Source organism: Anarhichas minor, unplaced genomic scaffold, assembly GCF_050575085.1.
Source record: "Anarhichas minor isolate MPS153535 unplaced genomic scaffold, ASM5057508v1 ptg000017l, whole genome shotgun sequence".
NCBI lineage: Eukaryota > Metazoa > Chordata > Actinopteri > Perciformes > Anarhichadidae > Anarhichas > Anarhichas minor.
The window spans coordinates 11,198,888-11,339,690 of record NW_027466463.1 but is presented as its reverse complement, the minus strand read 5'-3'; the positions used below and the strand labels follow the sequence as shown (position 1 = coordinate 11,339,690).

The 140,803-nt window shown below is 43.5% G+C and overlaps 9 protein-coding genes and 2 long non-coding RNA genes across 17 annotated transcripts in view; 7 read left to right on the top strand and 4 right to left on the bottom strand.

Annotated features, from left to right (window-relative positions):
* Positions 1 to 41,279, top strand: part of ntn2 (netrin 2) — a 41,448-nt gene extending 169 nt beyond the window's left edge. The window contains exons 1-7 of one of the 2 annotated variants that reach the window (XM_076093592.1): positions 1 to 20; positions 12,378 to 13,689; positions 24,668 to 24,856; positions 30,466 to 30,615; positions 32,851 to 32,904; positions 37,051 to 37,125; positions 37,218 to 41,279. The exon at positions 1 to 20 is cut by the window's left edge and continues 169 nt beyond it. In XM_076093592.1, the coding sequence (XP_075949707.1) occupies positions 12,639 to 13,689; positions 24,668 to 24,856; positions 30,466 to 30,615; positions 32,851 to 32,904; positions 37,051 to 37,125; positions 37,218 to 37,603 (1,905 nt within the window). In that variant the 5' untranslated portion in view covers positions 1 to 20; positions 12,378 to 12,638 and the 3' untranslated portion in view covers positions 37,604 to 41,279. Of the gene's footprint in view, positions 21 to 12,377; positions 13,690 to 24,667; positions 24,857 to 30,465; positions 30,616 to 32,850; positions 32,905 to 37,047; positions 37,126 to 37,217 lie in introns of both variants that reach the window. The other variant, XM_076093591.1, reaches the window with a different exon arrangement.
* Positions 41,280 to 64,344: 23,065 nt separating this feature from the next.
* LOC142951347 (alpha-1,6-mannosylglycoprotein 6-beta-N-acetylglucosaminyltransferase B-like) lies at positions 64,345 to 82,891 on the bottom strand. Of its 2 annotated transcripts, XM_076092845.1 has the most exons (18): positions 82,840 to 82,891; positions 81,647 to 81,762; positions 78,776 to 78,908; positions 78,542 to 78,684; positions 76,876 to 76,940; positions 76,441 to 76,614; positions 76,126 to 76,293; positions 75,715 to 75,884; positions 75,401 to 75,532; positions 74,936 to 75,069; positions 73,625 to 73,767; positions 73,291 to 73,446; positions 72,956 to 73,102; positions 72,750 to 72,866; positions 72,581 to 72,655; positions 72,192 to 72,352; positions 71,796 to 72,031; positions 64,345 to 64,428 (listed from the first exon to the last, which is right to left on the bottom strand). In XM_076092845.1, exons 1-17 carry the CDS (start codon positions 82,863 to 82,865, stop codon positions 71,833 to 71,835), a joined length of 2,259 nt encoding a protein of 752 aa, XP_075948960.1. In that variant the 5' UTR covers positions 82,866 to 82,891; the 3' UTR covers positions 64,345 to 64,428; positions 71,796 to 71,832. The 2 variants fall into 2 exon arrangements, with proteins under 2 accessions (XP_075948960.1, XP_075948959.1); XM_076092844.1 differs by lacking the exon at positions 64,345 to 64,428 and having other exon boundaries at positions 69,968 to 72,031.
* Positions 82,892 to 83,110: 219 nt separating this feature from the next.
* On the bottom strand, positions 83,111 to 97,719 carry LOC142951787 (uncharacterized). Its single transcript, XR_012954606.1, has 4 exons — positions 97,528 to 97,719; positions 96,737 to 96,882; positions 83,804 to 83,850; positions 83,111 to 83,218 (listed from the first exon to the last, which is right to left on the bottom strand). It is a non-coding gene; the product is annotated as an uncharacterized LOC142951787 (long non-coding RNA).
* tbc1d24 (TBC1 domain family, member 24) lies at positions 86,534 to 92,572 on the top strand. 2 transcript variants are annotated; one of them, XM_076093587.1, is made up of 7 exons: positions 86,534 to 86,664; positions 87,955 to 89,057; positions 89,478 to 89,636; positions 89,817 to 89,880; positions 90,196 to 90,291; positions 90,876 to 91,116; positions 91,390 to 92,572. In XM_076093587.1, exons 2-7 carry the CDS (start codon positions 88,072 to 88,074, stop codon positions 91,542 to 91,544), a joined length of 1,701 nt encoding a protein of 566 aa, XP_075949702.1. In that variant the 5' UTR covers positions 86,534 to 86,664; positions 87,955 to 88,071; the 3' UTR covers positions 91,545 to 92,572. The 2 variants fall into 2 exon arrangements, with proteins under 2 accessions (XP_075949702.1, XP_075949703.1); XM_076093588.1 differs by having other exon boundaries at positions 86,653 to 86,792.
* On the top strand, positions 97,106 to 103,010 carry atp6v0cb (ATPase H+ transporting V0 subunit cb). Its single transcript, XM_076093589.1, has 3 exons — positions 97,106 to 97,378; positions 102,305 to 102,488; positions 102,801 to 103,010. Exons 1-3 carry the CDS (start codon positions 97,306 to 97,308, stop codon positions 103,003 to 103,005), a joined length of 462 nt encoding a protein of 153 aa, XP_075949704.1. The 5' UTR covers positions 97,106 to 97,305; the 3' UTR covers positions 103,006 to 103,010.
* Positions 103,011 to 104,515: 1,505 nt separating this feature from the next.
* On the bottom strand, positions 104,516 to 107,085 carry nubp2 (nucleotide binding protein 2 (MinD homolog, E. coli)). Of its 2 annotated transcripts, none has more exons than XM_076093584.1 (7): positions 106,998 to 107,085; positions 106,367 to 106,485; positions 106,005 to 106,203; positions 105,689 to 105,843; positions 105,443 to 105,553; positions 105,239 to 105,308; positions 104,516 to 104,820 (listed from the first exon to the last, which is right to left on the bottom strand). In XM_076093584.1, the coding sequence occupies exons 1-7, from the start codon at positions 107,029 to 107,031 to the stop codon at positions 104,681 to 104,683; spliced, it is 828 nt and encodes a 275-aa protein (XP_075949699.1). In that variant the 5' UTR covers positions 107,032 to 107,085; the 3' UTR covers positions 104,516 to 104,680. The 2 variants fall into 2 exon arrangements, with proteins under 2 accessions (XP_075949699.1, XP_075949701.1); XM_076093586.1 differs by having other exon boundaries at positions 106,367 to 106,482; positions 106,998 to 107,028.
* A 610-nt stretch (positions 107,086 to 107,695) lies between these two features.
* Positions 107,696 to 112,853, top strand: spsb3b (splA/ryanodine receptor domain and SOCS box containing 3b). Of its 2 annotated transcripts, XM_076093583.1 has the most exons (8): positions 107,758 to 107,842; positions 109,239 to 109,373; positions 109,544 to 109,679; positions 110,359 to 110,539; positions 110,746 to 110,933; positions 111,072 to 111,174; positions 111,594 to 111,719; positions 111,802 to 112,853. In XM_076093583.1, exons 3-8 carry the CDS (start codon positions 109,551 to 109,553, stop codon positions 112,332 to 112,334), a joined length of 1,260 nt encoding a protein of 419 aa, XP_075949698.1. In that variant the 5' UTR covers positions 107,758 to 107,842; positions 109,239 to 109,373; positions 109,544 to 109,550; the 3' UTR covers positions 112,335 to 112,853. The 2 variants fall into 2 exon arrangements, with proteins under 2 accessions (XP_075949697.1, XP_075949698.1); XM_076093582.1 differs by lacking the exon at positions 109,239 to 109,373 and having other exon boundaries at positions 107,696 to 107,842.
* eme2 (essential meiotic structure-specific endonuclease subunit 2) lies at positions 112,527 to 115,919 on the bottom strand. The gene is made up of 8 exons (XM_076093581.1): positions 115,401 to 115,919; positions 114,809 to 114,930; positions 114,558 to 114,644; positions 114,342 to 114,466; positions 114,134 to 114,212; positions 113,830 to 113,945; positions 113,540 to 113,729; positions 112,527 to 113,350 (listed from the first exon to the last, which is right to left on the bottom strand). Exons 1-8 carry the CDS (start codon positions 115,852 to 115,854, stop codon positions 113,195 to 113,197), a joined length of 1,329 nt encoding a protein of 442 aa, XP_075949696.1. The 5' UTR covers positions 115,855 to 115,919; the 3' UTR covers positions 112,527 to 113,194.
* On the top strand, positions 113,682 to 115,295 carry LOC142951784 (uncharacterized). Of its 2 annotated transcripts, none has more exons than XR_012954604.1 (3): positions 113,682 to 113,777; positions 114,569 to 114,693; positions 114,831 to 115,295. It is a non-coding gene; the product is annotated as an uncharacterized LOC142951784 (long non-coding RNA). The 2 variants fall into 2 exon arrangements; XR_012954605.1 differs by lacking the exon at positions 113,682 to 113,777 and adding an exon at positions 113,794 to 114,218.
* An 865-nt stretch (positions 115,920 to 116,784) lies between the features above and the next one.
* mfsd1l (major facilitator superfamily domain containing 1-like) lies at positions 116,785 to 121,206 on the top strand. The gene is made up of 13 exons (XM_076093579.1): positions 116,785 to 116,946; positions 117,635 to 117,735; positions 117,909 to 118,018; positions 118,115 to 118,170; positions 118,259 to 118,402; positions 118,488 to 118,646; positions 118,749 to 118,864; positions 119,020 to 119,120; positions 119,334 to 119,445; positions 119,534 to 119,671; positions 119,845 to 119,984; positions 120,091 to 120,202; positions 120,315 to 121,206. Exons 1-13 carry the CDS (start codon positions 116,925 to 116,927, stop codon positions 120,459 to 120,461), a joined length of 1,458 nt encoding a protein of 485 aa, XP_075949694.1. The 5' UTR covers positions 116,785 to 116,924; the 3' UTR covers positions 120,462 to 121,206.
* Positions 121,207 to 123,932: 2,726 nt separating this feature from the next.
* On the top strand, positions 123,933 to 138,449 carry LOC142951371 (actin-binding LIM protein 1-like). The gene is made up of 21 exons (XM_076092874.1): positions 123,933 to 123,945; positions 127,726 to 127,869; positions 129,539 to 129,722; positions 129,840 to 129,949; positions 130,482 to 130,608; positions 130,752 to 130,845; positions 131,435 to 131,522; positions 131,650 to 131,708; positions 131,907 to 131,963; positions 132,652 to 132,729; positions 133,499 to 133,669; positions 134,373 to 134,402; positions 134,557 to 134,686; positions 134,836 to 134,925; positions 136,175 to 136,222; positions 136,585 to 136,649; positions 136,878 to 136,923; positions 137,032 to 137,039; positions 137,357 to 137,431; positions 137,851 to 137,931; positions 138,336 to 138,449. Exons 1-21 carry the CDS (start codon positions 123,933 to 123,935, stop codon positions 138,447 to 138,449), a joined length of 1,812 nt encoding a protein of 603 aa, XP_075948989.1.
* Positions 138,450 to 140,803: the final 2,354 nt, after the last annotated feature.

Below are 140,803 nucleotides of genomic sequence, written 5' to 3'. Positions count from 1 at the left end.
TGAATCCCTTCTGACAGCAAGTGAGTGTGTTGCCTGTTGTTAGTCTTGTTTTCTTTCATTATGTCTTTAATGCAGTCTAATCTCCCCCAGTTGTAATTGGAGAGATAATCTAACTAGATTAGTGCTTGGCTGGCGGGGTTCCTTTATTTCACCGAAATGCGTCAAACTTGGCCCTGTATGGGAAATTCTCGTGGACATAGACTATTCTGCCACTGCGTATAGTCTGTGATGGAAACAGATGAGATGAGAGGAGCTGACAGCAGAAGGTTTCATTTTGTTGTTTTGTTCCTGAACTAAAAATGTGCAGTATTTTGTTCAATTCCAAGAAACTCTGTTGGCCCAAATTATTGAAAGCCTGCCGTGATTGTTCCAATTCTTCTCTTTACTGGTTACTCCCTCTTGTCTCAGTTTAAACTCAAGCCTTTTAATTGAAAACATATAAAGCAAATGATAACAGTGTGTTTGTTGCACCACGCTATGAGAGATTTCAGGAAGTGCACAGTGTGGGGAATAAAAATAAACACCGTGGGAACACTGGGGGGGAAATGCAAATAGAAGAGAATAATGAAGATTCATTATAAAACTTATTTAGACTCCAGTGAAGCCCAAAATAATATTTTAGTCTGATTCACCTGAGAAAATTGTCAAGAAGGAGATGCGAATTTCAAATGAAGAATTGGGTTCAGACAAATGTGAGAATAAAAAGGGCGAATGATAATAATGCTTTATTTGAATGACACCTTTCATACAAGAAGTGCAGCATATAAGGGAACATAGACTGGACATAAAACTGGGGGGAAATTTAATTAGATCAAATTGAACAGAATGTCAGAAGAGCAAAAGGAGTCATTAAAACAAGTCTGATTGCAGATTAATGTACAGATATGTGTGACGTTTTCACCTTCAGAATATTGCTGTCATTCTTTACATTAACTGATGTGCTCGCTCATGTGTCATTTATTTTAGCTCGAGTTTGATTAAATTTAATTAATTTTAGCCTACTTTTGATATAAACTGGCACCACATTCCCCTTTGTGTTTAAACCCATTAATCGGCAGTGTCTTTTTCATTTGATTTCTGCCCCATTGCGTCACTGACACCGTTAATTAGTATTGGCTGCAGGTGTGTGTTCTAATGTCGGCACCACACACACGTACACACAAATAGGATTGAGGTTAATGCGTATTATCTTAAATTAAACCGCGGGTTTGCATACACATTTAAACGGTCTTTGTTTTGAGATGAATTAAAGGCACCAAAGCGCAGCTCGGGGCCGAGCCGGGCCGGGCCGGGCCGGGCTGTTAACCCCAGAGGATGGTACAGCAAATACATGAGGAATGTTGATCAGCTTACAGCGGAGCCGGGAGGTGCTCGGGATTTGATCGGCCGTGATGCTGGAATACTGAGCCGTCGGTAGAAAGGCTGCACCTGCAATAACATGGAGAGCAACACGCCTTCTGTCGCGTAGCCTATACATGAACAGAATTCATTAAGCGGATTGTGGACGTGCTTGCGCCTACTGGACTGGTTTTACAACATGTTATTCTACAGAGTCTAACAATAAATTATAAGAAATGTCACCACGTAAACCAGTGACCTTTCCAGCGTGCTTTTACGCACACTCTCCTCTGATAGGCTACATCAAATTGCAAACACTCATCATGACAAACCAGATTTAGCTGTTGCTCTTTAACCTACACACTGAGAGAGGGGTATATAGCCATATGAATGCAGTTAATGAGGTAATGTGCTGCTGTAGCCGAGGGCGCAGGGGCCACATTTTCTGTGCCAAAACGAACCCCTCTCCCTATACGCGTGCGCACGCACACGCACACACACAGCAGACCTGAGGATGGTCTGATGCAACCACAAGCCAATACAATAATATATTTATATTGATGCTCCACTTATATTATTACACATTAATAAAACCATTACAACGTTAAAAAAAAAGTGCTGCTTTGACGCACAAGCGATAATAAATCCAACATGTGTTGGACTATTTTTAAGATTAATAAATTATAGCATTCTGCATCTGCCTCTTGTTTCTGTGGGCCCCGGAGCCCTGCTAGGGCTACTCATTTTCAACAGGTTCAACGTTGTGTTCTCATTACGACCTCCATATGGCTGCCTGCGAAGCAAAGCGAGCCATGGGGCATTTAGAGCAGGCATCGCAGAGAGAATCAGTCCGTAAAGCGGCGGAGGTATTTGTTGTAAAAGTGAGAGCAGTTGAGTTGTTTGAGAAAGAAAAAAAAAAAGAGAAAAATCTTGAAGCAAGCGGTCGTTTGGTCAAGTGTTTATGTGCGTTTGCGCGTTATTTTGGCTACAAGAGTAAATTACACGCATCACCAAGTTACAGGTAAAATGAAACGTAAGTTAACCCAGAACACCGTGGAATATTTAGACGCCTCTCTTTCCCTCTCTCTCTCTCTCACTCACTCCCACCCTCTCTCTCTCTCTCTCTGTCTCCCTCTCCCTTCGCCTCTCTCACTCTCTCTCTCGCGCGCGCATACATAGTTGGGAAAATCTGGGTTTGATTTTCACGGGGAGTAGCCTACCTCGGGCTCGCTTTACAACCTATGGATGTATTGGACGGCTTTCAGTTGGTTTGAGCTTCGGGCGCGGATGCAGTTGGTCCCCCTTCTCTCGGCTGACGCGTTTCTCTTTAATATCTTAACAACGCAAGTGTGATAAACGCGAGACACTTCATCGTTTGGAGAGGACAATTTCCGACGCAGGACAACCTTTAGGCTAATTGGTGTGGATCTCAGGGGGACGTCCTTTTTAAATTCAAAGGCAGCGACATTCACGACTTGACACTGGGGTAAGTCTATAATTTACGGTTCGTTGTGTCGGTCTATTTTAGGCTACATCCAGCGTGTTTTCGGGAGCAGATTTCAATTTTACGCACCACTTATTCTGTTAGAAAATAAGCGAGTGACACATAGCGCTTGCTGTGACGGGTTGTCCATTAGGCTACCTGTCATTTGTTTTAGATAAAGGCAATGACTGTCATTACTTTATTATAGGCTGAGGTCGTGTGACCGTAAGTAGGGGTTTGGGTCGCTGAATCAGCGGGTCGCGTTGGATCGCAGCGGCGGACGCCACAGACAGGTGTCAGCCTCCTCAGTTTACAACTATAGCCCCTGGGTCGCAAGCAAAAAAACAAAAACGCAAGAAAAACAGCCCGCGCCGAGGATTTAATACGAGGTACAAGAGGTGGACTATACAGAGCCAATGAGCTTTAATAGCGACTTGGAATCAGAGCCAAGTGCGGATGCCAAAGCAAGCAGCGCGCTTCTCGTTCCCGTCTTCCTCGACACTACCCTGGCCAAGTCTCCAAAAATGCGTTTGTCGCTTCTAATATTTTCCCTTTTCGCTTTAACGCCACCACCTGCATATTGAAAAACATTTGTGTGAGAAAAAACATGATTTTTAGTACTGAAGATTGATATTGTAGATCAACTTTTAAAGAGAAAAAGTAGAAGTCTACTTCTCTGTGGTTTAAAGTGATGATGAGCTTGATTTGACAGTGTGGTCAAGGTGTGACAGGTAACATCACAGTAAGGATGCACTCTCTTATCTACTCTCCACTCACAAGCAGCAACAAGCCTGGAAGTGAAAGCGAGAGTCCCGTGCAGATTGCTTATCTTAACTGCTTCAATAGACTTAAAGTATTCCCCCTATGGCACACCGAAACAGTGTCAGCCACTTGACCTACTTCTCACCACAAATGACTGGAATCAGTCCACGAAGAAGGCCTCTGAATCCTCACGGCTCACTGAGGTCAGAGAGAATGTGAACCGCCAAACCGGGCGACATGTTTGAGTCAAATGCGTGTGGGGAAAGCGAGGTGCTGTTAATCTGGCAATCGCTCCCCTATTTTTGCAAATCAATCATCATTGTTTAATTGCATCATTCCCTGCTTGTATCAATAACACAGCGAGGGAGGTAGAGCCAGGAGCAGCTGAGGGCACATGATGTGGAAGCTAATCCAAGGCAACATAGTGCAGATTTTATTCACTCCTGGCTCTGTGTGTGTGTGTGCGTGTGTGTGTGTGTGTGTGTGTGTGTGCACTTGTGTCATGGTATTTATGAACCCCAGAGAAAAGCGGATGGATTGAGATGGAGAAAGCTGCAGTAACATAAGCAGGTCGTTCTCTTCTGCTTGGAAAAGCAGGATTCCTCAGAACCTCTTGGCTCCGTCCACCTGAGCGAGTAAAGTCAACACATCCAACGTATTTTTTCTCCTATGGCTTCAACAGTTTGACGGGGCAAAGTAATCTCTCTTTCTGCCAGTCCTTCCCGTTCTGTTTTCGCTGGGTTTCCATCCCTTCTTTTAGTCAATCGTTTGTCATTTTGAACAAATCAGCTCGAGCCAATTTTTAAAGAAGTTGCTCTGTTCATGACCCTGCTGGTGAATCAATGAGATCAGAATGATCACCTTTCATAATACAGATGTTTCTCTGGAGCAACATCCAGCTCTGGCACCTGATTCCACAGCAAATATAACACTCTTTTTCTTGAATTGCAGTGATGTTCTTTCCCTCCTGGGTGATTTCCAGCCCCTATATGATTTTATGTTTAGACCTGGATAAGGAGGTGGTGATAAAGTACCCACAGACACTCGGTCACAAACTCACACATTAATTGTCTCCACTAAAGAGGTGAGAATGCGGCCTTACCGACTTAAGTGGCCAGGTGTTTTCTCTTCAAGTGACAAATTGGGTGTGTGTGCACTTATGTTTCCTGTTAAAATACCTGTCATTCGTCAGCATGACACCCAAGATGTCTCACACTGTGTGAAGAGGATCCAGGGGCAACGATTCACATGCTTCCTCCTGCCACTCCCTGCACCCTGCTAGGCCTGAATGTGTCAGCCACACATTTCATCCAGATGCAGAGTGATGTGTGTGTGTGTGTGTGAGGTGTGTGTTTTCTGACTTGGACACACACAGTAGATGTCTTCTGTATTGATTGCAAACTCTGAGTTCTCAGACATAATGAGCAGACAGTTCATTTCTCCTTTCTGTCTGATCTGTTGTTAACGGATTGACAATTTACTGGATTCGTGTTTGACTCTCCCTGTACTATGTATGCTAGCTGCTAGCTTAGATCTGCTCATCTCGTTGACAGTTAGTCAGAGGGCAAAGCAACACGTTGTATTGTATACCTGGAAAAAGTCAAAAAATGTCATATCAGAATAAAGTTAAAATAGCAGGCTGCAGCCATAAAGTTTGACCAACTCCTTGCTAGCATGTTAACTTGTTAGCACAGAGTATCCTACCAAGTAGAATGACCGCATCAGTCGTTTCAGCATGTGTCGCAAAATGGCAAATCACAATAGAGACCAAGATCTTTAGCAGCTGGTGTGGGGTTTGTGTGTGCACCGATTGTTCCGAAGGATCGAGGTGGGAAACCGCAAATTCCCACCGTGACCCCTTGGGGGCTCTGTATATTTGTGCCTTAACCGAAGCGTTATCACATCATGAAACGGATTCATTTCTCAACAGTGATTTGTAATGGTTTTGGAAGTCTCAGACAAATGATGTCGGGACAAATGAATAGGTACTTTACCCCTTTTCGCTGACCTTTGACCTTTTAGGTAAAGGTCCCCCCGGTCTGTGTTAACGTTATACCATTGAGGTAGAGGAATGAGTGGAGGTGGAGAGGAGCAGGGGGAGAGGAGAAAGGGAGTTTTCTGATGAGCCCTAAGCTTTGGCATCCTTCACAATGCGTCTCGCTGTGTGAGTGAGGACACACACTTAAAAACTAGTGGAGAGCATGTGTTTGTCCGTCAACAACGTGTGTGTTTAAGTGTAATGTACGCAACCGTGCGAGTATTCTAAGCACTTAATAAAATGATTTGTGGTTTTTTATTTTCCCCCTGTGAGTTCAAAGCGGGTCCTTGCTTTCGGCTGTGGGATAGAGGTTGCTCTTGTGCAATGGAAAAAAAAAAAAAAAGAGACTGTTTTCCTGTCAGGGGGGCTTTTTGGGGAAAACCGCGTCTCTGCCTACCGCAGCCAGCCTTCAAAGGGCTTTGAAGGAGTGCTCACCTCTCCTCTCCTTAAGTCCTTCCATCCATCTAAACGAGCTACTTCCTCTCATATCCACCTCACCTGCCTCTCCCTGTCCAACCACACTGCTGCAAAGCTGCGGTCAGGGTTATGCTCGGGTCCATGGGAAATGTTCAATCAAGGAGCCCTCAGTCCACCCACACGCTCTCAAAACAGCACACTTGAACCTCTCAGCATTTTTTTTCTTTACATGTCTTTATCATCTCTGTAGCTGCTGCATGGCCTTCATCCAGTGACCAACACTGAGAATGAATCTGTGTCTCTGCCCACCGTCTCAGGGCGTGTGTGTGTCATCACTTCCTCTGCGCATCTTGACGGCACATGTAGAGGAAATATTTCTTGTATTTGAAAGCGGATCACAGTTTGACATAGGAGGCTGTAAATCTTTGAACTCTTGTCCCTTCACTCCCAATTCCCTCACCCTGTCAGTTAAAAATCAGAGTACAACTTTTTCCTCCTTCACGCTCAAGTTCACAGCTATATTCTTCCATTTACTTTATTCGGAACTGAAGTTTTGTTGGACGTCCTAAGTAGTTTTAATAGTAGTTTTAATTTACTTTAGCGGAAATCTGGCACATACTCGGCATCACATTTGTGCTTTGTCTCCATTTTCTTCTTCATTTTTTCTTGCTGAAAACAAACACTCTAAACTGCAACACGGTCTGTTTTCGCTGCAGAAACCACAACGATGTTTGGATGTGTTGGGACATAAAATCAGTGTGAAATTGAAACACAGAGCCCTTCTTAGCCTACATATCTGTCTTTTCTTGTTTCTCACTAATTAACCCTGCTTAACCCAGAATCTGAGTCACTGTTGCGCAGAACATTCGGCCTGCTCATGTCTTTCCCCCTCCCTACGCTTCCTTTTTCTCACCAAAAACACTGACCTCACACAACACTTCATTAACAGAAAAATACACAACTTGTCCTATCAGCATTTTTCTCCTGCTTTCGGACTAAAGTGTATATGCACATGAATAAAGACAGCGGTAGCTTTGTACAACTTCCTGTCTTTGAATCTGTGACAATGATCCCGACCTCATATCCCACCTTGCACTGTCTGTGTTCTCTCCTCCTGTTCGGTTCTGGATCAGGTTCTGTTGATTTAAAGAGCCGCTGTTGGACTCGGGGCCAGCCGTGTGGGCTTGGCCACAGAAGCTGCTGCATTCCTCTGCTGGGCGTTCTGCTTTTCTCCCTACAGTGTCTCTTTCTGCCAGAGGCAGAGATGGAAAGGCAGAGATTATTTCATATTATATGTTTTGTGATGTTTTTTGGATCCTCCTGCTTTGTGATTAGAAGTCACAAGCACTTGAGAACCTGAGATGTATTATTGGATTATTATCCTGCTGACGGATAGCAAATAGTTCTGGTGTGGGCAGAACTATTTCGGCAGCATTTTGAAGTGATTGTGAACAGTTTTGAAGGTTGGAATAAGAGTAAAGCAAAAAAAACAATGGACATTTATCAGATTTAAACCTTCCAGACACACTCACACAGAGACTCTGAGAAGAAATAAGCAGACTTTAAAAATTTGTCAGTGATCCCCCGGCTAATGACGCTCTCAGCTGTGAGAGTTGACCCCCTCCTGCCCTCGGCCCTCCCTGCTCCTCCTCCCCTTTTCCCCAATCCCTAATGAATGCCAGCGAGGAACTCACAGCACCCTAAACCCACACACACACACACACACACACACACACACACACACACACACACACTCATGCAGGTTTACACAAACAGCAGGATCGTCGTCACCGCTGTGGAGACGGCCATCATCAAGTGGAATTCAGGCCACTAATTTCTGACCCCTGTTACCTGAGGCCTGTCAGTCATGTTGATTCATCTGGACAGGTTCATTTTGTGTGTGTGTGTGTGTGTGTGTGTGTGTGTGTGTGTGTGTGTGTGTGTGTGTGTGTGTGTGTGTGTGTGTACAGATGGTAATGATGTGATTGGTGCTGAAAGAATTATTTAATTAATCAATAAGTCAATTGACAGAAAATCAATCCCTTAAACTTTTGATAATCGAATCGTCATTTCTTCAAGGAAAAATGGCAAATAATTGACATTGTCTTGGGTAAAATATATATATTTTAAATCTCTGAATTAGACCCTGGGATGTTATTCAGGTGAATAGTGCCAACAGCAACCTCCTCCTCAGTGTGTGTACTTTGTTGCTGCTCTCACTGTTCCTTTTATATTTATACAATACATCTTTCTATAACGATAATGAGAATGGAGGTGGTCCTGTTGTTAGCCTATTAAAAAGTCCTCCATGCTTGTGGGCAGCCACTAATAACCCCACCAGGGATTACTGTACAGCAGGCTGGAGGGACGGCAGGGAACCAGTTTGGGCCTCAGCTTGCTGTCATCCAAGAGAGGCAACCTAGTAGACCTCCATTCACTCCCAGTCTTAGTGGGGCCACCACGCCAACTCTCTAGAGCAGCGTGAAAAGCTCCCACTTGGGATATACTAAGTGGCTCAGCTGTCCCTCGCCTATCCTCACCTCCCATGGCGCCCCCTCCTCTACACCCAAGCCAAATAAAGCCTCTCAGCGACTTCTGTTTTCCTAATCTGTGAACTCTGACAGAGGCGCCCACGCTTGAAAGAGAGACAACTCAACATGAGATGATCTCCCGGTGACAGGGAGAAGCTGAAAAAACGTTGCTGAAACCACCAGACCACCCTGTCATCTTCCTGTTCCTGTCTTTCTCTCTCTGTCTTTCTGCCTCTCTCTGTGACTCCCTCTACTCCTAACCCGCCTTTAATAAAATAAGGGGAATTTAATATAATTTCCCTTCCTTTTACCCCCCCATCATCTACCTTCTCTAATTGGCCGTCACTGAGTGATTAAGACCGTTGACTACGTGCCAATAGCCAAATGGCCTGAGTGGTCTTTGTGGTGAGGCGCAACTTTTTATGCAGGGATCTTCCACTCTAAAAGCCCCATATATTCACACACTGTGCCCGTATTACTAATGGGGAAATGATTTAACACTGCAGTAGCTGAGCTGCTGAGGATTGTAGCACGTCGGCACAAGTACATTTTCCTCGCCATTAATCCACAGAGGAATGTTGCCGTGATGAATTGGCTATGCTGTTTGTATTTGTCACACACACTCCCCAGCAGCCATTCACTTGGAAATGGCTTAGCTGCTACATGAACAGTTTGTCTTTTAACATACCATACGGTGGCAGGGTTGTGTGCTACTTTAAAGGCACATTGTGTGATCTAAATGTGGACACAAGAGTATAGCCAATATGGAAATGAAAACATTTGGGAAATGCATTAATTTGCTTTCGTGCTGAGAGTTTCACGCAAAGATCAGAACCACTTTAATCTTTGTACGTTATACATGAAGCCGGCAGCACTTCTGTGTGTTATTCATTGTCTTCTTCGGAAAGACGGACACATGAGCCTGCAGCTGTTGCTACTTCAATCACATTTAACGAAAGACAATGTCTGCCCCCACTGAGGTGAAACTGTGGCGTGTTAAAACACACTGTCAATGCTGAAAGCAAAGGATTTTCTTGCTGTAACAGATTCTTAGTATTTCAAAGGTCAGCCAGCTACACCACTGTGCTGACATCCTGGCAAAAGCTTACGGATCCAGGAACGATTTTGTTGAGCTGGCTCACATTTCGCAGTGTTAATAGCTGTGTAGAGTACGTTTTTTAATAAAGACCTGCACCTTGCCAGAGCACAGTGTCGCTGGACTGTCTCAGACGAGCGTTAACACTTGCTGCGAGGCGAGCATCTATTTCAGAGGGCTTAAAGAGTGGAATTAAACAGCCTTGTCCGTGTTCTCTCTCTGTTTAACCTACATGCTCATCTGCCAGACGCGCCTGACGGCACCAGAGCCTGGAAGAATCTCCCAGCAGGCCCGGCAGCACACGGGCCGCACCATATTTAGTCATCCAAAGTCCAGACACAGACCAACGCAGTCCTCCACCTTAATCTGTCTCCTCTCTCCCCTCTCCCCCTCTCCCCCTCTCATATTTTACTTCCCTCCCTCGATCTCTGTCACTTTCCCTCTCTCTACTGCTTCCATTCATATCTGTCCTCGCTCGCCCTCCCTCGAGTCATTTTTGCTTTATCACTGTCGTGCCCCTCGCTGTATCTCTCCCCCTCGCATGTCCCTCTTTTCCTTCCTATTTACTGTAACTCTTCTTTCCTTGTGCCTGTTTATCCTCTTTTTCAGTCTCTTAACTCTGTCAAGTAGTTTCCTGCCTTTTTTTTTTTTACTTTTCTGACTTCCTCTTACTCCCTCAACAACATGCCCATCAAACACTAAGTCTGAATAATTCCCTCTCTCCCTCTTTTTTCTTTTTCCGCTCACCTGTCATAATTTCCTACCACCCCCCCCCCCCCCCCCCCCCCCCCACCCCCCCACCCCCCTTCCGTCTCAGAGCCTCCCTACTGTCTCTTTTCTTGGATGAACATGCTGCTGATGGAAGCTGGGCCTGGATGCTAATGAGTTGCTAATTCTATCAGCCCTCTCTCCATGCCCTCCCCAGTGGGTGTCGGGGCCGCCAGCTTTACCACGGCCAGCCTTTTGATGGAGTGCCTCGGCTGATGAACTCCCTCCTGCGTGCCCACTTTAACCTCCACGTCCTCAGACACATGTCATTGATCAATGTCCTTATCCGTCCTGGCAAGGCCCACTCTTACTCCAATCATGTATGAGCTGGCCCATTCCCTGCAATCCATTTTTCATATGTTAAATATTGTAATAGCAGGGGATATTTTTTATTATAATGTTTTCATGTTCAGGTCTTCAAATGTCTCCAAGTGGCTCCTTCAGAGCTTGACGTGACGGGAAATATACACTTATCTCTTTATCCCAAGTATAGTTCAAATCGAACCAGTCTGAAAAGACATTTTAAATTGTGTGTAATTATCTTACGTTTTCTAGGATTGACATAAGAAGCAGTTATTCTTCCACTTTGGGACATTTCCTTCCTCACTGTCTATTCTGCGCTGTATAATTCCCTCACACTATTTTCCTTTAACACCCAATCTGGCCTTGAGAAGAGGCCAAATGGCTGGGTTTAAGCACTTGAGCACAGAAGAGTGGTCCTATTTACCAGGCCTCTGGGCCCTTTTCTGAGGGTTGCTAGCTCAGGACCCCTCACATAAGAAAAGAACGAAACTTTTGTTTTTCCGACTCCTCTTAAATCCGTCTGTCTGCCTTCCCCGCTTGACTGAAGTGGATACAGAGGCGGCCTTTTGTTCTACCAAGATGAAGAGGGATGCTGTAGTATAAGAGGGAGAGTGAGGGTAAGAGGAGGTGGGTGGGATTCATTGTAATTTAATAAATACCTCGCAAAGAGGGTTGGGGTGCCTTCTCAACCCCTCAGCTGTCTGTTTTAAAATGGGGCTCTTCTGGATTTGACACCCAGGGAAGTAAAAAGGGGATTAAGGAAGGAAAAGCCTCAGGCTATAAACATCTCTTTCTCTGTCTTATTCTTCGCCCCAAGGCCCCCCCCCCACCCCCGCCTCAATCCTCTCTCTTTGGGACCGAGAGGCCCCTCGCCTAGCTGTGAGCGTATGAATGATGTCATCCAGGTACCTATCTTGACCCAGAGATTTAGAAAGGCTTGAATGGAGTCTCATAGCCTCGGTTCTTCTAATGCAGAGAATAATCCTCAGTTTTTGGGGCATTTTCTGGTTCACTGAATGAACATAATGCTGCCTTCTCCAAGGTCAGCACTGCGTAACAATACTGTTGCTATGGTTGATTTCCTGTCAGATTCCCGCAAAAATCAGTAAGAGCTTAAAAGTAGAGCCATGTCTTCATATAAAGAAATGGCTCCCTTTTTCCTGGACTCTCTCTTAAAGCAGAGGTTGGACTGGGGGTCACACACGGTCCACTGCTTTGCAGCATGACCACGGATTATAGGGTGACTTCTGCCATGCTGCTCAAGCATGACCAGAAGGCTTGGCCAGTTTTGACCTGAATGGAAGTACTGAATGAGAGGCCGGCATTAAAATTCAGGATGCAGTCACTTGCAGTCACTAATGTCTCTCTTTAAATGGTCACATCCTTTCTCTAGGGGCCCCTGTCTTGACTGTCTTATCCTTTGACAGGCTTTTAGTCGATGAAAACATTCACTTGCAATTGTACAGTACAAAAGATACAATGACATTTACTTTCTAAGGGCAAAAATAATTAGATTTTAAAGATGCACACTTGTTTTTATACAGTAGAATTAGAATCAGCATCACTTTCTATTTCATACCCTATTATGGTAAAAGTATGTCTATGACATTGACCTTTTATGTTTGTTTCTCTCTCTTCCAGGAAGGACTCTGGTCAGCCTGAAGTGAAGGGTCACTGAGCTCAGACACTCTCCTTCCATTGACTCACAATTATACACACATAGGGGAAAGTCACACAGACGGACACATCTGAACGACGACACGTACAACTTCACGTTTACACACACAGACTCTTGGGTACACACACACACACACACACACACACACACACAAAGACCCATCCGTGCACAAACGCAGACACACACACACACACACACACACACACACAGGGCCTCTGAGCAGGATGAGGGAACCCTGGAGGTGCCTGCTGGGCCTGTGCCTCCTGGCATGCTCGGCTTCCACCCGCAGTGCCGCCAATCCCTTCGCAGGGCAGCAGACCCCGCCAGACCCTTGCTATGATGACACAGGCGCAGCCCGTCGTTGTATCCCCGAGTTTATTAATGCTGCCTTCGGCAAGGATGTGATGGTGTCCAGCGTCTGTGGCCGGCCTGCGTCCCGCTCCTGCAGTGTGGTGGAGCGGAGCGACGATCGGCCCTCTGTGCGCACGTGCCAAATCTGCGACGCGGCTGACCCTCGCCGTGCCCACCCTGCCTCCTACCTCACTGACCTAAACTCGGCGCACAACCTCACCTGCTGGCAGTCAGAGAATCTGAACACCTCGCCGCACAACGTGACCCTCACCCTTTCGCTCAGTAAAAAGTTTGAGATCACCTATGTCAGCCTGCAGTTCTGTTCCCCACGACCCGAGTCCCTGGCCATATACAAGAGCATGGACTACGGCAAGACCTGGGTGCCCTACCAGTTCTACTCCTCACAGTGCCGGCGCATGTACAATCGGCCCAACAAAGCATCTATTACCAAGCAGAACGAACAGGAGGCTCTCTGCACAGATGGCCACACTGACCTCTACCCGCTGTCTGGAGGACTCATTGCTTTCAGCACTCTGGATGGACGGCCCTCGGGCAAAGACTTTGACAACAGCCCCGTCCTTCAGGACTGGGTGACTGTCACTGACATCCGCGTGGTCTTCAGCCGGCCCCAGCTACCCCGGGAGCTGGGACTGGGGGCTGGAAGCAACAGCGGAGGGAGGGACGACGACCCCATGGCGGTGACAACAACGCTGCCTACTTATTTCTATGCAGTGGGAGACTTCCAGGTGGGCGGGAGGTGTAAATGCAACGGACACGGCTCACGCTGTCTGAAAGACAAGGAAGGCAAACTGGTGTGTGACTGCAAGCACAACACAGAGGGACCTGAATGTGACCGCTGCAAGCCCTTTCACTATGACCGACCGTGGCAGAGGGCCAATGCCCGCGAGGCCAATGAGTGTCTGCGTAAGTCTTTACCTCGATCTGTCATTCTTTATGTGCTTTTAACATTCAGTTAGTGTAATGTGGAACATACGATAGATTTCTCTTTACCTGCAAACAATACAGACAAATATAGCACAACAGATTTTCTGAGAGGACACACAATGGCTCTATAACTTTATGTGTTGCATTCGTGATTAACAAAACAAAATCATAGAAGTGACGAGATGAATTTATCGTTGTAGATCAAAACCCAGTCATTAGCGAAATATCCTTTGGCTGTTTTGACAACAGTTCAGTGACCACTATAAACAGAGCATGCAAATGTGATGGGAAACCCGCTCCTTCTTCAGCTGCACAATTCTTAGCTCAGTGAGTGCATGGAAATAAGAAATTATTTGACAATACAAGTTGTTTATTTTCTTTGTTGGATCGTGCCCGCTCTCAGGATTTGGACATCGATGTAAAACAAATAAAATGTATACACATCCACAGAGGGAAAGAGAAGGAGTCGGAAGAGAAGAGATTTAACTGTGGTGACCTGTGTTTGACTGTCAGGGGTAATTAAGAGTCTTGCCAGAACACACCGGAGAGGTTTGTGTTTGTACAAGTGAGGAGTTCTGGTAGCAAATAGTGGTTGAGCTTGCAACTTTTAGCAACGTTTCTTAAAACCATGAGGCCCATCCTTTTCCTTGCATTTCCCATCAGCCCCTTCTGTTTACCGTTGCTCTACAGAGAAACAGCCCGATTCCTAACAAAATCATGATTTCTGGACTTGACTATGAAAAAAAACAAAAAAACTCTTTTTCACAAGCAAGTCTAAACAGTGGGTGACAACAGCTCGAGTCGTTGGCACACCGCTACAGCTAAGCCATCCAAGAATGTTTTTTGGCAGTGTTTGCCTTCACCTCGAGACATGCTCTGTAAAAGTCATCCAGACATACTCTGACAGCTTGCCAAGTAAAATTACAGCAATTTCTCTGGCAATTTTTGTTAATGTAAATGGATTACATTTGTACTGCTTTAGGCTTTAATGTGATATTTGGTCCGTATATTCATTTCATGGATGTACAAAGGTTTTAGACGCATGCCATGTTAGCCGTGTTTTTAGCAGGAATACGTTCTCTAATATGTGGATGTTTCTTTGGTGGTCATTTTCACAGCATTTCTATGTTCGTATAAATAGACATAGGTGGAACTTAATTCAGGTCAATTTTGCTTGTCATAAAAATTTGTTAGCGTAGGGAAATAAAACCATTTTAGAAACCACTGTCCCCATTTCAACCTTTCGCCGTAATGAAATAAAATTACAGCCGGAGAGAAAAAAAAACAGGAGCGGAACATTGAAAAACAGTTTGTATTTTTCTAACATGTTATAATTGCCCTGTGAGCTGGCATGAGATCATATTTAGCATTGAACAGTGCCAGATCTGTTTAAAAGCGACAGAGAGTGACAGAGCCAGAGGAGCAAAGCCAGTTTAGCCTTAAACCGGCCGATGAAGCCAACATTCCCTCTCTCTGTCCTCTGAAACCTCTCAGGCCAACACTACCGAACTTTGACTTCCCTGTCCTTGACACCCTCACTTACTCAGCCCTCAGATACAAGCACACACTCACACACATACCATAGCTCCTTCTACAACAATATCCTGTAAATCCCTCAGTGTTTTCTTGCCCATACTTTTTGCACACGCCCTCTTTCAAATGTCCCGTAGCTGTTTCCGAAATGTTACACCCGCTTCCCGTAGAGCGCTTCTCGGCGGGATTGATATGTCACTTCCATCCAGAATTCCTGGACTAAACAGCCCGGCTGCACTGGCCAACTCTGATGACCTAATCCCAGTGTTGATTCGGGGCAGTGAAAGCTTATTGCAAGTTGCACGCTATACCTGATCACACATCCGGACAAGCCAAAAAGTCAGTCCCAGATGTCCCCAATTTTATGTTCCGAAAGCCTCTTTACAGCTTATTCCGGTAGAACTGGATTCCAACATATCCTCAAAGTAGCAGGAGAGCCTTTAAATAAGTCTCCCCAGTGTATATTAAAGCCCATTCTTAAAATGCATCCGTCCCTTGTTGATTTCTCCGCCTGCTTTTCTTTCTGATGCGGCGCAAAAAAAAGGCGGCGGGCTGCCGTGGGAGCCACTGTGGTAGCGAAGTAGAAGTATTTAGCCTTGGCAAGTGCGTGAGAGTGGCAAGTTACAGATTCAAGGAGTCCCTTAGGTGTCACCAGAGCTTTCATGAGGCCCTGTGGGTGTTTGGGTTAGAGGTAGGGTCGGAGGGGGCCGGGCTGAGCTCATGATCCTTTGTGGGGTGGTGATGGGGTTAAGCTGACGGGGAGATGGTTTGTGGGTAATGAGGAATTCAGAGTGGGCAGATGTAGAGCTAAATCAATAGCTGTTTCACGGTCTAGCTCAGAGTCTGTCAGTCCTTGAGAAAGCATGTGCCTGGAAGCCGACTTCACCACTTATTCACACATTACTGTTAAGATGGTTTTAAGTTTTTGCTCCCACTCTGAGCAGTCTTGACTTTAATCTTTACCCTGCACTGCAAGAACATTGTTTCTAACAGGCTGGTTTGATTGTTTGCTGGTGTTACTAAATGTTTGACATGCACCGCACCAAGATTACTGTCTGCGCTCTTGGCAAGCTAGTGTACTGTCTCCAGACACAAGCCATGCACACACACGCCCCATCTGCCGCCTCCCTCGCTATGAATCCTGCCTCAAGACATCGGTTTACAAATCCCCGCTCTCGTCGTCGGAGAGAGCAGCCTCGTAAAGGAGCGTGTCTGTTTGTATTGAGGGAGACATGATGGAAAAAGCTGTGATTTATCTGCCCGGAGTTTGAGCCACGGGACAGAATGAGGAAACGGATGGATAAGAGCTATTTGGTTACTGGTTGTGATGGAGTATTGGCTTTTCTGCTGGCGTGGGTCGATGCTGAAATGTAAATACTTTGTTGACTTAAAAATGCGAGACAGTGTGTCACGCTATAATAGAGTCTGCCGAAGTCACTGCATAAGATGAAGTGGCCTCTTGTGGAGGCAACAACAATGTGACATCCTGAGTAGTTGATAATTGATGGCGGTGTAGGAGCTCTCTACTCTTGGCCGTGTCTGCAGTCACCATGGCCCTGTTGGGCTGAGGCACCAAGCTGTTCTATTCTTTATCCCTTCCTCTGCCTCGTTTGGACTCGGCCTGCAGAAAGTCCAGAGTGCAGCTCTGGAACGCTATACGAGCCCAGGGCCAGACACCATCCATCCCTAATGGACCAGTCAGGCCAGGTCTGCTCCCAGTGTTGCTCCAGGCACACTGGTATGCATTCATAGCATTAAACACAGAGGTCATACGAAGGCTGTTTGAATTGCCATTTGGGCTGATTTGCCAGAAATGCAGGTGAGCGGTTAGTCGCGGAGCTGGGTGTTCCTGCTCTGCTGCAACGACTGGGTGTGGTGTTGAATATTTTTAATAGTAGGTTTTGACATATTGAGTCCAATGGGGAATGAGTGATACGGTATTCTGTTTTTGCACAAGAAGAGGAGTTTCCTTTCAAATTAAATCAATCAACCAAATGAGTATTCACTGTAGAACCTCATTTTACAACAGTCCATGTCATCACCTGAAGGAAATTCCCACAAATTAGGTTTTATGTCTAAAAAGTTATTGCCTGTTACATCATAGATGGTATTAGATCGTGTCTTCCACACTAATGAATGAGAAGCAGAACAGACAGCTTTTGAAGTCGAAAAGCCACGTCACAGCCCTCTCAAACCTTTGGTGGGGGCTCGTGGTCTTTGGTGGGCTCAGTCTCTGTTTTTTGGAAACTATTAGCTGGAATTAGGGGGAATTTGACAGATGGGTTTCTTAGGGAGCGCAGTGCGGATCCAACAGAGGTGTGTGTGTGTGTGTGAATGTGTGTGTTCGAGGAAGAGGCCAGCCAGGAACACATGCTCAGGAACAGGACTCAGAATAAGCCCTCAGATCTGTACAGAGCTGTGGAAACTCCGAACACCACAGAAGCACAAACTCTCTCTCTTTTTTGTTTTTCTCTCTCGTCATTTCCCTCACCGACGAGGGGCAGATGTTTTTTTTTTTTAATGCTGATTAGAATTTCAAAATAGGCCTAGATCCTTTCACACTATTTTCCTCCCTCTACATCTCCTAGCTATGGCAAGCAGAGGTCAGGCCCGTGTTCCAGTCGTAGAACAGATTTGTCAAGACACTTTTTCGACCCAGTGATCGAGAAATGACCTCATTCTCAAACTAACCACACCTGAAACCATGGCACAGTTTGTGAGTCTGCATGCTTCAATCGTGGCATGAAGAGGAGCAGGATTTGTGTCCTTTTGTTCCTGCGGTTGTTGGGTCTCGGTTAGATCAAAGTTAACCTCACTGGATTGCTTCGAATTTCCACGTTGAACCCTTAAAATCCAGCACACAGCAGCCCGAAGTTTTCCTCCAAGGCCAGCTGAAATGTAGCTGTCTATCTCTAGAGGGCAACGCGATATGAAGCTCAGTGAAATGCCGAATATAGACGGGTAAGGATGAAAAAAGCCAAAGCTGCCTTGATATTACATGTATGTGCCTTGTTCCTAATTTCGCTAATTGACTTAAAGACCCTCCCACCTCTGTCGCCTGTCGCTGGAGGCTAACAAGGAACCGACACTTCAATTACCTACAGTGGGACACACAAATGAGAGGGGGGGGGGGGCGCGAAAGAAAGTGATTTTTTAAAAAGGAAACCTGTGCTTTTAAATAATTACACAGCCGAGGAATGTTGTTCTAAAATCAACAGCCCTATGAAATGATGCCTCTGGGGTGGTTAGCGTGAGACGCAGGGGCTGCTACAGAACAGCGAGGCCAACAAACATGAGATGTGTGTGTGCGTGTGTGTGTGTGCGTGCGTGTGCGTGTGTATGTTTGAAACAAGAGTAACCTCCCTTATCTGGCTTAGCCAACAGGGTTTGGTCCCTTTGATTGGTCTGTACTGTAGCTTTGCTCGTTGCTTTTATTCCGTCTGTCAGTATTGCAACTTTGGTCGTCGGCCAATCCACAAGAGATTGATGCTTTTCTCGTTCCATGAAGCCACCCGTAAAGGCCCTCTGGCAAGCAGGGAACACGGTGAAACAAATGTTAAGGACAGCACAGTGTCAAATAACAACGTAAATGTCAGCCGGGTTAAAGCGCTGGATCCCTCGGAAATGCTCTGCGGCTGCCTTGAGGCCGTGTGTGTGTGTGTGTGTGTGTGTGTGTGTGTGCGCGCGCATGGGCATCTCCTTGTGCATTAGCGAGAGACGCATGTAACCTAGTAGTGCGATGTGGCGTTTCATCCCTGTGCCAAAGCAAACTGGTGGAGCTGCAGCGTGCCCACCCTGCTCTCCCTGCAGGCCCCCATCGACTCTCCCCCACAGATGGTAGCAATCACCTCCTGAGGTGCCCGTCACCGCCGGCACTCTCTTCCCCTCTATCCTTGTGTAACTGACTCTTGTCAAAGACGAAACCCTCTGCCTGGACTAACCTTTCTGCTACCTCTTCTTTTATTTCATATATATTTCTCTTTTTGCTGAAATCAGCCTTTTTTTCTTCTCTCGTCGAATTCTCTGTGTTTTTGGTAACAGTTTGCTTCTTTTTTTTATGCTGTCGCAGGCCTCTGTGCTCTATTGCCTGAGAAAACATGTGGTTTTTGGCTGCCAGCCGGCGTTGCTGGTGGCAGCACGATTCAGAGGCTGTTAGGAGAAAATATATCTGCTTTTTATTTTTTGAGTGTGTGATAATCGCTTGGCTCCCTTCTTTAACTGTGGTTTGTCCGACTGTGGCTGACACGGTCGCGGCCATTGTATTTTAAATCATATGTATGAGTCTCAGCACACATTCATGTATTTGAAATGTTACTCAGTTTTCGGGGGCAGTATGAGTCAAAGTAGAATGAATAACGGCTAAATGAATCCCTGACAAAGTAAATGTGCACTCCTTCGGTTTTCACAGATAAAGATTAGTTTACTTGTAAAAACAGAGAGTACTGCTCAGCCAATATTTTGCGCTCTGTGGCTCTGAGAAAAAGACCCTTATGATGTCATCAGGGTAATCTCAAATTGGGCTCATTTCAAATAAAAAAATGACATGGTGTTCGTTACTGTAGAGCCCAGCTTCTTATCTTAATATTTTCCTCCTCATCATTTGACCTTCCATGTTACTGCTCTGGGTTGCCCGTCGTCAGCCCAGGACTCTTCTGCTTTCTGTGCATTCACATACAAGCTTACGTCACAAGCTGAACAGAGGCAAACATTATAGGTTTTCCCTCAACAATTCTACTTTCATCTCTGGCCGCAGAGGTACATTTACACAGTAGGTTCCATCTGTCACTTCTATTTCTAAACCAGCCCAGGCATTGCATGCATCGCCCAGACTGGACCTCATGGTTGTGTATGCCAAGAGTCATGGCAAAAGTGCACCTGTTTTACCTCGGTTTTCACTGATTCACCGTGATAATTTGATTCCACAACAGTCGTCTACTTCTGCCCCTTTTGCTCAGGACTGCAGGAAAAAGAGCAACCGAGGCAGACAGAGAGGGAAGGCAAAGAAGGGAGACGGATAACACTGTTTAGATGTGGGGAAGTAAAGTGGACCAGAGAGAGGGAACAGAGCTATAAACTCAACTCACCACTGACACCAGGCCCCCCCCCCAACATGGCAACCCTCCAGGCTAATCTCGTTAAAATCTTTCTTTGCCTGATGCCATCCAGAGAGAGAAACGGGAGATGTAGAAAAGGATGGACAAGAGAAAGGGTTGGGGAAGGAAATGAGCAAAAGGAGGGAGAGGCAACCAGTGAGAGTATTCAAGATGGGGTCTCATGAAAGTAAGAGGAGAGAGGGGGGGGGGGGGGGAGGGAGGCTTAGGGAAGGGGTGGGAGAGGAATTAAGGGGACTCTTAGTTCAAAAGGGCTCCCAAGTGCCGGCTCTTAAGCCCACGGCGTGATGCTAACCGCAGAAACCAGTGGAGGGCGGGGAGGGTCGAGCCGCGGTGTCAAAGCTAGAAGTAAAAGATGTCTGTGAGGAAGAGAACCAAAGAGCAACTGGTTCTGAAGGGGCTTTGTTCCAAAGAGGTAGGAGCTCCTGCGTGCCCACGTAATGCACACAGCAGGACTAGTTGTAGTTTCCTGTTAGTCTTCAGCTCGGAGTTCTTAAATCTTTGTCTGAGCTTGTTGTCCACAGCTCATTAGAGCCAGCGGTGTCTCACTTTTGTTTGACTTTTTTTTTTTGCATCTTTGTTATTTGATCCATGTCATTTTGTGAGCAGTTACTAGAAGAAGTGTGTGTGTGTGTGTGTGTGTGTGTGTGTGTGTGGTTCTGTGTTTTTGTGTTTTTGTGTGTGTGTGTCCACACTGTACACTGCCTTGGCTCTAATGAGGAGCTAATTAACCGGGTGTTCCCCCCCCCCCCGGTGCCCTGAGCAGGTGGCTGGAGCAGCCAGGCGGAACTCAGCCCAAACACACAGACTCAGAGTGAACACACACACACACACACACACACACATGATGGAAGGAGCCCGTATAGCAGAGCCTGTTTGGCCAGGCGGAGAGGGCACCCAAGGGGGGCTGCAGCAGGTCTGGACAGCAGCCTGGGCCAAGAGGGGAGAGGTGGTGGTGGGCGAGCGGCCCCTTCGATTTTCAAGAACCAATTTTAGCCATGGGATCTGGGTTTTGCACAGGCATCCAAAATCAATTGGCTGTGCATACTGCCTTGGCTTTGGAGCTGAAGGAAAAATGAGGTTAGATTTATCCCTGACATATGGAGGAGAGCCGAGAGGTGGTGCACTCCACAAACACACTTGCATTTTATTTGTTGAGTGCAGTCTTTACGGGCCAATTTGTCATAGCCGACATGACAGACCAGTCCGTGAGCTTGTTAAGAGCACGTTTACTTGTTAAGGAACCTGTTCTGCAAGCTGAGATAGAACAGTGGTGTGTTCTTCTGTCCGTCTACCTTACCTGTAATATTCCCTAATTTTACCTGTACTTAAAGAAGTAAGCAGAAGTAAGATCACAAACTGAGATGTGTGCAAACTGTGTAAAGGAAGACATCGGATAAAAACAAGACATTTACTCCAGCAGTTATTCCTCCAACGTTTGCATTTGCCGCTGTTCATTTTGATGACAAAGTGGTGCAACTGTTCTCTACTCTAATATTTTCCGAGGGGTTTCTTGCCATCCCCTCATTTATTTTTGCTGCAGCATCCGTCTGTTTGCCAAGCCCGTTGCTTGTGTTTTTGTTTGATTTCCACGACAACGCGACGATCCAGATTCACGCATCCTCAAATTGGACACTGACCCACAAAGGAGCCGCACTTACTGGACGACTCTCCACCACCCACAGAACACTGAAGTGTCAGATTTTTTTTTCTCTCCAACAGATAAGAATTAGTGAGTTTTTTTTTTTCTTTCTTGCAGCGCACTAGTGAGGCTTTGATGCGTTAATGAATTGAAAAATGGCCTTCAACAGTGTTTAGTTATCCCTGCTGAGCCTAATTTGGGTGAGGGGGGGTGCTGCGGTGGTGGGGGTATCATATTGGGGGGGGGGGTGTCGGCGTGTGTGTGTGTTCACAAGCACTTCAAAACAAACCCATAAACATTCCAGGATCCTTGGGCAGCTGCAGCTCCGAGCTGAAGTTAACTGCACACAGTATGTACAACATAGAAAACACACACGGAACCTACTCGAGTGCTTTTTGCTTATTTATTTTTCTCAGTCAACCTTCGATCACATTTTCATTCATGTTTTTTTTCTGTTTTTTTTCCTTGTCAAAGAAATACCAAACTACTACTTCTGTCACTAATTCTTCCTGTCTGTCACAGAAAGTCTGGCTGTTGTTAAAGCCATCACTGCTACACATGTTAAATGATTTAAAGCTTTGATTCTGGAGCTTTCTTTACATTCTCCACACTTGAACATATCCTCCCTGCTTCAGACTTTGTTGGCCGATCTTGTTGCAAAGCGGCGAATCGAAAAGATGCCATAAGAGGTACCGTCGGTACTTCAGCCGGGGGGAAAATGTGATCCATCGCTTTCATGTTCTGCTGCGAGGTGTTAATGGACCCAAGTGCTCACAGCTGTGTGTGTGTTTGAGACGCTTGATCATAATCACAGTTCCCCCACCTTGTTCTTGCCCCGGCCGCTCACCGGAGCTGGTGTGTTCTTTGTCACATTCCCTTCAGAAGAAGTCGGGCAGGCTCTTAAGTTGTTCACATGCTAACACACTAGATATACAACACACAACACACACACACATGCACATAGATTCTCATCAGTTTGATGTGTTTTTTTTTTAGTTAACACTTTACTTAAGATAAGAAGCTTTGTGAAATATGTAAGCATCCTTCGGTATCCTACACATCTATAGTTTTCTCCAGGGTCAAAGGTCAATCCTCCTCTTGAGTTTACCAGTTCACGAGAGCACACCAAAACATCCAGCGGTGTCTTCACACAAACGGCGCAGCCTCGATATAGATCCATACATGAAACGGTGTTTCATTAACTGCAGAATTCCATACAAATTGGGCCGAGTAATAACCAGATGGAATTGGGAAACGGTCTGGGAATGTGCTCCCCCCCTTTTTTTTTTTTTTTTTCCAGGGTCTGAAACCAGGGAAAACTGGACCTCTCCCAACCTGGTGCCCCTTCAGTGTGGATGGAGGTTACATAGCGTTCACTGCTCGCATATTACTTGACATATAAGCCATTCTCCTCCTGCGAGAGAGCCACGAGTCATTAACAGTCATTTTCAATCAACTGCAAGGAGCTCATCTAACGTTCTACAGATCATTGAGCTCAGTGTAACTGCAGAACTGACCTTGACTGCAGCAGGATGTGTCGGCTAGTAACGACGAGGAAAGAGAATTATTTTTGCTGCCTTTTCTCATGAAAGATCTTATATTTCTCTAACGGCCGCAGTATTGTACACAAAGTCAACTTGCATAAAAGCCTCCCAGTCTGTCTTTACTTATTCCCCATTATTGTGTCTTATTCTCTTCTAAACATCCATTGTTGTAGCATTTTTCTCAATAACACTCCCACCAGAATAATTAATATCACCTTCTGTTGTGAAGCCCTAATAATCCTTTTTTTTTTGCCATTCTTTGAAAAGCAGCTTTGCTGTTGTTTACCCCTTCCTAATTTATCTGTGGATAACTTTAAGATCTGCAGCAGGCGTCTTTGAAGCCACGGCCAAGACTTCAGGTCCCAGGTCTGACTCTGATTTAACCAGCAGAGGGTCTGGATCAAACTTTGTTACACAAACAAGAAGGGCAGCTTTCTCATTAGGCCTCTCAAATGCAAACCCAGAATCTAGAGAGTGAACAGAGTTCATGAATAATGTCAGAGCTGGTGAATGTGGTCTAATGGGGAGGAATCAATGGAAAAACTTGTGAGGCGAAAGAGACATAAAGAAACCGGCTGGATTTCAAGTGGAACTGGGAGGGACTGCGAAGAGATATAACCTCACTTCCCATGTCCCATATATTGCGGCTCGCCTCATTTAGAAGACAGCCAGCTCGAGTCCATTCCTCTTCTGAATCGCTCTCGCTTTTAATAGATCCTATAGGAGTCTTTGCTCATCAGTGATTCATGGAATTAATGTCTCTCGATCCAGTGATTAATAACTAACGGGCTGAGAGAAGCAGAATTCATTAATTATGAAATGGAGAAAATGAGCTCTGCAAATATCACTTTTGATTGATGAGTTCTGGAATAGCAGCCAAGCACAGAGCCGCAGTGTAGGTTATACACCACTCTCTACGATACTGCCTCACTGGAAAATCTCTGCCAGCTCTCTTGTGATATACTGTATAGTAAGCATACGTTTTACTGCAGTGCACACTTTCATGTGAACGTTTCATCTACGCTGACTCACATTTAGACTCTATAAACATGAATACTGTGAAGATACTTTTACATTTACTCACCTTCGATTCCCACCACTTGACAACTTTCCTCTTCCCTCTGCAGCGTGCAACTGCAACCTCCACGCCCGTCGCTGTCGATTCAACATGGAGTTGTATAAGCTGTCGGGGAGGAAGAGCGGAGGGGTCTGCATGAACTGCCGCCACAACACCGCAGGCCGCCACTGCCACTATTGCAAGGAGGGCTTTTACAGAGACCTGGCCAGACCCATCACCCACCGACGAGCCTGCAAAGGTAAAAGTCCATTAGTTAATGCAATGAGTTCATTTTTTATTACTTTGATTAATTGTTATTTTCCAAGGTGGTAATCATGATATTTTCTATGGTGCTATTTGCTGTACTGTTTTTAAAATCATACGTACACGGTGGTGATCACTGCTCATGCAGCACTAAATACCCAGTTCTTCTTCTGCTGTCAGAATTAAAAAAAAACGTATGTATTTTAGCTGGGAATGAATTACCAACCACTCTAACTAATGGAAACATTTTTTGTGAACAAGGATCACTTTTTTTGTCGCATCAATCAGTAAGAGATTAGCAAAAATGTATATTTATTCATATGGAAATGTCACGGGTTATTACTTTAAGCTCCGTTTGACTTTTCATTTGGCAATGTGCTGCGCTAAATGTTTACAAAATGTTCAAACAAAAGCTGATTGAGACATTCTAACCCTGCTTGTACTCGTGTAAATATGTCTGAAAAAACTTTAAAAAGTTATGATTGGAAACATACAGGGTCATGGTAAATTTTAATAGAAAAATATCAGCATGTCTAACTTGCCATACCATAGCAGAGAGAAATGAATTGATACTGTGCCCGAAGCTTTTCTGGCTGTCGCACCGAATGTTTCCCTGTACCACACACCATGTAATATTATCTCTTGACCAAGGCATTTCTCCTGGAAAAAATGTTTTTACCCGTTCATTAATTCCCATTTTGCAGAGAATATCTTTCAGCCTAATAATATGCTGGAAGCATTTCTCTCCTCCCACTGGACCCATTGCAAAAATAGCACCAGTTTCCACTACTTGTTGCTCAGGAAAGTATTCAAATCAATAGCAGAGAGAAAGTGTTTTTTTTATCCTGTTGATCCTGATGAAGGTAAAGAATTACTTCCAGAAAATCAGAAACAGCATTAGCGAGAGCAGCCAACGCTCATAGATCTTTCGGTTGAAAGTCTCCCACTGGCTTCCGCTCAGTTTTCCTTCTGTAGTCGACCCAAGCTGCTGCAACCGAAAACCACGAGGTTAGAAATGGCACGATATCAGGCCGCACTTGCCCGTGTTAGTTGCGCTGAGATGTCGTGCCATTCGTCATGTAATGGCAAAAACTCCACAGTTACTTAAATCGCATGCCTTAAAGCTGAAGTCATTTGACCTGTCGCTGCACCAAAGCACTGCCAGAAATGCCTCAATCCTGACAGGAGATCAGCCCTGAGATATGCGCCCCCCCCCCCCCTGTGCTAATTGTTCCCTGTTCCTTCATTTCCTGCAATACCTGGGAGTGTGACGCTCTCACAAGTCCCCCCTGACACTGCAATTTGTCCTTATCAAAGCCTTATGATCGGGTGGTAAACAGTTTATCTCCCCTGCCCCCCACGAAAAAAGGCCCCAGATGTGACGGAAATGAAAGTTAACGTCTGAAAAGCCTCTGCTGAGCGTCTGGCTCCATGATTGATCAGAGCAATTCCGCAGCCTTCTAGGAGCTGTCATTTCCCTCTAGCTCGGCCCCTTGTTCTGTTCTTTCATAGCCCATGATTGTGTATAACCATCATCTCCTCTTCCTCTCCAACTTCTGATTTCTTTCACCATGACTCACTACAAGCCTGTAAAACCATTGATTTTTCAGCTCAGATTTGTTTGCTCTCCCTCATGTTTTATTCCCATGTGTCAGGGTCAGAGTTGCGGTATGGCTGAAGGGGGTCACGTCTGAAATGGATTTACAACAATAAAACACAGGTGTTTTCTAAAGTCGAGACGGGAGTTGGGAGGGCTCTGAGAGGACACACAGGCCGTGTCTGTTTCTAATGATACCTGCTTTGTAGATGAGTGTCCATACACAATGTGCGGAGAATACGAGGTTGGGGTAACCACCCCTCTCCTGCCTTCATCACCACCACTTCTTACCTCCCACGCACACAAAACTGTAGGACTCCTGCTCTCTATAGTCCAAATGCCCAGGGACCAGCCTCTCCACGAGCCCTTTACTGTGTCACAAGCATTACAACAGCCAGCACAGTGAAAGAAACATGGCAATCACCCCATGGCCTGGCTGCAGTATATGAGCTCTTCACAAGGTTTTTATGTGAATCCAAGCCATGCAGCTGGTATCCGTTGACCACAAGGAACATTGATAAAAGGCATTAAAACTGAGGCCTCGTGAAGAAACGCCGGCCAACATAAACCACATTGACCGTACGTCTCAAATATCTTTCTGAAGCAGGGCATGAGGATCTGTGGACAGGAAATGTGTTATGCAACCTAAGTCTAAGGGTAATGTTAGGTTAGTAATGTATAGGACCTGGCTGAATAACACCAATTCTCTAAGATTAGTATCGAGGTTAGCCAGTACATGTGACCACAAGATCTTAATCTCAGGTGTCACTGAGAGGGAGGAGCTGTTCAGATCTTCTGTTTATCAATCCTTCAACATAGCGTTATTATTTCAAAACGCTATCTATTCACGATTTATTTGTGCCTTTAGAATTACTTAATTCAATCTCTTGATTTAATGCTACGTGAACTCATGGGATGGTTTATAAATAGCACGCCACTTTTAAGGACATTTCATCATGTCATGTCAAACATTTTAAGCTTTTCAGGTGTCACTTAACAGACTGTTTTCATTCCCAACTTGACGCACGGTTGCAGTTTCAAACACATTGTTAAAATTCTGAATCCAAACAAAACTGCTTGGTTAGGTTGAGGAAAAGATCGTGATGGGGTTGAAATAAGGATGTTTGTTACGTAAATTTAGTACAATGTAAATAAATCAACGGTGGCGGTGTCCTGGGTGAAAGTCCTGTGTTTGTTTCATCCAACCTCCTCCCTACCCGGACTTTCGATTGACGCGGCATGAACTGACACCCAAAAATCAAAAAATGAAAAGCAATAACACACTTAATGACTTAAGAAAGTGGCATGTTATCAAGTTGTCATTTTGTGAGACCAGGCTTTTTAATAACTAAGAAATGCACATATTTTAATAAGACCTTTATTTTCACAATGTCAACGACTGCAGACAAAAAGCAGGCCTCACAAGTACTTCAGCCCATATGCATGCACACGTGCACTGAGCAACACGAATCCGTTAAACTGAGCCTGTCAAGGGACTACAAATCCCAACGCAGTGCCTGTCACGTCTGCAGTCGCAAAGGCTTGAAAAGTCATCAACCTCTGAGGACGTTTTTACTGCTTCTTAACTGGCCCGAGCCCCTGCACATAAAACTTCAGAAAAGCAGTTCAAGGAGGAGAGCTGGGGGTGGAGATTGACACCACCACCCCCATACCCAGCCCGTTCAGATCTGGCAGTTGCTGTTTTTTTGTTTTTTTTTACCGAACAATGTGGACTCTGACAGTAAAGTCAAATGTCTTAACAGCCTATGATTGTTTATAAGGGAAGTGAGAATGTTACTCACATCTTGTTCATACTGACGGGATTGAGTCGGTATAGCTCGTGCTGTTCAGTGATCAGCCGGGAAACAATGGCCACATGTCTCTGCAGGCATGACAGACCAACTCCAGACTTGTATCAGACAGATCAAATAACGTGGGGGTTTATCCCACATGTGCTTTGGACAAATCATTTCACAGGAACAAAAGGGGGGGGCACAAACTCCAGGAATGACAAGAGTTTCTCAAATAATCCTATAGTACCTGGTAACAGTGGCAGGAGTGCTGACTGATGAGGCTGGGTATGGGGGGTGAGGATTTAGGTTACGTGGTTGGCACAGAGCATCAGACACGCAGTGGGGAGACCCTTGTTGACTTGACCTCTGACATCCTGCCATATGCAGATGTGTATTCCCTTTAGGTCAGTCAGGAACACTTGCCAACTGTCATCAAAGCTTGAGTTTCCATGTTGGGCCTACGTGTCTCAAACGGTGGGGATTTTGCACGGACACCGGAGCATCAGATTTACGTCTCTGTGCACAGCTTCAAACGGAGCGCAGCCACTTTGACACCTGTGGACCGGTTGGCCTTTGCCGGGGAAAAAAAGGCAAACGTGTTTCTGAAGATCTGAGCTGCAGTTAATCCCTCTCCGCCCCGCAGCCAGACACAGATGATCACTCTTGGGTCAGTTTCCGCCTTTCAAACCCTCCCTTTGCCCAGTCAACAGGTGGTAGGGTCCTCAGGCTCTTGTAGCAGCTAAAATATGGCCGGCGCAAATAAACACATTCACAGTTCCGTCAAGTGGTGGGAAGAAACCGTGGCATGTTAGCAGCTGCCTTCTCTGGCAAACCCTGTAAAACACTGTTGGGTTACCGGGTTTTTCCCCAAAGTGTAATTCTTGTCTTTTCTTGATAAGCCTGGACAATTACAGCTATCTTGTTACAGTCGAGTCACTCTATTTGCTTAAGTCATTTTGCACTAGTCTGCGCCTGTTTTTCAAAGAAGTGCATAGAAAATAAGGAAAAGGAGCAGAACGTTCACCTCGCAGTTTCATGGTTTGTGGTATTTTTGGCAGCATGTCAGTAGATGAGACAGGAAATTAAACTTTTTCTGCACTCTGAATTGTTTTGTTCTGGACAGAGAATGTCCAATTTGACGCGAAACCAATCATTCACAACCCGGAGGACTGCTCAAGAAGATGTAAAAGTCTTACATTTGTTTTGATATGTCACTGATGTGTTTGTCTGGCTGGATTGCTGTGAAATGTTAAGTATGTGTTTATTACTCAAAGAACAAATGTGTGTTTATTTAGTGGAGTCGGAGTAGCCACAGTTTGGTTAGATTCACTGTTGTTTATGCTGTTAAGCCGGAGGCTGTGTTTGGACTACACTGACGCACTGTGCCTCTCACTCACTACCCGTTTCCCTCAAATCCTCCACTTCACTTCTCACTCTCTGATATCTTGCCCTCTCCCTGTCATCCTCTTTAACGTCTTGTAAAGCTCTCTCAGAAGGCTTTGGACCGACACGCCAGCTCTTGTATTAAACAGCTCTTTAAACCAAAAAGAAAAAAAAGAAAAAAGCCTCACGTTGTTTAAGGGGGCTTGAATAAATTGCCTAGAACCAGCAAAAGTCGTAAAGCCTTGCCAAAGCGAGGTGACCGGAGCATTGCTTATTGCTGTTGGCATTTGTTGCTGGGCATCAACTGAACTTTTGGGAAGTGATGATGAAACAGCAGAGCGTGTGTCACCAGGCAGGCACCGAGCAGAGCCGAGAGAGAAGGACACAGTGTGCCTTTCTGGGTCTCCCGACAGTCTTGCACTAAATGCATTACCCCATCCCCTACTTGTCACCTGGCGCCTTCACGTTATTTCTCTCATTCACACAAGTTATTTCTCTCGTTCACACAAACATACAGTGTTTCTCCTTGCGGTGTTACGGGGAATCCAAAGCACAGAAGCCGAACAGGAAAGGGCCACCTCACACCCCCGAAGTCTTTAGCCAGACATTCAGAATGTTGTCCGCTGGCAAACAGAATATTACAAGATTTAATCCAGTACCCTGCGGAGACTCATTATATCCGAGGAATCAGCCAGTGTCTTATATGTGTGTGTGTGTGTCATTTTGGCAAACATGTTAAATGAATCAACATTTAATAAACTTTCTCCCTCCCTTCTTTCTGATATCACAACCCTCCCTGCACCCCCCTTCACACCTGTCCCCCACCCCCAGCCTGTGACTGCCACCCTGTGGGCGCAGCAGGCAAGACGTGCAACCAGACCACAGGCCAGTGCCCCTGCAAGGACGGCGTCACCGGCATCACCTGCAACCGCTGCGCCAAGGGCTACCAGCAGAGCCGCTCGCCCGTGGCCCCCTGCATCAGTGAGTGACTCAACTGCACACACGTCTAGCAGTCACTGCATGACACTGTCTTCAGCTTGGTAATTTAATCATCTTGGCAATGAGTCACTGCACAAAACTGTTAAACAATGACAAGGCTTAATACATACAATAAAGAAGTGAACTACACTAAAAGCAGCACATACTCAAACCAGTGAGATTACAGAGTATAATTGAAAGCACACTTCCCTATAGCCTAAAGTCATTCTGGCCCTCTGACAGGCACACCCAACCCAGACTCTGCACTGCATATATACAGGACATGTGTTCTCTGGGTTTGCATTGCCACCGAAAATGCAATGATCATTTTTTAATAGAGAACAGCCCAAAACATGTGTGCAAACAAGTGCCCAGATGTAAAGTCGGGCAAAACTCAAACGTGATCTTTTTACGAGAGCTGGTGTGAGAACTCAAGACTTGGTTTCTGTTGTTCCACTTGCTGTCAATGATGTATAGTGTGTGTGTGTGTGTGTGTGTGTACTCTAGTTGCAGTAGTTTGCATGTCGACTACATCAGGTTTTTAATTTCCTGTGACAAACGTGTGCGTGTGGGTTATGAAATTTGCCAGCGGTCCCGGTACATGCAGGCGTGCGTAATAGAGGGCAACCTTCCACCGCACTGTGTGCCAAGGCGGTACGATCGCACATTGCACACACTCACGAGACAACCTCCACCAAAGCAGACCGTGCCGCCCAGTGCCGTACCCGAGCCCCGCCACACTGTGCCACATGGTGCCGTGTTGTTTTCCCTCACATGCAGCTCCAGTAGCAGATGGCGGATGGGCGAGGAGGAGAAAACAACTGTGGTCATGGATGGCAGACCCCATTTATTTGAGTGCCACTGAACCATCCCAGTGAGAACGAGAAGAATTGCGTATGTGCGTTTAAGTACATGCGCTCATTTGGATCCCATTACGAATAGCATTAATGACAACTGTGTGTGTCAATATGGCCTCATGGTGGGCATCGTACCTCCTATTGAGGCTCCTGGATCCCGAGACAGAACTAAGCCCATTAAGCAGCCAATTAGTATGATGGCAGCAACCCTCATCTGAATGATCCTTTCATCATCTGTCTGTCTTCACAAGATGTGGCCATGAGGGCACACAGGCTCAAAGTGGCTTCTAGCAGCTGCGCCTGCCTCCGCAAAGCCCAGTGCCCTTGTTTGTTTTTGTTGGCGGGGTGTCCATAATTTCAGAGACAACTGCAGCCTCCTCCCCTCCCCCGTTCCCCGCCGCCAACACACTCCCACTCGCTTGGTTCAAACCCTGAACCTCCAAATCCAATCAAAAGCAGATCCTCCGGGTGGATTCTAAGCCTGCGTCCCAGTAACTCTGTCTACGGTAAAAGCAGAGGGCCCGTTGTTAGCATTAGCATTTGTATTGGAAAGTTGAATACGGTTAGAAGAGAAGTCCTGGAGGAATTCCACGAGGCACTTTTTAGAGTAGCCAGCGGGCACAGCGAGGGTGGGCTGCATCTGTCTCAAGAGGATCCAACCAAGATTGCCCCCTTGCCATCTGTCCATCTGTCTGTACATGCTTGCATGGGGATTACACAGCAGCGTTAACCCAGCATCTGTTATGGGAGGACGAGGACTAATCTAGTGCAGCCACCTTTCCATTTTAATCAGTGTGCCTCAGATGTATCAAGTGTGCCGACTTTGAATGCAGTGACTTCTCCAAACTGGATTACTGGGTGCAGTTGTGGTGCGTCTGCTGAGTTTGGCTCAGACTTGGTCCTCTGACCTCCATTTTTTTTTCATACACTTATACCGTCTCAGGATCTTTCAATGCATTCCTTAAACATGACAGTGAAACCACCACATTAGTCCGTGGACTGCACGGTTTGTTTGAGCCCGTCTTCCCTCTAACCACCAATAAGTTACAAGTATCTCTGTCAGTGTTCATCTAGCATGTCTGTCTGCAATGTCTTGTGTGTTTTTCATGTGTGTACTTGACAAATGTCACAAGCCTGCAGTAAGACAAACCTTGTTCTACTTCTCAATACTAAGCTTACCCTCTTCATTTTGTTGTGGGTTTATCTATTTATTCACAAAACCTCCCATACCAACCCTTTTACGAATGAATTCAGACATACTTTGTTTCTTTGACCACACATGCACTCTCAGCGGGCATACGGCCAAATCACTTAGACCGTAACTAATATATGGATTTACATTTAACCAGCAAAATAAGTTTGTATTTCTTGTGCGTTTCAGAAATCCCAGTGGTCAACCCCACAGCTGCGGTGAGCAGCACAGAGGAACCAGCAGGTTAGTATTCGCCCTCGCCCTTAAGCACCACTGCTTTATGAGAGGAACAAAAACATGTTTTTTAATATTCCTGGACTTGAGTTTTAACGTGTGGAATAAATATTAATGAAGGGTGGGTCCGCTCTTTTGAAGTTCGGCAAATAAAACGAGTGCACTGGGACCTGCAGAATTTTTCCATTGTCTTAAAAAAAACCTGTGTCCTTGGCACGGTTTCCCCCCCAACCGCTAACCTCAAGTTAGTGGAGCCTCACTGTGCTCAAAGTATAGCTGCAGCTGAGAGCCAAGGCCAGCAGATAGGCAGCAGAAGTGATTAGTTCAAGTTTTAGCCGGGAGATTTAGTGGAAGGGAGAGTTTTGAGGCGTGAAAAGAGTTGTTGGCAAGTGGCTGGGGGGAAATTTGTTCAGTCTCTCCCTCCAACTGTCCAATTTACGCTCCGGTCAATTACCCTCCCTTTATTTTTCATTCTGCGGCTGTTTGATTTGAATGGTGGTGTTGATTTGGAAACGTTGATTCATTGGTGGGTTTATAACGTATATCATCACTCAGGCGGCAGATCACGCCCCCCACGTTGCCACAGATACTTTACTGAGCTAGTCAAAGCATATCGTTGTATTGTTCAAAAGCAGTTTGAGGGCTAATGATGTCTTTAATGGCTGATGCTGACTTCATTTCACAGGAAAATATTAAAGCTGAAGGCAGTCAATGAACATTGCATGCAGTTACTATACCTATTAAATCAAATGTTATAGAATAAATGGTTTTTATTAAAGGAAAGGTTTGACTTTTGGGAATTAACTTATTTGCTTTCTTGCCAAAAGTTAAATGAGAAGGTCTACACCACTCATGTTTATGCGGAGGATGTTGTAAATTAGGTTAGTTAAGCACAAAGACTGGAAGCAGATATAATCCAAAAGATTGTTTGTACAAATTACTGTTAGTCAGATATTTTTCTTTTATTTAGTTTTAGTCCTCGTCAAATGTCCTTTTCAGTTTTTATCATATTTAATCAACCAATTTTAGTTGACGAAAAGTCTGGGCATTTAAGCTTTAATTTAGTCAATGAAAACTGTTTACATTTGAGTCTTTTTTTAATTATCGGATTATATTGAACATTTCAGTCAATCTATTCTCGCCAAAATATCACCTTGTCTCTTTCTCCCAAGCCCCGTTGTTGTCGTTGATAACGTTAAGTGAGCAAGCCAGTTACTCTGAGTCCTCCTGAACATGCTCAGTGTGCTCTGCCACTGTAGTCCTCATATGGCTCACAAAGAACAGGAAACAGAACTGTAACTATAGTTTTCGTTAACAAAATGAACACGTATTAAACAAAGGAGAGACAACAGATTGGTACCTTTGGACAAAGCCAGGTGAGCTGCTAAGCCAGCTGGGCCCGCTGGCTCCAGCTGCATGTTTAACGCACATGAAAGCAATTCTGATCCTCTCCTCAGACTCTCAAGGAATATGTCTAAATATTTCCTTAAAGGTGAATATAAATCAATAATCATAATTTCCTCACATTTGCAGCTTCTTTTCTCATTTGCGACTCGTATTACTTGGGCCTTTGAGCCTTTTTGAAAAACAAAACAATGCACAGTCCAGCTCTTTCTTGTGTTTACTTTCTTGTGTCTACTTCCCTGGGAAAATGTTTCGGGATCTCAGAACAAAAGAGTTGTTGATCGGCAATTCACCTCAGGCTCTCTATACCAAGCACACCAGAGCATCCCCCCCCCCCCCCCCCCCCCCCCCCCCGCCATCTTTCTCCTTCCTAAACTACCATAGAACGAGCTTCAACATCAGAAACCCAAGGCCCCAGAAAGTTTTTGTGTAAGGGGCGGTGGGTGCAATTTGTCCTTGTCATGGCACAGTGAGCGGGGCTCAAAGGAACGAGGGCATCGAGAGCCCCGGAGCCAATTGTGAGTATTTTCAGTGGGCCGGTCTTCTGGGTCAGTGGCCGGTTCACCGAGAGCTTTTCCAGGTGAACAGCCAGCAGTGAGTGACTCTTCATGGGAAAACACACACTGTCTCCCAGCCAGCGTTTTACCACCGATACCTTTAGGCCAGCCACTGTATACCACACACACACACACACACACACACACACACACACACACACACGCGCACAATGGCAGTGATCTAATGAAATCCATGCACAGCTCATACGAAAGCTTGCCTGTCACAGTTGCATGCACACTTACATGATAATGATCTGCACATGAAACCAGACGCTCGCATATAATGAAAAAGACCTTAAGCAAGCTATGATATTCATCATCATTTATTTAAAGTATGTGAGAAATGTACAATCCACATATATACACACACACGCACGCACACAAAAACACACGAATCCATCCACACGTACACCTCTGCACCCGTCCACATCTACACCTTCACTCATCGTTTTTTTAAAGTCACCCTGTCTGGAGGTTATTGGAAGCTGCCATCTGCTCCCTCTTTCTCCCTTTCCTTCCTTGTTTCTCCTCTTTCTGGCTAATAAAATCTCCAGCGCTCTGATATACAGCCAAGCCTCCTGGACATTTTTATGGGCTTCTTGGTTCCCCCGTTTCTTTCTCCTCCTTCCATTGCTCCATCCGTCCTTCCTTAAAAAACGAACGACGCAACACCCCTTCTCTCATGCAACCCCAGAAAGCGTAATTTCTCTCCCTCGCGACCGTTTTCTTTAATTGCCGCATTTTACGTCCGGCAATTTTATTTGGTTTGCTTTGGGAAGCAACACGACTGAATGGTTTTCCTGTTGAAGGCAATGAGAAGCCCGACCGCGGATACCAGTCCAGTCACCAGCATGTGGTTTTTCAGTTTCATTGAAACAAGTGAGCGGCATGGTCAGCTGTTCGTGTCCCCTCACTAAAACTGACCGGAACTATGTTGAGATATGACCCTTCTGGCATTCTCCACATTTTCAGTCCATCATTTTCATTTTTTCTTTTAACTTTGTGACCTTCTCATAGTTTCGTAATTGAAATAAGTGGATTCAAAATCCGACGGTTCATTAAATCCAGTGGCATCCAGTCAAGTACAGCAGAGCCTTGCTAATGATCAACAGTGTCTCTTTCTTTCTTGTGACCGCTCCAGTAGCAGTAGTTACCATGAGAACAATTTAAAAACGCAACACAGAGCTATACATTGTATCGAGGATACTTCTTATTGATTGCTAAAATGAGCACTTTTGAAAGTTAATTTAGTTCAGCCTGTCTTTGTTCTCCATTCCCCTCTGCTCTCGGCTCATGGAAAACGCATTTCGTGATCACAGAGAAGCAAAGCTTTTAACGTCGAGATGACAAAATATATATTTCAGGATCGCAAAAGAAACAAACTAGGAGAAATAATAACATGCATGTGTTCTATCTGATTATCTCCAACTCTCTCGGGGCATAGACGGTGTTGTACAGAGTCATTTTTCAACATCAATTTATAAATAAATTGAAAAATGATTGTCATTTGTTATTCACGTTGAAGGTAAAGTTTGTGCGATAGAGTGTAGAGATGTGAGGCTGCAGCCAGAGACAATGTTGCTTCAAGTCCCATACTGAGATAGGTCACTGAGGTCCATTTTAACTGTCACAATCTTAATTATAACACCTCATCCCTGGTGCTATGAATGGTCAATGGAGGTCATCTGTCCAATGTGTGGTCTCAGTCGTCACACTGGCAGCCAAGGTCTATTCACATCCATCCAACCATGACCTGCTTCCACCTCGCTCTGTCTTTACTCAAGACCCCCGAAAACATGTCAAACTAAACACTTTTACTACTCTGGTATGTTTCAACCGGCTGTTGCAGCGGTTTGATGTGGGATTTGTCAGAAGTAGTATTTTAGCACACAAAAACCAAACCAAGCCCAATGTTATCCAACCTGCTCCAGTCTCTCCGTCCAGTCGGTGAATGTAGGTACAAATATGATCTAAAAAACGTAGACGTGCATGTGCAGAATCGAGCACAGAGGGGTTTATTTTGATGCTTTTCAGTGTGCGTATTGGTGGTTTCACAGCACATTACAGTTTAGGGGGTTTTGTCACACTAACTTTGCATTGCAGATGTGGTGGTGTAATACCAGTGTCAGTAAGTGTTGTGAAGTTGCAGCCTGCGTTAAAGGAGTGAGTGACAGTTGCCCATGTCTTTTAGCAGATTGTGAGTCCTATTGTAAACCAGTGAAGGGCAACCTGAAGATCAACATGAAAAAATACTGCAAAAAGGATTATGGTAAGAGAGGAGGATTAAATATCAACCATAATTAATAAATGTGCTGTGTTTGGAGTGTTGGCCTGACTGTGTTTTCATGAATGTGTCCTCAGCGGTGCAAGTGAACGTGCTGGACATGGAGACTGTTGGGGACTGGGCGAAGTTCTCGGTTAATTTGGTGTCTGTGTACAAGAGCCGCGGCGAGCCCTTGAAGCGAGGCGACAACATCCTGTGGGTGCACATGAAGGACCTGGCCTGCAAATGTCCCAAGATCCAGATGAGCAAGCGATTCTTGGTGATGGGCGGCAGCGACGGCGGAACGGGCACAGGGACGGGTCCGGGGGTTGGTCCTGGCGGTGGAGCCACCAGTCCAGGGGCGGAGCACGTGGGCCTAATGGCTGATAAGAACAGCCTGGTGATCCAGTGGAGGGACGTTTGGACGAGACGCCTGAGGAAGTTCCAGCGCAAAGAGAAGAAGGGGAAGTGCAGCAAAGCGTGATTGGAAAGCGGCGTTCCTCCCTCCCTTCATGAACCCTTTACCCCACCATCTCCCTCTCCTCCCCCTGTCGTCCCCCATCACGGGAACACTGCACATTAGAAAGACTGCATGTACCCTACCTGTTTTAAGGACCACGTTTTGTGTATATTGTATAATTATTTTCCTTTTTTTTATTTTTCAAGGTGTGTCTTTGTTATGTCAGTTGTCTTTTTTTTGTCCAATTGGTTTGCCTTAAAAAGGGACCATTAAAAAGGGTATGAAGTGTAGACAAAAGCAGACGCCATTCCCTCCCTCGACGACGACGGCAGAAATGTCCACTCGTCCCCTGACTACGACCCCCTGACCCTCGGCCTCCTCTTACCGTCAACACTGACTGTCTCCTGCCACTTTGTTTGACATTTACCACACTTCACACACTTCTCTGAGGATTTTATTCAACAGTGTTTGTCACTGACGGATTTCAGTAACAAGACAAGCTGCACATCCTCAGCTTGTCCTCCTCACGTTTCATTGTTGAAACGACTTGGATCAGCAATTCAATCAACTTTTGCTGTTAAAATGTTCCTAAAAAAATGGGGCCTACTTGCTTTAGGTCTCAGCAGTAACTTCTACGGACTGCACCTATGAAACTCTTGTCCCGTGAGGAACCAAGGGCTCCCTTTGCCGGGACATTTTCCACAGCAAACCTCAGTCTCAACACCACTGCTGTTGCCATCAGACAGCCCTCACAGAACAAACTGCTGGTGTAAGCTCTTATATCTGCAAGTGTTTGATGCCACTGCTCATAGTAGAGTTTATATTCTTTGTGTGGCTACTTTTATCTCATCCATCCATATCCCAGCCCTGTCCTTATTTGAGATATGTCTTTTTGTTTCATTTTAGGCAGAACAAACCCTGTTAGCATGTGTGAGTCACATTCCAGGCCCCCGGGACTGTGCCTCTTCACCACTAGTCCCTCTCATGAGTGATTCATAAAGTCATGCATCACCATCATGACTCATTGCTTGTCACTTTTTCTGGAAGAAAGATTAAATGGTGTGGACAAATGGCTGGAATTTCAGAACAATACCAATATTTCCAAGGAGACCTTTTTGCTTTATGGATAATGTCTTCCCCGAGGCGATGTCCTTCCAGATGTTGCTGTGTGGCCAGTCTCATTTGTTTGTATTTAAATGTCTGAACACTTTTCGGATGCGTCCAGTGACCGGCAGACTTTTGTTTGTCGAAATAAGAGATTGAAACAAGAGTTCCTTTTCATGCAGTAAAAAGAAAACAAAGTGGGATAAACAACATAATCGTGTTTTTCTCTAGTGTATTTTGACAAAATGAATGAGCCTGGAACGTTTTTAGTGCTCACTGATTGTATTATGACATGAGAGGATCATATTTCATTCCTCATGTGCTTTGTTATGTTTGTGGTTTTTGCTGGTCCATCAAAAACCTTACAGTGAGCAGTGAAGAACTAAACTAAAGTGAACATTGAGATCCAAAGGAAAACTTCCCAAGTTATCTGCCCCCACTTGCCTACCCTGACACAGTCCCTGTCATCCTTTGCCAAATAAGCATAGTCCGTTTTTAAATTCAATTAAGAGACTATGGAAGTGAGGACCAACAAAAACCACAGAGAGAGCCGTCTGGTTGCTCTCAAGCTTTTTATCTGCCTCTTGCTGTTATTTCATTTTGTAAAGCACATTACAATTTATTTAAATAGAGTACAAGATAAACACACAGATTCAAGGGGCACGTCAAGCTAGCGCAGCAGTGAGTGTGCGGACAGGCATGTCATGCTAGCGAGTGGTTACGCTCCTCTGGCTGCGGCGGTATGTTTGGTTTGTCATCCTTCCAAAAGTGTCTCTCCTCTGCTCTCTTCTCTGTGTCAGCCACCACCCTCCCCAAACTCCCTTTTTAACCCATTTTGCATGTTGTGTATTCGGTGTCTTAGATAAGTGACGGCACAGAACGAGGCTGCCAAAGCTCCTCAGTGGTGTACTGTACTGCGCTGTAGCTCTTGTTTTCACGTCTTCCGGGAATGTACGTCAAACTGTGAAGAACAACACTCGCACAGGTGTATGGTCTGATTGTAAGTGTTTATGAAATAATGTCACCAAGCTTAAGAATGTGGACACCATGACAGTTGATGCCATTATAAACTCTGAAGGATGTTGTGGATATTCATGCTTATCTGTCTGTCTCATTGTGATATTTTGATTTTCTAATCCGAAAAAGAGAAAAAAAACGTAACCAAAGTGAGATATCATCGTGTTTTCTGGTGTGAGACAAAAGAGCAAAGGTGGTCAAAAAGAGGACGGCGCCATGCCCAGGACCCAATTCCCACCGTTGGAATTTAGCAAAAATGCAGAACCAAACAGTCAATTATTTGTGTGTTGGCTGTCCGCAGCGGCCCGTCAGACAGGTGGTGTTACAGTAGCACCAGTCTCCTCGTCGCGGTATGCGAGTACGGCGTGACACTTTATGATTGATGGTCAACGTACGTGCCAGTGAGGCCTCTTTGGTGCTCAACCCCTTAAGCGACCAACACGCATTCGGAGGAATTGTGGTGTCCTTAAATCTGGACTTTCTCCCGCGTAGAATCGCACAAAAAAAAGAAATCCTCCTTTCCATGGCTCTCCTTTTCTCAAGTGCCCACCCTGATTGTTGGGATAAAGATGAGAGGTAAGAGTGGCCAGATGTTGTTTGGGGGGTGGAAGCATAGTCTTGTGAAAGCTATTTAGTGAGCCTCATAGGGAGAGCCGTCCTGTTGTTTTACGTTAACAAGCCCAGCAGATTGGCAGTGGAACTGAGGCCATAACTGCTTTGCTTTGTTCCCCCCCCTTCACAGCATTTATAGCATTCACAGGTGTGTGTGTATATGTGAGTGTGTGTGTGTGTGTGTCTAATTAACCTTACCCATGTAAACAAGTGACGCGCACATGAAACGAAGGTGCAGAGCGGTGAGAGAGCTCTCATTTGAAGTCGAACCTTTTTGGGGGCACACAGCTTCTCAGTTTTGCCACTTTTTAATGTTTGCATTGACGAGTGTGAACAGCCTATGATGAAGAGGTTTCACCTACTTTTCCCCATTTCTTCCCTGGTTCACTTCCATCTTGTTCAATAAGTCTTGACACATTTTTTTGATGTTGTAAATATGTACTGAACGGCCTCTGCCGATCATGTTGTCTTTTGTGAAGCGTCACTTGGCCTTGGATGACTCACGTGTATGGATGTACAAACCAGATGATGTTATATGGATGTGGAAACCAGAAACATATGCTTTTGTGATCACGGCCAGAAGATGTGGTTCAGATATTACACAGAATGTATTCCTTTTTTTTTTCGGTTTTATGTTGTTTCCAGACAACCGCCCAATTGTAAATGACTTTGAGGTGAATGGAGTGCAAATGTGACGCGGGCTGATCGGACGCTCTCCGTTTCCCATGAGAGGCACAGACACAACAACCCACCACTCTCGGTCACATTCATTTCCTGGGAATAATGGTTCACTCACGCAGAAATTGTCAACCTACCTTTTCTTGGTGAACTGGTGATTCTTCCCTCAGTTCAGTCCTGCTCTTCACTTCTGTTTTTATCAAAGTCTTCCTTGTACATTTTTCCTCTGAGGCAATGAACCACTGACTTTTTAATCTAAATGATAAAAAAATAAATTATTAGTTAATGAGCTGTGTGTTGTGCTGATCATCTGTCTCTTTAATTACAGTCATTAGCCTGAGCTGCGGAAATGATGTCAAATTGATATGCGTGTGTGTGTGTGTGTGTTTCCCACTGGAAAGTATGCTCGCATACAGTGGGCACTGCACTGGTGTGTTTCCACTCACACCGGGGTCTGAAGGGGGAGACGACTGGGGAGAGCGGCTCCCCTCCTCTACGAACATAGCAAGAGCTAAAGCTCTGTAAATAAACAAACAGGCAGGCACACACACACACACACACACTTGAATGTGTACCTCACCTCTGAGTAAACCCAACTCCAGAGTCAGATCCAAAGCAGGAAACTCCTTACTCTCTTTCTCTCCCCCACTCTCTCACCTACAGTCTCCTCTCTCCTGGTCTCCCCGCCCTCTAACCAAACAGGCCAGCTCCATCCATCCTCCTGAAGGTAAATTACAGGAAAGCGACCATTTATCATCACTCTCCCCAGGCGTGGCCATTGAGGCTTTGAGAATAGCGGTAGCTGAGATGGTCTGGACACACACACACACACCAAAACCATGACACATGTCTCTGCATCAAGCACATCCATCCAGGACATCCTGGCCTGCGGTCAGCTTGCTTGCCTTTCTATCTTCCTTTGTCTCCGTCATTCACTCAGTGTGTGTTAGAACTGCATCTTTTTGCTTATTTTGCCACAAACTGAACTTTTGAACTGGTCTTTCCATCCCCAAAGTCTCTCAAGCCAGTAGGCCACCTTCCTATCCCTTAAATGTATAAAAAAGGATGTGTAAGACAGCGTACTGTTTCGGTTGTGAGTATGCCTCTGCACTAGTATATCAAAATCAACAACCAGATTTTAAACCAAGTTTAAAAATAATAATTGAACGGTATCCCTTCCAATGTTATGCCCTGCACCAAGTTTGTTATTCATTGTTCTGCTTGTGTTTCCTGAAGTTGCAATGCAGTTGAGGGACTTTCTCAGTTATAGCTATAATGAAATGGATAAAGACAGGGTCATAGTGATTATTGTCACTTACCTACACTGTGTAGAATGACAACTCAGTGATGAGATCTTCAAGTGTGTTTGGGGAAACCACTTGCGGAGCAAACTGGAGCTCTAGAGAGTGACTGGTCTGAGAGAGAGAGAGAGAGAGGGAGAGAGAGAGAGAGGGAGAGAGAGAGAGAGAGCTGCTGCTTAGAGCGCTGGAAAAGAGCAGAGTGGATCCGGCCAAATACTGTCCGTTCTTCCCCCTCCCTATCCTAATACACACTTGCACACACATCCATCCCCACAAACACACACCACCCAGCGGTAGACGAGGGGGGCTTACCAATTGTGCTTTCATAAGCTGCCAAAGCGGCTTCATTGGCTTTAAATGGAGCCTCATTACCACTGTGCTTCAAAGCTCAACAACGGCATTTTCCAGCATGGGGTCTGTTTCCTAAATCTCCCTAATGCTTTACTTTTTGCCACATTCACGACTTTCCATTCTAATGATCTCTATGACTTATTTCCCCCCTTTTTTTTTATTCCCCCCCCCCAATCTCGGTGCCCTTGGAGACAGCGAAAGCATGTGTGAATATCTGAATGTATCTGTGAACACTCATATAGGCTTGTCTGGGAGTGTGTGTGTGTGGGGGTCACCAAGCACTAACCCCCACTGAAAACCGCAAAAGAAATGTGGCGAGAAATCTGTGTGGACCAAGATCATAAATATTCAGTGGTGAAGGTCCGATCTCTTTCTCTCGCTCTCTGCTGCATGTCTTTTCTCTGAGTGAAACCAGCTGTCGACTGAAGAGACACCACTCCCTCTGGATCTGACAACATGCGTGACAATGACCACACCGCCACTCGCACATCTGTCACCCTTCAATCTCTCCATCTTTCCATTTAAATTCAAAAAGAGCACATTTCATATGCCTCCAAAAGGGAAATGTCTTCTTCTCGCTTAACTCTTAAATGGGCCAATCGCATCCATGATACTCGTGGACAGTTTTCCACACACAGAAGCACAGTGTCGAGGATTGTTAGGGACTGCTGTCGCACAAAACTGGGATTCAGGGTTCCTTTGTTGGCCTTTTTTATTGGAGAAACAAACTTTATTGGGCCAGTGAGTGATTGAAAATGAGTGAGGAATAGGGGGTAATTTAAAACCAGTGTGGTCCCTGATAGGAGCATTGTGCAGCACAAGCCTGCTCCTAATCCGCCCCTCAGCTTTGTGTTTGATTGGGTACTGTTGAAAATGGGGATGAGTCTGCCTCTTCAAAGCTTGTAACATAAGAGGAATGTGTGTGTATGTGTGTGTGTGTGTGTGTGTGTGTGCTGCCCATGTATTAAGGTGATCACAAAAAGCGGATTGTGTGCAGATGGACAAATAGAAATTACACTGGTACATTTTGTGTAAGCTCTTTGTGAGTCGCCTCACTTATTACGGCACATTTTAATAGCTTTGCTTCAAGAATTACAATCCATGGCTTTAGGGCTGAGTAATTATCAAGCTTTTTACTTCAATGTGAGCACGAACACTTTTAATGATGTATAATAAAACACTTTCAATATGCTGCAGTGTTGTGTTTGGCCCGAGAACGCTCTATCGCTTCGCGGTGGGCTACTTCGGGATCAAGGCTGGCTCAGGCATTTGGCTTTGGGATGAAAGTTGGATACAAAAATCAGAGAGCATCGTGGCTTTGATTTTGCCATGGTTTTATGAGAGGGGAATGTCAAAAAGATAATTCTCATCGTCGCACTCTTTAAAAGTTGGACTGCGTGACAGATGGAGAGGACTTTGCGCCCACTGGGTTAGATCCATTGTAAAGGGTCAATTAATCATCTTTACAGGACGTACGCTCCATCAAACCAGATTAACTCAAATATAAAAATGAGAAAAATACTCGCAGAGCAGCGCATGTGATGAGTCCCACATTCTGTCGGAGAAATGTATTCTGAATTAATAGATTTCAGAGAGCGTTATTCATTCATATATTACAAGTGATGACAGACTGATCGGTAGAAATGTGGCATTCGAGGAGTATCCGTGCTGAATTGGCTTTGAGTCCCATCGGCCATCTCAGCCAAACACTTGATTAAATAGGCATAACTCAGTGGTGAACTAGGGGGCAAGCTGTGTTTGAAATAAATCTGACTCATTTTTTGGAATGCATATACACGGTTTCTTTATAAATGGACAGAGAGTAACACGTTTTGTTACAGAGACTATAGAGCAAGGGAGGAATGTCTTAAAGCGTTTTCCAAAAGACTCTGGTTCTCGGACCTCATTTCAATTCAGATAAGACCCGGGTTCACTTTTCCAATAAAATCATAGTCCTTTTTAGACTGAAATTAGCTTTAAATTAGTCGTCTTCTCTCTCTCTCCATCTTTCAATGCTCTAATAAAAAACTAGATTTAGTACGAATGCTCCTCTTTCCTCTAGGCTCAGCCCCTCTCAGCTCTACACCCGAGGCTATACTGTACCCTACTGCATTAGGCCCATCCACTTCAGGCCCCATCTGTTGGCATTTAGCACCAGCTTCCCCGCCTCTGCACTGATCTCCGGTCTACATTAACTGCCCTAATTTGTCTGCCAAAGCCCACTCTGATTGCTACCATGTGATGTTATGTGAAAGGTGAGGGATGCCTACTTATCTGTGAAGACGGACAGAGAGTAAGAGAAAAGGGGGAGGGTTCAAAACAAGAGAGGGCAAGCCGGGTCAGGAGGAAAAAAAGGTTGAGAGAGGAAAGGAAAGTGATTAGAGAATGACATGGACAATAGAGACCGCATGACAGGATGGGAAGAATGGACAGCGTGAATGTGTAGAAAGTGATCCATGTGGTTTTGATGGTTTTGTGAAGACAGGGGCCTTTCCCTCGAGAGAAAACAAAGACAGTGATGAGTCCAGACTGAGATATCATCAGGCTCCACAGTCCACCAGGACTTTTTTCAGTCACGCTTCGATGTCTGCAGGCTAACACAACCCCCCCAGTGAAAAGCACGTCTCCCTTTTCCCCCTCAGAAGTTTGTATTCTAAGACATTTTTCTCTTCCTCTGTGTCCACTTCTTACGAAAAAGACCTGGAAGCTTTTTCCAGCGGGAATTGGGGTCTTTAAGTTTGTGACAATCAGACAAGTGGAGAACTGGCGCAAAGAAGAGCCTCAGCTCATGCTGTCCTCCATCACATCTACTTCATTTGATAATGAAACTCCCGTTACTGTAACTGTAAGTGGGTTTTTTGTGTGTGTATGGGCTACTGTTCATCAAGTACTATTGGCTACTTTGCTACATTTCTTTTGTATAATTATTTTTATTTAATTTCATGCTTTTCTGCCCAATCATTTTTGCTCACAATCTAATTCCAACAAAAATATATAATACCTTCACAAGGATGTGTCATTAAAACATTAATACATTAATATACACAAGACACAAGTACACTTCGCTACATTTTAATCCGTTATAGTTAAACGCTCTTCAAAGATCCAACAAGTTCTTCATTTGACTTTACTTCTTTAACTCTTACCAGAGTTAAATTAAGCTATGGCTAGTCAACGTCTTCTCCCCATGTCACATAGCCAACAGAACATCTACATCTGACCCCAGATCGACATCAGCAGGCGTGTGACGGACCTCCCCCTACTATCACAGCCTCAGCCCAGCTGTGGCGTGACTTGACAGCAGGACGTGGTTCTGCCAGGCGGACTCCAGCCAGAGACTCATCACACAGCCAATGACAGCTCCCGGACCATTATTATTCCACCATGTCCGCCATGGATATTTGCACTTAAATATGTTGATGTAGTGTTCAAAAAGAATCAGAGGGCAGAGGACTTGATCCATGGTGCTCTTTCTGTTGCTTTTTGAAAGTCTTCACATTCAATCACTCACTGGCCCGGTAAAGTCTTGTCATTTACAGACTTGGTAACTTTTAAAAAACAGTGTCAAACTGTGCAGCTGTATCTTACAAAATGAGTGCACCGTGACTCTCCAGAGCAGCATCGCAGAAGTGGTATCAATCCGACCCAAATACTTCCTCTCATTAACACAAATCATGTTCACTTACAAACACATTAATTCAAGCTCCAAATGATCGATTAAGGGAGAGAGGGTGGTGGGATTTTGAGGGAGGACCATTTTCAAGGGGAATGCTTCCTAAGGGAGCAGAGGGGCACACCCGCCCCCCCTCCTCCACCTCCACCAGAGGAAGTTCTGGACAACCAGGGCCTTGTGTCTGCCAGGGAAAGCAGGAATCAGGCTCTTGGTTCAACAACACAGGCACCTGTGAAAATATGGGCAGCACACCACGTATCAAACCAAATAAACTCACCTTGGCGTGGAGCGAGGGCACGCTCTGATGACAGATGCCACTCGGCAGCCACGCCCGCAGGCCAATAAAACACCTCGCTAGGGGGATGGGAGAGCTAAGGACCAGATCTGGTTTTCGTGGCATAGAGGCTTCATTTGTGTAATAGTGTCTGTATTCAGATTCTGATAGAAGCACAAATGGACGGCAAAAAACTTTTGAACTGTATGGAGGGTTCTGGACTGTAAAAATAAAAACTGACTGCCGGCTATGACATGGTTGTAGAAATAACAACCAAAGCAGTTGAGAAACACCAAAATACACATAAACGGAGTGATTGAGGCTGCAATCAGTCATTTTTTAATAAAGGCAAATTCCTATGAGTGTGTGTCACAGTTCAGTGGCTTGCTGGGCTGTTGCAGGACCCAATGCTTGACATGGTGCTGTAAAACCAGAGGAAACCACACTTCCTGTCCTCTACTCCTGTTTCTCGAGCGGTAATGGCTGAAGCCAAGCTACGGCCACAGCAACACAAGCAGCGGCTGCGTGTAGTCGAACCAGGCCACAAAATAAGAAAGCCGTCACAGTTTACTTTGGCACCCTAACCTCAGGCCAGTGGTACCAGCACCGACTGAGACCGCCAGGTGCTCAAAAACACACAGGACATGCTATATACGGGTATCCAGACACAGGCGAGAACCGTCCTGGCATCTTCCGTTCCTGTTTCCTTTTCCTCCAGACGGGCCTACGAAAGACTCATGCTTGGCAGGATGTTGACGAGCTTTGGAGTGGTGCGGCGTGTTGGTAAATCGTTACTTTTTCGTGGTCTCGGGGAAGAAAAGGTACATCATTGTGCAAACAGTGACTGGAAAAAGCATCCATACCAGCGCCATAGGCCAGAAACTCATAACCACTGGCTGCATAACCAGACTTTTTAAAAATACGGCAGACTTCAGCCTTGCATCCACACAAATTATTTCCATCATGATGTTCAGTGAACCTGTTCAAATCACTTGTTACACTGAATATGGTTCGTGGTTATGTTTACCTCATGGTTTCCACTGTGTAAGGAATGTCATATGTGGATCATTTTACCATGTGGCGCTGCTAATGAATTTGTCTTGATGAAGGTTCAGCTTGGAATGTGAAACCTGCAGAATTCAGCCTCACTAAAGCAATTCATAAGGGACGTGAAGATGGGATGACAATGGTTGCTTTGAAGTTATCTTCCAAAGCAAAAAAAAAAAAACCATGCAGGTGTACAAACCTTACCTCACAATACAAGAGCAATGATATTCTGAGATATGGGACTGTCAGTAAGGAGCAATAGAGAGGATCTGTAATGCTCCACCTGAATGTGCACCTGTCCTAGCATTCCCAGAAACCCGAGATAGGAATGGGGGCAGGGAAAATCCCATCCAAGCGATTTAAGAATTTCAGCAGACGTTAGTGTGGTTTGTGTCTGCTAAAGGAGACCATCTTATAAGCAACAGGACATCGGTATTCTACATGAAATCTACGTAAAATAAAGACACTTCTTTTAATGCTTTACAATCCTCCTCTCTCCTTGAACCAGCATGCCCTCTCATGTGACCTCTAGGTTCTCTATATATTTTTCTCTGGTGCTTTGAAAAGTCAACACTGATGTTCATATATGAAGGCTCTGTGTTTACATAGCCCACTGACACAAGCGGGCCCATTTCGCAGAGAGATGAGGCAGCTTTGCGCATAATCCAAAACCCAGCAGCCCTGAATGCAGCATCATGAAGAAGCACTTAACTCCTGAATCCAGTTAAATCCCCTCTGCTGCAGCGCAAGAAACCTACAAATGACCGTTATCTTTGGGGTCCAACTTCAGAGGCAGTGGGCTATGTGCGTCAGGGTGCCATGATGACAAAGTTATGATTATTATTTCAAGGCAGAGGTTAGGAGAGGGTTATTGGGGGGGGAGGCGGCTGTACCACACAAAAAACATGCATAATAACAACCAGGTGAGAGGGCTTCATAAGCTCACTGGAATGCAACAGTCTCCTGAAGCTCTGTCTAATTTGCAAAAATAAAAACTATAAAAAAAAACGAGTCAGAATCGAAATGAAGAAAACACAAACGAGCAAAAGAGCAATTTTGTTTGTCTTCCTTGTCAAAAACACCATACTTGACCTTCACAAATTGGCAAGCTTGTGATCACAATCCTAATAGAGTTAAGTGCAGACGGCACAAGCCAAACTTGCTTTTATGGTACAAAATGTGTTTATTTTGTGGCAGAAAACAAAAGTGTCTGGCAGCTCTCGTCCGTTTTATTCTCCAACCAGCACTCCTCTTCATTGGTTATTTATCTTTCAACAAATCTAACTACTCAGTCAGTCAGTTAAGGGGCGGCTTTCAGTGGGAGTCAATTACAAGACACCTTTTGAGAAGTCCCCGAAGACCTGTTGGTTTGTGGTGTGAACAGCGGTATCAGATTACACATCTAAAGTGAGCCGCAATAGGCTGACGGTCATTAGAAGGTGTTGAGCTACAATATGGCTAACACCAGCCCTACAATAACCGCTGTGGTTATGACTTTTCAGCGGCGGTTAGCGCGGCCTACTGTGGAGTTTGATCGACTCAAGCGCTTCGGAGAGAATTAATGTTGACTTGCAGCCATTAGCGTTTTACCTCAGAAATACATGGACCCGTGTAGTTATTTGTGGGTAGATAATTTGAAGCATATTCGTGACATGTGTTATCTGAAAAGTTCTCTTTCGACGGGCAGGTTTGTTTTGCTGGGAGGTTCAGACAAAACAAGAGTTTAGAGAAGGGGACATTTTTACTTTCATTACAGTTTCAAGGCAAACAATATTTCATGGTGTAAAATAGTGAAATACTGAGAAGACATGACTAAACTTCTACTAGCATAATCAATGAGGACCCTAGAAGAATAGAGTGCTGAAGTACTCCCTGCTTTCATATGTTAAACATTGTCATTACATCTTTCTGTCTTTTATTGTTACCCACTTGTGATTTCCCACAAACAAAAGATGAGCTGTATCATCACATGCCATTATCCAGGTGATATATTTCTCAGTGTAATACATGAATCCTTTCATTTGTCCCATTCATTTTTTTCCCCCTGCCCCCATCTGGTTTTAATTAAGGGGCCATCTGGACACCCCCACCACATACGCCCCACCCTCCCCCCAGCCCCAAAAGATGGAAAGTTACATGCAGCGCTCACTTTTATACCTGAGAGCTGAGCTCTTTCCAAGAAGGCCGGTGGCTTGACAGTGAAGAATTTGGCAAAATGAATAAGGATTTTAAGAACGTGATATGCAGGCTACTGTTGTTAAAGTCAGAGTCAAGCTTTTATCCTTCACAGATGCATGTGACCTCAGCAAACCAGCAAAATAGTGAAAAAGCTCCAACAGTCCACTGCACACTATACCTGCTTGGCACCAAACGGCAGAGAGATAAAGTTAGCGACGAGCTGGTGAACATTGTGGGGCATTTAGCAGCTAAAGAGGCAGATATTTCCCTCAGGAGTTGGTAGAGACCAAAAACAGAGCTTAAAAACTAGTGAATATTGGACTTGCATTCATCAAGTGGCCAGAAACACAACTCCAATTGATTGTAATGTTGCTCTGTAACTGTAAATAATAACTGTTTACAAGGAAGTTCACGCTAACTTATAATCCAGCGAATGTCACCTCCTGCATATCACAATAGACTATCTTCTCAAATTTGGTGTGTCTTTAACACGTTTTTTTGTCAAACATGTACAGAGTTTTGTTTTTTCATTCATTATGTAATTACCAACAAGTTTACCATATCAATTTAGAGGGTGATGCTATGTTAATATTGTGTTCACAACTTGCTTCTGCTGCCCCCTAGTGGCCAAACTAATCTGTTAAGTAAGTTTAACCAACTTCTTCACCTCTCAATTAGATTGTACATTTCTGAATTAGTCTCTGTCAGCAATTGTGCAGATGACAGTTTTAGTGTTACTGTCAACACCGAAAGTCAGTCCTTCATGTTGTCTGCCAACCCCTAAAGCTAGCTTACATGCCTAACAGCTGCCTCCATCCACTCAGCCTTGGTGCAGCACAAGGATTCCCCTCACTCTCTCCCTCTGTCTATTTGTCTTGACATCTTTTACCACCGTGCTAGCTGCTTCGTCTGTCCTTCAGCTTTTCTCCCACGGTACGGCGTGCAGATGGCATGGACCTCCGCCCACTCGGAGTATTCCACCTCACAGCCTCATACATACCTGTGGCCAAGCCCAGCTGCAGCAGCACAAACATACAGAAAGCCTGCATTCCTGTACACCCGGGGTCTGCCAGTCTGCTTACCATCAGCCTCTGACTGCTACAATGTTGTGGCAATGTTAGCATAATGTTGGATGACGTTGAAAGTGAAGAGAGCTCAGCTGCTGCAGCCCAAGCAGCATGCAGAGAGCATAGAGTGTAAGAAGACGTAGTCACCCTGACGTCACCCGTTGGTTTGTGGACTGCAGTTTTGAAGCCTCAAGTTTGACATTTTTGCTGTCGCCATCTTGGTTTTTGGAACCAGAAGTGACATGAGAGGGTGGAGCTAAGTACAACCGGACGCTGAATAAGCCATTTTTAGGCAACCAAAATGTTACAATTAGCTTTCATGAACTGAAAAAACACGGTGAAAGGGTTAAAGCTGAAAGACTAAACACCGACAACTTCCAGACAGGACAATGCTGTTGTAGCGACCCTTCAATCACATGATAGTCACACCTTAAAGCATACCCTGCTTTATCGTCTGTTATACTCCAAATAGGATCCCAATTTACTGAATGAACATCATGCTGTATTGAAGAAGACTAGTGCTTGAGACCATTAAGTCATGTTTACAATGTTTACTGAGGTGATAAAACAAGTCAGAAGAATCTCATAGACTTCTATCTGACTTCTGTTTGGGACCAGAGTCGCCCCCTACTGGCCATTAGAAAGAATGCAAGTTGAAGGCATCACTTTTCAGAAGCAGAGGTTGCTGCCTGGCTGCCTGGATGCAGTGAATCCTGATGCATTGGGCTGACTACAGTCTAGAAAGGGTACATCACGTCAACCTCCTACATATCAGTATGAGCCTATTTCTAAGCATACCTAAACTTTTCATATCATAAATTGTATTTTTACACAGATATTTTTGTACGTACTGCACAAAAGTGCTGGAGTATATTTTGAGTTTAAGAAACTACACAACTATTCTTCCCGAAGTAAAAACATTTCTTGGAGCTTTTCTATCAGACCCTTTCTGACTCAACCTGTAAACCAAAGTTAATTCAATTAAGCAGTGAGTGAATGTTGGATCCATCTAACAAACAAAGCTCTACACGGGATTCATCATTTGCCTAAACAGAAAGCATCAGGGGTGGATCTCATCCGGGCAAAATAGAGGAGACTTATTGTGGAAACACTGCTCATGTTAAAAAGTAATCTCTGTGATTTCATTTTGTTATTATAGGGACTTGAGACCCTTTTAACATTTTTTTTTAAATCCTAATGTTGATGAATCTGTCTGAAACATAACTAACTATAGATTTAGCCCTGAGTATTAGGAGTGTCAGATTCAGACGCCTACGATAACAGTAGATTTAGTGCCATATTTTCTTTTAGTTAAAATAGTTTATAGTGAAATGTTTTTTCATGCTTTTGGAAATAAACATCCTGAACCAGGTTGTAAAGTTATCTTGCATAGTTTCTGTGTTTTGCAGTAGCTTAATCAGATTGACAGCAGGTTTCCTGCCACAACAACACTGGCATGTTTTCTATAGCTGAAGCTCTTTTTAGTGAGCACCATTATGTGCTTAAAGTCAAGTATTTCAGCTTTAGCAGGTTAATGCATGTTGTTAAAGGCATCAATCATGCTCAGTTATGTTATCCAGCTCAACCTGTAACCCTATTGGGGCTCTATATACTCTACAAATTAAATAGTAGTAGTAGAAATACGCTTGCTTTCTTGGCGAGAGTTAGATTAGAAGATCAATATCACTCTCATGCCTGTATGCTAAATATATATTACAGCCAAAAGCTGGTTAAGTTAGCTCAGCATAAAGCTTAGCTTAGCATGTATGGCTGTGATTACTTTGGTTAATCGCTGAATCTTGTGATTGGTTGATTGATTGTCTCTATTAAAACAAAAATGATTGTTTCATACGTCTGTGTGAATATGCGTAAGTGTGCATGAGCATATGTCAGACCCAGCCAGTCTCATTAAATGCATCCTCAGGCTTGTAAAGGCCCTTTCTGAGACGCACACCTGAGTCGACTCGTAAAGCTTCCGGCCACAGAGACCTACCTCATCACCTGGTCATGTATACGCAACTTATTGCCTTATTTTTTTTTGCTTTTTATGTGCGAGGGACATGATGACTCCTTTTCTGGTGTGCATTTATTTCAGAAGTTCTTATCTGTGATTCCGCCCCGACACCTCTCACCACCAAACACACCTGCACTGTCACTTAAATACCTGTTGTGGTTCCAAACCCCTCATTCACTTTCCCTCCGTAGCTTTTCCTTCCACCGACAAGTGAATAAGTGCATGTTTGTGTGCAGCTTAACTTTCCGAATAACCTAATGCTCACATCAACGTGCCTGCAAACACACAATTTGCACACATAGAGACACACACTTCTCTCCTGTAGGTATGCATTCATTTGAGTATCTAGCTTATGGCCAGCAGGGTGGAAGGTGAGCTTTTCCCATTGGGAGCTCTGCCAGTTTTCTTTTCATTACTCTAGCTGGGGGCCGAACCCCCACTATCACAATAAGCTTTATTTTTATCGACATGACCAGACGGAAGCGGCATTCCAGGGAATTAGGCTCAATTTCACTTGGCCTCCAGTGTTTTTAGGGAATACCTTGCTCCCACAACTGCCCCCCTCTTTCCCCCTTTTTTGTTTTGCATAAGGAACCTGCTGCTCAATGAATATCATATCACCACTATTATTGTTTATTGTTATGCCAAAAGTGCATGGATTAATTCCAGTTTTTTAAAGGTTTTCATTGCTGCAGTTATTGTGTAGTCAATTGAACACTGTGTTTACACTCACCGTCCATCATTTCCATCTGAACTTGCCAAATAGCACGCGTAAAAAAAAAGACTTCTTTATCAGGTTATAAGCAAAACCTTCTTGAAAATATGTATCATGTGTTGTATGATGACACAGTAAGACATCCCACCTGGCAGCAAGTACAGCAACTGTTATGTGAAATGTAGTATCTACTAGTTTGTATACTTAGGGGAGCAGTAAAGCCACAGATTTGTATTATTCTGTTAGTGTACATTAGAGCAGTGTTATTTTTGAGCAATGGTCACAGTTGTTGTCGAAGACCTATACGCCCACACCGCTGTCGTCTGTAAATCAACTCAGAGATGGAGAGAAGCCAAGACGACAAGAGTTAACTGCAATGTCTTTAAATGGCCTTTAAATAATAATATACAAAACTGAACTAACACTATTATATTTGACATAACTGTAGCACAACTGTGGGACAGGGTGTAATGAAAACTCCAATATTTATTTTGTTAAAACAACCAATGCAGGGCAGGTCTTTCCCAGGGGAACTCCTCTGCCAGGATGTGATGTCTTCTACATATTTGCAACAGAGCTTTTATTTGAGCAAACAGAAGAAGAACTCGGTAAGCAGTTTGTCCGCAGCAGCAACCCACATAGAAAAGAGTGAGCTGATGAAAGTTAAATGACCTCAGCAGAAATGTCAAGGAAGAAAACATTGAAGTGCAGTAGTGGCCATATTATTTCAAAAACAAGTGATCTCTGGGAACGATTTTGAAATCATATCCCCTGCTTGTCATGTAAATGTTGTTGTGCACGGTAATGCATCGTAATTATGTTACGTTATTTAACAAAAAAGAAAAAATTTTGAGATGACTCTGAAATAGCGGTACAGAGGATGCAGTGCAATCTTTGATAGAAAGCTTTTATTTGTTATTTGTCCCCGTTTTTCATAATGTTTTGTTCTGTCTCAAATCTTTAATGCAGCTATAGTGCTGGGGGCACACTTGGGGGCACACACACACGCACACACACACACACACACAAACGTGCAGGAGAGCCTGTTTTTCATCCCTCTCTTTCACTCTTGTTATTTATTCTTTTCTGTCCTGATCAGCTCAAGAAACTCAAGACAATAATTCAACTGGCCCTTTTTCTCGTTTTGATCAACTCAAAATAAACCACATTCTGTATTCATATATTAAAGTACCGGAACGTTTTTTCCTTTAATTATCGGCCGACTGTGTTGTTTTATGCAGGATGGTTTGTAACTCTAGCCGTGACCATGTCAGCATGTCTGGTGTGAGAGGATGCAGGAGAAAAGCTACCACTCGTGGAAGAGGTTGAACCACTTGCTGTGGAAACTGTATCTGCAGCCTCTGGGTCAAACCACAAGCTCGAGTGGATGTCCAATACACTGAAGCCGTTTCATAACCCCAAAGTAACCCTGTAATATAAATAGATAAAGTGGAGCTTTCCCCAATCTACGCCGCCTGTGCTGATGCTAGTGCTTTACCTGCACTTTGTCGGTGTCTAATCAGAAACAGTTGGTGAAAACACTTTAAATTCAACTGTTAAACTGTTGGCAACAGCGTGTGTTAGCCTCAGCCTATTAGTGTTTTATCATCCATGGTTTGAAGTGGGGGAGTTTGGTTGGTGGGGGGGGTTGACCTTGGGTAGTGGTGCCTCCCCCTCAGTCTGAGTCTGTACATGGTGCACCCCACCTGTAATTATTTGGGGATTACCTCTTTATATGAGTAAGCTTTGTAGCGTCCGAAGGGACTTCCTGCCCGCCCCCCTTAGAAAAAAAGACCTCCATTAAAAATCCACCTCTGTAGCATCTCAGCAGGGCACCAGCCAATCAATGTCTTTCCCCAGAACCCTGTGTTCATCAAATGGATGTTTTTAGGGACATTCATGTCATATGGACTCATTTATATGTGAAAAAAAGAGGAGAGAGTCATAGTGCCTGTCATATAACTCGCAGCAGTATTTAAAGACGGTTGTTCAGTAAGTGTAAAAGTTGGCGTATTTCAACCACCTGCTCTCACGATATGGATATTTTCACGAGCAGCGTGCCCACAGCTGGAATACGTCTTCTCTTTTTTTGGACTGTGTAGCTCACTTGCCAGCTGTATTGAACAGGTTGCTGGAACAATTTCTCAGTAGACTATAGTCTCTAACAGTGGAACTGATCGAATCACTAGATGTCTCGTGGATGTTGCCTATAAAGGCACGACGACTCCTAATCCACATTTTGTTGCAAGGGAAAAAAGGAAAAGGAAAGAACTGTAAAATCAAGCAGGAATTCTGTTTATGGGGCGCCAGGACACAGCTGCCTGTTGGAGCTGCCGATGGAAGTCCGCGTCTCGGGGCGAAGCTGCGAGCTGGTTAATCTGTAGTGGCGTTTGCCAGATGGTTAAGTCTTTTAAGCACACACATGTATGTAGACTGATTTATTTGAAAACACTCCTAGCTTACTACAGGTGCATCCACTGTCTTAGTAACATACACACACAGATACACACCTCTACATTGCACCAGCTATGTTATTGCTCCTGGACTGTGCCTTTCCAGCTTGTAGCACCACTGTTGCACGCAATGTGCCGACTGAAAGCTCCCCAAGTCACAGAGGGAGAGGGGAAGCCAAAGTGGGATGGAGCGACAGAGGGAGCATGCAAAGGATTTAGACATATTTAGACATGGAGTGTGAGAGTATGAGAAAAGGCTATTAAGTGAGTTGTCTAGGTTTGCCAGACACAGTCACACCCAACTCAAAGGATCAACTATGTTCCACCACTAGTCCAGATTAAATCTCTTCAAACTCTTTCTGTTTTGGTCAGAATGTACAGGTTACATTTCAGAAACTGAAAGATAAAAGCAAAGCCAGTGTGCACAGGTGGCTTAGAGAGAGAAAAAGCAATGAACACCCTTTTTTACAAGCCTCAAAACCCCCAAGGTGTCTGTGTCCCTCAATCTGGGTTATATTTGGACGGTTTTCCTGGCCCGTAAAAACAAGCATATTTCAAAGGAAGTATGTGAAGGGCAGAGATTTGAAAGGCACTGCAGCACTTTTATAAACAAAAGCCCATTCAATGTGACAGTTTCCTCCATTCCAAGTGAGAACTTCTTTGGTCATCTTCATTACGATGATCCCTGTTGACCTTTAGAGGACTGAACAATAACGGGGGTGTAGGCTCACTGAGTTGGCCTTCCTTCCTCTAAGGAAAAGGATGAAGCTTAAACCTGCTTTTTTTTTTTTTTTTTTTTGAGAGAGAAGAGATGCAAACACAGACATGTTTCTTCATGGAAGTAGCATACAGTGGATTTTTCTTTTTTGCTTTTACCAGCTGACTGCTGCAGCTCCACCACACTAATGAGAGTGCCAAGAGTGAACCAACCAAATTCTTGGCCCGCAAATCAAAACAATGAGCTGAAAGAGGCTAAAAAAAGCAGGTTCTGCCACAGTTACAAGTTTTTGTCTTTAAACACTATATTTGACTCAAAATCAATGCTTTTTCATGCTACAGGAGACATGTTTACCTTCACAGGTCTCTGGACTTGGCAAGGCACTTCCCCCAACGAGGGTCAAGAGGGGTCATTCTCTTTTATTAAAGGGTTTATTGAAAATCATACGGGTGGAGGGGTAGAATCATACTTCATCATTCTTTTTTTCCTTGGCAGTGCATGCAGCCATAGCAGGTGCTGACATTCCTTCTCCCCTTCTTCCCTCTATTCCAACCCTCTTTAACTCTCTCCTCAGTCTAACCTCGCACTCTCTCTCTCTCTCTCTCTCTCTCTCTCTCTCCTCCCTCTTATTGTTCCCTTTTTAATTGCAGATATAAAAATGGCCAAATGATGCCCTTTGATGGGGAGGGACATTCCTGGCATCTCTCAGATGTCTGTGCTCCTTTGCTGTAACCCAACTCTGGTTGAAAGCATTTTCCTGGGAAAAAACAGGCGGCCCACAATCGACGGGGCACAGGGACACCTGCAGCTCTGGAGCAGCGGTGACTACAGATCAGACCTGGACGTGACTCAACGCCGAACGCACAAACGCACACACACACACACACACACACACACACACACACACACACCCTAACACTTGCATTCACACAGAAAAAGAACCCGAGCGCTCGTCTACGCTTCCACACGTACGGTACATTCCGCTGTGCAACCTCCCCCACCTTTTCTGCTGCCTCTCCGGCTCATTCAGTGATGTCCAGGCTGATGAGAGTAATATGGTGAAAATGAGGACAGCTGCTCCCATAAACCCTGTCATCAATTTGTCCCAGTCATTAAAATTGGCTGTAATTGGCCTAATTGTGGTCAATCATGCTTGCCAATGGTGCAGAAAAGTGTAGGGTATCTTTTTACAAGACGAGTGGATGATGAAGTGGGAGCGGGCCGCTCTGCTTCAGAACAATGATTGCTCAGTATAATCTTCGTCTAATCCTCACCACAAATGGCCTATTTGATCAAAAGGAGAGCAAATGATGCCCTAATGGCAGACAGGTTGAAACAGTATGAGGCCGTCATTCTGAACGTCAACTACAACTTATTTTCTTCTTACTCTTACAATCCAACTCTGCAACGCTCTGCTTAAAGTCAATATATCATCCGATCAGTCACAGCGGCTCATGACAGGAGCTGAGCCGCCGCAGGATTACATTTTTAGACCTACACGGCGAGGTCTGCTGAGACAAAACACTTTCAGGTACTGTGAAACGAAATCCGACTGTCACTCTCGGCCGTGAGATGATTGACTCGCGGAATGCCTCTCTCCTCGAACGCCGCATTTCTTATGCACACAAACACGGACACTTCAGGCGTGAGGAGAATGTGACAGGCGGCTGTGAGTGACAGCCGAGCATATGCTGGAGAGCTTGGAGGTGGGCGAGGAGGGAGGCGGGCAGAGGGTGTGAGTTTCTAGGGAGGTGTGCTGGGGCAGCTCAGGTCGACCGGGACACATGGCTGCGCTGAGAGGAATTTGTATTAAATTTATCCCCCCCCCCTCTCAAATTGTTTCCAGCCTGTGCCCATCAAAACGCTGTCAGATCAGCAGCTCGCTCTCAGTGTCTTCTCTCCCTCTTATTCCCCCCCACCCCTCTCCACTTTGAGTCTTCGCTTACACAAACAGTCAGAGAAAGAAAGTGTGTGTGTGTGTGTGGGGGGGGGGGGGGGTATGGGCAGTCTGGATGTCTGACCTGTGGTGTGTGTGTGTGTGTGTGTTCAAGCATGTGCGCCGCTGCCTGTATTGTTGTGTGTGCATGTGCAGCCTTGTTCTGGGGCCATCAGGAAAAGGTCTAACCTCTAAAATGCGGCGCTTGGTATAATTTAGGCGCAACTGAAAATATGTCTCGTGATTTCATGCATGCTCGGCAGCAGTAATCAATCTCTTTGAAGTGGTGGCCTGTCTCATTTGGAAACCAAATAAATGGCCAATTCCACTGAGTTGTTTGACATCAGGTTAACTGATTGAGGAAAATAGAACCATGATTTTAACTTTTTCATGTCATGTCATATCATATCAAGTGCCTCTCTTTGTTTCCCTGCTTCGTCGTCTTTGCCGGTAAGACCGCACCCAAAGCTTCGAAATTATTATGAAAAAGGAAACCTTTCAGCACGTTTTAGTAACCTATACATCACATTCATCGCCACCACCGCTGATATATCTGACGTCGCTCTGGAGAAAGCCAGTTTTCCACTGAGTCCTGGTCCCAGGTCATGGTTCTGGGTCCCAGCTGTGAGCGGTTTGATGGTTGGTTGAGTTCAGACAGCAAAAACAACCTCTCCCCTGCTTCTCAGGCCAAAGGTACAAGGCTGCGTGTGTCAATGGAAGGAGGGAGAGCGCTCCTATTCTCCTCTCTGGGACGTGGAGATGCTGCGTGGGGTTACTCGGGGCGACGAGCCACGCCTGACTGGGGGGCCCAGTCGAGAGGGTGGAGGTCAATTAGAAGCAAATGTCCTCCATCATCATCGTTCCATTGTAGTACGCCTCTCTCATGTTTTGTTGCTCGCAGGAGGACTTGATCTGACCCTGGCCGTATCACTCTCACTCCATATCACTCTCAATAACCATCATCCATCTGAGAAAGGCCTTAAAGTAGGGTAAACCATTTTTTATCAGCATCTTATGTCTCAATGCTTTCACAGAGTTCCTCAAGTCTCAGTAACGCAATCCCATTGTTGATTCTGCGATAGAGGGAGACTCCAAATCAACCCACGCCCCCCCCTCCACCCTTTAAAGAAGTTGCAGACAGTTTGCATTGGCCGTCTTCTGGCTGTCAAAATTGAAACAACTTTCAAGAAAAGACAATCCATAAAATGTGATTTTTTTTTCCCCTGTTTTCCTTCAGAGCTGTGGAAACATCCTGCATTACTGTAAACAGCAGTTCAAAACTCCAGTGGGGATGAAATAAGTTCCGTGAGGTGGACGAGTCGATACAGACATCTCCTTTTCAACCGTCTCCTTTTATCATGCTGAAGCTCTCAGCACCAAGAGACCACATCTCTTTCTTGGACACAATTATGCGTATAAAACAGCCTCTTGGAGAGGAAGTTACTTACGCCCACTCACAAACACACGCCTCAAAGCGAAGATTATCCACCACAGGTTTGTACTTTGTAAGCCCCTGGACAGTTGTGAAAACATACAGTATGTTTCTCTGATCCCTCGTGGTTTAGGACACAACTAGAACCGCTGATGAAACGCACACGATCACACATCTCTGGAGGAGAGAGATGTTTTTGGCTTGCCTCTCTCAAAGCGGTGGGATGTGAAAGGTAATACAGAGGAGAAGTAATAGATCCTGCAGTGAGACAGTTGCGACGCTCCTGCAGGAAAATATTTCAAAGATTTCAGGATGGAGTGAATGACGGGTACACGGATAGCTGATGTGTTCAGGAGAGACGAAGAGAGGGGGGGGGGGGGAGGAGGAAGAAAGGGCTTCAGCAAAAAGGTGAAACAATGTAGAAAATATCTTGGCAAGGGATATGAAAGGGAAATATATATTGTGAAAGAAAGGAAAGACTGCTGTCAAAGAGGCAGGAATGGGAGCAAAGGCAGGACTGATGGGATAGATGAAGAGACACAGGAGAGGTTTGTGGGGGGAGAAAGAGATGCAGATAAAGTGAAGGAGTCTGTCCGTGTACACTGGATTAAAACCACATGTGTCTGCCTGAGGTGAGGACACCGCAGCGCTGCGCACGCATGCAAGGACGAATGCCGTCACTTGCACCGACCGAGGGGCACCGCACGCTTGTTTCCAGAATGTATTTCTCCTGCCAACTCTCTGCCGCTCGCCTTTTTTTTTTTAAACGCGTCATCTCCACCGCGTCTTTCATCTCACTCGTCTCGCAAAGCAAATAAATAAATATGCCCGCTTTTGTTCCAAGGTCGTCTTCCCTCTTACTCGGCCTGCAAACAGAAGAATACTTTTGGTAAGCGTTGCCATGACAAGAAGGTCCCTGAAGAAACCTATGCAGTCAGAGAAATCATGGGAAGAGGGCAGCGGTGAAACCGGATGCCCGGGACGCACTGGAGGGCCTGGTACCGCGGCGTATATCTACCATGCTGCCGAATTTTCTTGGTCTCGATTTCTTTGTATCACTGTGATCATTATGTTCTTCATCGTTCTTCATCTCCCTATACTCTTGTGAAAATACATTTTCAATAGGTATTTTGAAGAATCTTTTTTTACATTTGGCATAATTTATATTCTGATCACCTTAACATATGTTGACATGCATGTTCATGAATTAAGATTACAGAAAAGTCTGAGATACCCCGACTTCATGCATATCATCTTCAGCAAAACGTATTTGGGACAGTTGCAAGAGTGAGAGGGAGGGAGAGATGAGAGGAGAGGGGTAGCTGGGAGAAAAGGGGGCGAGACGGCCATGCTATGGGAAAGTGTTTTGGGGAAACCAAATTAAGGGGAAGAAAGGCCGGACACAAAGGCCTTTGAAAGCGGCAGACAGTTCCCTTGACATGTGCCTTAAAAGAGATGCTGCCGCCGATGCCAAGAAGGGGGGAAAGGACAGAGGAGAGAGAGAAAGAGAGAGAGACTGAGGGAGGAAAGGAAGGAGAGATCAAGGGAAAAATGGTCTAGAAGTAAGAGGGCGACTGAAAGTGAGGGCAAGGACGACACAACTTCAAGAAGGAAGGGAAGAGCGTAAGAAAGCGGTTGAGTTCATGAGAGGTGTAATGAGTACAAATAAAGGCATCGGTGCGGGTTTGTGGTCTGTGGAGCAGACCAATTCAAAACACTCTTCAAAGGTATGCACTCTCAGAGCGTGTCTGTGTACATGTACTTATGCCTGTGTGAGAATACTTAAAAGAGATGGATTCCAAGTGTGCAATTGTGCACATGAACGTGTGTGTGTGTGTGTGTGTGTGGGAGAGACATTCGAGGAGGAAACAGTCTGAATTTTAAATGACGCGTACCCCAACGTTCTAATCCATTCCTCAAGGTCTCACTACTTTGCATTGTGTGGAGATCACTGCTGGTCTGCTGCATGAGATTTTTCTTGCATGCTTGCGTTTAATGTTGCTGCTGCCTTTTCAGTCCCTGTCTGGTTTTATCAGCTGGTGGTACATGTTGAATGTGACCAAATATATCGATTTTTTCGGGGGTTGAAATGATGATTAAATGTAATTTAAGGGACAACGTTTCTTATTCAGTTCAATTTTTTGCCAGACTTTTGCCAGTGCTCATGGAAATCCTTTCTTAGTCCTGTTTGCTGCTATGGTGAGTGAAAATAGTGCTCGTAATGTCATTGAAAATGACGTGTAGTTTAGGAATCTGTGGAACAGATAATCTGCAAACAACAAACACCCACTTTTTGTGGTGCGGCCTGCTGCCGATGTCAACAGCAAAATAGCAACATGCTTTTTCTCATGCAGATCCAGTCTCTTTGATGCAGGTCGGCCCCTCTCTTTTCCTGTCTCTCCCTCTCTCCCTCTGCCATTGTGTGCCCCTCAGAATTCACACTGGACTCTCTTGCTCTTCTACACACACACACACACACACACACACACACACACACACACACACACACACACACACACACACACACACACACACACACACACACACACACACACACACACACACACACACACACACACACACACACACACACACACACACACACACACACACACACACACACACACACACACACACACACACACGTATTATTCCTTCCTTGTGTCTGACTCCGGCATGAAATCAATTTCGGAGCCTGCAACCTCCCACCACCCTTGTTCAGCGTCCATTTTCTCTCACCATGAAGCGAGACCGTTGCTGTGCCAGCCTGAGAATACTCCCTCCTCTCAACTTAATGCCCCCATCCCCGTCCCAGAATCCTTCAGTGCTGTGCCCTCGTGGGGCTCGCCGTCACCATCCTGTCTCGCTTCCTTCTTCGCCATCACGCACTGTTCAAAATGTCTCTAGAGCCCCCATCTTTCTGCAATATATCCCAAACGTTGGTCTGTACATGTATTATATATTTTAAACATGAAAGGTAGATAGTTGAGACCACACACTGTGAATCAGTAAAAAACTATGTTTCATTGTCACCCTGAGCATGCTGTTTTACTACCACCTGTACATGTGGAGCACCTGTATAATCTAAAGACTTACTTATTTAAAAGAAAATCCCAAAATTGGTATAAAGTGACAAATAGTGAGCAAGTTGAAAGAGGGATGGACGTACAGAGGTGCGGCGGCACGGCTTTTATCACAGTTATCCCCTCCGCCGACGCACACCGCTCCTTCCTAATCCGCACTGACAGAGTTTTCATCATCTGAGGAGGTGGGGGACGATGGAGGCCTGCAGGGAATCGGCAAAGGTGGGGGACTTTCCTCCACTCTCTCCCCAGTGGCGGTGCACCCTGAGCGGCCGCAGCCAGGGGGCCACCAAGGCCCCCTTTGTGCCAGTTATCACCAAGTGGTGAGTGATGGCACCGCGGCCTCCCGCTCTCAGGAGAGGGAACGGGGTTGGGAGGGGAGGAGAGGGGGAGGAGGAGAAGAGGAGAAGGTGCACGAGAGGAGCAGATTGGAATGTTCCCAGAAGAGACAGAAAAAGAAAGAAAGGAAGGAAAAAGAAACGGGCTGTTTGAAGGGATGGCACTTGTATCATCTGTGCGTGCCTCACAGGTGCACCGCAGGAGGAATGTGCTTCGCTGTGATGACTCAATAGCGCTTGAACCATCAATGAAATGGCAAAGGAAAAAAACCTTCCAAACGCTGTTTGAATGGTCTGAATTTCACTCATTATCTTTCCAGTTCATCTCATAACCTTGTTTTATTTGACAGGCTCCAATTTAACAAGCGGATGTCATCCGAGCGCTAACTAGGCATGTCGCGTGTTTCCTGCTATGATTTCATGTCTTGACTCAATTACACACGCTGAGACACTGACGGACAAACGTCTAGACAATGAGCAGACATTGAGACACATCCGAGTCTCCGCACATGGATCTTGGGAACTGCCCAGACGATGAAAAGAGTCAAAGGTCAGTTTATCCCCCAACCACTACTCCTCTCTGTCCTCTCCTCTCCCAGCCTTCTCCCACGCTCCCACCATCACTAACACACCTGTGTCCTCACTAGCCCCCACGCACCTCCCCCCCCCAATCTCTGTCACACATACAGAAGCATGCATACACACAGATACCAGTGTCACAGACATTTCCCTCTCTCTTTCCCTCTCACATACACATTCCTAGCCTTCCCCACCTGCCTGTGCACCTGGGCTGGCAGCTGTCATCACTGTGGTAACTGGCATACAGCTGGCTGTCACTATCACCTGGCTCATCTGCCTCTGAGAGAGAGAGAGAGAGAGAGAGAGAGAGAGAGAGAGAGAGAGAGAGAGAGAGAGAGAGAGAGAGAGAGAGAGAGAGAGAGAGAGAGAGAGAGAGAGAGAGAAGTGGGCAGAAAAGTTTAGGAAGATTCAAAAGGCAGAGTGAAAAGAGAGCGAAGGTGTTTGCGGGTGAGATAAAGGAGGGGAAAAAGAAAGGACGAGAGACATGAAGAGAGAACACTGAGAGACAAAATGTCAACAGAGTGATGATTATCTCATAAATAAAAATAAAACCTGGATAGATAACAAGGATACATTGTTGCCAACATATTGTCTCGCTGTCTACAACAACTTTTCTGTCATCCTCTCTTCTCACTTCTGTCTCTGGTTCGTCTCACTAACTTCTGCCATTCTCAATCCGCCCACTAGTGGTCACTATTGAGACCTCAGCTCATGTGCATTCAAAAAGGTATCTAGACGCAACCGTTTGCTAAAATGGGGATTTCAGAAAAATGAAATATCACATTGACAACTATGCAGACCCTTTGCTATGACACTTTTGCTAAGGTGCCTCCCACTTCTCTTGATCATCTTTGAGACGTTTCTACACCTTGATTGGAGTCCACCTGTTGTAAATTCAATTGATTGGACGTGATTTGGAAAGGCACACGCCTGTCTATATAATGTCTCACAGCTGACAATGTATAGCAGAGGAAAAAAAGCCAAGCCATGAGGTTGAAAGAAGTGCCTGCAGAGCTCAGAGACAGGATTGTGGCGAGGCACGGATGGAGGAAGAGGAAGGCTACAAAACATTCTGCTACATTGAAGGTTTCCCGAGAGCATAGTGGCCTCCATAATTCTTAAACGGAAGAAGTTTGTAACAACCAGGAGTCTTCTTAGAGCAGGCCGCCTGGACAGACTGAGCCTTTGTCAGACAGGTGACCAGGAAACCCGATGGTCACTGTGGCTGAGATCCTGTGTGGAGACAGGAGAAACTGCAGAGACAAAATGGCAGAAAATCCCCTAATCCATGTGTGGACTTATATTATATACCCAAAAAGACTCCGGGCTGTAATTACTGCCAAAGTTGAGTTAAGGGTCTAAATACTTGTTTCAATGTGATATTACTGTTTTTACTTTTGAATAAATTTGCTAACAAAATCTAAAATCCCGTTTTCACTTTGTCATTGTGGGTTATTGAGGGAAGATTGAGGGGGGAAATATAATTCAAATGGTTTTAGTTTCAGTTACAACATAACAAAATGTGAAAAGTGAAGGGGTCTGAATAGTTTCTGAATGCACACTCTAAAGGACACGTATCAATCACCTTCTGCCAGGTTATGTTGCCGTGTCTGTTGGCTTAACTGTGGTCCAGTTCTGACTGCCTTCTCACTCCAGCTGTCTGCTTTTAGACCTACAGTATATGCTGGTGGAAAAAACATTTATAACAAAGTTCAACAGCTAAGCTAGCTAGCTGACACTGTGGTAATAAATGAGTTTGTTCTTTACTTTACAAACATAGCTTGAAGCATAGTGGACCTGAAGTTTGGCATCTTATCTTACACCACGCCAACAGCACGTGCTCATCACATTAATAGTGAGGGATTCCACCATTACCATGTTTGTTCCCGCAAACTGGCCAGCAATTAATTAAGACACCCATATTTGCTTATGTAGGTTTCACCTTTTAATGTGTCACCCTTCTGTAGAGTGTTTTGATGACGCAGTGTGCTTTTATATACCACATCTGTGATCTGTGTAAACTGTGGTGCCAAAGTGAGAGTAGACTTTTCTATTTGTGACATCAGAACTGAAATATTTTGGTTGATTTTTAACAAGTTGAAAGACGTATATTATTAAAACTACATGGAAAAACACATCGTCACCCAGAAATAACCTCCAGACTATATTATTTCAAGCTATTCTTCAGTGTTAGAAAAAAAAAAAAAGCTTCACCGTCTCCTTTTAAAAAGGTCAGGATCAGGGGTGTAGCAAAACAAGACTGTTAGAGACCCCCTGCATGGGCGGCTTTAATTACAGCTGAGGAAGTGGCACAGCTTAACGCGAACCACCCTGCTTGGCTGTTACATCCCATGACTCTGAATGAAAGCAGAAAAGCAGTTTAATATCTTTTAATGTGCATGTGCGTGTGAGAGAGTTGCACGCCAGCAGTGTGTGGCAAAGGCACCATGCAGCATATGGGCAGGCACGTCTGCACTGCCTGTTAAGCAGAGGGAACATCAAAAGGTGGGTTTTGAACTCCCCCCTGTGCACCCCATTGCCACCCCTCACTATAAATCCCACCCGAAAAGGAGCCATTTATGGGACAATAAGAGCCAATTTATGGGCCCCCAGAAAATGAAGGTAATTCGGAGGTGTGGGATGAAAGATGACGAGGGCTCTCTTAGCTCTGTGTTTCTTCACAACTTTGTCCTCCGTTGCCTAAGAAGAAGGGACGGATCAGTTCTGCTCAAAACGAGACAAGATTTCACTTCCTCTCCCACGCTTTCTTTGCAAAATCGGTTAGCTAAAGAGAAATGGAACCTGCTACATTTTTTTCGAGCGCTTTCTGCTGTAATTTTGCAGCACATTCATAAATTACTTCAGATATGTTTTCTCTTGCGGCTGCTGTTTCTAAGAACTCACTCTGCGCCGGTGACCTCTCCTGTCCCCTCGAGGTCATAAAATTCTTTCAGTTGAATACATACATAAAGACAATGGGATTAGCAGCTATGTGGACATACACACACACACACACACACACACACACACAGATACACTTAGAGGCAACCGAGAAGTGGACCGGATCACGTCTGCCGCAGAGTTACTCAGGTGTGGTGAGATTGCTGGAATACTGACACGAGACGTTTGGGGGGAATCACGGAAAGGCCCATGCCCGGTCCTAACCACTCAAGCATACACAACAGCTCCCTGGCCTGTGTTGTGTGTTGCTGATGGATGTAACAGCAGATCAGGCAGAGAACTATTTCATCTGTCTCTAGGCAGACACAGAAACACACTTTTTCATTCAACAATCAAACTACCGTCCACACAGTCTGTACACATGCACACCAGAGTAGAGCATCGCTGTAAGGTTGCCCAACAATGAGTCAATGAGTATCGAATCCCTGTTGCTCCTCTCCCTTTTCTCTCGCTCTCTCTCCCCCGTTCTTTTCCTCTTTTATTCTTTCAGTTTAATAGTCTGTAATAGTTACCAAGTATCATTAAGGCCAACCTCTGTGGCTTCTAACAGCGCTGTATGCAAGCCAAGTGTTTGTTGCCGGCATTTTATTGGCTTCCCAGAAGAAGGGTTGTTGTTGTTCAGTGTAATCTTAGCACGCCAATAACGGGTTTCAATAAAAGCAGCTGCTTTCTTATGGTAGTTGAGCTGCTCTCTCTCTCTCTCTCTCCCCCAACATGCGCAAGTGTGGTGGTTGGACTAACTGAGAGCTACCTGTAGAGAAGACTGAAAGTGTCTCCATTTGTTCTCACACATGTACTGCCTGACAAGCAAAAATCACTTTTTCCTTGGATGTTTATTTTTTTTTTTTAAATCTTTCTCTTTTCTCATCTCTGTCAAGTTAAACATGTTGCTGAGGTTTGGCTCATGCTGTGACTTAGTCCAATGCCAGCTGGTTTAGCTTGACCACACTGCCCCCTTTAGGGAACAACCTGCTGTTGCAAATCAACAAAGCTGGAGAGGCAAAGAGGTTCCTAGACATATGGACTATAAAAATAATGTATTAAAAAACATTTGGCCCTTTTCAGTTACATTTGCCATTTTATCCAACGATATGCAGAGAACTAAACTAATATGTCCCTTATATTTTAAGACAATTTGTCACTGTTCCTATCCATCTGTACTTGCAGATGCATCACATCAGACATTGGCGAAAGGAATTGTTAATACCAGATTATCCCTTTTTCTTGTCTCCAATATTTTACAACATACTTTTTGCTATGAACTCATCATAGCATGGATAAAGATGCAGGAAGAGAGGGGAGACATGAGTAATAGTAAAAGGCATGTGAAGAAAAGCGTCTCGGAATGAAAAAAAGCCGGCAGGAGACCAAATAAAATGAGAAAAGGGGGGATTCACTCGATCTGACGTAAATTGGGAAAAACTTGAAGATCCAGTATAACAGTGTGATTGATAGTAAACAGTTGTGAAAATAAAATACAGCAATAACTACGAATGTTGGTGGTTACTTAATTTTCCAGTATCCCTCATGAGAAGCAGACACAGATGAGTTATGTCTATAATATTCCTCTACTATGTAACTTGAAGTTGAACCTGACAAAGGGCAATCATTTGGACTAAATGTGAACGATTTTTGTGCTTTTTTAAAAACTACACATGTGAAATAGCAATAAAGTCTGAAAAGACATGTAAACGGCTATCTCCTTTCTCTATAGCATGATTTTTCTCTGAATAAATCTTTATCTTTCATATAAAACGACAGACATGACACAGGTTGAAAGTTTGATTTTAAGTGAAACTCTCGTGTATTGCTTTCTTCTATAAGATCTCTCATTTTTCTTGGCAGTGAAATTTGGTTTGCCACCACATTGCACAGTTAAAAGGTATAGGAGAAAGAGTCACTATGTGGCCAAAGGAGTTCCTGTCTCTCATGTCATTTTAAAAAGCACTCAGACAAACATTATTGAACCTCTGCTGGAGCTTGAACGCTCCACGATGTCTGGCTGACCCTGACACAGGTTCATGTTTCCTCTCTTGGTCTCTCAAGGGTTTCGATTGTTTTTCTCCTCCATCAATCATCCCTTATTTTCTAACCATCTAATCGTTATTTCAACGTGGTGAGGTGGCATGCAGCAGGCACATGCAAGTACAGTACAGTATGTTTAACCCTGCCAGTGGCATTGCTCCATGGATGGCAATGTCCATCTGTCACTTGGTCCATCACTTTGGTCCAGACTGAAATAACTGAGCAACTGTTGGAGGGATTAAGGTGAACGTTTGTGTAGACATTCATGTCCCCCTTGGGATGAACCGAAATCCCAGGTCAACATACTCGTCTAATTCTCATCAACTTCAGCTGCACTTTGTGCTTCTAAATGTTAGCATGCTAACATGCTAAATTAAGACGGTGAACACTGTGAACAATATGCCTGCTAATTGTCAGTATATTAGCATTGTGGTTGTGAGCATGTGTCCATGCTAGAGTTAACGTTTAGCTCAAAGCACTACTGTGACTAAGTGAGCCAAGTGGCTGTGAATTCTTTCATTTAAATGAAATTACAATATGTTAAGAACTATTTCTATCAATCTATCTGTCAAATGGCGTTCTGACAAGTCTCATTCAATATGATGTCAGTAGCAGCTGTGTGGAACAATGCAACCTTAGTCTGTCCGCATCGACGCGTTTGCTCCATATCTCCTTGGTGCTGTTTTTAAACCCTTAGTTTGAACCCTCTGCTATCAGCCCCCGGGGAGGTGAGAGACAGCTTTTATATGCCATAACACATGTAACTGATATTTAACATGACTCATCCAGAAATTACACATCACTTTCCAAAAATTAGCTTCAGAGACTTCCCTCTGAGTCAAAAGCAACTTTTATTTTCCTTTAATCCAAACAACGTTTTGACATGAACACAAGTTAATTTCCGTCATCTTTGGACCGCTCAGCTAATTAAACAAAAGTCACATTTGACAGGTCCAAATTAATTCACTGGAGTCCACCACAGTCATCACAAATGTTGTTTTCGTGGACCGTTTCACATGCATTTACCGGTCAATCAGTCCTGTTGTCGCAGCCCTGAGCAGTCTAATCCCTGAGTCACAATATGTTCTGGTCACATGAAGTGTATCGGGGCGGAAAAGGTCTCTTGCTCTGCCAATTAACATTCACGAGTGCGTCCTTTCCAAGAAAAACCTCACATTGACCCGGTTCAATATAGCAACGTGTTGCCATTGTTGGATCCATCTTTGCAAACAGCTGCGCCGTGTAAATCCAGCACCCCATCACTTACAACACTGACAGTAGGCTGTAGTTTAGCCTTTACTTATTATCATTTGTTTCTTTCACAAGCTGTTTTGCAGGAAGGGATGATGGGAGAAGTCTGTGTGAATATTTGAGGTTTCTAAAATGGAAACTTTAAAGCTTAAAACCTCCCTTTGCATGTGTCATGCAGCCAAATCACTCTGTGTACTGTATGTTAAGTTTCCAGTTTTGTTCTTGGGGGAGGCTTTAAATATATGTAGGTTATGAGGCAGTCTAGGAATAATACTGGCGCAAAAGCAAGAACTGAGTCATCTGTTATGATCAAAATCATCATTTCTAGTGAAATAACTAGAGAAAACATATTTAATCCTGCCTTCAGTGACTTTTTCCCTGGTCCTAATGACGCAGAATATGTGTTTGAAAGACAAACAATCAGGTTCTGCCTTTGCTGGTGGGGGGGCATGGATTTAAACAGAGCTGAGGGGGGTTTCCTAAGTCAAAGATGGTTGGGAACCAATGGTTTATATGTCAGTATAATCATGGTGATATGGCTGTGACCTCCCAAAGGCATCCAGAGGTTATCCATGATTCACTCGGATAATGAGCCTCATCACTTAGGCTGTCACCCGCTCTCCTCCGAGGCCCAGGCTAATATTTGCAGCCAGCAAAGCATTGCGGGGTTACATGAGTGGTAATCCCATGCAACGCTGACCAGCGTGATACATTACTGTAAGCAAATTAATGATTAGACACTTATTCAGCATAACATCAAAGTACACTGAACTGTGTTTAATCTGGAGCAGGAGAAGAGAATTACATGGCTTTAGATTCATAAGTGCCACTTCACATTTATATACATTTAAATACACCTAAACACATCCCCTAAAGTGTGTCTTGCCTTCATACGTCAAGACTGTTTGCTTAAGGGATCATGGGAAAGCTACAAAAACAAGAAGGGTTTTATTGTGCACCACGAGCCACCAGGCCTTGAATTAATCATCAACACTTATGAAATGACAATCATTCTTTTTTTTTGTTCCTGAGTAATGACTGTCGTAAACAAAATTCTTGTCCATAACAATGAGGATGGACAAATCTAGAAAGCGGGCGCACCCTGCCATATTTGAATTTTCACATACAGTAAGTCAACTTTACCCACTTGACACCACATAATGAATGCCAGTGACGCTAATCTGAGATGATTCAGATTACTGGGACACTGAAAATGGTTGATTTTCAACTCTAAAAATAAAATCCAGATCTATCAACTATCTTTCAACCTCGGCTTGAGATCCACAAACAAGACCACAAAGCTTTCAGTAGCATTGGCGGGATAGCTGGCTCTCTTTGGTCAAGAACTATTCTTCACCTGTACAGTTTGTATTGCAAATGGCTCTTTGGTGCTGTCTTTATCATATTACCTTTTTCCTCTTCCCCTCCCGCTATTTCCTGAGTAGTTTAGAGGCAGTCGGGGCACAGCGCCACTTGTCCAGGTAGGTGAGCTCTGCAGGGACACAGTCTGCGGTGAGAGGGGTCGGAGCCGGCGCAACTGAACAGCAGAGGCTCCTGTTGAAGGCCACACAGTCGGCCCCAAGGGCTGTAGGAAGGAAACAGGTGGTTGACTTCCTTCCCCATGCTGGAGCAGCCGATACTGAGTCTACAAAATGGGAAATGAAAGTGCAAAAACGGCATGTATTATACAGTAAGTTCACAGACAATATAAAGGCCCTTTCATTGGTAATTTCACAACTCCGAACTTGTAAAACTGCCTTTCACCCCCCCAATAACTGTACAGTGTGTAGCTGCTGATTTCTCACCTGGCGAACGCAGCAGGACTGTTTAGGTGGTGAAACAGAGCTGGCTCACACACGAGGGAGGACCGTCGACACACACTTACGCATGACTGACCCAGGGGACCCAGGTGCACCCTTAAAGCACTTTCTGGTGGCCAAGTAGGGACAGATGTGCTACAAAATTTCTGGAGGGATTTAAGAGAAAGAAAGTTGACAATAGGGAGAGTTTGAACCAAAAAAACAACTGAATGGTTTCTCTAAAGAACGGGTGGAAAAGCCTGTAAATAAATCACAAAAAAATGTCTCTTGAAATTCATCCATTTTAGAGATTAAGATCGTGTTACATCAGGAGTCTAATTGGGTAGAGGGAGAACCAAAAATACTGCAACAGGTCTATGGCTACGTCTCTGTACCTGGTGAGCGATATAGCCACGAACCCTCTCCAGCATCCCCTCACAAGTGAACTCTCGGGGAGTGAAAGGCTTCACCTGCCAAAAACATATACGCATGCATTTATTCAGCAGTACTGAAACAGAAATTGACAGGATTATAACGTGTGTCTATATATACACACATATATACCTCTGTGCGTAGAATAGCTCTGGCTGCCTCCCGTACATCAGTCTTGTTGGTCACGTCTACGGTCCACACGTGAGGTTTTCCGATGAATTCCTCAGCATAAGGGTGCTGGGAGGAGATCTGTCATCCAAAGTTATTTACTGTCTTTAGATCTAAGAATTGATTCAATTCAAACTGTCATTATTATTTAAGTTTGCAGTGTTATCGACCTGTCTTGTGGTGGGCTTCCCTTTGTAGAAATCATTGTTGTCTGATGAGTGTGGTGGGTGAAATCGTGGCTGCAGGAAGACACAGCCCAGGGCTATTGCCTCAATGGGTGCTGGTCCCTCATAGGGGAACCCAAGACCTACAAACACCTGAAAGGGAAGACGTGTCATTTTGCATCTTAATGAGGATCTGTCAAAGAATATAAACAAGGCAGGCAGGATAAACGAGTAAGGGCAGTGACCCATATGGGGCCACAATTCAGTCCAATATGATTGTGTCACAAATCGACTTAAGAAACATTAGATGCACTTAAAAGATTCTCTGGCTCTTATCTGACCTTGGCTTTGCGTAGAAGTCGTAGGAATTGTTCCTGAGTCAGCAGGCCGTGGTTTCTGATGAAGCCGGGCAGATTAGAGGCGAGTCCTGGAGGCTGGTAGACTGTAGCGTGGGTCTCCATCTCTTCACTGATCACCTCCACATACTCAGATTTACCCTGGCATATAAACACACACATACAGAAACACACAGGACACAGAGTATCTTAAGACCAGGGTGAACAAAAGCACTAAGCTGTCTTTTATGAAATCTTCCCTATCATGTAAAACGGGCTTCTTGACATGTTTCTTGCAGCCTTTCGACATACATATACTTGTCTCTCTTGGTCATTTTACCTGCCACATATAGTCTTGTTTGCCGTAAACGACTGCTATCCTGTCTTTCCTGTAGCGGTCCGGCTCCAGCTCTTCCTCCCTCACCTCCTCCCTCGCTGCCTCCTCACTCACAAAGCCCAGGAAGGAGTTATCAGGAGTATGAGCTAGAGGGCAGATCACAGAGCACCTCAAATCAAATGTTACTCTTGGACAAGAGTTACTGACAACACAGTCCAGAAATATTACAGGTAACGGTTGATGTTAAAATTGTGTGCGACAGGAAAAACATGCTGAGCGGTATAAATCAGCTGTTAAAGAAAATGAGAGGTTAACCTCTGGTTGTTTAGATAGGCAGATGCCACCCGGCCCGGCCTCCGACACACTAAAGAAGGTGTGAAAGATGAGTATTTACTTTAATAGGAATGTGCTGCCTGCAAAGGTGTGTGTGTGTGTGTGTGTGTGTGTGTGTGTGTATGTGTGTGTGTGTGTGTGTGATTCTCTCCTGTCTCAAGGTATACTTGTTTAAAAGACTTTTGCCAAATCTTCTCTCATTCACAGCAGCACATCAATTTTCCTCCTGGCTCATTTTCATCCATTTTTTTCCCCACTTGTCTATAACACCTGTCTAGGATCACCTATCAGATTAGCAAAGACATTCAACAGCACACTGATATGATCAAGGTCATGCAACATGTGGAGGTTTGACGGGAAGCTGTGAAGGAATGAATCGTTTCTTGGTTTCAGAGCTCTTGCTGCCTGTTTACAGTTGCGCTTCGTCTGCTTGTCTGTTTAGTATCCTTCAATCGTCTGTCCTCCTCTTCCCCTTTTCAAAACAGAAGCATAAACACCCGCCCGCTCTTTTCTCAAGCTTCTTCTTTTTCTCCCCACTTCCTGTGACTTTGTTTCTCTCTTTCTGCCGCTTTCCCAACCATCAGCTTACATCCATCCCTGTCTCCCCTTCAGCAGGACAAATAAACAGGGTTTCAGGCTGAGCCATGGAGAGTGGCTCTCGGCCCAGTGCGGCCAGCTTGTCTCCATCTCCCAGCAGGGTGGGAAAGATGACATAGAGAGGTGTTGGAATGAAAGCTCTGTCTGGGCACCAAGTTTATTTAACCTTAGCTATTAATCCTCTCCCTGGGAAGACAATTAGAGATGTGCATGTGAAGGATCAGTGCTGTGGCAGCAAGTAATAAATATGTCTGGAGATGTGAGTTGAGTAGTAGGTAGTGCAGATCTGAATCAATGTACTGTGCTGAGCTGCCATCATACCGTGTTTGCATGATTACAGACGTGCACACACACACACACACAAATACATACACACAGACTTACGGAACATGGTCATGTACTGCAGAGGCTGCAGTCCCCAGCTTCCCCACAGTGTTTTATATCCATGACTACGCGCATAGCTCCCCAAGTTAAAGGCTGGTTCAGTGCCAAAAGAGTCCAGGATTCTGAAGCGACACCTACAAAAAAAAAGGTTAATCACAAAGTGTTTCTTATATTTATACACATGGTTTGTCTGCTAATGTAACACTTTAATGTGTAACTTTTGGTCACATTTGTCTTTTATTTGAAGGCGTACGATGTGGCTATTTAATTTATAATAACCATTAGGTAAATGTCAGGGTTTTTTAATCTTTATCCCAAAGACCATGAAACACACTTGTGGCTCATTGCAAAAACTCTAAAACTGTGTAAATGTAAAATAAAGATGCAATATTATTTAGAGAATATGGAACCGATTTATCGATATACTAGAGACATAATTATGTATTTAGAAAATTGTGGTTGTACTGGTAATGCAGGAAAGCCAGGCCCATGGCGCCATGAAGGTGAGCAAGGCCGTGGTAGTCCGTGTAGATGAGGTCAAAGGTCAGGGGCCTCTGGATTGGACAACTGCCTCGGCCTGGCGCAGCACCTATCAGGCTGGACCAGTCACAATAAACACACGTCACACTACTAATTCTTCAGCATTGATCTTTTGACTCTCTACAAATCAATTAACTATTAAAATCCTTTTTTCTTTTTTCATATATGTAGTCAGTACTTTCAAAGTATACATAATATTTTGTGTCAGGTGAAAGTAACTAGTGGACAGTGGAGCTAACCTGTGGAGCAGTTGCTGTGAGGTGCTGAAGGTTAAGTTGTGGCCCAGGATTGTCAGACAGGCGCTGAGGTCGGCCCACTGGACCAGCTCCCCTAGAGGACCCCCTCTATCCACCAGGGCCTCAAAACGCTGGCCAACACTGCCAGCCAGGGCCCCAGGATAAAGCAGCACCTGGAGGATGGGAGGTTATGAAGTCCTGAATCCATCTTTAATGGATGCCAACATGGCAGTTTAGTAGAGACAACAGTTCATAATACATTCATAATGGAAGTGAGTTTAGAATAAGTGTAAGTTGAAAACTAGATTTTTGGTAATATTAAAAATCGGTACACTAAAAACCCTTTACATAAACATTATGGTCACGCGGGCATGTTTTTGAAAACCTCTAAATGTAAAGTCTTGGTGTTTATACCCTCATCTGGGCCGAGACTGTCTTGTTGCTGCTTTGCCTCATCCTCAGAGCAGCCTGTATCCACCGCTCGGACATCCTTTCCACTCTGGACCGGATGAAGTTCACGGCAGGACCGCTGCTGTTGCTGATGACCTCATACAGTGGGCTCAGAGTTGTACGTATCTCAGCCTGTGTAAAATCACAGTGTTAAACAAGGAGGCAGTGCGACGTGTACGTCAGATAGAAATGATAGTAGAGTCGTGTTTTAGTAGAGTAGATCATGAGCTGAATAGTTCTACAGTGACACTCAATGGCATTAGCCTGTTGTGTTCGTACCTTCTCTGTGTAAGAGTGAGCTTTCTGGTGCCATGGCAGTGCAGAGTGGTTTCTTCCAAGACGAAAGGGACAAAAGTCCTCTATTTGGCTAAGGTATGTCAATATGGAGCAGGTGGTACCATCCACCCCATAAAAGGCATAACAGGGGTCTGACTGCCAACGAGCCCGCAGGAACTGCCAGAGAGACAGATGTTAAATCAGACAAAATAACGAGCCACATTTCTGGTGATGTACAGTATAAATAACATACATTATATACATGCTATATCCTAACGCCCATTATTTTAAAATGGTATTTCTATAATCAGCTCATATACCGTGAACTAAATACGAAACATAAAACTTTAAGTCGAGGTAAGCACTTCAATGCAACCATAACGTTGCGCACACAGTGTCATTAGGTTCATGCTACCACATATATTTCCACTTTCTCACCTCCACTTTCTCCGCACATACCGGATACGCACGATCCATTGGCACCTCACACTTCTCGTTGGGTCCTGTGGGTGAGATATTAGCCGTCACACAGTTTCTCTTTATGTGGTCATTTTGAATGCATCATTATACCACAATCCTTGCTTTAGTAACAAAAAGCACATTGTGGAGTTAATGAAGAACAGTGGACAATAACTCTGATATACAACCTCTCAACTGAAATGTTCACAATGAATGGCAGCCATCAGCACGATGTATAGTGCTGCCATGCGTGTAAGAGGCATTAGAGTAGAGGCAGTGTGTTCTCAGAGGCCCTTTCCAGTAAGCCCCCCCCCCCCCACCATCTCTAGCCAATGTCAATCATCTGGAATGAACACACACACACACACACACACACACACTGACACACACCTGACCCACCTGCCTCCAACCAAACATATCCTTTTACAATGCAAATTCCTGCCAAAATACGCAGTCCTTAGCTATGTAAAACAACATAATAAAACAGAAAAGAGAGAAAAAAAGATAAGAAAACCCGAAGTGAAGGTGTGAAAGCCTAAAAACAGTGATATGCTGTAGGAGCACAGCAAAAAGAGGAAAAAAAGTGCCCCTTCTGCAAAAACAAGAATATGAGTAGACAAGTTGGTGAAAGGACTCCTGGGTAATTCAGTCGTATTTTATGGGTGTGAGGTAATGTGAGATGGAGGAGGGTAAGGGGCGAACAGGCTGGTGATTGGGAAGTGTGTTGTTTGTGTGTTTGCGGGTGGTATGTGTGCACATACTGCATGTGTGGACCCTCGCATATAGACAGTGTGGTGTGTGTGTGGCCCAAGTTTTATGAATTCCCTTTTTCAGGAAGGGAGGAGAGCGTGTAGCCACTCATACCCACACAGACACACACACACACACACACACACACACACACACACACACACGAACCCTCGCGTGCCAACTCGGGTGCATAACCCGACTCTCACCTGACACCTCTCATGAGGGTCGTAGTGTAAATGTAAACTTTTTTTCCTCCCCACGGCCAGTTGATCGGCACTGGCTCTGAGGGACTTGTTAAACTTCTATTCAAGGACTTCATTCCCCATAACCACCTGCACCAACTGCCCTTTAACCCCCCTATTCACACCCTCCATTATCACAGCTTGTTAATTTCACTGTGTGGTTAACCTCCATTGAGGCTATGAACCATGCATTTGGCTCAGAGTATCACACTACCACTGCAGCAAACCACAGAGCAGTTATTGAGGCTGGCAACATGTTGGGAGGGGAGAGTGTATTTATTTGGTGTAGCGAGAATGTTAAAGCATATTATAACTGGAACAAACCCTAAAATCTCTGTTTTGTCTTTGGACAATGAACTGCTTCTAGTATTGTAAAATCAAAGCTAAACTAGGAAAGGTTTGTATGTCATAGCCTAATACACGTCTTTTCGGTCTAAATCTCACTTTGGGGCCCCAGTAAGTCTGATCTAAACCCCACAGATCCTCCATATCTGCTAAAATCAAATTCTGTTTTTGGGCATGACATGACAAATCCACACCATAAGAGTAACATAGAAAACTCCTAAATCCCCCCCCCCCCCAAAAAAACCCAGAGAATATAATAACATACATGATTTAAGAGAGATTAAATGTGATGAAGGTCTGGGCTTTACCTGCGTGTGGTCTGAGGTCATGTGTCGGAGTGTGAGACTGATGGCGAGGGTGTGGATGACGGCTGAGCTGGTCAAGCCTCTGAGACACTCTCTTCAGCTCCCTCTCCACCAGGCGGGCTAAGCCTTGCTGATCCTGTCTAAAGCTGGAAAATAAACCCACGTGTAACCACACTGCCTGAACAAATACAATAAGTTATATTCTGTTGTTTCTACATGTTCAAACTATACAGATACCTTTGCAGCAACAGACTGAGATCATCTTTGGTCAGCTGGGTGACCCGACCGCTCTCTCTGCTCAGCCTCTGCACCTGAGTACTCAAAGCCTCCAAGCGAAGCGCCAGCCTACGAAAGCCAAGACCACGCTGACCTGTGACATAAAGAACATACAACATGGTATGTCATCTACGTACACGGTATCATATTCTACCCCCGACCATGACGTTTAAGTAGTAATACTTTGTATGATGTCATGGCAAATCTTGTTCTGTGTCTCATGAAACAGCAGGGTTATGTAATTCTATTTTCTTAACCTGATCTGCTGCAAACGAAGCAGAACATTATGGCTATGTGTATTTTCTGTGTTGCATGTGGGGGGGTAATGGCATGTAGTCATATTTATAGAGGTGCCGTTTCCTGAGGGACTATTTATATGGCGGATAAAGATGTCATAATTTCTGACAACAAAATGTTTCTGAGGGTTGCTGGAGCTTTGTGGTCATCTCACATTGCTTTGTGGTTTCAGAGCCAGCCCAAACACACACACACACACACACACACACACGCACACACACACACACACACACACACACACACACACATACTGTATGTTTTTTGTGAAGGTTTTCACTGACGCCTCCATGGTTGGAGGTTAAACTAAAATTGCTGACCTCAAGCTATTTACAAACAGCACATTTACATTGATTTCCATCAGATGTTGTGCATTCATTAACCCGGCGGTTTCCAACCTTTTTGGCTTGTGACCCCTTAAACCTATGCAACATCTCTCTAACAGGAATGACCTTGATGCAGAAATGAGTTGTAAGCATGTTCAGTTTTTCTTAGCTTTCAGAGGCCTGAAGAGGTGAAAAAAACGAAAATTGAATATATGAATATAATTTGTAATATGTATTTTTCATTCATATTTCTTTGATCACATTTTCACCTGTAAGATTTATCTTTCCCCAGGTCTGTAACCAGCCTTAACCAATAATAAAGTGTATTTAAAGAAAAAGATGTTTTGCTATAAAGCCTTATAATGTTGGTTACAGTGTCTACTACAGTATATATTATAACAGTTGGGTTTTTTTACATACAAAGTTAAATGAAAACTATCCAGTACCTCTTGTGTTGTGTTGGCTAACCTGAAGTAGTGGTGTTCACAGTAACACAGCTAGTTACCAGACATACCATAACTGTATGGACCATAACCTGCTGGAGGGGCTTAGAATGAGCTATTTGAGATGGCATATCAAGGATGTCTCGACTGGAATCATCTGTATGAGGCAGGGAGGACTGTTGAAAGAGTTATGCTGCCTGTGAATGAGGAATATTGAGTGTTTTATTGGAGGGGTTGCTGGTAGTGTTAGGGTTGCTTTGAGGTCAGAGTAAGGATCTCCTTGGGGATAGAGCTATAACCTGCGGTACACAGTAAAAATCCACCAGACTGGTGATGTCACTTCATCACTGTTTGCTCAGCTGACGGTCAGCATATCACTATGCACATGCCCAGGGGCCCTTTGGGCACAGACGCAGTGAAAGATGAATGGGAGGGACGAGGTGGGATCCTGTAACAACTTAATGCCAGTTGTGTGAGATAACTATATGACCAAGTCATTTAAAAACTCGTAAATGTACAGCTAACATAATTATGTATGAATGGGTATGTGTGTGCAAGCCTTACTTACTTGTCATATCCATATTAGAAAATATGTTTCTAATATTATTATTATATTAATAAGTTGTTTCTGCACATTGTAAGATCTCATGGAGACAGAAATGTATGCAGCACAAAGGCCCTTATGTGTTTTCAAAACACAATAATATGTTTTAATGAAATGATAATAATCTATAAACTTCCTTTATATCAGAGCCAACATATTTAGTTTTCATAGAAGAAATCTGCCATTTTAATGAAACAATTCAGTTGTATGTCATTAATATCATCCTATTGAAGCCTTTTCCTAAAATAATTAGTACTATAGTATAGTATATCTTATATATTTTTATATTATTTGATGTGTTATGTTTTATCCATGTATTTTGACATATATATTAAACATTATATGAGTATATATATATATATTAATGTTTTATAATGATGTCTGTGTAATGGTTTGATGGTTGCTGGAGGGTGACATGGCAGATTTTCTGCGTTGTTTTTATGTTATTCCGTTAATTGTTTGAAGCATGCGATGCTGTGTGAATGGACAATAAAGTTTGACCTTATTTTATCTTGTGATGTTTCACAGAGACTGGTTGAAACTGAGTATTCGGTCAATTGTAGCTGGATTAACGGCGTGTGCTGACCAACAGCTTCCCCCGTGTGGTACATTTTCCAACACAATAATTAATAGAGTTTCCTGTCAAAAGAGTGGAGCTCGCTGAATCTAGTACCATGCTCCTGATGATGTTTAAGAAGACTTCTGGGAGAGGCACAGTGCCAGAATATGCTAATTTATTCCTTGGGTGCAAAAGAAAGAATGCTGATTTTAGGGAAAAACATACTCTGCAGGAGATTGTTAACGTTGCCACGTCTTTGTAAACCAGCAACAAAGCTGTTGCCCAAACAACCCTGTCTCCTGCCCCCTCAAATACTCTCCTTTAGGGAAACAGTTTAACCAGACAATTGAGTTTAACAGGGGTATCTGTCAGCCACATGGGAGGACCCACCGTGAATTGTGTACAAAGCTTCATCTAACATTGGAAACACAGTCAGATGAGGTCTTATCAACCAGAGATACAGTTATTCTCTCCAAAATAAAGAATACTGCTGCCCCTATTTCCCCCAATCAATGCTTACTGTGAAGACACCACTTCTGGCTGAGATTATGTGTTCATGTATGTTGTTTATTCATGCCGTGTGGCACAAACACCATTGAGGCTTACCTTGTTCCTCAGGTGACCTCCCAGCAGGTTCATCCCTGGTCATCTCAAGGGGCACCCAGAGGCTTTGTAGCAGCAGGGTGAACACAGACAGGCACAGGCAGAGCACCAGGCAACCACTAGAGGGCACAATACACAGAGGAAGCTCTTGAAATGCTGCAGCAAACAGCACACAATGCATCAGTGGTTCCTATGCAGTGGTACCCCATGAATCAAGGTAACACAATTTAGACACAAGTTGTATTTTGTTACAATATTTTTAATTAAACTGTCAATATTTAAGTTGGTTTGGTCAAGTTTGCATTCGTACATATACCTTGTCGTGGCAGAAGCTTAAAGTTGCAAGCATTTATCCATATCTTTAAGCTAACGATATATGAAATGTATTCATTACTTTTAACTCACATGTTTGATTTTAAGAGCGGATCTCATGCAATGAAAAAAACGTACAGCCTGACTTTGCCTTTCGCCAAATGCCTTGAGAATGTGGCGAGCTAAATTGTTCCATGACTTCACGTGAGGACCCTGGTGTGTCAAAACAAATATCTGAAGCGTGACGTGCCATCATGGCGCGTATCTGCCCGCTGCTCACGTGGGCTCCCGGCGTCGGTTTAACTGGGGCAGAGAGAGCAGCCACTGAGCTCTCGCTTTCACCGGGCCACTAAACCCACCAGCCCGTACCCAAATGAACACGGCGTAGCCAAGCTTTAGTACATGTGCAATCCTATAGTGCCTATAAAGCTCCAGATTCAGATCCAAACTAATTATTTCCATTTCATTCTTTCATACTGCATTTCATCAAAGCTGTCAGGGCACTCATCACTTTGCTTGAGGGCATTTACAGAATGGAAAAGGATCAGAGCTGAGATCATGAAAAAAGCAGAATACTTTGTGATAGTTGGATATCTACTGCAAGTGATGTAAAAGGGAAGATTACAACTATAATCAATTACTCATTGGGCTGGGCTTAGTCAACGAGCTTAATGTTCACTGTGAGGTGCCACTCAGACCAATCAGCTGTTGACCTTTGCATTTGTTTTTTTGCTTTTAGCCAGCTAAAATAAGTAAAGCTAAATCTCAGTGCACACTGCAGGGGCATGCAGAGGCAGGCGTGGATGAGGCGCGGTGCATCGCTTTCCCTCTACTGCACATTTGAACCACATCCTGGCCTCTGATCTCACGCCGCTGAGCCTTACCTGCGTGGCCGCAGCGCAACGTGCATGGCCCTCTGTTGACAGGATACTGGACCTCACTGTCAAAACAAGGACATTGCAAATCCCAGTAAGTTCAACATGCTTCAACAGCTCAGCTTACAAGACAAACCAGCACATGGACAACCACACACACAGAAACACACATCCTCACCTCCTTGGGTCTCCGTCCCAACCCACTGGAGACCATCAGGCCTATTTTCAAAACACACAAGCTAAATATAGCTAATATAGTTGGGGCTGGAAAGTATCTTGCCTCCTTTTTTGTCTCTTCGCTTTCTTTCCCTCCTTCTCTGGCCGTGCCTTTTCTCTGGCTCAGGGGCTATGGGTAGGCATCCTGCAGTTGTCAAGGTAACCTGACTCCCTTTTAAAGAAAAGAATAGCCAGAGTGCTGCTTAGGCCTTTCACGGATACAATGGAGCCCACGCTATTGGGTGACACAGTTTCTTTCAGTCGCGCTGGCTAGACTTAAGCCTTGCTTGTGAATTGATACTCGAGCAGGGAGCTCATTTAAATAGCTCAAATGGTGCAAACCTCTGGCCCTAAATGACACAATACAGACAAAAGACAGTACAAATTTAATGGCAGTAACAATAGTCAGCATAATAATAGACCCAAGAAAATACCCACTGGACACTTTATAGATAACAATTAAAGTTAAGTTAAGATGTAAGTCGGACTTACTGTGTTGCAAGACAGTTGTCAGATAATTCAATCAGACAGCGAGTTATTTCTTTGGAGGTTTAAAAGTGATTGTCAGTGCTCGAATGACAAAGTGTGAAAGAGAAACCGTAAGTTATCAAAGGGTCTCACAAGTGTGTTTTCCTGAGACTCAACTGCTTTTGTTTTAAGTCTCAATGCTGGTTTATTAAATCACGCACAACTTGCCCTTTTGATGACAAGTGGAAACGCCCCACAGATTGACCACCGAGCAGAGTCCCCCAGGTACCTGAGGAGGGCGCCATAATGCCAAGGTGGTCTTGCTGAGAACCTGTACTGGAAGGTAAATAAGAAAAGGAAATACAGCTTAACCAAAAATGTTTTCCACTGAATAAAGATCCAACTGGGAACTCAAATCAAAGCAAATAAATTCTACAAAAACTAAAATGCAAATACGAAAAAATGACAGAAACAAAAATGTAATTGTGATCTATTTAAATTTGACTTCCGAAAAGGGTGATCATGAGAATGAACATGCAACAGTAATTAGGAGGACTGCAGATCACAGTGCCGTACAGCATGCCAAAAGTGTCCACACTACTTAACTAATTAACGACATCCCATTTGGATAAAGAAAGATTGGGCACTGTGTCACTGAATCAGCTGACATACAGCGACGATACAGACGGGGAGTGCACCAATTTATAGGCCATGAACACACTTAGCAGTAGAGACTTAAGGGCCCAGATGCCACACCCACCTCGCCTCACTGCGTCAGCAGCCACACCTTTGAACCTTGATTGGCTGACAGCACCAATGTCAGTTCAGGTTAAACCTGCTGAGGACAGGAAGTCTACCGGCTAAAATTGGACTCTACAGCTCATACTGGGATCTATGACTTCAAGAGCTATACAATTTTAAGATTATAATAATTATTGATTATCTCTTGATTATGTTTTCTAAATAAACTAATCAATTACTCTGACAAATGCCACTCCCATCAAATCTTTGCTTATTTCTCTGACAAACTGTAAAAGTAAAGAAAAGTAAGCAAGTCCTCACATTTGAAAATATTTTACTGTAAATAATTTTGTTTTTACTAATTTACATGAATTATGGATTAGCAAAATTAGTATCCATCCAGTTGTTTGTGGATAAACCTTTATTTGTACTTTATAGCTGCAAAAAACAAGGACAATTGCTGGGAGACGGTAGAATTGAACACTCGCTTTGCCTGCATACATTACACTTTCTGTGTGAGGACGATTCAATTATCCAACGTCATTGTATGTTTACCATCTTAATTAAGTAGTTTGGAGTAAAAGCCTGTTCTTATAGTGTGTGTTTACAGGATACCACTGGAGTATCTGGTCTAATTCTTAATCTAATCTAACAGGATTTGTCAGATCTGCAGGCTAGTTCTGATATGAAAGTAGTGTTTCAGATCCTTGTGTTGTCTTATGTGTTATACATAGAATATGTATGTAGAGAGTGGGTATAAAGAACTCTGTGCATATCTATGCCACTGTGCATGTGCGCACTAGCATGTCCATGAGAGATAGTAGGACGGGGAGGGGTTACTGGAGTGATGTCACGCAGGAAGCGGGAGGATTTGATGAGCATAAACCTCCATAAGCTCTTATCTCTTTACCTCCATAAGCTCTCGCTCCCGCTCTCTTTCTCTCTTTCACTCTCACACACTCGCGGACAATCCCTCACACTCACTCGTATTTTTTCCTGATTCCATGATTTTTTACTCAATTTCCCTCATACTCACTCACAAATACACCAACAAGTGCATGCACACACCAATTTCATATAAAACACATGCATTTTGTGTTCCTGTACATGATTTCTCTTTTGAACTGTGGAGACAAATGAAATGTGAATGTTATGGTGTTCCTGCAGATTATCCTGATCATGTGACATGGTTGCAGCTCTCGTCTTTCTAGCCCACTTCGGTGCCAAATTGATTAACACAGGCTGTTTAAAGTAGTCTGAGATATGATGAACTTGTGCATCTTCAAGACAATAGCATGAAGAAGTCTATACTTTTGTGTAATGGATGCTGAGATGTGGATGGATTTCTCTTGTATTATTTTGGGTGGGAAAGTAACTCCAGCTTCCAGCCAAATGCTGCTAAATCTTTTGCTAAAACTGAAAGTTGACTTACTCTCTATCACACATCAGCATATAAGGCACATTCTTACTTTTCTATTACGCAGTACTAAGAAGGTCACAGTAAATGAGGACATTAAAAACATCAGCTGTGCTTGAGAGGGACAAGGCAGGGCCGAACAACATTTTACCCTAAGTTGTTCTGGAAGGCAATGATGGTTCCACAATTTAATTATCGGTAATAACTGTCATGTGTTGGGCGGTTGTGTTTTGACGGTTGCTTTGAGTACAAAGGCAGGGTTTGTTGCCCTTGCTAGGGTACTTCCTGTCCTGTCTCCTGCCATCACTTATTTGACAGAGCACGTCTGCAAGTAAACAAGAAAAATCACATACTGGGATTTTTTTTATGCCATGCAGATAAAATAGAATATGCCTTTTCAGTCATATTGTATACTAGATTTTATATAGGCTTTATTTATTGTATTGTGTGTGATGGCTTAATAATACACTACTGCTACTACTACAACCTCTTCATGGTCACCGCAGTGTAAATTGGCCTCTAGAAGTAAAGATGAGGCCTTTGGTGCACACAATAGGACATTATCATACTATTGGTGGTTTGTGGTATTCATATAACACTCCGGTATATGGAAGTGTGTGGAAACGTGTGTGCAATATGAGTTGTGTATAAGTAGGCCTAGTTGATATATATATAGAGCACATAAGGACTACATTGTGCGTATTTGTTGTTGTGGTTGTTTTTTATTCACAAGAGAAGTTCTTGTGAATTAACCAGTGTACATAGAAGTGGCAGTAAACAGTATATTTAACCAGCCCACCTGAAGCCCTCGCTGCAGCTGCACGCTCACAGACGCAGAAAGAGGTTGAAGGCACTGCGCATGCTCGAGGCAACTTCATATGACTAGTGCTTCACGTCTCAAGACATCTCACATCCAGATAAGGATAACGTCAGTTGACATGTTGTCAGTCGTTTATCGTTTGCTTGCCAGTCTTCGGTCGTGTGCGGTTGCGGTAAGTCTTGTTCCTATCGCCGGGCTTTGAGTTTTAAATGCATCGCTTTCACACAAATCCAAGCTGAAATCTCCCCACATCAACAAACTCCAAGACAGAAGACAGCCTGCGGACCACATTAACCAGTGGTTGGTGCCATTCATGCTAGTTAACGTTAGCTAACATATTTTTGTGTGGTAGTTCTGGGAGATGTTGCATGGCTTCGTGTCTGTCCTGCGTGTAGTGTTGTCTTACTGCTAGCCTTTTGTGTCTGTTTAAGGTTTCGTTAGCTCCTTGCATGCACTGGCAGGAGCAGCTTGCGGCTAGCTAACGCTAGGAATGCTAACTTGGCAAGTTTGAATGGAAAAGGGTGTATCGGATTTACTCGGGCGGTAATATTAAATACCCTGTGACTCGTGTGCACAGGCTACTATCACCTCTGCTGGCTAGCTAACGTAAATAAATACAAATACAGCAGCTTTGCGTGCACTTGCAGCTGTCATTCCACCGTGTGATGACACAGCTGTACCCGCAGCTACTGTAATATAAGGTGGCACAGACACTGTAACGTTACCCACTGATGTCTTTGTATCTGCAATTGCTTTGCCTCCGAGATAAAAACAATTCGTGATTCGCCCACAGCAACGTTACTCAGAGGTGCAGTTGAATGTGCACGCTCCAGCTTCCTTCTCCATTCAGTGACATCACATTAAGTATTTAGCTAAATTTGATAATCGATACGTCATCTTTGGATAGGTAACTTATAGCATCAGACGTATGAAAACTGATTTTGTAAACATTGAGGTTAACATGCCCTCAGGGTAGGAGCGTTAATCTCTACAGAGTCACCATAGATGCTTCCAGTTTTGCATTCAGTATTGTGTCGGTATGCACCTCCATGTGACTTGTTGGAAGGTAACGTGAAATGATCTGATGATTTTATGACATTTTTAGTATATTGCAAGTGATCTTTGGACATGCGTCTCCATGTGACTTGTTGAAAAACAAGTGTGACATGATTTGATGAGGTACAACAGTATCTTGTGGGTAAGCGGAAATTATCTTATTGTGTGACTGTCGATTTCTAAATATATTGCCAGTCAACTTTTACAGCATACACACAGTTTTTATTTCTCTCACCACCAGAGATCCCAGTTTTAATATTATTTAGAACATGTATATAGAACATGTATATATTTCTTAATTTGATACTGCTTAGGTTTTTTTCTATTCTCCGGTGCTGCTGAAAGTGACTGATTTTGACATATTTTTTGTTTTTTAATCTCTTATTTTCTCACTTGTGTCTTCCAGTAACCATCATGGACAGTTAAGAAACATAGGCTGCTGCGTGGAGGACAGAAGGTTAGCAACACCCCGGAGCGTCCCTCCTCTCTTCCCACTGAGGCAGACCAGCAAGCTTCCATCACCATGGCCGAAGAAGACTATGGTAGCTTTGTGGACTGGAACCAGATGGGGGATCTGGCCAAGAGCAGCGGGCCCACCAAGGTAGACTGTCAGGACCTGAAAGAGTTCAAACAGATGGCTCGGCAGGGTTACTGGGCCAAAAACCACAAACTACGAGCACAAGTCTACCAGCAGCTCATCAAAGCCATTCCCTGTCGCACGGTTACCCCAGACGCAGAAGTATATCGTGACATTATGGGAAATGCAGCCACTAAGAAGCCCTCCTCCCACATCCCACTTCCAGAGTTCGTGGATGAAAGTCCTCTGCCGCGGTACTGCCTGAAGGCAGAGGCAGTAGCCTCGGCCCATCAGATCATCAACTGCGTGGCTGGACAGTTTCCAGATATCTCCCACTGCCCGTCACTACCGGCGGTTACTTCACTGCTCCTGCACTTCAGCGTCGACGAGGCTCAGTGTTTTGAGCTTGTCAGCCGCATGCTGGCCTGCAACGAGCCAGGCAAGCGACTGGTGGACCAGACTTTCCTGGCCTATGAGTCTAGCTGCATGACTTTTGGTGACCTGGCCAACAAGTACTGCACAGCCGCCCACAAAATGATCGTGGCCACAGCCCAGGACGTGCTGGAAGTCTACTCCGACTGGCAGCGCTGGGTGTTGGGCGACCTACCTTTCAGCCACATGGTCAGGGTCCTGGACATCTACCTAGTGGAGGGCTACAAAGTTCTCTTCCGTGTGGCTATAGCCTTGCTCAAGTTCTATCGCAAGCATAAAGCAGAGGCCCAGGGAGGCCCGGGCAACCAGCAGCAGGATTCAAGCAAGGTTAAGGAGGACATTCAAGCTTTCGTCAAGGGCATCGCCTCCACCGTCACACCGGAGAAGCTGCTGGAGAAGGCCTTCTCCATCCGCATGTTTAGCCGTAAGGAGATCACGCTGCTGCAGCTCACAAATGAAAAGTCCCTGCAGCAGAAAGGCATCACTGTCAAACAGAAGCGGTATAGTCAATAATCCCATTTTTACGTGGTGAATTGTGAGCATTCTGCTAGTTTTATATCATTTTAAACTGACATTGACAAAAATGTCTATTCTCTAGCATGCTCTGGGGAATGCTTCAAGTTGCTCTTGCATCCTTGCCTCACATTGTGTTCTTGTTTCCTCTTCGTTTGCTTTCTGCCATGTCTTTCCATCCACCATCTTCTGTCTCATCCGCACTTCACTCCTGTGTTTACTGCCTTGGTTATTTCACAGTCCTCCTAGGTGGGTTTTCTTCTCGATGCTATTCTCCAGATCCATCTATATTTCTTTCGAATAACGCTCATTTGCTTTCAGGTTTATGCATCGCCATCTGTGCGATCTGCCTCACATTCTGTGCCTCTCCATCTCTTCCCGTGTCTTGTGTTTGTGGGCGTCTCCAGGCGGAACGTGCAGCTGGCACTTAACCCCGACACCTTCTCCTCAGAGATCGTCAGTGCCAAGGAGATGCGGGACATCTGGTCGTGGATCCCTGAGCGCTTCGCCCTGTGTCAACCACAGCTCCTCTTCACCACCTCCACCCATGGTTGCAGCCTGACCAGGTACATTGTCCAGTGCTCACCTCAATATATTAATCCTGAGTCTTTGAATTTGATTTATGGCCAAAATTGCTGGAAAGTGTGCCTTTGTTTATCTACCAACCGATAGTTTAATCCATAGACTCGGTATAAGGTGCTTATGAAGTTAGTTGCAGTGAATTCAACTATTCCATTTTCCACCAGATTCTACTCTCATTGTGAAGGCTACGAACCCACTCTGCTCCTCATCCGGACCACAGATGGCGATGTAAGCAACACTCATGATTCCCACCATGTTGGAGGGAATTAAGGATGCATCCTGAAATAATGCAATCAAATATATAGACTCAGGTTTTATTCTTGACCTAAACTCTGAATAGATGTCAGAGGTCATGATCAAAAGGTGTCATATGATTGGATTATGGTGCTCCAAACAGATCTCCCCACGAACATTGGCAGCTTGCAGAAAGCAATCTTCCACTCGTGTGAACTACTATTTTAGAGCATGATGCAGATGAGCAAAGAGGTAAACACACTGATGCATATTGTGTGTTGTTGTTTTTTTGTTTTTTTTACCTTTTAGGTATGTGGAGCCTTCCTGTCCACAGATTGGGAGGAGCGGAAAAGAGGAGGCAACAAATTGAGCTTCTTTGGCACAGGGGAGTGCTTTGTCTTCAGGGTGAGTACATTGAAGGGAGAATGATTTCATTTTGAGCATACAGCCACCAGAGGGCACCATCCACGCTGTTTTCACAGATTTCAGTGTCACTGGCCCCACTTGGCATGACAGGCTCCCATTTGGGAAAGCCGGCCTAGTAGGTCACAACTCACCATACTGGCTTTGCCATGTCCGCAAAAACAAGCGCACATCATGCTCTTGAAGCTTTTCTGCTTTGAGCTTCGGGTTCTAACACCTGGGCTGGAAATAGCAGAACAGACTGGCTCTCCAATGCCTTCTGTATGAATTATTTACTGGGTATATCTGTGTTGACGCACAGCCGTGGGCCGTCTGAGCCAAAGAAACACCGTCATCTCACACACTAATACTTAAGCACACACAGATCGGAAACTCCTGTAACCTGATCCAGTAGTATCTGATCTGGCCGTCACCTGACACCAGGTGAAAATGGAGATTGTCAGCAAGGACTGATGCCTGTCAGATGTGGTCTCATTGAGATCATGATCTCTTTTCTATTAATACATGTGCAGCACGACTTTATTAAATGCGTGTATTTGGTGATGAATGGCTGTTTCCCTTGTTAGCTGAAGCCAGAGATGGAGCGTTTTGAGTGGGTGGTGATCCGCCACCCTGAGTTAGCCTCCTCCAACAAGACTCAGGAAGACACAGCCTCTCCTGAGGAGCAGAACTCGGACAACAATGGCTTACAGCAGCCAGAGAAGCCTGCTGGAGGCCTATCGCCCTTCCTCTCCGCCCGCCACTTCAACCTGAACTCCAAGAATACTTCCATGTTCATGGCTGGTAACTTTGACTCCATCATAGTGGGTGAGTGCATTGTTTTATTCTGTTACTGTTGTGTATTTGGCATTTCTGGTCACTTTTTTTAACGTGGTATTTTAGTTTTTCTAAACACATGGGATCACATTTCACATGGGATTTCATTGTTAACCTTTCATCCCATTTAGAACTATGATTTGATTTTACACGGTACTGTAAAAGTAGGAGAATCTCAGGGTGGAATTTTGAAAACCATTTGCAGAAATACAGACTTTAGTATCTCGTCACTTCTACAAACTGTCTGCTCTTGTGTCTGCTCAGGAGGAGGCGACGGCAACGCTCTCTACATCGACTCTGAGCTCAACCACGGGCGCGCTGGCCGGTGCGCCACCTTTGACAACCCGCCTTTGTGTGCTGAGAGCTTCCAGGTTGCACTGCTAGAAGTGTGGGGCTTCCAGGACGCCATGGCCTCCTAATACTGTACACATAAACACACAGTACCCATGTAGATCCATACTCGTCTGCACATATTCATGCAGACAAACTTATATTAACACAGAAAATCTTGACATAAAATGTCCTGCAAACTGTTAGAGGTGGAAAACAGAACAATGTCCGTCCTACAAATTCACATATGATAATCTATTTTTTATTTATTAATGCAGTTAATCCAAATTCAACATGTGATGTTTGTTTTCTGTTTATTTTTGTAATTACGGATTTGTATTATGGTGTGCTAAGTCTGTTAACGTGTCCGGTAATATGAAGGAAGTCTGGATCAACTGTCGATGAAGCCAATGTGAGCTTCATTTAAAGGTCTTTTTATGTTCATGTTGAGCTGAAACATTTGAATTCCTGAATGTACATTCAGTCTTTTATGTGCTGTGGTTTAGCACAATCTGCCAAATTAACTGTATAGCTGTCTCTGCGGCCCTTAAAAAATATTAACCAGGCCATGAGGTTAAAGATAAAAGGTGTGAAGTCGCGAGTTGATTTGGTGAGATGTGTTTTTAAATGTTGAAACTAAGATGAACGCAGTGAAGTTCCAGGTCAGCTGAGTTCTAAGTCAAGTCCTGAATAACTTTGATTTGCTGTACATGATGAATTAATGTGGTTCATGTTTGTGGGTATCAGTGGTGAATGTGATTGTTGCCATTTTGCACCATATGTCGAAGCTTTCTTTTGAATGAGTGGCAATTTCTTCATTTTTAAAAGTATATGAATATTCATGTGAATACAAAAGAACAGACTTTTAAAATGTTTGTGGTTTGCAAGTAATGAAGAGAAATGCAGTTTGCTCATCCTTTCCTGCTGCTGCCGTCCTTTTGTAGGGTGAAGACCGTCGCACAAGAAGTCCAAAACTGTGGCCTGTTGGCGAAGTGTCGTTGGGGGTTATACACCATGTTTGTGTCTGTGTGTTCGAACCTGTGCTCCAGTGAGACATTGAGAAACTACAAATGTATCTTACATGTGAAAATACAGCAATATGCTTTCAGTACAACAAGTGACTTGGTCTTTGTTTGTCTTGGTGCTACTCATTGCGGTTCTTCCAGATCTATCACATCTCTGTCCTTGCAGAGGGGAGGGGGGGAGGGATGACATTTCTTCAGACTGTCACAGATGTGTGCCAGATGCCTTTTAAAGTCAGCTAACCCCTTGTATCCTGCTCTAGTCCTGGTAGTTACAGCTGCTACGCCTGTTAACCAAATTTACTGTGAAGTCACTATAGAACAAATACACTGTTTAAATAGTATTGTAAAAATCCATGTCACGCAATTATTATATATATTTTTTTTATTAAATTGATGTCTTCTGTGCATCTATTAATACCAACAAGAATTTCCAATTTTGAAAGATCTTTCCTTCAAAGAAAAACGTGCATATAGTGACACATTAACTTACTCGGGGAAACATCTTGGTTTAAACTAACAGGTTTTGAGTAAATGCATGAAATATTGCACATTGCATATCTACAGTAGGAAGGTCTAACACTAACTGTGTGACTCCTAAATCACTCGTGCACACTTCTATTTTTGTTTGGATGTCTGCACTTTGTGGAAGCTGACAGTGAACGGCATGACTGGAAATATTTAACAGGGATGAGTCAGATAAATCTACAAATATATACGTAAAAGCCTCTTTCCATAGTCAGCTTTGCTGCATCATTTTTTTTTTTTATTGAGCTTATTGTTAAATTTCTATAAATTGTTTAAATTTGCAACTGACATCCTCCAATTAAATTTGTTTTAAACATATATAGGCAATTAATTTGCAGTGGGTGTGGCACAAGCTAATGCATCTGAAGCAATTTAGTATCTTAGCTGGCAACGTGTTGGAGTAATTCCTTCTTTACAGTAAGTGGTATTGACTCCGTGAAGCCAAGTCTGTGCTGTTCATTCAGGATTCAGACTCAGCTAATCGCACATGCACTTCTATATTTAGCTGCTCCTTCGGGTGTTGGTCTGGCGCATCTCCTGAAAACCATGCTTTCCAGCCTCATGGAGTAAGAGGCTTAAATCTTTAACCCTACACTGAGATGGGACTCTCCTTCACCAGCCCCCGCCAATCAGATAGCAAGGGGGCTGTGGACGGGGATTAAGACACAGACTAAGGAGGTCCTGACAAGTGGTTTTTTTTTTGTCTCACAGATTGAATATTTCAAATCTGGTTATTGGAAAGGAGGGAGGTCTCTGATTACATGTCACAACTAATCCTTATGAACTGTACATCATGTCCTACAATGACAACAATCATTTCAATTATGTCTTTAGTGCTCATTTCATGTGAGAAAGCAAAGATGTGCCATTAATGCCGGATTCAAGTTTCTCTATTTCCAAAACATTGGCTTTTTTTTTTTTAAGATTGGGAAATAATTGAGTTCTTTATCCCAGTGAGAATGAAAGACAGAGTTGTGTTTTCAGTCACATGCTGAAACCAGACCATAGGAGAAAAATGCCTATTCTGAGTGTAGTTTAGCTCAGTGACTTCCTTTAGATCCTGGGCCTTTCTAACACACAGTTGGATAGAATCACAGTATAGTGTACATTAATGACTGGTGGCAAATGCTTTGCTGTGCATCCTGAACGCTATCTTGAATCGTGGTCTTGTGAGAGTTTCTCACATAGTTCCCCGTTTCCCTTCCTTAAAAAAACCTTCTGGCTACGAGCGCCACCCATTTGGGGGGCTCTCGGGCTCAGCACCCCTGAAAATATTGTTCGGAAAATAGCCTTATTGTTCGCCAGTATTGTGGATCTGTCCAGTTTTTTTTCCGGATTAAACAGCAACGTATGGGCAACACCATCATATAAGTCACTTTTTACACACTCCAAACACAACTATAGGCTACTAGTATAAGCATATATAAAACGTGGCATAAAATCATGAAATCCTGGGCAGAAATCGGCGTTATGTCTGCCTCAAATCAATATTTTCACCAGGAAGCTAGCAGCTAGCCGGCTAATCCGGACATCGTTTAGCAATAGCATCAGGCAGAGAACACGTACATACCGTCGGCTCTTCTCTCCGTGGACGCACCGCAACGCTGTGACCGTACAACGGTCCAATGCCACTGGTCTTCACCGGAAAAAATCCATGGTTTTTGGTCAGGTTTTATGAAATATTAGTACAAAAACATCGAAAATGCTCCGGTTCAGAGTTACCGTCATGGCCGCGAAGCGCATCCTGTTTATGCCGAGCTGTTTCCTGTGGAAGGGGGGTCAACCCAGCTCGGGCCAGCGGTCAGACTTTTGGCCAATGGAATTTTACGCACGGGGAGACGCCGCACTTCTTGCAACTTTATTGGCTGAAACTTATGTCAATCAACACCAAATTCGACAGAGGCCTTCCTGAGACGCTGACACGTCGAAGGAGGCCTTATTCACTGAAATCGACCGATGATAGGCTGAGATACAGCGCCATACACACACAGGGACTGAGAAAATCCTATGGCTGAGAGCCAGAGAAGGCTCTGATGATGCTAGGAATCTCAAAATGATTCCTAACATCTGTATTTGGATGTATTGAATAATATGAGTGATAAAAAAAGTGAAATATATAGTTATATAGTATATAAAATTAGAATAGAGCATGAGTGAGTACAGAATTTCAAGCCGAATGCTCATTTCTCTGACCTCCTATTATGCTGGCCTGCTTCACTCAATCTAAGTAAAATGAGCTTAGAGAGACCACAACCCTGTTGTGCTATGACACAGGAGTATGTGTAGGCTTCACTCTGCAATAATTCCAAAAAAATGTCAATGAAAGTTGTTTTTTTTCAGGCGAACCTGGAACTTTTTCAACTTCAGCTGTGCCATAAGTGTATCAGTTATTAACCAGTAACATATACACAATATTTACACAATATTTACACATCTCACAAGTGTTACCTGTATAGACCATCAAAATTATTAAAATAGACCTTGTAGTTTGGGTAGTTTACTCAAGAGAGTAAGAGTATGCAATTTTCGAGCAGAGGGCTAAAAATAGGGCTAGTAGTTAAAAGGTTTTAATTAAAGCACCATCTCAAAGACCAACCATCAAAAATATGCCGTGCTCTTAAACTCTCCTTTTACAACCTTGACCAATGACAACAGCATTCACCTAATCCTATATCCATCCAGCCGAAACAACAATGTGTAGGCTATCATATTGCTGCATGTTGTCAAATGAGATGGTTGCAAATGTCTGTTGAGTATGTATCCCAGACAGGAACATCATAAACTAACCTCAACAGAAAGGCTACATACCTATCCACCTATAAGAGTCGGCCTGGATCTATGAGTCAGTCAGCAGGGAAAGAGCAAACCAAGTGAAAATCATCTCATTCATTGTGACCTTTTTGTTATTAATGCATCACTGCACACACACACACACACACACACACACACACACACACACACACACACACACACACACACACACACACACACACACACACACATCCATTGCTCAAAATGATCTTTATTTAATTGCATAGTGCAACCTTGCATTTGGCAGCCGGAGTAAGATGTTGGTCGAGTAAAGCGTCTGAATGGAAGGAAGCCTGTGATGCTGCATGGTGTAGAAATTGCATCATGAGTAGAGGAGCTGTACAGAGGGGAGGGGTCCTTCTCTGGTGCTGACTAGACAAGGCAATGCAGAGGGAGCAGAATGGAGGGAGGGGTGGAGGAAGAGACGTGGGGACTGCACAAGCTCTCTCTCACTCACACACACACACTTCATCACTCCCATGATGTCCTAGCTCCAGCGACCCCTCCTCTCTCGGCATCTCTGAAACCTGCTCATGCTGGGAGCTATAGATTGTAATGGGGATTCTCGGTTTCCTCCCCCCACCACACACACACACACACACACACACACACACACACACACACACACACACACACACACACTCAACCACACACATAGCCTCAAATTCTCTCACTGTCACACTCCATGTTGCTGCATATCACAGCTGACTGTAAAAACCACCCTCTGCTGCATGGTAGAGTCCTGGTGCAAAATGCAAAAATGTGTTTGAATTTCAGTGGCCCTCTTGGAGAGGTTACTTTAATCAACTGTGAGGGTCTCTTGGAGGATGAAATTCATATACGATGTATAATTTATTAAGGCATTTGAAATAAAAGGTGTCTTGATTTTCTTTTCTCGATATGTACCATATCACAAATACCTATTTCCATTAGCCCAGCAGTGTCTCCACACACCCTCTTGCTTCTCCCCATCACTTCATCCCGTAGCTTTTGAAGGGTGAATGCGTTGGTATCAAAGGGGAAGCCTGCAGCGGAGCACACCAAAGTGATGCCTGAGAGGGGTGACCTTCAAAAACAAAAATTGTTTAAAAAGGAATAAAAAATACAAAACACTTTATTTGTACGGAATACGTTATTAATGTTTGCTAAATCCATATATCTTGTTTCATACATGCATCGTGTGGCACAGTATACTATTAATTAACTTCGTTTTAGTGCGCCCCCCACACCCAGGCAGTGATAGGTTTTATCCGTAAGTCAGGTGACATTTTCCGCTTCGCCATTTTGTGCTGCGCCGGGTATTTATCAGAAGAGTCGTGACTGTCTCGTTTACACTGCTAGTTAGGTTGTCAGACGGTTCCTGTTGTTACCCAGTTTATAACTTCAAGCCTGTGGTCTTCGCTGGGGTTTCGCTTAGTGTCATTTATTTGAGTCCAACAGCAGTAATTCATTTTGTATATTTAGTGTATTTTATATTGTGTGAGACAGAATGTCGGCCGAATCTCCCGAATACGCTCCGTTCTTCGCAGTGATGGGCGCCTCTGCGGCCATGGTGTTCAGCGGTAATTATCACGATCACCTTTCATATTCAAGCTGTTCGTTAGTCACTAAATGTAGACCGTGTGGATTCACTGCTAACACCTTCTGCGTTTATATCATTCACTACAGGGTACCTTGAATCTTTAACCGTGGTGCGTCTCTTGAAGCTTACTTGTGAAAGACATCCGCTAGCATCGATGCTAATCTTGAGCTGTCATATATGTAGACTTAACCGACAGTTTGGGTAGACTTTGATTAATCTTAATCTGACTATGTTTTGTGAGTGTTGTAAATTTAATACAAGTATCGCTGCTAGCATTACTGCTTCAGCGACAGACCACAAAGACTAGTCATGTTGGCTACGTTAGCTGATGACGACTAACGTAACAAACGTTAGCTTTGACGTTAGCTTAGTTCGGTTATAGCATGTTAGGTGTGTTTTTTTTGGTGTATTTATATATTTTGTGTTCGCTCTCTGCACTTAAGCAGACTATGTTTAGCTCTGTACTAATCGCACCTTTTCTGCCAGATGTCAAAAGTACTGCATGCAGGGTGTTATTGCGTGGAATTGGTGATACGTTTCACACACAATTATTTAATGTAGAGACCATTAACCAACGAAATACGGTATTGACGTCGTTCTGAGTGGTGTTTGCTGTTCTACTACAATTTGCTATCTGTGAAGTAGGTGGTGTCACAATTTATTTAATCCAAGTTAGACAAAAATCGCCTTTTCTTACAACTCTGATAATCAGTGTAACGCAGAATCAGCTGGTTAACTTCCTTATTGCGCAAGGGAATGACACAGGGTCACATGATCATCACATGATGATCACATGATGAGACTTCTGATTTGGAATTCAGTCTGGTCTACTGCTCGTGTATAACTCTAAAAGTTAGCAGTGAACCTGTTCAAAGTTATGATGGCTGATTATTTACAAAAAACATTGGTGTGAAACCACTGTTATCAATGTTTTGGATAGAAAGAATCAAGTGGCCAAGAAAGTGAACTTTGAAACTAGCTTTTATACTTGTTTTATGGATCCTTTACTAGTTTATTAGACAAGTGCTACATCATATGCTGATGATATACTCTCAGCAAAGGCATGGGATGAGGGTGACTGGTGGGAAAATGAGAAATCAACACGCTAATTGACCATGTTGCAGAGGGCTTGACCCACCATAGCTCGAGGCCTTATGGCAAAACGTGCTCGTTTATGGTGGTGAACGGTACATCGTTTCCATTGGTGGACATCACCGGTGAATGGCTACCTTTAAAATATATGTAGACAGCTGTTTTCTTGCATTCTGTTCCCCTTTTATTTTGTGTTAACGCATGCATATTTATCATTTTTTAACATCTTTTAAACAAATCACATTGGGCTGCATGGTAATGACAAATCTCAAAAAAATAATTTCAGTTGGAGATTGCAGAAATCTGACCTGATTACTGCTGTTTGAGGTGTAAACGTTGGCCACACAATAAGGCATCTCTGCTAATAATATATAAAAGTCCCATGATGAGACTACATGATTTTATATTGTTTAGTCCAACCAGGAAATGAGAACCAGCTGACTGTTAAAACCAACCCTGATCTTGTTATAGCTCAGGTTTAATGTGTAGCAATGGGCAAGGGCAGCATGGCTGTGGTGTCCCATGAGGCTATAGCAGTAGTACTAGTCTGTGGTGGTGAGGGAGTGACAGCTGGGGAATTAGCTTATAGGGAAGAGATCATGCTGGCACATAGAAGGGATGTTGTGGTGGGATTGATGGGGACACATGATGATTCAGACGTAAGTGTTAAGGATCTTCACGAGTTGTGGAGTCATTGATGGGAACCTGTAGCTGGTATTTCTCACAACATGTACGGTCTACACCATAGACCGTATATAAGAAGTGGACGTAGTCATCGTGGCGTCACCCATTGGTTTGTGGACTGGCATTTTGAAGCATAAAGTTCAGTGATTTTGCCGTCGTCATCTTTGATTATGGCCGTCGCCATGTTTTTTTGCGACCAATAAACGGAAGTTAACATAGTTGGAATGCGGAGGAGTGACAACCTGTCAATCACATTAAGCCCCCCCACTTTTGTTGTAATTAAACATTTCTAGGATGGGCGGTAAGTTGCTGTGATCGTCTGGTGTCAGGTGATGTTGCATTGTTTTAATAGTCTTACGATGGTGTCCAGACCTGAGCACTGCCTTTAGCGATGCCTGGCCCGCAACAGGTGACTCTCACAAGGTGCCATTATCCATTCGCACCACGTTATAGCTTAACTATCCGCGGACAACAATTTAAGATGCATTTTTGCTATACATCCTAAAACTGCATCTCTTGCTCCGCTGCCTTTTCCAATTGCCTGTGCAGTTGTTTGGTATTTACTCTCTCGGTGGGATAGCCAAAGTTATTTTATGCTTTCAGATGCTTGACCTTTAAATCCCATTCACATCATCCTTCTCTCCAACACGCACTCTTCAATGGAGAGGTGTAATTGATGATGGCGGCAGCCTGCTTTAGACATCCCTCAGCTTCTGAGTCTCATAACTTCTGCATGCATCCTCATATTTTTACACAATGTGCGCTGCAGGAAGTACTTAATACTATGACCTTACAGATTTTGTCATTTGGAGTACTTCCCTACTCGCCCACTATTCAGAGCACACCAGTCTGCTGTGTAGTGCGTGGGCATATTGCATGCAAGATCATCCCTAGCTAGAGGCTCCTCCTACTCTGACATCACAAGACGTCACAAGGGCATCCCATTCATCAAATATACTGCAGGGAGGAGAAATGGGAGGGGGGGGGCTCTTTACCTAAACCAAGGGGATTAGGATTAATATCCAGAGGTTGTCCCTCCACACCACTGCACAAGGTTCCCTGCCAGACAAACCTTCAATCGTCGGGTCACAACGGCAATGTTTGAGGTTTCTAGATGAACCCTCGCCTGTCACACCTTGATGAGGGCAAGCTTACAAAGAATGAAGTCAGAAGATAACGTTGCTGATGGTAACGTGTTGTGTTGATGGATGGTGAATGGCTAAAAGAATCACCTTTTCAGAGGATGGCGTAGGTGTTTCCAGAATATTGTCTTTTAATGTTATGCATTGCTAAATGTACAAGTTTGTTTTAACCGGATCTAATATCTGAAGTTTTTATACTGAGCTTGGTTGTCTGTACTTCTTCAAGCTGCTGTTTGATGCATTTGTATTTAAACAATTTAGTCCACCAGCGAGGAGTTTGGCACTTAAACAAAGTCAAAATAAAAAATAGTTATTGCGTCGCTGCTTGAGAATACGGTGCACAGTTTTGCTCAAACACGTCTCTGTACATGGGCAAGAGTGATTTAACCTCGGATTGATGGCATCAGTCTCGTGATGAATCAATGTAAGTAGTCGGGGCCGTGGCTGGCTGCCATGTGCACATTTTAAAGATTGGTCCACATCGTCTTCCTGGCTGCCTCTCGATCCATTTGCCAGAAGGCCTCACAGCTAGTGTTTGAGTTAACAAGAACGATCTCCAGGCTAGCTCGGCACGTTGTCCCAAGAAATGAGAGGGCAGGGCTCCTCGGACTGTATGCACAGGGCTCTCCAAGATTATATCCCAAGATGCTTTTCATCATCATCATCATCATCATGTTGGCTTGTGTCTTGTAACACAGTTGATGTTTTACCCAGTTACATGAGATTATGCAGACGTGTTTTACTCTGTTCTGTGCACACTAGCTGTTGACATGTTTTGTCAGTGCAATAGAGAGCCCGCAGATGGCTATATTTAGCATCAGAGCAACATCTGTGAAAATATGAAATGTCCTCAGCTGTTCAAGAATGGTCAGGAAAATATTTGAATACTGCTGTAAAGTCGAAGAACTGCCACAGCATGTATGGACCAATATATGAGTTGCTATGCGGAGGCCAGTCCTGTCTCTGAGATTGTTTATCTTGCTTTTGCTGTGGAGGAGAAAACGAAACGCATTTCTATTTGTGCAAACACACACACACGCACCTTTTTAAATGTGGGGAGATCTTGTCTAACCAGCCGGTCTGTTTCATAGCACACGGACGGGTTTTGTTGAGTATTGCAAAAGACTCGTTGGTCTATTCTGCACACATGCTACACACATGCTAGCCCTCTGTTCCTTCCTTATCCGAATCAAGGGTCCAAGGATTGAGGGCGTCTTAGGCTGTACAGATTGTATTGTTTGTGATATTGTGCTATGATTATAATTGACTTGACTCTGTCATCTCACCTGGAAGCTATTCAGTTCTTTGTTGCTGTGCAGATTATACCCGGTTCTTAATCCATGTCTGCTCCTCTGTATTTGATTTTATATATATGCGTTCTAATTTTAGAGCAGGTTGGTTATTGATGTTTCTCTATCGCTCTCCTCCTGCAGTGTGACGTAGTTGGCACTGTGCTTCCTCCTCAGCGTCACAGGCTAATATGCCCGATGAAGCCTTTTTGCTCTCCTTCCCCCGTTACATTACGGCGACACTAGCCAGAGCCCCGGTGCCCATCCTGTGCTGATGCTCTCTCTGGAGATGTGGCATCCTGCTTCTTTTGTGATGTCAGCAGTTCACTGTGTGCCTAAACCTAATTTCATTCAGAGAGTGATTAAGAACTCTGCAGCGGTCTGGCAGTATGTTCTGAAAATCACCAGGGCTGAAGTGGTTTGAGGAGACGAGGAGCGCCATGTGACAAAGCAGATTTTTAGTCGCAAGAACGAGATCTGTTCTTTCCCTTTTGAACTCAAGCTAAATTCCCCAGATGGAGACATGTTAGATTTTTAACGGGAACAGAAACTTAACTGTCGTGGTATTGTTGATCCAGCTCTTATTTTCACTTCTGCTTCATTATTCAGCTGGGCCCTCTGATTTCTGTCGTCAGTCTACTTGCCTATAGTCTTATCTCGTTCATTTACTAAAATGATCTTCTCTCTCTTCCCCGCCAGCCTTGGGAGCAGCCTATGGCACAGCCAAGAGCGGGACGGGGATCGCCGCCATGTCGGTGATGAGGCCGGAGCTCATCATGAAGTCCATCATCCCCGTGGTCATGGCGGGTATCATAGCCATCTACGGCCTGGTAGTAGCAGTGCTGATTGCCAACAACATCTCAGAGAGGGTCACCCTCTACAAGTGAGTTCAGCTGATCAGTCATATTTTCAGACATTTGTGTTGTCTACATTTCCTTTTTTTAGTGTATTTATCAACGCACAACAAGAGACAACACGGAGTAGGAAGAAGACTGATTACTGTTGGGCTGAACTCAAACCTTCAACACCTCATCGAGTGAACAGCTGTTACTCTACTGCAATGCAAACTATTAGCTCCATGCATGCGTTACTGGCGCTGATCAGTTTCAATGTTTCTGTTATTGCTAAAATTGTGAACCCCGATCATCGACATCCCTTGCGCTAACGAACACTTTGTCTGTGTGTGTGTGTTTAGGAGTTTCCTCCACCTGGGAGCTGGGCTGAGCGTGGGCCTCAGCGGGTTGGCGGCAGGCTTCGCAATCGGCATCGTGGGCGATGCGGGCGTGAGGGGCACGGCTCAGCAGCCGAGGCTTTTCGTGGGCATGATCCTCATCTTGATTTTCGCCGAGGTCTTGGGTCTCTACGGGCTCATCGTTGCCCTCATTCTCTCCACGAAATAAACACCCAAACGTCTCCAAATACAAGATCTGTCCTTTTATGTTGCTGCTGGAGGAAAAAAGTGTAAAACGGGGGAAAATATTTGTAAAATTTCTTGTCACTCGAGATGAAAGAAGTGAAGGCGAGGGGGGGGGGGGGGGAGATTTAAAATGGCTACATAAATATGGTCTTATCTCAACAATGTGTACAGTTGTCCCAATTTGATAGTCAACTTGTAAATGCGCAACGTAGTGATTTGTCTGTCTTGTGTGCGTGTGTTTAAAAATTGTATGATGAAGATTCCTTTTTTCCCTCCACTTATTTCAGGCCTCGAGGTGGCTTAGCCTCTGGTCTTAGAGAGCTGACCAGACAGGCTTTCTCTCCTCACATATCAACTTGGGGAGTTGACACAATTTCTGCATTAATCTTGAGGATCTATTTGTAAAGAGAAATGTATATGGACTTACGATTTTTTTTTTTTTTTTTTTCACTGATTTTATTTATAGCAAATTGTTCATTGAATGCAGCAAAAGTCTTTAATTCCCCAGGATATATTATACATATATACAGACATCTAAATATCTACATAGATAGATTTAATGCACTGTGGGTTAATTGTGATAAGTGGTTGGAATTCCTCTGGATGTAATTCTTGGTTTAATAATTAAGAATGCCTTTAGTATGTTGCTGGTGAAGTGGGAGTTTTGTGTGTAACTGTATTCTAATCATTACGCAAACATTCTCAAACTTCAGTGTTTTTCCTGTAGTACTGCTGTTTGCATTAAAGGTGTGTACCCCGTGTTGGGTCTCACAAGTGTAATTTCCAAATTTTCATCTCCTCTCCATCTTGTTCACCCCCCCCTCCTATCATCTCATCTGTGGCTGTACATCATCTCTTCCACATTCCAGCCATTAGGATCCTGCATGGGTTTCAGTGTTTTGTTGTTGGATATGAGGCTGAGGAGCAGGCTAGTTTCAGGAGACTTAATCCAGATCAAAGGGATGGTTTAGTGGTGTATTCTTCCTCCAAAAAAAAAAAAAACTAATCAAGTTTACATGACACAAAACTCTCAATGGTATCGTTTGTAGCATGCAGCAGGAATCCAGTGAGATTAGTGTTCAAGTTTGGCCTAGTTTCATAGACTGGTCCAATTTGATCTGGAGTTTGTTTTCTGAAAATGGAACTGCTGCTGACGCGTTTACTAAAGCGCCAATCTACAATCCTGTATTACCACTGATATTGAAGTTATCCTGATGTGTCGACGTGTGTCACAATCGAATTAAAGATTCCAACTTAGTTCTGACTGTCTTCAAACACTTCAGTATTGTATATTTTAGTGATGCATTCTAATATACAATGGTGTCTAAAGCTGTAGTAAAAAGAAATTTGCTGAGTTGCAGTATTCATGTCTTCCTGTTTCACTCTGCGGTGACAGCTGGGGATCTTCACACTGTGGTTGACGCCTCAAGAACTGCACACAAAGCCTGCATTGTACTGTCGGCAGATGGTGATTTTATATAAAAAGTATAAAACAAAGAATCAGTAAGTAGTTTTTATATTGTGTTAAACTGTACAGGACAAATATGCAACACACAAATCAGCATAATTATATCTGCACAACGACTTAACATTTCTGCATTACACAGAGCGTAGTGCTAACATGTAAACGCGATGCAGACTTCATAAACGTTCACAGCTCATGCTGTTTGGAGGCTGTTGAGCAGAGTCTGAGAAATGCTGCTGATGGCACTGAAAGTGGCGCTGTCTGGAAACGACTGGATGAAGTCTTTACCCTCCTCTATGCTGGTGCTGAGCAGAGGATCCAGAGGCACAGAACCTGAAAAGAGGGTCGATAGTGAGAATCAAGTGGATGTTACGGGGCATTGACGTATCGCATAGCTAAAGCTAGGCAGCACTACAGCTGGCTTGTCGCTGCCACAGGGCAACTGATTTAGCGGCATCATTACTCAAGAGATTGATCTGCACACAAAGCAGAGATCCGCTGAGGGCAACCATTAAGTGATCTATTAATTTGATCCAGAATTAAAGATAAGTATGCATCAGCCCCCTCGCTGAGGTACTTTTTAAACCTGCTGCTGCTTTGAAATCGGGATCGACCATTTTAGCAGCATGGCAGTCGTGTAAAATGCCTCCTAAACCATGAATGAGTGAGTGAGGAGTGATGTGCAGCTGCAGTGCGTTGTGACACCATGTGGCTGGAAGCTAACATTACATGTAGCTCAATCCCATCTCACCGAGGAATGGTGATCCAGTCAACTTGGCCAACTCTTCACCTCCACCTTTTGAGAAGATATTGCTGCATTCCTGAAAGAGAATATTTATTTAAATTTGTATAATCAACTCAAAGTCTGTCAGACTTGGATGCTTATTACTGGGACTACAATTTCATTAGAGAAGTATTGGTATTACACATCTGACTTATATGAAAGTTTACATACTGAGCAGTGTGGACAGACAAATCCGCTCATGTTCTCGATGATGCCCAGGATCCGTACACCTGTCTTTTTACAGAAGGTGATCTCTCTCCTCACATCCCCCGTGGAGACCGCCTGTAGCCAACACAAGACCAGAAATAACAATTGTCACTGGATGTCATACAACTGAGCAAGTCAGTTTTCTCTTTCTCTTGAGCCAAAGCTCAATTTGTGAGCTTATTTGTCAGTGGGAGTTAGTCCTCTTTGTACCTGAGGTGTGGTGACCAGGACAGCTCCATCCACTCTGTGTTTTTTAAGGTTCTCCAGCACCGCCAAATGTTCATCCGATGTCCCTGGTGGTGTGTCCACCAGCAGCACATCCAGCTCTCCCCATGCTACATCTGACACAAACTGGGCTATCATAGCTGTGGGACAGGGCAATAAAGAGATGGAAAACATATTGGACAGAAGAGAGTAAGTTTAAACAGCGTAGCACAGAGGTTTGTGTTGAGACAGATGTTGAAGCAGACAAACAGAATATTAAAATAATAGTGGACCAGACCAGTACAATTGGAGAATAGCTTACCGGTTTTCTTGGGCCCCCTCCACACCACTGCTTCATCTGGGTCCTCCAGCAGGAAGCCAATGGACATGAGGGCGAGGCTCTTCTGGGCATCAGTGTAGACCGGCACCCATCCCGAGTCACACTGGTGCACGTCAGGCCGGCCTACATTGAGCATGCGGGGGATGCTGGGCCCGCACAGGTCAACGTCCAGGATGCCAACCTGACGAACACAGACTTATGTCAGTCAATTTACTTATGGTCAGAAACATATTGAATGTTTCATGTTCAAAGTAATGTGATTGTACATGCACCATAACCACATATAGTCTTTACAGCTCCCCGGTATTCTGCTGCACATACACTCAGCTGGTCTGGGAGCTCACCTTCTTGCCAGCATGCCTGAGAGCCAGCGCTAGCTCTGTGGTGATGGTGCTCTTGCCCACGCCTCCCTTCCCCGACAGGACCAACACAACATGCCGGACCTGCGACAAGTTCCCGTCTACTATGGAAAGGGGAAAGAACATATGGTAAATTCAGCATGAATGCAGCAGATGCTCGAATGGCTATTTCTTAAATTTAAATGATACATTATGTCACGTCGGTCACGAGAGTAGGTCATGTGAGAGAGAATCAGAGAGAAATGTCGCAGCAGTTTGTGCAGCACGTTTCATCACCCGAGTTCACAAGTTGAACGTAACTGGGTTAGAGTTCCTTTAGAATAATGTTTAACATGAGTTACTATATTAAACATTTTTTATATAAACAACAGCTTCTCCGAGGACATAAAAACCGGTCTGTCAGCTCCGACATTGTGACAGATATAATTAAATAATAATTAAAACTTAAACTGACTTCCAATTAGCTTCCGCTAGCCCGTTAGCTTAGCTATAAATGAGTAACATATCACACACGCAGCCGTTTTTTGACAGCTGGCCACTCTAAAGCACGAGGAGACAGTTCGTGTACAGATACACGAACATTTAACCTGTTTGTTGACCGGTACCGCAGACCTACCATTATTTTGTTCCATATTTTGGATTTGAGTCATGCACGCTGAATTACTGGCTTAGTTACTTCCGCATGTCGTCACGCGCCACCTATCAAATCAGACAGCGAATGTTACACTTAAGTCCCGCCTCTCTTTCAGTGCCACCAATCGGCTGCCGCTGCGCACCATGGTGCATTCACTACCACCACAAACTCTCATAATGTATGGCAAAACCTGGGAAAAACGTGATTTTTGTGTTCCTGGTTGTGAAATGTTTGAGATGTATTTGACTCTTAGCTAAGAGGACATCAATATGTACTAACAAATGACATAGTTATTTATGTTTCGGCATGATAATGTAATTGTCCAAAAATCTTGATATATGCAGAGATAATTCTTTTTTGAGTTGTGAGCCCCGCTTCAACAAAAATAATCAGCATTAGTATGTACTAGTACTACACTAGAAGTCTGATGAATGGCTAATAAATGTATACTAATCATTTCTGTCACCTGGAATTGTGCTTTTCTGTCCTTTTGTTCTTTCTTTCATACTTTTGTTTTCAAGCACGTGAGGGGTATTCCCCTCTTTGTTTTCAAGTCAGCAGACCCACACATGGTGTCTCCTCATCATTTGCAAAACAAAGGCCACAGTTACCCACTGAGGTAAAGAAAACCAAATAAATTAACATAAACTCCTCCTCCTTATGCGTCGTATCCAATAAGAACGCGATAAGGGCGTGGAGAAGTAATGTTTACGTCTAGCTTGCTGCGAAGTGGGGCAGAGTGGAAAATCCACTTGTCACACGACAGAGCGACACGCTGGCTCTCAAATGAGCCACTGCAAGACAGTGTATAGGACGACTACTGTAAGGTAAGAGCATAACTGCTGCTAGACTGGAGATATTCATGCTGTACTGTGGTTTGACTGAGTTTACTCGCGGAGTTAAAATAGACACAACAAAACAGCAAAACATCGGCTGAAGTGTACAGTACAGGAGTCTATGTGCTGATATTTAAACATTGAGCTGATGTTTTTATATAGAATGATTTTCTTCTGGTGTATTTTGAATAGAAAGTTTGACCAGGACATGGGCCGTGGTGGGATTTTCAGTAATTTAATATCTGAAACATGCAAACAATTACTGTCACTGTCCCACTGCGACTGCATTCATATAGTATCAGTCCGAACACTGGATGACGAAGTTACAGCAGTTTGTCTTGAGGTCTCGGTTTTCCAGATGATGCATTTGCAGTATGTAGGGTAATGCCCAATTAAAGTGAGACTAGCTTCAGGCGAACTAATCTAAATGATGTCAGTTATCTCATTCGCCTGCTTGCAAAGCAGTCACCAGCTGCTGTGTTCAGTGGTGGCATTAACTATGACATGCTATCAGGTTGAGGTACAGCGTTTAGTAAAGAAATACGCTTGTTGAGGTGTCAACTGCAACTGAGGCAATTTATTATAATGATTACTGGCTGTGAAAAATGGTAAACAGTTCAAAACAGATACGATTTTTTTTTTTATAGCAAACATATTAGTCTGATGTGTTTTTGGTCAATACATCTGGAAGCATATAGGGGGAAGTTATCAAAAATAGCCAACTAAGTATTATACTTGTGTCAGGGATACAAACAGTTTTTGTACATCAACTTCACTGATTGTTAGTACTCATGCATTCTTCAAGTTTATTATGTTATACTGACATTATACTGACATTCCCTGTGTCACAATGTGTCATACTTTGATAAAATATCCTCAAAAGTAGACATGCCGCACATGGAGAAGGTCTCATTTTTCTTACAGAAATCAGTAAATGCACTTTCATTGTAAATGTTTCTTATGTACTAATTTAAAGAGCCACATAAGTATGTAGGGGCAGTCAACATTAAACATTTCCTGCTGCCAACTGCGGCAAATGGGGCAGATAGAACTAGGCGATCTAGCGCACAAAGATCCGTCTGTAGGTTCCACACAAAGATAGTGTGTAGCTTCACGTTGACCGTAAGGAGAGTAAAGGTTAGTGAACACACTGTTGAGCTGAGAAAAGCCCAGAGTGAATGTTTGCTATTCACAATTTGAACTGACTTAATTTCCGTTGCCCGACAAGTTTGTGAGACATTGGAGAAAAATGCTGAGAATCCCAGAGAGCTCAGAACTTTATCAGTCAAACCACATAAGCTACCATCTTCAAAATTAGAAGGAATGCAACCAATTTAAGGTGATGTACTCTAATCTTTGATTTAGGATATGCCTTCATTTGTTTCAGACCTCATTTTGCAGTTAAACTCATATTCAGCTGAATCTGTTTGCCGTTAATTCCCAGAGAGTCCTCTTCTATTTGAAAAAGGGAGTTATTTCTGGCTCTCTCCCTTGAACACAGCCTTCTAGGTTTCAAAAATATGTAAGTAGATATGCACTTGTATGTGTCCAAAAATAATCTGACCTTGGCAAACAAAAAAGCTGCGAACCAGGAGTTCAACATTGACCTTCCTTGACATAAATAATAAGTAGTAGAAAGCCTACTGCACACATGCCAGCTGGTCGTAAAGGTGTTGGGTCTGCCGTCCACAGAGCCGCCATGCTGAGAAGAGGCAGGAGCGGCCGGGCTCGGCATTCGGCCCGAAGCGAGACGCGGCCAGAGACAGACGCCGTGGAAGTGAGCCAGACGTCGGACAGGCAGGAGTGGGAAGGCCAGACAACGACACAGGTGAGACGTTGGGGTTTGTGGGGTGAAAAGAAAAGTGGAGCACGGTGCGGAGCGGAAAAGATTGTACATAAAATACATGTGAAATGTGTTTTTGGTAATACTGGATAAAGAGACACTTATAATCATCACTTACTTGATGTAAGAGGATACGAAACCCAAAGTTTGTGTCATCAGAACAAATGTGTTACGACCAGATATTACAGATAATATTTCTACCTGAGTACCAGTAGTTTTCCACTGGGACTGAAATGGATGTGTGTAAGATATGGTCAAGTCTTCAAAGGCAAGGAATGGGGGGCACAGTATTTTTGGAAGGGGTCTCATTTTACTTGCTAGCACACATGACGTCTGTAGCCTATAGGAACCATGAACAGCTTTTAGGTAAAAGGCTCTCTTGTTGAGTCTTTGAAACATGGCTCTCATTTGGCTCTTTGGATTATCGATTATTTAAGATTTAGTGATTTTTTTCCATCCAGGCTCTTCCAGGTTGCTCTTTCTTGCCGCAGCCAAGAGGTTATTCTTTACAAAAAGGCATCAGGGCTTCCAGTGGAATTTATATAAAGCTGAATACAATCGTCAGCCCCTCCACTGGATCTAATTCCTTTCTCTGCTACCAAGCCAACATCCCTGGACCACGGCCACGTCTATGAACTTATAAGATGCTGTTTGTGTCAACCAGATCAGCGACGTGGAGTCCGAGGTGGATTACCTGGAAAGTCCTCAGGTCGTATCCGAGGCGGTTGCCTTGCCCAGCACAGATCCGGTGATAGGGGAGTCTTTCTGCCAGTGTGACCGACAGGAAGAGCTCAGCCCTGGCTCTGGGGTCACCAGTGACTGCCTCTGTGGGGAGGAGGATGAGGGTGAGCAAATGCTGATGAATACAGTAATACACCATATGAACACAGCAAGATACGCTGTAAATCGGCAGAAGTGTCGTGTAGAAGCTGGGCCGACTAATATATCAACATACGGCTTTCACAGTACAGTAGTTGTTCAGATATTTCAATTAACAAAGTATGAAACCATAACTATCCAGCTATAGACGTCCGTGCGTTTGTGTTCCCAGGTTTTGACTGGGAGTGGGACGAGCACTTCAAGTCTTCCGGAGCCTTCCTCAGCTGTGACAATAGGAAGGTGAGCTTCCACTCAGACTACAGCTGTGGCACAGCTGCCATCCGTGGCACCAAGGAGCTCGCAGACGGCCAGCACTTCTGGGAAGTCAAGATGACCTCTCCCGTCTATGGAACCGATATGGTGGGTCACACTCCCTTGTATAATACTGAAGCTATTGTAGCAGTGGCCTTGAGATGTAATCGGATAGTGTCTAGTGGAGATCTGGAATAAGGCTACTTAACCTGTTTTGATCATGTTTGTACTGTTTTGTTGGTGTAGATGGTGGGAATCGGAACTGCAGAGGTGAATATGGAGAAGTTCAAATTCAGCTTTGGCAGCCTCCTGGGCCACGATGAAGACAGCTGGGGACTCTCCTACACAGGTTAAAGGGGCGGAATACAAGTTTAAAATATACCATGAATTATCAGAGTGATATGTGAAACAGGACGGTGACTTTATACCAGCTGTAAAAAGTTCAACAAAATACGACCCCTAGATTAGGAACCACTGGAACAAAGGACTAAACAACCAAGCTGTATATCAACAGAGAAGGTTCAGAACAGGGACACCCGTGGGTTTCTCCACTGCCCCGCCCCTTGTATGATGCATACAATCTAATAATGTAATGTATGATCATACATATGAATACCTTTATTCTTATTTGATACTTTAACTTAATTTCACTGAAAATACTTCTTTGCCGTCACATAAGTAGGATTTAAAATGCTTGACTTGGAGCAGTGGTTCCCAAGCTTTTTTATTAAAGGATACATCCTGTTTTTTATCTCAATCTGTTCAAAGGACACCTCCAGCACAAAGGGGACAAAGTGAAGTTCTCCTCTCGGTTTGGCCAGGGCTCCATCATAGGAGTGCACCTGGACACCTGGCATGGTACCCTGACCTTCTACAAGAATCGGCACTGTATAGGTGCGTGTTTCTCTGTAATTGAAGCGACATAAAACACAAGAAAAACTGCATTTTAGTTATGACTGCCCCGTGGTGTTTTCAGGTGTTGCTGCCACAAGGCTGCAGAACAAGAAGTTCTACCCCATGGTGTGCTCCACAGCAGCTAAAAGCAGCATGAAGGTGATCCGTGCCTGCTATACACCCACCTCCCTGCAGTACCTTTGCTGTGCCCGGCTCCGCCAAATGTTGCCCTGCTGCCCCGACGTACTTAATGCTATAGAGCTGCCCCCAGGCCTGCGCACCGTCCTCCACATACAGCTGGGCTGGGTCTTCTCCCTCAGCAGCAGCCCAGAAGCCTCGGAGCAGCACGAGGACTTGCTGGAGGATTCCCACGAGGAGATGAACCTGCCTTCCAGCCCCATCCCGAGCCAAGTCTCCACCCTGAGTGCCTGCACCTCCCCGAGCCCCTGCACCAGCCCGTTCCTTGACACAGTCCCATACCACTGCCCCTGTCAAATGTCACCTCAAACTCGTCCCTGCACTTGGCACTACCCTCCGAGTCCTCCCAGCAGCGACTACGACAGCTGCAGCTCTGAGCCGGAGGACTACCAATGCAAAAGATGCCGCTGGACATAACTTTGCAGTCAATACGTATTTGGCAGACAGCTATTCTACCGTTGCCATCGGCATCTCCTGATCATGGAGAGAAGAGCAATCTCATCTTTAAGCCAAATGTCTTAATCCAGTTTGAGTGGATTAAGAAGGAGTGAGTAAGTGTGCAGTGAGTGAGACATTTAATCAAGATTAGACGTTAGAGTGACATCATGGTTATTCATTCACATTTTAGCCAATTTCTATCATGAGGTCATTAATAAAAATAAGAAGAATCTACCAGTCACTGTCTTTGGAAGGCCTAAGGTTTGCCAGATTAGACTCCGACAAAAAACACATTGGAAATCTTGTGTTTTTTATCTCAGGGATAGACTCCAGGGAAAAAATGTGTTGCTTTTTTGATGTCCTGGAACTTACATTTTGTAAATGTGTTTCGTAATCAACATTTGGCTTTTTTTTAGGATTTTTTATTTTTATTTATTTACAGTTTGTTTATTACCTTTCTTACTCTGGAAATTCTCTAAAATAAAACAAAAAAAACCATTCAGTTGCAGCTTATTTTACAGGCTATTCCACAAGTAAACAAAACAAATGTAGTTCACCGAGGTTCCTCTAACAATACATCTTGCATTTGTACATCAAACAAAATATTGTATCAAGTAAGTACACATCAAATTATTTGTTACTTTATTAAACATTCTATTCATCAAATCGGTTGAAGTTCAGATGAGTATGAATGGTGCTCTACTGGAAGGTGAACATGATATCTAAGGCATACGTTTAGCTTGTAAACAACATTAACAGCCAAGTGGGGGACAAAGTGTCATTAGAGAACCAGATTAATCCTCACTGTCATCCGTCCATCTGGTTCTCAAGAGGACAGATCAGTCCAGGACAAGCTGGGGGTTGTGGGCAGTGAAGCAGCGGTAAACTCTAGCGGATATCTCCGGTCCTACTCGTCTCTCTTTACCTCCACTTTTTATTAAAAGGCCAGCCAACAGCCCCTTTCTGTCTTCTTCTGACTCCAAGCTCTGGTACGCCTAAAAAAACAACATTGGAAATTGGTTAATTTTTATACATCCTGAAAGGTTTTTTAGTTATAAATAGCAGTAGAAAGCAACATAGTCTGCTTTGCTTTTTATTGCTTTACGAGAAAGTGGGAATTTAGACCACCCTCTTTATGCACTGAGCTCTACAACACCCTACTGAAGCATAGCCAGGTAGTGTACCTGCAGCAGCAGCTGAGGAGACGGGTAGGCTGCAGTCACAGCGGAGGCCACAGCAGGACTAACTCTGTTCAGCTGCTGGATCTGCCTGCTCCAGACCTGGATCAGCCCCGAGCCGTCCCTCTCCACCCGAACCCCGCTGGCCCATGAACCGTCCACACAGAAGGGCAGCTCTGCTCGCTCTGTCAGCAGTCTGAGAAGACATGGAAGGACATCTTAAAAGTGGGGTAAGGTCAGTCAGGTAAGTTTTCCTTGTCTGCTAATGCGAGATAATGACTGAAGTGGCTTCGTACTTGAAAGGGCGCTTTGATAAGGCCTTGGTGACGGCACACACATGGTTAGTGACCTCCTGCCAGCCATCCAGGAAGACTAGGGTGATATTCTTACAGAGCTGTAGGTACACAAGAACCTGGAGAGAAATGCAGACATTACCAAAGACGCCCCTCCTAAATCACGACATCAAGTGTGCAGGAACGTGTACGACAAGTATGGACAGTGTTTAGCGCTCTCTTACCCTCTGAAACATACAGGTGAGTGGCAACATCTACAAAAAGAACATGCAAGATCAACTAATCCTCAGATTCAAAGTAAACTGACCTCCTTGACGTCCAGGTTCTCCATCCCTGATTTGGATTGTAGCATCTCATCTAGTAAATACACACCACAAGCATCTGTCCTGTTGGTAAGTAAACCAATACGTCAGATCAGAGTGTGTACATGAAAGCTAACACAGAACAAGTGTGTAAAGTTAGTAACTAAGAGTATCTATCTATCAGAGGCCACAATCACGGACATATACACTAACCTGTAATCTGGCTGAGAGTCTGTCACTAAGAGAGTGACCACCTTCTTGGCATCCCGGTTGAGACACTCCAATATTGGACTGAGGAAAGACCCCATCACTGTCTCCTCCCCCTCACTGTCTAGCATCTGCAGTGGCAACACAATAACACAGAGGAGGGACATCATGTGTAGACTGGCATCAAAGTTAAATTATTACACCTTCAAAAAGGTTGCTTACTTTCTTCACAGCGATCACCATGTCCACGAAGTCATTCAGACCCAGCACCAGAGCCACCTGCTCCTCCTCCACCGATCCATCGTCCCCCTGCAAAACACAAAACAGTAATGACCCCACTGGAAAATGTAGAGAAAAGGTACGACGAATATGTTAGTAAGTAGAAATACAGCAAATTTATAAATGTAATGCAGCCAGAACATCACAATTGATTAAATGAATGTATGATTTTACGAGAAGCGTGAGGTGCCTACCTGAGGTAACTCTCTGATCCAGGTGATGCTGTGTGGGACCTGCTGGTTCTCAATGGTATACCTCCACTCAAAGGCAGCCAGGGTGTCCAGCAAGATGTCGGAGCCATCCTGTTGCAGAAGGGCTGGGGAAGAAAAGCACACACAGGCCTCTAGATAAACACACGTGTGCATGAAGCATTTCAGCCTTATCCTCTTTGTGGAAGTTGTACCCTGTTGTCTTTAAGTGGTCCTTGTTGGTTCAGACATTGAAGCTTAGGCGTAGGTGGTAAATATGAATTGTCCTGCACGCAATTGTCATTGCCGAAAGTTTGCACGTACTTCCTTACATATTTAATATACATTAAAAACTGACAGCCTTCCAGCTATTTTATATATCTGTGCCAAAATCAAAACAAGAATGAATGGAAAAGTACTTGCATTTTGACATTTCATAAAATTGAAATATACTTTTAATCAATGTCCCCTTTGTGTTAACAGTATGTATATTTCGTAGCATCAGTTAAAAAAAACAATCAATCTTGTTGACAAGCTGTAGTAATCTCTTCGATGGTGGGATAAAATTCCGACAGCACCTGAAGGCAGCATGGTGTACCTGGATCTACGCAGACAGTCAGAGACTTCAGGCAGTTCTCTGGCCGGAGACACTTCACGTTCTCCGCAGCCTCTCTCCTCCTCTGCTGCTCTTGTCTCCTCTCCTCCTTCTCCTGGGCTCTTGTTGCTCTCTGCCTCTCTCTCGCCTCCTTCCTCTCCCTGACTGCATATCTGTCCGCCTCTATCGCTTCCTTGGTGCGGCGTTTTTTTGCAGGGCTTGGTATGCACCGTCGATCCGGTCGCGGGGGAGACAAAGCAGACGCTTGATTGCAATCCGGTATCGTGGGTGACGACGATGGGAGGGTTTTGCACGTGTGGTCTGAACTCTGATCCTCTTCTGTGCTGATCGTTGCTTTTTGACCACTCTCATCGCGGTTTAAGTCAAGTTTAGTCTCAGCGTCGCTGTCCTCAGATTCAGATATTTCCCATGTTTGAACTCTACGCACCGCAGACATTTTATATGTTTAAAACATAATCAAAAACCTCAAAAACGCATTGGATCCGCAATGTTTACATGACCTCGATGGTGTCCGCTGAGGGACAAAAGACGATAAACGCGCCTTTACCTGGTGGCTCAGTAGAAACCTTTTAAAAAGAGACAGACCAAAGAGTAGATTAGATTTATTTTAACAGAAATAACAGAAGGCAGAGAGACTCTGCTGTCTGAAGCCGCTTACATATGTTGGTTCTATTAGATTTAGTCTCGAGACAAACTATATAGAAAAATAACATCCTTAAGAAGGTGCTGAACACATTTTAAGACTGCAACGCAACCTAGTCATACAGAAGGCTATACGATTTTTTTTTAATTCTTTATATAAAAATGTAAATATGCAGATATTGTATCGTAAAGAGTCAGATTACAGTCGTAGCCATAGTCAATTTGATGCGTTTGGTTGACAAGCACAAACATATAATGTTTTAGGGTGTCTCCGAAATTAATTTGGTAAAACATGTATAAACTTGTAGGCTACATTTTATTAACATAGATCTTTCTTTATTTGTAATTTAACTGAAAAATATTGCTATAACCAAATTAATAGTAAAAACACAATATACCAACACAATTTAAATCCGTTAAAGACATTTCATATATTGTGTTAAAGTATTTGACTATTAAAAAAACCCAACAATTTATTTTATTATACGTTTTATGGCAAAATTCACAAACGTGTAGATTTATTGAAAACACAATTATGTTCACATGTACACATTTATTTTATTATTCTGGTAATGTTTACTGTAGAAAATACAATAACATGAAGATCTAGAAATCAATAAAGTTTGTAGGGTACAAAAAAAAAAGTGCAGGGTCGCTGCGCGAGTAGATTTCCAAACAATCCGCTGCGTCCTCGCGCATCAGAAGGTCCATCCATACAGCTTGAAGAGCTGCGGTCTGTGGACAGCAGTCAGTCGGAGCGGACCTGAACGCATCCTGCTAAACCAGTCTGTTCATGTAAACAACACTGAGGAATGGGATCTGGAAGTTAAATTTTATAGCCACTGTCTTTTTTTTTTACTCACTATGACGCAACCGGCGGAGAAAGGTACGTCTGAATAGAGTTTTGTATTTCCACAAAATACTCTTGTCAACAGATTTAGCGAAGCAGAAAACCAGACGTGTGTCTTGTAACCCTACATATACTTCCCTGAACTGGGCCACTGAAAGACCAACTCAGCAGTTTATGCTTTAGTGTTGGTTAAGAGCTCATGTGACTAAATAGGACGTTGCCAAAACCCCTGACTTTAGCAGTAACGTTTTTGCTATCTCATGAATGTATTCTGACAGAAGCGAAGTTCAGCCCATGCTCAAATGCTTTCACACAAACACAGTTGGTTTTCCCAGTGAGGTAAAAACACAAAAGAATCCCCTGAAATGCATCTGCAGCTCCACTCTCAGAAATGTGCTTTTGTTATTGTTGCAGAATGAGAAGATTGTGTGTAATCCGTGTCTGACACTAATGATTATTAGTTAATGTCTTCAAACATGTCTGGAGAGGATCTTTAAAGCGTTCTAGACAATTTGTCTTTTTAAAAGCACTGTGTTAAAACCAATAATTAATGTAAGACGTATGGATATAAGTTTTTTTTTTTCCATCGGGGTGCTCACATACTTTCTGGTTGGAAAATATTCTGCAGATAAATTTAATGACAATGTCACCGAACATGCTGCTATTGGTGTTTTCCATGTTTCAGACTGACTTTCATATTGAGAAACTGTGTTATTTTCAACAGTATATTACCGCTTTGTGGTGCTGTTCTTCAACTGTCTGCTGACATTTGGCTCTTACTTCTGCTTCGACATCCCGAGTGTGCTGCAGGATCAGTTCCAAGGGGTAAGTAAGAGGCAGCAGGGCAGACCGTCTTAAAGATACCATCCGTATCGAATGGTTTCCCCACAATAACTCAACAGCATCTTTGCAGTTTGGCGTCAACATTACAACTGTGTCCTCAGTTCGTGGCTGGTTAGATAATAACTTAAATCACTGGTTTTCCCCACATCTGGCAGAACCTGACATGTTCCAATGCGACAGTGATCAATGGCACAGTGGACTGTGTGGTGGGATTGGGGATGAACCCTCAGCAGTACAATCTTCTTTATGCCATCTATGCTTGGACGTAAGTGCACACACACACACACATCGACTCTGCAGTGATAGGCTGACAATGGCTTATCAGAAAACGGCTACAGTGTCTCTGTTCTCCTATCAACAGGAATGCAGTAGTGGTGATCATGGCTGGGTTCATGATTGACAAATTAGGAAACCGCTGTAAGTCAACGAAAATAGATAAATATCTTTCCCGCAAACCAAACAACTGATTTGTGGTAAATCGTTTGACCTTTCCTCCTCTCTGCAGTTGGAGTGTTTCTGTTCTCTTTCCTGTGTGTTTTGGGCTCGTCACTCTTCGCACTGGGTTCCCACTTCAAAGGAACGCCCTATCTGCTGCCGCTTATGCTCACAGGGCGACTACTGTTTGGATCAGGCAATGGATCTCTGACCAGTAAGGCCTCCTTCCGTAAGTCGCATACTTAGCAGTGTCCACTCGGAGGAATATTCCTTAACTGCTCTTCTCATTTCCTTATAAGTTGTTCAGAACCGCATCACAGCCTTCTGGTTCAAAGGGAAGGAGCTGGCCTTGGCTTTCGGTGTGACTCTGGCTTTCTCTCGCCTGGGTTCAGTCCTGAACTTCTTCCTCACCCAGAGGTTTGAAGAAAAGTACGGCATGCAGTGGACACTCTGGGGTGGTAGGTAATACACGCAGGGGAGAGAAACCTCAAGGTTTATGTCACGATTGAATAATAATAAAATGTAAAAAGTAAGGGTGTTTTTCACATGATGTGTTCTAGGTGCACTACTGTGTGTGCTGGGCTTTGTATCTGCCGTTCTCGTCAGTGCCCTGGACAAGATCGGTATGAGGCAGCTGGGTCTGGATGGCGCCATCCAAGAGGAGTCCCGCAAAGTGGTCCGAACTGTACTTTTTAAAATATAACCTGTTTACGAAGTGCAAGGATGGTGCAGATGGAGGATCTGACCTCACTTATTTTGTTTAAATGTACATTAACGTCGTTTCTTTGTGTGTGTGTGTGTGTGTGTGTGTGTGTGTGTGTGTGTGTGTAGAGGATTCAGGATGCGAAGCTCCTGTCGCTAAGATACTGGCTGCTGGTTCTCACCATCATGTTCTTCTACAACGGCATCTTCCCGTTCATCGCTGATGCCAGGTACAGCTATCGACACAGGTTTAAAATGGAGTGTTGAAGGCCAGAATACAATGTTATGTTTAGGATAACAACAGACTTTTTTTTTTTTAATAATACCTTTAGGATGTGTATATATATATCATACAATCACTGTATTCTAATGAACCCAGGGCATAAACACTTAAAAGAATAATTAAGTTTTTAACATACTGCTGTATTTGTTTTCCTGTCCAGTAAGTTTATTCAGGATAAATACGACGGCTACAGCCAGAAGGAGGCGGCCTACGTCGCCGGGGCGGTGTATGACAGCTCACTGGTCCTCTCAGCCTGCGTGGGCATTCTCATAGTAAGCATCTGTAACCTAAAGCTGTTCCTAAGCAGTCTTATGGAGGTAAGTTGGTGCAACACGCGACCCTCTCTTGTCTTTGTTCCAGGATTATGTGGGGCTGCGGGGCGTGTTTGCACTGGCCTGTGCCATCCTCACGCTGCCTGTGTTTGGACTGCTGGCCTTCACCTTTGTTGCCCCTCTCGTGTCCACCATATGGCTGGGAATCACTTACTCCTTTGCTGCTGTGAGTTCAAGTCAAAGCCGTTGTTTAAACATTTTCATTTCTAACGCCTGCTTTCTCTCAGGTACGGTGACCCCCATAACTGATCGATTTGTCTTATTCTTTCTCAAATCGAATGCTTTGGGGCGGGGAAATTAATTGTGATCTTAATTCAAACTATATGTGCTGTATTCCAGTCCAGCATGTGGCCGTCTATTCCCCTCGTGGTGCCTCAGGCGACTCTGGGAACAGCCATGGGTCTGGCCACCTCCATACAGATGGTGGGCATTGGGTTGTCAAATCTTGTCGTTGGGCAGATTTTGGGCACCAAGTCCAGGTAAGGAAATGCTTCAGATAAAGCATGTCATTGCAGTGCACTTGATGGTCCATGCTGAATGTGAGATCGTTACTTACCTTCAGTGCTTTCTCCATTCCCCGGCCAGCGAAACTAAGATTCCGTTGTGGCGTTGGCAAAGGATGATGATCTTCATGTTGGCCAACACCGTCGGCTGCATCGTCACCGCAGTGCTGCTCAACATTGTTGACCACAGACAGGTCAGACATCTCACAGCCCGTGTACCATTTTTATATATAAATGTGCTGTTGTCAGCGGACTACAGCACAGGATACGGTACAGTGTGTTCAGTTAATATTTGTTTTTCTGCAGGGCGGGACCCTGAACAAGACAACCAAGAGGTCAGGCCCGGCGGAGAGAGACTCCGACAGAGAGCCGCTCAACCAGGGAGAGGAAGAGCAAAATGAGGATGAGGAGGAGGAGGACGAGGCGGTCAGATCTCGTTCTGAAAACTCCTAAGTTTTGTGAACTTCTTACTACAGTGAAGACTTTTCTCTTTTTATATATGTATTTTACTTGTAACACTTCAAATGGGACTTGATTTATTGCAGACCTCAATGATAATCACGTTACCTCTCCGTTCTGCGGTTGCTACAGCAGATACTGGAGCAGTTTAATGAATCGGAATAAATACATCCCTGTTAAATAGTATTTACACCCAGATGGTGAGGCTACAGTGTATTAAATGTACAACAACTGTTTTTTCAGTAACACAGGTAAGTAAAACATCAAACTCTCTTAAAGCTTTAGCTTCCAACTGTACTGCCATAACTGACTGTGTGCACCTTATTCAGGTTGCTAAATAATACAGGAAATATTAAAAATAAATAAAAGCCCACCTTTTATGTGGATGGTAGATGTAGTCAAATGAAGCAATACATTCCTTAGTGTGTGCTGAATTTGCAGCTGCACAATCTGCATTTCTTCTTCCATCTAATGCCGTCGTTTGACGGGACGGGGACGTAGTTTTGATGCAACGAAGAACACTCTGCTTTGTCAATTAATACAGCACTCGCTGGCGAATGTATTGCTTCAATTGACCATCGACACTCATTGGGCATCCACATAAAACGTGGACATTTTTCCGTTATAGAAATGTAATGTTTGTTTTAAATGATTTTGTAATGAAACAGTGAAACATTTGTACCTCCTATCTGTTTGTTCATTGTTACTCAAAGAAGGGAATAAAATGCTGTTCACCTTTTCTGACGGTGCAATCTGTGTTACACGCACACATTTCCTTGGTACCATCTGCAGCTCCCCTCGGCTTTACAGAGCTTCATAACCAGTTTCAGCTGATTGTTTAGCTTCATGGCCCACAGCGGTACTGTTTTGGTTCACCCTTAATGCTCAGATAGCAATGTTTTCACTGAAAAAAGTTACAAAGAATCCACTGTAAACTACCTGCTCAGCACCAAACGACAGACGGATACAGTTAGCGATTAGCTGGTGAACATAAAGAGCCGGATATTTCCCTTCAATCTTCATATGCAATATCAGATTGACCAGCATGATTTTCTTCTGAATAGATCACAGCATGTTTAGCACATTACAGCCAGTAGGTAGAGCTCTTTACACACTTCTTTGCAATGGCTACGACTGCTGCTCCTATAGTAAGCACGGTATTATAGAGAATGTTTGTCCTAATGGCTTTTACTTCAGCTCTTCAGGTCCCATATTCAACCTCTTGTTTTACTTACATTAATCTTACTAACTAGTTTCTTACTGATCAGAGAGATGTTTGTGGGTCGTGTGGGTACTTTAGGGGAGCCAGTCATGATAACTGCTTCATATCACATCAAGGGGAAAGTATTTTGTAGAGACATGTTACCTGTTAAAGCTTGTGTTTTCAATCAACTTCTGCCCGTTTTTCCGCATATAGCCAGCACACTGTAGACGTCTGAGTAGTTGTTTAGCATTGAATTTTGATTAAAAGTAGATTATAAAGTCCCTTAACTGATCGAGACCAACTGTCTGCTCTTCAATAATGCCGCAGTCCTTAAATACTTCTGGACTCATGATGCCAAACTCCTGTTGCTGACTCTGTTCCAGGTTAAAGCTTCCCTGCTCTACAGCTAAGCGTTCAAAACACTGCAGTCCATGCCAAATAACACAGTAGATTACAGAGGGGGGGGGGGGGGGGAATCAATCACATGTACAATATTTGCAGCAGGAGGGTTATGAAAAGTATTTTGTGTCTAGCTGGTCCTTTTATTCAGTCATAATCCAACCAAAGATCAGACAGACATTAAATCTAATCAAATGATTCTATCTGCGTACATAACTGGATGATACAATAGAGCTCATAATCTTCTTAAGCGAGTGCCCCAGTCACTAGATTACTAGAATAATGCACGAGTCAAAGTCACTGGAATAGAGGCCAGAAGGTTACCTGAGACTGTCTTGAGCTCAGATCCTCTGTTTGCCATGAAGATAAACCCTAAAAATATACCTTACTTAATCTTCTTTAGGGGCGTGTGGTAGGAGTTAGTCTTTGACAGCCTGATGGACAACACACACACACACACACGCTGAGTCAGTCACAAAGTCTTAGAGGGCAACTTAACACCCGACATACAACAAGAGGGTTTTAACGTCTCGAGATTTGCTTCATGGTTTCTCGCTTGGTGTCAGTCTGCAGCCCGAACTGTGTGGCCGAAAGCCTCGAGGACACGAGCATGTCGGGCCTCCTCAACCTCAGCAACCTGGGCAGGATCTGCGGCTCCGGCAACAGCAATGAAATGGTAGTTGTGGACCGGGTCAAGAGGAAGAACTCTGTCAGGCGCATGTCAATTATTGAAGATGGTGAAGTTGCAGAGATTCTCTACCTCATTCCTAAACAGTCCATGATGGAGCAGCTGCCCTTCATCAACCCCAACGACTACATCCTGTGTGAGAAGTTGGCCAGTATACCTGCAGAGGTGTCAGGTAAAGAATAGTTTACTTCCTTATGTGGTTCGCATGGGTGATATCTTGGTATTTTATTGACTTGTCATTACAGTTTATAATTTGGCCATTTTGTTCGTGTACCATTTATTTCCAACTTGGAAAAGGCTAAATATGAATTAGACTTAACACGTCAACTGTCTGCTTTATTCTTATTTAATAACGACACATCGAGCTGATAGGCAAACAGTGTTGTAGACATTTAATATTATGTCTGTTAGTTAACTGGCATTACTATTCATCACCACAGCTCCTCATTGCTGTGAGTATTAAAGGTTTTCGGTCAATCGGTCTATAATATGGACATGTGAGAAATCAATGACTGCTGTCAACCCTTTGATTTAACAGCTGCCTCTACACACACTTTTAATCACACTTATCGTGAATATTGTGCCTCATTTATCAGGTTTAATTACTTCTATGCTCACTATAGACGCCTGTGTGTATTAGGAGACTACTCATATTCAGTTTGGTAGTTACAAATAGTCACAAAATGACAAAAAATATCAGCAGCAGGTAATGTTGTCGCTTAATCATCTGTACTGAGCAATAGTCCCGTCATAGACACAAATATAATATGGCAATTTTCTGCAAAGTAACAGAAATATGTGTCTCGACATTTTTAAATGCACCACCAATGAGCTGGTTATTGTAGGTAAATGTGATCTGAAGCAGTTTGAAGCGGAGGAAGCCCGACAAGGTTAATGTGACTTACCTCAAAAAACTAAATAATTAATAAATAATACACAACTATTATCAGCATTACATGTCTGGAGTTCAAATACTCTCTTGTTCAGCATGTTTCAGAAGCACAATGCCATTCCTACTGTCCTCTTGGAGAACACGCGCACACACACACACACACTCCTGCTCTCTGTGTTTTGGACCACCCCCTTTCCCTTGGACCAGCAGTCCACTTAGTTCCTGTCCTCACTGGGATCCGCTGCAGTGAGCGCTCCAACAGACGAGCAGACACCAACTGTCATGAAAGAGAAAGGTAGACATTTCTAAGTGTGTGTGTGATTGTGTGTGTGGTATCGGATGCGAAAGAGAGGGTGTGTCTGCTTGTGTTATATGTCTGTTTTTATTTACTTATGATTTGTTTGCAACTAGTGATGGTGGCATTTGATTGATTTAAAGGTCAAAACTAATTATGACTTTGAATTAACTGCTCTGGCAGGTAGTGTTAAACCATTATTGGTTTAACATTGTGTTGTACTGTACAGTGCTGTTTAAACTACATCTTATTTGTAATCTGCGTATGTGAAGCCTGGAAACTAAAAGCAACATTTTCACCTGTTAAGATCAGCAAACAGTGATGGTTCTCAAACTTTTCCCCAAATCTAGAAACGGAATAGGAAGATAAATAGTATGGTTGCCAAGTAGGGGAAAGTGCAATCCCAGCTGTTACAGCTAATCGTAGAGCACCGTATTGGGTTAAGACCAGCATGTGATTTTAGCAATACCTCTGAATTTAGCAGTGTTTCTCTCTGGTTATTCTATTTTGCATTAGAATGAGGTATATTTACATCTACATTACAAAAACATTCTGAAGACTTAACATAGACACTCACTCCTTACACACACAGACGCAGATTTTCATAGCTGGAGATACTGGGTTGTGTGATTAACTGTCCGTCTCAGGTTTCTCACCATTTGCTCTCTTTCTAAATCTACCATTTGCTAAGACTTCACACCATATCAGCTTCACGGTCTGAGCAAGATCAAGAAAGAACAGAAGGCATTTTGGATTCCTAAAATACTTCCATCTGAGGACTCCACACATGAGTTTTACCACTGACGAGCGCATAAACTAAAAGTGAACTGTACAAGGGATATGCTTCATATACAGGATAATACCACACAAGTGCTGTATTACTTTATACACGTAATACAATACCTGTCCTTCTCCATCATTCAGTTCACAACAAAACAAAACCTTCAAACATTTTTAATCAGCAGGCGTATTTCTGTGATGTTGTTGTGTTGGCATCAAAGCTCTGTCATTAACAAATATCTGAGGCGTTCTGGGACAAAGGACAGTTTGGCTGGGTTTTCAGTCCTTGTTGGAGTCCCATGGCCAAAAGAACGGGTTACATTCCTGCTAGTTTGGCAGTAATACCGCTTATCTTTCACAAGTTCTTTTGAGATGAGATATTGGGCGATTGCGAACGCACAATGTCCTCCTACTGCTCTTCTATTGGCAGGAACAATCTAAAATGACCAAACTGTTTTTTTTTGCTTCCATTTTAAGCTTTCAGTGAAATGTGTGGATACACAGACTTAATTAGACTGCTCCAGGATGTTAAGATATTGATGACTAGTCTTTGTCTAATCACTATCATCACTAATGCAGTCTGCATTACAGCAGCTGTGGAAGTTCTTAATCCCCACAGCACTGCATTATGTCTTCCCAACTGGACAATCAGTTACAGTGAGCTTTATGTTAACCTTTTTGGAAGCTTGGTCTCTTAATCTAGTCTGTTACTTTATGTGTGTTACCATAGTGACAAATCTCTCCTGTTGTGGGGCAGACATACCGATGTACTTGACTCAGTTTTCTTAGTATTCATGAGACTGAGTTGGGAAACGTTTGAAAGCATCCCCCCCCCCCCGCCCCCCCCTTCCAGCAGTAAGTGTGAGGAAATCTGTCTCATCCATGTTAGTCATATATAGACAGTGTGGCTCTTATCTGGGTTTCTTTGGCAAAAGTGTACATGAAAAAAAGAAAAGATGAAGTTCACGTGTTTATCTATTTGTGTGCTGGGTGTCTCCACGGCCGCTCTCCACGTGCCACATTCTTTCCCCTCTCTCCTCTGCTAATCACATTCAAGACCTCTCAAGTGGACCGTGATTAGATTGTGCAGACTGCCACTGCTTCTGCTGCCATGCGAACATGAAAGAGACAAAAGCAGAAGGAATGAGGTTCTTGCTACAGTACGAGACTATAGGTTTTAGAGTCAAGGATACCCTGTTCGATGTCGGTGCGAGATCTAACGTGAGGAATAATGGCTTCTTCGTGAGCCCCTGTCTGTCTTCGTGAGGCAGACTACTGTGACTGTGTGTGCGTGTGTATGTGTTTCCGTGCCGAAGAAAAGCTTGTCTGTTTATTACGTTATTTGAGCACTGACAGGAAGGACTTTTGTATCGTACTGTAATGAACTACTCAGGCAGGACAGGATGAACAGTTTGGAAGTATTGGAGAATGTGTCGGCTAATTTGTGATCAAACACTTGAAAAGTTAATGACATTCCCATTAGCAGGCTGTACTTTGTGTTTATCCCTAATCAACACATGTAAGCACGCTAACAAACTTCACTACGTTTGGCGTGTGAAGTAATGATTGCCATGTTTAGCGCTGTAAACATAGATGTCATTGTGCGCATGCCAGCATTCTTGCTGCTTGCATTTAGAATTGGCTAAGGAGCGGCTAGCATGGTGGTAGACCAGTGACGAATGAACGAATGAACAAAGTACATTTACTCAAGTTCTGTACTTAAGTACAATTTTGAGGTAATTGTACTTTACTTGAGTATTTCCGTTGTTTGATGCTTTCTAATCCACTACATCTAAGAGGTGGTATATTGTACTTTTACTGCATTACATTTATTTGACATTAGTTAGTTACTTTGTAGATTCATATTATTAATTAAATGACACATTAATGCAGTGGTTCCCAAAGTGGGGGTCGCGACCCCTAGGGGGGGCGCGGTGGTACTACAGGGGGGTCGCGGCTTCATCACCAACCCACACACACAGACGCACACATACACCGGTAAAACAATATAAAATAACCGACGTGACATGCACTGTGTTCCAACCACGCCACCAGAGCGGCTCATGTCACAGACCGACTGTGGCAAAACCAGCGAGAGCGAGAGCGAGCGCGCGCCCGAGCGAGAGAGCGCGAACGAGCGAGGGAGAGAGAGAGTGAGGGAGCGCGAACGAGAGAGAGACACACAGCGACACAGAGCGAGAAAGATACGGAGCGACAGAGAAAGATAAAGATAAGAGAAGGAAGTATGTACAAAGATGGACAGATTTGTGACTGGTCTAAAGCGCAAAAATATTTTATACAGTTCATGCATTATAATGCAATTCATTAAAAACCAAGACAAATTTGGGGTCGGGTTGCGGGGGGGGGGGGGTCGTCCAATGTTCCTATATCATCAAAGGGGGTCTTGACAGAAAAAGTTTGGGAACCACTGCATTAATGCATCAATAATTATAATCCAGTAATTTAATATGACATGATTTTTAATCCCCCTAATGAGTACTTTTACTTTAGGTATTCAAGTATATTTCAATGACTAATTTATAGGTAAGATTTTTAATTCAGGACTTTTACTTTTAACAAAGTATTTCTACACTGTGGTATTAATACTTAAATTAAAGATCAAGTACTTCCTTCTGCTGACTCTTATGTTCTTCTACATTTTTTTGTAACAGACAGCTTTGCAAAATCGTTCAGGACATTTTAACTTTTCTTTGCATGATAATACATTAAAAGCAGATACATAGGCGACAGTACTTTCTGTAGAGTGTAGAAGTACTTCCAAACAATTACATGCGGGTTTCATGACTGTTGCTTCATTAAAGCCTAATAAACAGAGATTGGCAGTTTCTTCTTAAGGAGGAGGCAAAAAGATAGTAAAGTCCAACACTTGGCCTTTACAGGTCCTGTAAAATGACATTTCATATGACGTGCCGATAGGCAAACAACGATAATTCATTTGTTAAGACTTAACTGATTCATTATTTCCTCTCTCTCCCGCAGTGCTATATTCTCAGGATGGCAGCCAGCCGTGTTCTCCAGAGGGGAAGCAAGTCATCGAGTGCTTAAGATGTGGGGAGCCATGCAAAGGGCAGGTGCTGCGCGTACAGAGCAGCCACTTCCACATAAAGTGCTTTACCTGCAAGGGTGAGTAGGACCATCAATATATGCACTTTGGGACTATATCCTGCAATCACACGTCAGTCAGATTGAGACAGATTTGGTCAATGGTATCTAAATTTGGATACTTTGGAAGCTTAAGAGCAATCCAATGAATTTATTTCCTCATGTGCAGTGGAGATGAATTCGTGGCTGCTTTGAACGCATGTTATGACTGAATTCCTGACTTTTGCTCCAAATCACTTATTGAAATAGGCTACATCCTCTCTACTGTGTATTCGTAGTGGTGCCTAGTAGAAGTGTTTCATAGGCTACTCTGTAACATGAAGACCATCAGATGCCTAATAATGCATCTGCCTACTAGCACTGTTCATCAGGACTGGAGAACTGTGGTGGGGACTTTACATTTCCCCCTTTAGGTTGCATTAAAACACCTTTTTTTCAGAGAATGCCAGTTTTAAATTGAGAGGAATTTGCTGGTCATTCAGTCAGCCAGCTGGTGCCATTAAAATCAATTTATTACAAAATATTCTGCATCGACAATGGTCTGTTGTGTGAATCTGCTGGGTTGTCAGACAGTCAGTCACCAGAGTTACTTTGTTTCGTGGAAAACATATTTCCTCAGCAGGCTATTGTCCCCACTAATCGAAACCGGCAAGCTTGTCGTGTTGTTGGCCTTTCATCGCATTGTGAGAGTGTTTACAGCGCAGAGGAAATAAAGAGACTTCCAGAGCACAGTGGCCTTCAGTGTTTTAACAGTGGGAAGACCTGGGGATCGAAGGGCTCTGTGGGCTTCACTCAATCAGGATTTGACTCAAAATGTTTCAAAATGTGAATTTTTAGTGATCCATAAAAGTGTTGTCAAAGTTAATTAAACTTTATGGTACAGAAAAAAAGGCAAATTAAGCAATTGTCACAGTGAAAACAACTATGTGTCAGTTTAATTGAGTAAGGATCAGTTTCATGCATTTATGAACATCAGAATATAGGTAAAGATTCATCATTAAAGTTAATTGTCATTTCAGAGTAATTAGTGTTAAGAAATAAAACCCACGTACGCTGTGAGTGAGTCGCAGTAGGACAGGAATAGAGCAGCACAAATCTATCCTTGGCATCGCTGCCATTTGTCCCGTGCATTACGTCGTGGCAGGTTCAGAGAGACAGTGTTGGGTGGGCTGTGTGGTATCAAATGACTCTGAACAAGCGGGGAGAAAACACTGCCTCCTCCTCCAGTAACCTGTCAAACACATAAACACTTCAGAAACCCTGGCAGAATCATGAGGTCAGACAGCGCAAATAGCTTATATCTCATCTCTTTGGTGGATTACGTGGTTGTTGTTAACTTACTACTATGACAAAAGCCTGAACAAATGTGATAATTACAACAGTAAATTCATAGTTACTGACCCAAAAGTACATATACATGATACAAAAGACATAAATCATTAAATTCATACAAAACAGATGTATCATGTAGGAAGTTACAAATTCTTTGCCCCAAAGCTCTTTGAAAGAGAATAAAAGAACACAGAAATGTATTGTCTGTCACAGCTGTTGATGAGCGAAAACTAGGCTGTGAGTGGCACATTAAAGATAATAAAACAGTAGATTACTGCAGCTTTAATGTTTTCTGTTGTCATCTGTCTCTCCCTGTACCTCTGTGTGTGCGTGTGTGTGTGTGTGTGTGTGCGCGCAGTGTGCGGCTGTGACCTGGCTCAGAGTGGCTTCTTCATGAAGAACGGCGACTACCTCTGCCCGCTGGACTTCCAGAGGCTTCACGGCACGCTCTGCAACAGCTGTGGGGAATTTGTGGAGGGAGCGGTGGTCACAGTCTTGGGGAAGACCTACCACCCAGCCTGCTTTGTGTGCACCGTTTGCAAGTAAATGTGAAAAAAAAGTATTTGTAACGTTTTGGGAATTCTGAGGCAAAATGCAAATTTCTTTTTGTTGTTCAAAGAATTGTGTGGTATACGTTTGTCTCTTTCTCTGTTCCTCAGACACCCTTTTCCTGCTGGGGATTGTGTCACCTTCAGTGGAAAGGACTGCCTCTGTCAGCGCTGCATCCGACCTCTGTCTCCGACTCCTAACGACATCAGCTGTTCCAGCAGTAAGTGCACTCTTGTATGATTTGCTTTGGACATTTAATCCAGTGTTCAGATCAAAACTATCTGTTAATGGAGCTTCAGAATAGACCAAGACTTTGATCCCATGCAGACATAATCAGACAGTGGACATTGGCCACGCTGATATTGCCTTAAACATCCTGTCATCCTCTTGGGATCCAGGTCAATGACTCACTATGGACTAAGAGATCCAGCAGACCTAAACTCTCCATCTTAACTTGACCTTATTCAACTGACAACTATAGATAGCACAGGGATCAATAGAGGATTCAGACTCATAAAGCCTCTGGATTAAGAGGATCTGTCTTTAGGACTGTACAGAAAGGTGCTTATTTTAAAAAAAGACTCAAATAGTTCAGTTTAAACATTTACATCCTGAAGTAATTAAGAAGAATATAGGTACCTGAACTTGGGTATCACCGGATCGACTTGGCCAAACACATTTAGTGTTGGTTCATTTGGATGTTGAATGTTATCTCTTAATGAATATGTGTGTGTGTGTGTGTGTGTTCTCAGACTGCTCTGGCTGCGGTAGAGACATCAAGAACGGCCAGGCTCTGTTAGCGCTGGGTCGCCAGTGGCACCTCGGCTGCTTCAAGTGTAAAGCCTGCAGGAGAGTGCTGAGCGGAGAATATATCAGCAAGTAAATACAAATCTGCTGCCCATGATTCTTTCTCTACCTTCTCTTCCTTCTCTTCTATTAAGGAAGGTTCGATTTAGAAACGATGTTGGCACCTTACACAACTAATACACAGAAATGTGTGAATGAAACGTCTTATCTTTCAGGGATGGCGTTCCATATTGTGAGAGGGACTACCAGATTCAATTTGGGGTACAATGTGAAGCATGTCAGAAGTTTATAACTGGAAAAGTCCTGGAGGTGAGAAATCTTTACTTTGAGTTAAGAGTAAGATTTGATTGCATTTTTATTTGCATGACTTGCAATTGAAAGGCATTTTGTGACTTAGCTTTTCTTAAATGTTCTTTGTTTTCCCAAAAAAAATATATCAATATGACTTGACGGTTGGTATTTCTAACACATTTCTAATTTCTAATTCAACAATTACGGTAACCTATTTTTTTTGTGCAGAGATTGTTTTCACATTCATCTGCTGAACAGGGGAAGTGTCTCTGTGTTCACCTTAACTCTGCCATTTTTAAGTGTAATTATGTGAACATTTCAGTGCACTAAGAATGGACTATATCAGTGAAGTAGGACACATCTTGTGTCACCCACAATTGCATATTCATAGATTCTGGAGTTTTCAATGTGGGAGAAAAATGTGGAAAACCCATCGCAGACAGAGATTATTATTGAAATTATTAACAGATTATTTCTATGTCTTAAACCCTGATTTGATGCGATCTTTTGAAGCGTGTTCCCACATCCAAAAAGGTCATATCTTAGTTTTTTTCTTGGTAATAAAGCCTAACTCTGACACTTTTGCCTTTCTCATCATCTGCTGCAGGCGGGGGAGAAACATTACCACCCCAGCTGTGCAAGATGCAGCCGATGTGACAAAATGTTTACGGAGGGTGAAGACATGTATGTGCAAGGTCAGTTTGAGACTCAGGCTTGGATGAATACATACATTGAAAATGTGTTTTTTAAAATGGAAATGAAATACTTGCTTCGACCTGCTGTAATTTTGTTTTATTTGCCATAATCTCGCTGCCTTGGCAGGATCAACAGTTTGGCACCCAGAGTGCAGAGACAGCAGCAGAACTGAGGACAGTTTCATGGTAAGTCCTCCTGAATAATTCAATGTGTGTCAGAAAGAAATATGCAAGCACAGATTTCTGTCAAGGCATGTCATGTCACAATATCATCTATATAACTTCTCAAAATAACTAGTTAATATTGGGCTGTAATTGCTGTTACAAGGAGGATGCGAGTGTGAGTACGGTGTCGCTGTATTTACACGTTCTCTTCCCTCCCAGGTCAGCAGACCAAAAACACCTTGTCTTGATTTCTTTTTCCCCCGACAGAAACTAAAGGTTAATATTGTGCCGTTTGCACTGATGGTTTTTTCTAGAGTGAGCAGGCTGTAATCTCACGTTTTTGAGATTAACTGCACTCGCTTCGCTCACCAGGCTGGCCAATAAGATCTCATGTGCTAATTGAAGGAAGCAGAACGAAGACCCTTTTGATACATAGAATGAGAGTTCCTTTCTATAACTTTAATTCTTGTTTTAAAGAATCGTTAAGACGAGCTTTTAATTTGTAGAGCAGTAGTAATTTGTAAGTGCAGTAATTATTAAATTTCATGGATACACACAAGTTAGCCGTAGCATATTGTGAAGTGTCACAGTGATGCATGCATGGCATCTGCTTGTACCTGCTCAATTTACAGTAACAGCCACCAATGTATGATGTTTGTACCATGCAAAACAAAAGTCTGGCTCATATCATTATTAGGTACAAATAAAGGTGCTTTTGTTCCTTTTTAGCTGATTACAATATGGAACAATGCTCATAAACTGCATGCCGCCAGGCCCCAACTGCTGCATTGTGATTCTTAGTGCTTGCTTATACCCACGTGTGTGACAGGGACCAAGTTGTGTGTATGTGACTATGCATTGAGAGAAAACAATGGAAGCTGTCAACCAACACCTGAGCTGAAGCAGTACGTTTCTCAGCTATATGAGTCAAACTAATTGATGTTTTTTTTTTTACCCCTTTTAGCCCACTAGATCCTCATCTGAAAGCTCCTGCTCCAGGCCGGGCTCGTGCACCCCAGGGAGTCCAGGTCGGATCATCTGTGTAAGTTCTGGTGACAACATCTGCTTAACACCTTCCATGGTGCACAATTCACCGTGGCTTGATTTACATCTAATTTATCCTTTATTTGTACATACAGGGGAATCGTACGGACAAAGTGTCTCTCGTGCAAGATCATGCTTTTTGTAAACAATGACAAACATTTTAGAGAATAGCCAATCGTGGAAAAACATTAAAGAATTTAAAAATAAAAGAAAACATTTTGAAACATAATCTTGTGAGAGAAAGACAGGATTTCAATTGTGGTTGTCTCAAATCAGCCGCATATTGAACTTGTACAGTATTTAGATTTATTTGCTGGCTCAATTTGAATTCATTGGCAATTCAGATTGAAATTTGATTATAAAAGCAAACCCGGTGCTTTCGGTGTCCTTTTTGTTTCCTCCATCCAGTCTGATTAGTGTGAGGAATAAACTTTACCCCCATCAAAACACCTCAAAATATGAATCAAACACGATTTACTTTTTTTTATACTTGAAAGCCTGAGAAACCATTTACATCGTGAAACAAATGCAGATTATAATGTTAACCTGTCCACCTTTTGTGCCAACGTCAGACCATTGTGGTGAATGGTAGATGGACTTTTCTAGTCTTCTGACCACTCACAGTGGGGTTGTGGGATTCAAGTTTAAGTCCTCCCTGAAATCATGTATTACGTAACCTTGGACCGTTCACCTGACTTAACCCCTGCTGTCTTGTGTCCTTCACCCTCTGTGTGCCTCCTCCCCTCTCCTCCCTGTCCTGCTCCCAGGCAAAAGTAGATAATGAGATCATTGATTACCGAGACTTAGCAGCCATTCCCAGAGTCAAGGCTATATATGACATAGAGCATCCTGATATGATATCTTATAAGTCTGTGAACAACAACTCCTCTACTTTGGACAACAAAGGCATCAGACAGGACAGGCAAAGCCCTCCAGAGGTAACTTTGTTCAATCATCATCAGTATCATTCTTTCACTGTTTTTTCTTGGTTTGATTTGTGAGTCAAACCATGTGAGGTCTTGCTTTGTTCTGCTGATATGTTGACTGTTCTTTGCACAAAAAAAACAAATGGTCAGATGTGTGTGTGTGTTTTGGACCAAAAGCACTTCTACACGTCAAATAAAAATTCAATAAATTGTATAAAATTAAAATTCAAGTCAAGATCCTTGGCAGGTATACATGATACTTACATCTTTAAGAAGTGGGTTGATACAGAGCAACTTAAAATACAATCAGAGAATGTTGGCATACTTCATATAGAGTCAGTTGATAAAGAAACAAAAGTGGTTAGTTGCTACTGCGTCATTGAGCATTCATTCATGATCTCTGCTAAGAATAATTGGCTAAAAGTACCTTTATAATAAAATCCTTTTGTTCCCTATTTTTCACATCTGTCTTCATGTAAAACCTCGTAACTCTGTGATTTCAAATTCATCTGAAGGATTACAGAGTTGAGACTATTGCACACGTCTTTCTCTTACAAATCATTTTAAACGTTGCATAGTGGTTATGATAAGGTTGTTTTTCTTTTTCATATCAGACAAATTTGGAGATACAAGGTTTTCACCCGAAGTGTCTACAATGTATGTTGTTGTTTCTTCTGGTTCATACATTTATTTTTCTTCTTCTGTTTTGATTCAGTCACCAGGAAATGTATCTGAAACCACAGAGGTAAATATTTGTTTAATTAACTTTACTTAGACTTACTACATGCAGTATATGCCAGACCCCTATTCAAGTCATACGTGTCAACACTCATTGACGCAAATTCATTTTAATATTTGTTGTGCATTCAACACTGGTTTTGTGTCCACCTTCTTTCAAGGAGAGTTTTGAAGTCGGAAAGTGCATACCAAAATCTACACGCCACGGATCTTTTGGAGTTCATACAATAAACAATCGTCACAGCTACACGCCAACTCTGTCCAGATCACCGCAACACTTCCACCGGCCAGGTGAGAGGAGCGGACAAAAGTAAAAAGATCGTATTCTTCTTATCAATATTAACCTCCCTCTGCTCACTTTTTCTCTTTTTTACCACCTTCCCTTATCTCCTACACCTCCACAACTCCTCACTCCACTTCTTTCGTGGAATAACAAACAGGATTGATGCTTTCTCCCTCTTTATTGTCTGGCAACAATGATACCTGCCCCGCTTCCCCTTTATGTCACCACTTACTCCCTCATACCAAAGGTAAGAACCCGTGCTCTTCTGCATCCCTCCTCCCCTCCTGCTATTGCCTTACCTATCGAGCACTTATATTTGTTAACTACTATGGACTGCGCTGAGTGCAATGGTGAATTAAGAATTTCTACAACAACCAAATACTGAAAACAATCTGGTTTAAGGGTCAGAGTTGATCATTTATATGATGGATGGCAGAGATGTGTTAGAAACACTGAGCCATCTAGTGGTCAAAGTTCAGAGACTGTCAGCCACTCAGACTCTGTTCATATCATATCGTACTGTAGAAAACAGCACAGCTGGAAACACACACATACTGCTAGCTGCTCCCTTCAGATAATCCATTGATCTTCTCCTTTCCTTTCCCATTTTGCACATTTGACTTAATCCTACTTTTTCGTTTCTCTTGTTCTGCCGCCTCACCCATCGCTCACTTAAGTCTTACTCTGAAAAAAAGAATCCTTTATATGAATCTAGATCAAAGTAGGTATTTATAAAACAGGTTTGATTGATTAAATAAGTAAATATTTCTGTGCCTGTTCTCAACTTCACTCACATATTCCTCTACAGCCGTGCCTATTTATAGTAGTGCTGTGATTTTCTAAAGCCTTTTTATCGTGTGTGTGTGTGTGTGTGTGTGTGTGTGTGTGTGTGTGTGTGTGTGTGCGTGTGTGTGTGTGTGTGTGTGTGTGTGTGTGTGCTGATGAGATATGACAAGCTCTAACCAGTAAGCTCTGGCATTTGTTCTGGGTGGGAACTGAAAATCACTCACAACCCACCAACAGCCTACACAGTCTTGATTTGTGTATTGTGTGAGCAGTGAGCCATTTATAATTGTTATTTATATTTAATCGATTTGAGATCCTTAAAATTATCTTGATGATAATTTCTGAAACATAAAATTAAACTGTACTTAAGAAAACGTTTACTACGCTTTTGTTTTTTGGATAATTGATGTAAAGTTAACTACAATATTTATACATGTGATGAACCTTTACTGCACTTTGTGCTGTTCTGAGTAAGTACATAAATGATAAGTACAGGTGCTCTATTATACTGGTAGTGGTCCCAGTCTTTTTCAGGGAAAATGTCCTCTGAACCAAAAAGAACATAAATACAATTTGAATACAATGCATGAGTTCAAAACAGTGAAAGGGAAAAAGGAGACGCTACAGAGGTTTGTTACAATATATGATTTTCGTTCTGCTGTGTGTTAGAATAAATGATCTGCTGACGCAGCATTCTTTTCTATCTGCAGACGAAGCCTTCAACATGTACAGGAGGCCCCCAATTTATAAACGGCAAGGTACGCTATGACCTTTTCATCTGTCAAGCAACCTTTTCAAAAGTTCATTGTAATGCTGCTTGAAGCAGTTGAATATTCTACTGATTGTTATCTCAGTTGAGTTGTTCTAAAGCATGTGTTTGTATTCTTGTACAACATTGATCTACACTGAACTCTACTTACTTATGCAATTCTGTGGTAAATATAAACGTAGAGCAGTCCTGAGATGTCGGTTTTTCAGAACACTTAGCAAAGTGCTAAGAAAAGAAGCTGGCGAGGTATATTCTGCTCAGTAAGTCCGATCTAATTTGGGCAAAGAGCCGCGTCTGACTGTAAATCGCCTCACGGGGAGCTAATCTGTTTGCTGTTTCACTTTCACATAGATCCAAATTCCATCACAACCCAAACATCCTCTTTGCCTGGATATGGTCGCAAAGGCCTCAATCCGGTAAGAGCAACATCACAATGCTGCCTTTAGCATTATGGTGCAAGGCTATTAACTGATATATAGGCTGATTTCAGTTCAAATATACATTATTGTGAAGTCCAATTAGATAAGAGCTAACTACAAAAGAGTTGCATGCTTTTTGTTTCTTTGTGTTTGTGACTCTGGAAAAAGAGGTTTGTTCAATCAGCACTTAATGTTTCCTCTGTTTTCCCTCGTCTTCTCATTAAGCCACGGTCAGCTGATTTCTCCCATTACAGCAGCGACAGGTTCAGAGGTTAGTCTATGTAGACATCCTACATGGATATTGTTGATTCCCTATAATATCAACTCAGTGGATAATTGTTTAGAAGCTAATTATTGTTGCTTGTTCTTTACCTTTCAGACTTTAAGGTATGTGAGAAGAGCTTTAAGTGATCTTGAATCCCCCGGTCGTACTTCCTTTCCCTGTTTGGTTTACTGCATTTCCAAAGGACTGGCCTCCCCTCACTGTCTGCATGAGCATGTTTTATGAAGTATGTATTCAACTCAATTGTAGTCGCAGCTTGCAGATCTCTTCATTGATGTATGTGTTGCACTGTTTGCATAACTGACTCTCTAACCACACATTTTATAAATATACTTTCTTGCAGTAATTTGGCTTTTAGCTTTGAAGTGATTGATGTCGCCATGGCATTTTCCCATTGCACGTTTTTTGCTTCATTCTGTAGCTCATCTACGACGGTCAACATCCATTAGCACGAATGGACAGAGGAGTGTCTATGCCTAATTTGTTGGAATCAAAAGCAAGTATTGTTTGTATATCCATGTGTACTAGAGGAGAGTTTTCACTGCAAAGACCTGTAATGTTCTTCACCTATAGGCACCTTTAGAAGATTGCATGTCAGAATAAGAATAATACAAGAAAACAATTACCGGTTTCCTTCATTATTGTCCTTTCTTAAAAAAAAAGCACATGTGAAAATACACCGAGTCTTTTGATAAAGGCTAAAGAAGCAGAATCTTGTATTTTTCCCTGAAGGCTGAAGCGCTGGTACTATAGAGTACTGCTATGCATGACAACTGTACAGCGGTTATACAAAATGCATATTTGCATGGTACATGATATTCAAACTCTATCTCATGTACAAAAGATTGTGTTTAGGCGTAGCATGTGCGATAATCCACTTATAAAGCCTTCTTAACCAATCTTTTTTTAATTAAGGTCTACCCATATGAACTGCTCGCAGTTAGTAGAAGAGGACGAGTGAAACTTCCCAGGGATGTTGACAGAACAAGACTTGAGGTACAGTAACATGTGAGGAAAGCATCATAATTTACATGGCTGAACTGACGACTTTGCATTATTTTTGTCTGTAATTGCCATTTGTTAAATAAAACAAATGTCTAAACTGGACACTGAAGTTTGCCTAAAAGCGCACCAGTTCAAGTGCAAAATGTGTTTTCAATATTTTCCATTTAATAAATGCTGGACCTTTAGTAAAATACTACACATACATGAATGTTGATACATTCCTTGAGAGTGGCATCATCTGCTGAAAGGTTTTCCTTCAAAATAAGATGAGGACATAGTTTAGTTTCAAAACGACAGTATGAGTTTTATTTTAGAAGAAAAAAAGAAGCAACAAACAGATTCGCTGTGCTGCTTTTTCCGCAGTCCACTTTATTCTTTCTTGCTTTCCTTTGCAGCGCCACCTTTCCCCGGATTCATTCTTTGAGATCTTTGGCATGGAGTTTCAAGAATTTGACGTACTTCCACTGTGGAAACGTAATAACATGAAGAAGAGGGCAAATCTCTTCTAAATGCTGCCTAATGCAGGTTTGAACTCGTTGTTAATATGCAGTACATATTAAGTTCCGATGGCCCCTTCTGTTTATTTCTCGGCCTTTTACGCAAAAATGTGATATGTTTTGCTTATAAACTGGACACAGTGTTGTGTTTCCCAGTTAGTTCATGTAAGCTTTTGTAATAATGTTTGAATGTATAATACCTCAAAGCAGATATGAACATGAGAACTCAACTCGCTATAGTCTTGGCTTCACTGATAGAACGCCATTATTGTTTTCTCTTTCCTAAATCAGCCCCGTCTCCCCAGGGATTACGTTCATATTGGACAATTAGCTGCATACAGTGTATCTCCATTCACCGTAAATGCAACAGGTAGAGTGGCATAAAGTCATTTGTTCATCTTTAAATGCCAGAGACTGTTTCAAACCAACAATTGATGTGGACTTTTGTGATATTTACCAATGCAGACAATCTTTCCGTTGCCTGACCGATGCCTAACCTCCAAGATGTTAACTGGCGTGCTGCTGTTATGTTTTCACACTCAGAGCACCGATAGATCAGCAAAATGCTCACATATCATGTAGGACTGATTGTGCAAAACCTTGGATTAAGATCAGTGACAAGATTTTTGAGGGGGAACTGATGCTTTCAAAAAATATTTATTCCTAAAACATATGCAGATCGCAACTACAAGATGGATACGGTTAGGCACATTGAGGATAACGTATCAACATGTAGTTCAATGCAGGAAGAAATGCACGAGTATTTTTCTGCTTGCCTTCTGGAGATTAGAGAACGATTGATTTCAGAGCACAGTGTTTGAGAGGAGTAAGCGTGTTTAAAGTCAGTCATTCATGTCTAAAGTTGTTGAGAAGCAGGTTTAAATTATTTTGTCTTAAGTGAAAGCCTTTGTAGATGATGATTATTAACCTTTCGGAATAATACATCATGATACCTGATGTATGGTGCAGTGTTTGGGCACATAAAATGTTATAACTATACAAACACAAAAACTGAAAAGAACGTTTTTGAAAATGTTTGTCAATAAATCAATGAAATGTTCTAAATTGGGTTGTAAAAGGAATAATTAGGATGATTTAACTTATTTTTGTTTTATGTTTTCCCCTGATTTAAATGTGATAACAATCTTTGTATTAGTTACCTTGACACTGCTGTCCCATCACACCACCTCAAGCGCCCTAAATAAAATCAAATTTGAGAAAATGAATGCCTCTTTATTGACAGAATAAATTAGGTTGTGTGTTTGCAATCAGGAGTCCGTTTTGAGGCCATATTTTTGCACAAAATTTCTGTTTTCTTTGGTGAATCTCCCAGAAGAATCTTATTATCCAGCTTTGAAAAATATATAAATACAATTTAGACTTCAATGAATCTGCCCATGACGACAGATAATCTTGATCTGGTTTTCTATACTAGAGATACCTTCATGATGTCTACTCTCTCTGTACAGCATGCATTTCTTCAGCATGCAAATTTCAGTCAGAATCAGTGATGAATACATTGTTAGAACTATTCATACGGTTCCAGTATGTTGCAAAGCATGTCAACATTTTAATAACGTCACAACATTCAGTTACACTTCATGTTCTCACTCATAAAACCAGCCACGTGGTGGAAGAATCGCAAAATTCCCTGACTCAACTTCACCTGTACTCTATCTCTCATGCATTCATATTTGAATTTGCTCTGACATGTTTGTACAGCATGGTTTTTATTTATTTTACCATCTCCAAACGTGACTCCCACTCAGTCTTGGACACAGCCATTGCATATTTAGGGCCAACAGATGGTGCTCTGGAGCCTTGAACCAAAACTCCACTTCAGGATCGCTCCCCCTGTTTAAAATGAACATTTGACAGGCTTTGTTTATTATATATTTGGGCATTATATTTGAGACATTCTTTTTCTCTACTTGCATCTATCAACATGTCATTTAGTTGTAGTAGTAGTAGTGTAAAAATAGCCTCCATCACGGTCCCTTCCTTTGTAACTTACTATATCAGCCCCAATAATAAAACAGACGGGATAATGGAAACATTATAAAGTGTTCATTCATGCTCTGCGTCTGTTATCAAATCTAATAAATCAATTATTTTTCACTTGAATTTCCAAGACTATAGTGTTACAGAGTGTTGTGTCATGTTACGTGTAAAAACATACACAACATTAGAGATTTATGATGACATTTATGTAGTCAGCTTTTGTTTGCCTGCTCTCATTTGTCTAAAAGTAGGTCATAAAGAAACGCTTCTGTGTAGTACTCAGTGCATTAGATGGCGTTAGACTTTTGCATGCACACATGAAAGTTCAAATAACCAAGGGGTTATCTTGTTTAGATTAAATATAA

Bases quoted from the DNA above. Each gene is read 5' to 3' on its own strand.
- spsb3b (XM_076093582.1), top strand. From the start codon at position 107,802: ATGAGCCACTGCAAGACAGTGTATAGGACGACTACTGTAAG. The intron at 110,540-110,745 runs GTGAGCAAATGC...TTGTGTTCCCAG, and splicing joins CTGTGGGGAGGAGGATGAGG to GTTTTGACTGGGAGTGGGAC. The intron at 111,720-111,801 runs GTGCGTGTTTCT...TGGTGTTTTCAG, and splicing joins CAAGAATCGGCACTGTATAG to GTGTTGCTGCCACAAGGCTG.
- eme2 (XM_076093581.1), bottom strand. From the start codon at position 115,854: ATGTCTGCGGTGCGTAGAGTTCAAACATGGGAAATATCTGAATCTGAG. The intron at 114,213-114,341 runs GTTAGTGTATAT...ACTTACCAACAG, and splicing joins GACTCTCAGCCAGATTACAG to GACAGATGCTTGTGGTGTGT. The intron at 113,946-114,133 runs GTCAGTTTACTT...ATTTCTCTCCAG, and splicing joins AGAACCTGGACGTCAAGGAG to GTTCTTGTGTACCTACAGCT.
- tbc1d24 (XM_076093587.1), top strand. From the start codon at position 88,072: ATGGCCGAAGAAGACTATGGTAGCTTTGTGGACTGGAACCAGATGGGG. The intron at 89,637-89,816 runs GTACATTGTCCA...ATTTTCCACCAG, and splicing joins CATGGTTGCAGCCTGACCAG to ATTCTACTCTCATTGTGAAG. The intron at 91,117-91,389 runs GTGAGTGCATTG...GTGTCTGCTCAG, and splicing joins CTTTGACTCCATCATAGTGG to GAGGAGGCGACGGCAACGCT.
- mfsd1l (XM_076093579.1), top strand. From the start codon at position 116,925: ATGACGCAACCGGCGGAGAAAG. The intron at 119,985-120,090 runs GTAAGGAAATGC...TTCCCCGGCCAG, and splicing joins ATTTTGGGCACCAAGTCCAG to CGAAACTAAGATTCCGTTGT. The intron at 120,203-120,314 runs GTCAGACATCTC...GTTTTTCTGCAG, and splicing joins ACATTGTTGACCACAGACAG to GGCGGGACCCTGAACAAGAC.
- LOC142951371 (XM_076092874.1), top strand. The intron at 134,926-136,174 runs GTAAGAACCCGT...TTCTATCTGCAG, and splicing joins CTTACTCCCTCATACCAAAG to ACGAAGCCTTCAACATGTAC. The intron at 137,932-138,335 runs GTACAGTAACAT...TTTCCTTTGCAG, and splicing joins TTGACAGAACAAGACTTGAG to CGCCACCTTTCCCCGGATTC.
- nubp2 (XM_076093584.1), bottom strand. From the start codon at position 107,031: ATGACTCAAATCCAAAATATGGAACAAAATAATG. The intron at 106,486-106,997 runs GTAGGTCTGCGG...CCCTTTCCATAG, and splicing joins AAATATGGAACAAAATAATG to TAGACGGGAACTTGTCGCAG. The intron at 105,554-105,688 runs GTACAAAGAGGA...TGTTGGCTACAG, and splicing joins TCCTGGTCACCACACCTCAG to GCGGTCTCCACGGGGGATGT.
- atp6v0cb (XM_076093589.1), top strand. From the start codon at position 97,306: ATGTCGGCCGAATCTCCCGAATACGCTCCGTTCTTCGCAGTGATGGGC. The intron at 97,379-102,304 runs GTAATTATCACG...CTTCCCCGCCAG, and splicing joins TGCGGCCATGGTGTTCAGCG to CCTTGGGAGCAGCCTATGGC. The intron at 102,489-102,800 runs GTGAGTTCAGCT...GTGTGTGTTTAG, and splicing joins GAGAGGGTCACCCTCTACAA to GAGTTTCCTCCACCTGGGAG.
- LOC142951347 (XM_076092845.1), bottom strand. From the start codon at position 82,865: ATGCACGTTGCGCTGCGGCCACGCAG. The intron at 75,533-75,714 runs GTTAGCTCCACT...TGACTGGTCCAG, and splicing joins TCACAGCAACTGCTCCACAG to CCTGATAGGTGCTGCGCCAG. The intron at 72,353-72,580 runs GTACAGAGACGT...AAATCCCTCCAG, and splicing joins GTGGCTATATCGCTCACCAG to AAATTTTGTAGCACATCTGT.